Source organism: Tursiops truncatus, chromosome 5, assembly GCF_011762595.2.
Source record: "Tursiops truncatus isolate mTurTru1 chromosome 5, mTurTru1.mat.Y, whole genome shotgun sequence".
Taxonomy (NCBI): domain Eukaryota; kingdom Metazoa; phylum Chordata; class Mammalia; order Artiodactyla; family Delphinidae; genus Tursiops; species Tursiops truncatus.
This window is the reverse complement of record NC_047038.1, coordinates 95,872,723-96,016,901: the sequence shown is the minus strand read 5'-3', so window position 1 is coordinate 96,016,901 and position 144,179 is coordinate 95,872,723. Positions and strand designations below refer to the sequence as shown.

Sequence of the window (144,179 nt, the reverse complement as noted above, 5' to 3'; positions counted from 1 at the left end):
CAGACAGAAAATTAATAAGGAAACACAAGCTTTAAATGACACAATAAACCAGATAGATTTAATTGATATTTATAGGACATTCCATCCGAAAACAGTGGATTACACTTTCTTCTCAAGTGCACATGGAACATTCTCCAGGATAGATCACATCTTGGGTCACAAATCAAACCTTGGTAAACTTAAGAAAATTCAAATCATATCAAGCATCTTTTTCACTTGCAATGCTCTGAGATCAGAAATAAATTACAGGGAAAAACACGTAAAAAACACAAACACATGGAGGCTAAACAATATGTTTTAAATAACCAAGAGATCACTGGAGAAGTCAAAGAGGAAATCAAAACATACCTAGAGACAGATGACAATGAAAACACAATGATCCAAAACCTATGGGATGCAGCAAAAGCAGTTCTAAGAGGGAAGCTTATAGCAATACAAGCCTACCTCAAGAAAAAAGAAAAGTCTCAAATAAACAATCTAACCTTACACCTAAAGGAACTAGAGAAAGAAGAACAAATAAAACCCAAAGTTAGTAGAAGGAAATAAATCATAAATATCAGAGCAGAAATAAATGAAATAGAAACAAGGAAAATAATAGCAAAGCTCAATAAAACTAAAAGCTGGCTCTTTGAGAAGCTAAACAAAATTGATAGACCATTAGCCAGACTCATCAAGAAAAAGAGGGAGAGGCCTCAAATCAATAAAATTAGAAATGAAAAAGGAGAAATTACAACAGACACTGCAGAAATACAAAGCATCCTAAGAGACTACTACGAGCAACTCAATATCAATAAAATGGACAACCTGGAAGAAATGGACAAATTCTTAGAAAGGTATAAGCTTCCAAGACTGAACAAGGAAGAGATAGAAAATATGAACAGACAAATCACAAGGAATGAAATTGAAACTGTGATTAAAAATCTTCCAACAAACGAAAGTCCTGGACCAGATGGCTTCACAGGTGAATTCTATCATTTAGAGAAGAGTTAACACCCATCCTTCTCAAACTCTTCTGAAAAATTGTAGAGGAAGGAACACTCCCAAACTCATTCTATGAAGCCACCATCACCCTGATACCAAAACCAGAAAAAGATACTACAAAAAAAGAAAATTACTGACCAATATCACTGATGAATATAGACTCAAAAATCCTCAACAAAATACTAGCAAACAGAATCCAACAGCACATTAAAAGGATCATACACCATGATCAAGTGGGATTTATCTGAGGGATGCAAGGATACTTCAATATATGCAAATCAATCAATGTGATAACACCATATTGACAAACTGAAAAATAAAAACCATATGATCATCTCAATAGATGCAGAAAAAGCTTTTGACAAAGTTCAAAACCCATTTATGATAAAAACTCTCCAGAAAGTGGGCACAGAGGGAACCTACCTCAGCATAATAAAGGCCATATATGACAAACCCACAGCAAACATCATTCTCAGTGGTGAAAAACTGAAAACCTTTCCTCTAAGATCAGAAACAGGACAAGGATGTCCACTCTCGCCACTCTTATTCAACATAGTTTTGGAAGTCCTAGCCATGGCAATCAGAGAAGAAAAAGAAATAAAAGGAATATAAATTGGAAAAGATGAAGTAAAACTGCCCCTGTTTGCAGATGACATGATGCTATACATAGAGAATCCTAAAGATGCCACCAGAAAACTACTAGAGCTAATCAATGAATTTGGTAAAGTTGCAGGATACAAAATTAATGCATAGAAATCTCTTGCATTCCTATACGCTAACAATGAAAGATCAGAAAGAGAAATTAAGGAAACAATTCCATTCACCATTGCAACAAAAAGTATAAAAGACCTAGGAGTAAACCTACCTAAGGAGGTAAAAGACCTGTACTCAGAAAACTATAAGACACTGACGAAAGAAATCAAAGATGACACAAACAGATGGAGAGAAATACCATGTTCTTGGATTGGAAGAATCAATATTGTGAAAATGACAATACTACCCAAAGCAATGTACAGGTTCAATGCAATCCCTGTCAAATTATCAACGGCATTTTTACAGAACTAGAACAAAAAATCTTAAAATTTGTTTGGAGACACAAAAGACCCCGAATAGCTAAAGCAAACTTGAGAGAAAAAAATGGAGCTGGAGGAATCAGACTCCCTGACCTAAGACTATACTACAAAGCTACAGTAATCAAGACAATGCGGTACTGGCACAAAAACAGAAATATAGGTCGATGGGACAGGATAGAAAGCCCAGAGGTAAACCCATGTACCTATGGTCAACTAATCTATGACAAAGGAAGCAAGGATATACAATGGAGAAAAGACAGTCTCTTCAGTAAGTGGTGCTGAGAAAACTGGACAGCTACATGTAAAAGGATGAAATTAGAACACTCCCTAAACACCATACACAAAAATAAATTCAAAATGGATTACAGACCTAAATGTAAGACTGGACACTATAAAACTCTTAGAGGAAAGCGTAGGAAGAACACTCTTTGACATAAATCACAGCAAGATCTTTTTTGACCCACCTCGTAGGGTAATGGAAATAAAAACAAAAATAAACAAATGGGACCTAAGGAAACTTAAAAGCTTTTGCACAGCAAAGGAAACTATAAACAAGATGAAAAGACAACCCTCAGAATGGGAGAACACATTTGCAAACAAATTAACAGACAAATGATTAATCTCCAAAATATATAAACAGCACATGCAGCTCAATATTATAAAAACAAACAACCCAATCAAAAAATGGGCAGAAGACCTAAATAGACATTTCTCCAAAGAAGACATACAGATGGCCAAGAGGCACATGAAAAGCTGCTCAACATCACTAATTATTAGAGAAATGTAAATGAAAACTACAACGAAGTATCACCTCACACTGATTAGAATGGGCAGCATCAGAAAATCTACAAACAACAAATGCTGGAGAGGGTGTGGAGAAGAGGGAACCCTCTTGCATTGTTGGTGGGAATGTAAATTGATACAGCCACTATGGAGACCAGTATGGAGGTTCCTTAAAAAACTAAAAATAGAACTACCGTATGACCCAGCAATCCCACTACTGGGCCTATACCCAGAGAAAATCATAATTCAAAAAGACACATGCACCGTGCCCCCCGCCAATGTTCATTGCAGCACTATTTACAATAGCCAGGTCATGGAAGCAACCTAAATGCCCATAGACAGATGAATGGATAAAGATGTGGTACATATATACAACAGAATACTACTCAGCCATAAAAATGAATGAAACTGGGTCATTTGTAGAGAAGTGGATGGACCTAGAGACTGTTATACAGAGTGAAGTAAGTCAGACAGAGAAAAACAAATATCGTATATTAATGCATATATGTGGAATCTAGAAAAATGGTACAGATGAATTGGTTTTCAAGGCAGAACTAGAGACAGAGATGCAGAGAACAAACGTATGGACACCAAGGGGGGAAGTGGGAGGGGGGGTTGGGATAAAAAAAAAAACTTGTTACTTAATATGGTAATAAAGTGTTTTTATGTGGGAAAAACAAAAAAACTGAAACTCTGTACCAATCAAACAGCAATTCCCCATCACCCCCTGCCCCTACTCTTGGCAATCATCATTCTTTCTCTTTCTATAAAATTGACTACGTACTCTCGTTATCTCATGTAAGTAGAATCACACAGTATTTGTCTTTTTGTGACTGGCTTATTTCACTTAGATAATGTCCCCATGGTTCATCCATATTGCAGCATGTGACAGAATTTCCTTCCTTTTTAAGGCTAGATAATATTCCATTGTATGAATAAGGTGAGTAATATTCCATTGTATGTATATATCGCATTTTGTTTATCCAATTATCTGTCAGTAGATATTTGGTTTGCTCCCATATTCCAGTTATTATGAATCATACTGCTGTGCTCATTAATCATGGAATTTTTACAACTAGCTCTTTTAGAATATAGCCTTAGCTTGGTACCAGTCATCATCTTCTTCAACATCATTTAAAAAATATATATTAATAATCATAATGGGAAACTAAAAGCATGCCAAGATACTTAAAGCTATCAGAAGCATTGTTCTGGAGGCCAGATTCCTTATTCAGGTATTTCCTTTCTTATGTTCTATTTCCAAGGCCCTACATTCATAGTGATTACAAATTCAAAAGGCTACTTTTTAAGATATTTAATATCTTACTCTGTTTTTAGGTTACCGTTTTTAAAGAAATAATTCAATTATATTCCGTATACTGAGTTTCAAAGCAGAGAACACTAGTCTAACACATTAGCATGATTCTCAAAAAATAAACATTGAAATAAAAATTGATTATGGGTAGCATTTTATCTTACCAGAATATTCACTTAATCAGAACATAATAAGTATGTCAATGCTTACTGACTATACTGCAACCATAAAGAATTGTGCTTCAAAGGATGTGAACCCTTGTTTTAATCAAATGTTGAAAGACTAAAAATGGCATTTGTGTGTGGTTAATTTGGGGTAGTATGTCCTCAGCCACATGCAAGAACAGCATTTCAAATAGGTCGTTTCAGGACTGAACTTAACCCCAATACATGAGGCAAATCTTTTTAGAAGGATGAAGAATTCCTCAGCCAATTCAGCCAAGTTTCACCAACCGTAATTTTTACTGTTATGAATGCCTTCTCTCAGGATTTTTGTTCCTTTTTTTGGAATCTGTTAAATTGCATGGTGAGGTCTTTTTTGCACCACACACTCACTTGTGGTCCCAAGCCAACTAAAGACCTTGTAGCACATCTGTGTAGCTGATAAACAAGCTCACAGAACAGTCACAGGGAACAACAGAAAGCCCTGATTTTCTAAGTGACAGTGTTCTCTTCAGTGTGGGAGAAGGAATGTGTGATATTGAATGAAATAGCAAATAACCAGGCATTTAAATGCATCACTTGGGCCAAAAAAAATTTAGTCAATCCGTTAGTTTCATTAACCAAAATTGAATCACAGTACAGCTTGATTCACAATCTTATTTCTTTAGTCCTTTTTGGCTTGTCAAGGTGTCGATATTTATATTCGACTTGTAACACCCCCGTTATTTTTTCTCCATCAAGGAGAAAGTGGTTATTGTAATATCCTGATCTTCTACCTCTCTGTTTAAACTTCTCAGTGTGAAAATCAGCAGGGCTGGCTTCCTGGATAAAAAAGACTTGGTTTTATATTTTCTACATCTCAGCACTCTTTAAAAAGAAGCATGACAGATACAAGGGACCAAAATTCAAAAATCAGAGCCTGCTGGCAAAGCTTGTGATCATGTCCAGCTAGAGTCCATGGTTTCCTACTAAACCTGTCCTTGAGTGGGTAATATCTGTTCTCTTTCATTCCAGTTCCTTCCCAAGGGATATAATTTTGTCACATGGGCGCTGTCGACCAAACCAGCCTGAACAGACGGTGAGTTGTATGACTGTGTACATGGGCAAGGGCCTCGGGAGGAATTTGAGGCTGTGGTACACAGTCACCCCAAATGGGGAGGGATTTCCTGGAAACTGAACTTTAGCCGAAACCCAGGAGTTTAAAAAAGGTAAGAAAGTAAATGTCAGCTTATACCACTGGAATAAGTTATTGACAGTGGATTATGGGGAAAAAATCATAGTAATTATCTACACATCCCTATCAACTATGTCTTTTTTGTAATTTAATAATACTTCTACTGGGTTTTAAAATGGTTTCTCAATGTTCATATTTGTGTGTGTATGAAAACAGAATATATTTTAAAAAATAAGTGAAAACATAAAATATAAAAAGTTTGATTGTCTGTCCAGTTTATTTTCCTGCCTACCTTTTCTAGGTTCACAAATTTCAATGGGAACTCTGTAAACTAATTTGTCACATGATTCTTACTGACTTGAGAACTGCAAAGGAAAGATATTTGCAAAAGATGAAGCATATCATTGTGTTTCTTTCTCCTTTTCTCTACTCTGAAATGATCTAATTGCTTTTAGGAAAGACTTTCTTTCTTTGTTTCACTTTGGCCAATGTAACATGTATGGTGGAGACATGTATAACTCCTGGTCTACATATTCTTAAAAATTTTTTCCTGAGAACATTCAGAAGAAAGTAGAGAAACATGAAAAACTGCCATTAGACGCCTTTACTCAGAAGATCTGGGTTCAAGTTCCAGCTCAATTACTTAGCAACTTTGTGATCCTGAGTCTACATTCTAAGAATAATGATACCTGTCTCACAAAGTGATTTTCTGGATTAAATGAGATGATGGATGTAAAGCACTGAGTAAGCTGAAACACACCACACGAATTTAAGACATTATCATTATAAGGTTTAGGTAGGTAAGTTCAAAAGACACCAAGCAAAGAAATTCATATTCTGGCCTTGAGAGCACTGAACTGATATGATATTATATGATATATATATATATAATACACACACACACACACACGAATAATTCCTTGAGAGCCTCTAGATACTGTTCAAAACATGATTTTATTAATCTCCTCTATAATCCCCTGAGGTACTATTCTCCCATTTTACAGACATGGAAAAATGCTTAGCTGGGATACCCTGGTTGTATTTCTAATAGGTGGTAGAATCAGGATTCAACCACTGGTCTTGATGGCCTGCTGTCTAGGCCTCTCTACCAGCTACTTATGATACAGATTGTGTTCCCAAGAACTCTGTGAACTATTTTAAGAACTCCAGAAACCATCTAATGATACTACCATAGGTCCTTATGGCTCATGTTCGTAACAGATAGATGTTCACAGGATTTTTGAGATTCAGAGCAGAAGATAATGAGGCAGCATGCTTCAAGTACTTACTGTAAGCCAGACACAGCTCTAAATAATGTTTATGTATTGCTCATTTAATCCTTTTAACCCAACAACGTAAGCTGTTCTTTAAGGCCATCCCCATTTTACAAAGGAGGAAACGGCAACAAACAGAGGCTAAGTAACTTGCCCAGAGCTGCACAGCTGGTGAGAGGAAGAAGAGGTCCTTGAACGTGCAGTCTGGCTCCAGAGGCCCGAGTTCTTAACCACTACACTGTGCCTCTGATGGTCTGTGGAAGTAAAAGCATGGACATAGAGTACTTGATTCACATTACTTGATCCGAAGCAATATAACTTCAATTTTGTTGTCATTCTTTTCAGTCATCATTTACTCTGCAGAAAACATATACATTCAGGGTCTCCATGTTCAATCATGAGATGCTATCTTACACAACATACTTATCATTTTCCTAAGTTCTAGCATACATGGAAAATAAATCATGTATGAAATATGATCAAAATAAATCAATCCTATCTCCTTGCTTTTTCTTTTTTGCTTCTGCTTCTCAGGAATCCAGACAAGTACAGCAGAATAAGCATGGCCTTTGGAAGGGGGTTACAGTCCTGGCTTCAGCATATCAGCATACTAGCCAGGGTGCACTGTGACCTTAGGCAGGTAGCTTAACATCTCTAGTCTTAGAGATCTCAAGTCTTAGTTTTCTCATTTATAAAATAGAGATGTAAAATTTACTTAAAGGTTTATTATGAGGAATACAGAGATCATTTTGCAACGTGTCATTTTACCTAGGGTAAATGCGTAATAAATATTGATTCCTTCCACTTTTGCTTCTTTTGGTATGCATTACAGTTATCTAAGCATTTTTACCTTCTATTTTCTTAAAAAAAAACCCAGGGCTTCCCTGGTGGCGCAGTGATTGAGAGTCCGCCTGCCGATGCAGGGGACACAGGTTCGTACCCCGGTCCAGGAAGATCCCACATGCCGCGGAGTGGCTGGCCCGTGAGCCATGGCTGCTGAGCCTGCGCGTCCAGAGCCTGTGCTCCGCAACAGGAGAGGCCACAGTAGTGAGAGGTCCGCGTACCGCAAAAAGAAACAAACCAAAGCCCACCAATTTATCTGAATTTCTGAGGATATCTGATGCCTAAAAAGGTTTCCTAGCCATTTTCAAATATTTAGTGATCTTCGTGTATCTAGCGATACAGGCAGTCCCAGGTGGTATCTGATGCGCCAAAGGGTGACCCCAGGACAAAACCTGCCTTAAGATTATTCTGACCCTCACAATGACTGATTAGTTTAGCTGACATGAGTTACATTTATCATTAAAACTATCAGAATCATTTATTTCAAATGGTAAATCAGGGGAAGGTAAAGGTACAGTTCTGGCTGCTGTTACCGGACACACATTTTATTTGTTTGTCTGTTTTTAGACGAACTGATATTCCTGGACAGAGAAACATTCTTTCCAGATCTCTGGAGAATTTGTTGAGTGGGAAAGAAGTATTTTCTGAACAGGGGAAGCTGCTGGAAGTCTTGAAGAGGGGGATTCCAATGGCGATTTTTGCAAGAACACAGACACCAATGTCACTTCAACTTAGATAGTTCTGGAGAAAAAAATTGTCTAATATGGTCTGGCACATAGACTTTCTGCTCAGGAAGGATGACACCAAGAAATGCTTCCTTGTTGATTCTGGCAAAATCAAGGAAATTAGATGAGAAAGAGACCCTTGAAGGAGCTAGAGCATTTCCAGAGTAAGGAAGAAAGCAAAGCAAAATTGGAGAACTCTCATGTCCTCCAATATGCAAAGATAAAAAGAAAATTTAAAAAAGAAAAAAGATGGTAGAGAGGTTATTACACTACCAGAGATGAAAGACAGAAAGAGGGCCCCAGCCAAAGAAATGATGATTATATGCCAAACCAACATTGTCCAGCTACAGACTATTAAAATGAAAGGTCAAAGCACAAAAGAATTTCTGGGCAGCCTAATGTTGATGGTAAGGCTCTTATCTGGTATAGTCAATTGGCAAGCGTAGATGAAATTATCCAGGATTTACTCTATGTCCATAAGCCAGATAAATGCTGTATATTAACAAACTGAATTAGAGCCAGGTAGAAAGTAGCAGACTTCCTGGAACATAGGAAAGGGCAGATACCCAGTTAAAGCCAATGCATAAAGGAAAGCAGTGTAACCCTCAAGGAATGGCAAAACCTAGCCATGTCCCCAGATAGCCACAAGGGGAAAATGTTGACGCTTTGAAGCTGAACAGTAACTAGCCCTCAATAGAGCGAGAAACTGTGGTGGTGGGAACATAGTGGTACTTTTGAGAGTAGGAGTGTCTATGATTTTTGTTCAAGAATCCTAAAGAAACTAAACTTTTACAAAAGTATTTTCAAAATAAAAATTAACTTGCATATAACATTGACTTAGGTTTAAACTGCATTTTAGAGCATGAGTAATGTTCCTTCAACAGCAAAAACATCTCAATTCTCAGCATTTTCCACATAGAGTAGTTGCTAAATTCTTCATGAAGTTGGACAATAACATGTGCAATAGGCATGGAAGGGTTTTTGAGTGAGATTAATCCAGTTAAAATTAGAATCACAAATTATCAGTTTCCCAGCATGAGAATAGAAAAGCTTCGTAACCAAGTAAAACTTTTAGAACATTTTTTGGTCACATTTTTAGCTGTGCTTAAATATGTAGGAAATATTAAAAGAGGAAAATATGGAACTCTAAGTAAAGGTGAATAAACTAGAAAAACTTCCTGCTAGGTGAAGAAACTGCCCTTCAAAGCAACAGTTGGTTGGGAGATTCATACGAGCTCTGAGATCTTGCCTGAAACATTAGGATACCCTGTGTAATACTAAGTCAAATTTGATGACCAAACACATTTAACACTGTCTGTCAAAAAGTAGAATTGTTCATTTTAATATTTACTCAGTTGGGGAAACATTTCTTACATGCATGAAATTTAACTTCTCAAGACTAAGTTTGGTGAAAATATTGGTATTTAGAGATGAACATTACACATAAAAATAAAAAAACATGCTTTCTATCTATGTGAGGGTATTATGAGGTGTGATGATTTGATTTTTTTAGAAAATAGGCCTTGTTAAACTTGGTTAAGAACATACCTTGAAGAACATACTTTTGGCAGAGATATCGATAGGAAAGTACTAAATCTGAGTTTGAAGTGATCACTGCTGTTGGAGCTCACAAAGGATAACCTGAAAGAAAAAATTAACTAGTTGTGGTAAATTACAACTAGCTCATCCTTGGAGTACTAGAGGGATTAAGTATGTTTTCAGTGAATGTTTATCACGGTAAGTTTTCCATGTAACCAGCACAGCTGTTGTAACTCACTTAGCGATAGCTGGAAAGTCGACTGCCAAAGACTGAATGTTTGTTTTCCCTCCAAATCCACATGTTGAAACCTAATCCCCAAGTGATGGTATCAGGAGGAGGGACCTTTGGAAGGTGATTAGGTCAGAGAGTGGAGCTCTCAGGAATAGGATTACTTCTCTTATAAAAGAGACCCTAGAGAGCTCCCTCATCCTTTTCCATGTGAAGACACAGGGAGAAGATGGCCATCTTATGAACCAGGAAGACAGCTCTTGTCAGACACCAAACCTGCCAGTGCCTTGATCTTGGACTTCCTAGCCTCCAGAAATATGAGAAATAAATGTTTGTTGTTTACGCCACCCATCTTTTGTTATAGCAGCTCAAACAGACTGCTATAGTCTACAGTCTTAAAACCAAGTAGTAAATGCACTGAAATTCAATTAAATATGGCTGTGTCAGTTAACCTGTGCTGGGTAACAAACTACTCTAAGATTTAGTAACTTAAAATAACAGCTATTTATTTGGCTCTCTATTTTGTATGTTAGCCGTTTGGGCTAGGCTGAGATGGGCAGTTCTCCTTGCTTTACCAATCTTGGCTAGTGTTACAAGCTGAATTGCATGATTCCCCCCATGTGGCCACTCAAATGCATATTTGCATATGACTGGTGTCCTTGTAAGAAGAGAAAATTTGGACAGGGATGCATACAGAGGGAAGATGATGTGAAGATACAGGGAGAACACTATGTCAACATGAAGACAGCTGTCTACAAGCCAGGGGGAGAGGCCTGGGACAGATTCTTCCCTCAGAGCCCTCGAAAGGAACCAACGCTGCTAACTTTGACCTCAGACCTTTAGCCTCCAGGACTTTGAGAAAATAAATTTCTGTTGTTTAAGCTACCCAGTCTGTGGTACTTTGCATTAAAAAAAAAAAATTGAAGCAGAGTTGATGTACAATATTATGGTAGTGATTTGACACTTAAATACATTACAAAGTGATCACCATGATAAGTCAGGTCTAATCCCATACAGAGTTATTACAATATTATTGACTATTTTCCTTTTGCTGCATATTATATCCCCATGATTCATTTATTTTATAAATGGGAATTTGTACCTCTCAATCCCCTTCACCTATTTTTACCTAACCCCCCTACCTCTGTCCCCTCTGGCAACTACTAATTTGTTCTCTGCATCTATGAATCTGTTTCTGTTTTGTTTGTTTCATTTTTTTAGATTCCACATATAAGTGAAATTACACAGTATTTGTGTTTCTCTGTCTGACTTACTTAACATAAACCCTCCAGGTCCATTTCTGTTGTTGCAAATGGCAAGATTTCATTCTTTCTTTATGGCTGAGTTATATTCCAGTGTGTGTGTGTGTGTGTGTGTGTGTGTGTGTGTGTGTGTGTGTACAAGCCTTAGCAGACTAATACAGCTGGGCTTTCTCATGCCTCTGCAGGCAGCTGGTGGACTGGCCAGGCCAGCTGATTATGATGGCTTCCGCTGAGGTGTCTGAAAGAACTGGGGTCTCTCTCACTGTGTTCTCACCCTCCAGCAGGCTAGCCAAGTTTGTTCACATGGCATTTGCAAGTTTCTCAGAGAGTAAGAATGAAGCTATAAGGTCTTTTGAAATGGACACTTAGAACTGGCACACTATCACTCTTGCCGTATTCTATTGAGCAAAATAAGTTCCAGGGCCAGCACAGATTCAACAGTTAGGAAATGGACTCCACTGCTTGGTGGAAGGAGGTACAGGGTCTCGTGGTCATTTTTGTCATTTACCACAGTAGCCATTTGACATTATGGCACAAAAGCTTTCCCACAGATCAGAAGTGTAGGCCAACATTATGCTCTAATATCAATTCTGGAAACCTCTTGAACAGAACTTTCCATCAAGATTATATTGAGGCCAATATCCAAAAAATAAGGACTAGGTTGTTAAACATCATAGATGTTTTTAAGTACATTCTATCCCCATAAACCAAGTTCGTTTCAAGTAGATGCTAACATACAAGACTGGATCCTTGATTTAAAAAAAAAAAAGAAAATTAATTCTCTATCCAACAGGCTGGTTATTAGATCTTAATTTTTATAGATAGAATTAAGCAATTAAAGGGATTATAGGAAGTCATTACCTGCTGAAACCTGCCTTTCCCCAGTTTAGGATTTTGAAAGCAGAGTTCATCTGCTTTGTTTTATAACTCAGTGGCCTATCTGGACTCTTTAGTATTACCTTTTTAAGTGTCTTCCATTGATTGATAATTATTTAATGCGTTTACTTACGAAATAAATAACGGCAAGGGCCTTATTACTTACAAGGTCCCAGTAACACATCAGTGAACAAAGTAGACTTGATCTTTGCTCTTGTAGAACTTTAGTAAAGTAGAAGAAGACATTAAGTCAATAAAAGAACACATACAAACATAATTAAAATTGTAAAATTTTATATAAATATACATAAAGTGTGTAATAAAGGATTACTCATTCAATAAATATGTATTGAGTGGCTTATTATGAGCCAGTTAATGTGCTAGACAACGGAAATACCAATGTGAATGAGTCAGAGACACCTCTTTTTTTTAATGGAGCTCACTTTCAGCCCCAAAGACCAATAAGTTAATTAATTACAAATAAACAAAGACGTAACAATAACTTGTGATAAACGTTACGGGAAAACAAACGAACAAAGAAAGGGACAAAAGTGAGACCATCTTTAGAGGCTGTGAGCTGATAAGATTTCCATAGAGAAGGTGATATTTCAGCTGAGATCTGAAGATGAAAGAAGTTGTCATTTTAGGAAGAGGTAGAAAATTTCCAGTCAGAGGAAACAGGAAGTGCAAAGTCTTGAGGGTGAATGATCACGACCGGATGGAGAAGAAACCTTAATGGAAATCCAGTGACCAGAGCTGTCGGGGGCTGGGGGTGGGTGGGTGGCAGGAGCCAGATCACAGGGCTTTCGTGGGACAGCGAGAGAAGTGGGGATTTTATTCTAATGAAGTGGGAAGCCCCTGAAGGATTTTAAGCAGAGAGTGATCTGACCTATTCTAATAGTCTGCTGCTGTGTGGAGAATGGATTGAAAGGATTAGAAGTAAGAGTAGTGAGACCAGTGACGCAGCTGCTACAGTAGTCTAGGTCAAGGATGATGGCAGCCCAGACCGAGGCCACGGAAGGGAGGAATAGAGGAGCAAGTGGCATTTTAACGGGAATGAGGTAGAGCAGGAGGGTCAAGAAGGCTTCCCTAAGTAAGGTTAATGGAAGGTGAGACCCACGGCTGGAAGGTAAGGAGACGCCTTCATTCACACAGTGAAAACAGGATTAAATTAAGATCTAAAGAAGACTTAAATTCTGAAAAGACTATTGTTTTCCTCTTCCCCAAGACACATGTAATAGCGATGTAATTCAAAAGTGAAACAGGACTAAACCACAAAATAGGTGGAAGCAAGTTCCACCAGATTCACAGTTTTTCCACCACGACTAGGTTAGTGTTTTCACTTTTGAAATTTTGAATATTGAATAATTTCAAGATAGTTTTGCTGATCTAGACCTGCTGAGCCTTTTTGTTTTTTGTTTAATCCCTATCCCACCCCTCCAGGTGGTCACAAAGCACCGAGCTGATCTCCCTGTGCTACGTGGCTGCTTCCCACTAGCTATCGATTTGGTAGTGTATATACGTTTGGTAGTGTATATATGTCCATGCCACTCTCTCACTTTGTCACAGCTTACCCTTCCCCCTCCCTGTGTCCTCAAGTCCATTCTCTAGTAGGTCTGCGTCTTTATTCCGTCCTGCCCCTAGGTTCTTCAGGAGCTTTTTTTTTTTTTTTTTTGGTTCCATATATATGTGTTAGCGTATGGTATTAGCATGTTTTGAAGGTATAGGTCGCTTTGTAGAGAGACTTTTGTTATGTTTAATAAATCTGGTTAGAAGGCGAGAAAAAGAACAAAGAAGGCTATTAGAGAGCAAGAGAGGAGCAGGGAAGTTCTGACTGGACCTGACTGCACTGACTCCAGGGAGAAATGGGTGTGGCTAGATTACAGGTGCTGACTGCAGTGGCGGAAAAGTTTTCTGTCCGTCAAAAGTCAGGTCAGATGATTCCGGAGGCCAGTTCTGATCAGAAAATGAATACCTTAGCTACTCTACTATTTTTTAAAATGCACTTATTTGTATACCATTTCTCTATTTTTTTTTTTTTTTTTTTTTTTTTGGTTACGCGGACCTCTCACTGTTGTGGCCTCTCCCGTTGCAGGGCACAGGCTCCGGACGCGCATGCCCAGCGGCCATGGCTCACTGGCCCAGCCGCTCCGCGGCATGTGGGATCTTCCCGGACCGGAGCACGAACCCGCGTCCCCTGCTTCGGCAGGCGGACTCTCAACCACTGCGCCACCAGGGAAGCCCCATTTCTCCATTTTGAGTGGAGCAAAGCAGAGTTGAGAGTTACTTTAGTTGGTGTGAATAAAATGTCAGAGGCAATGTATTGGTCTAGTGACTTCTTCAAAAGAATTGAAAAATGTCATCATTTTTATATTTGGAAATTCACTCTCATTTTGTTCTGTTTTGATCTATATGGTTTGCCTTAAAGATAATACTGTAGCTATCCTGGTCTGTATGTCTTGCAGTGGCTTTTAACCAAACCCATTAAAATTCTGACCTGTAATAATTCACTTTTGACTGTGCCAACTTATTTTTTTTTTCTACATTTTTATTTTTCTTGACTCTCCTATTAGGCGATAAGCTCCTTTTCAATGTTTGAATTATCCAATTCTTTGGTCCACAGGTTTCAGAAACTTGAAGTGAGGAACCCATTCATCTTTGTATCTTGAGCAGAAAGACAGTGCATGAAACAAAACAGATGCCCAGTCTGCTTGTGGAATGGAATCTGGACAGCCCTGCCCTCAGGGAGATTGTGGGTGACCTGCGGAGTCAGCTGCATCAAAAATGACACAGTGCTGTTGTAAGTGGAACAGGGGAAGCATGTCATGATACAGAAGTAGAAGAGGGAAAGAGAGTGAGATGAGTTATGCATGAAAGTGTCAGGGAGAGCATGAAAGGGGAGGGGATTCTAGGGGAGCAGCGGGGGAAGGACACCCAGGTGGACGAAACACCATGCAAAGCAGAAGCAAGAAATATTCAGAGATTATAAAGTTCCACAATTCTTAAATGGGCTAAAATGTGCGGAAGGTAACACATATAGAAGGAGACAAAGTCTAGAGATAAGCAGGAGTAAAAACATCCAAGGCTTTGTAGGTCATGTTATGGAGTTGGGACCTTGTTTGGCAGGCTGTGAGGCAGGGGGCAGGGAAATGTCTTAGTGTGGATAAGCTGAGTCTCAGTAATATGAGATTGCTACGTCTCACAGCAATAGGATCAGACTTGCATTCTGCAAAGAGCACTCCGGCTGTGTCATTGGAGTGAGTTCAAGTGTACCGGGGGATTGACTTGGTAAGGTGCTGTGACAATGATGCAGATGGGAGTGAACTAGAACCTTCAGTAAAGCAGACTCCATGCAAATGAAGAGGCCAGGTCAATTCAAGAGATGTATAAGATGATGCAAGACTTGATGACTAGATATGAGGATCTGGGGAGAGGGAGGTAACAGATTCATGGCTTAAGAGACAGGTAAATGACGGTGCTACCTACCAAGGTAGGGAATACAGGACTGTTTGTGGGGGAATGGGGCAAGTTGATAGTAAAGAGGACAAATCAATCTTTTGGGTCATTTTGAGTGTGGGTAACTGCAGACCTTTAGAGTAGAGGACACTGCACCTCAGTGTCCTTGCATAACTGCCCAGGCAAAGGCAGTTTTTCACAAATATTTTTAATAACATTCATGCCTTTGTTATCCCTGTATAGCACCCTCTATATTTCATTGTTATGCACTTCACTTTTTAGAAAATCTGCATTTTCTCCTGTGCTTTCCATCCCCATTAATGGTGACATATTCTCCCCACTTAGCCAAGCTCATCACCTCAGAGTCGATCTCAATTCTTCTGTCTTTCTTACTAGTCACATCCAACATGTCACTCAGAATGTTCCTAATCACTCCCCTCCTCTCCTTTTTCTGGTCACTGTTTGGTCCAGCATACCTGTCCACTGCCATATACACCTATATCCCCAGCCCTCCCCAGTCAGTTTCTTTCTCCAGACTCTTGCAGTGATTTTCTAATTCCTATTTCTGCCTCTAAGATTTGCCCTGGAAAATTACTCATTACACACTATTGCCAGAGCAACCTTTCTGTAACCAAGTCTACTCATATCACTTTGTTACTTAGAAACATCAATGGCTCCTCAATCCCTAAATGGTTATGTACAAATACCTTGTTATCTCATAATTGGCCCAAACTTATTTTCTAGACATAGCAAATTATTCCTCACTTCACAAATGATACCTAAATTGACTTTAAACATTGTGAGTCAAAGGCACTCTGATATATTAGTTTTATGACTCTGTATTATTTCAGGTAGGTGTTGGACAGGTGAAAGAGGGACTCTGTCTCACTCCACCACTGACACAGACACACACACACACACGTGCGTGCACACACACACACTGTTAGATTCAGTTCCAAAATTAATTCACCAAGGATACTGTTATGGGTTGAATTATATTACACTGAAAATGGATGTTTGAAATCCTAATCCCTGGTACCTAGGAATGTGACCCTATGTGGAAACTGGTCTTTGCAGATGGGATCAAGTTAAGATGAGGCCATTAGGGTGGGCTCTAATCCAATATAACCGATGTCCTTATGAAAAGGGGAAATTTGGACAACAGTCGCAAAGGGAGAGTGCTACATGATGATGGAGGTCCTGTAGCTACAAGACGAGGAATGCCAAGGATTGATGACCACCAAAGAGGCAAAGAAGAATTCTCCCCTTCCAGTTTCAGAGCGAGCATGGGACTGACAACATCTTGGTGTTAGACTTCTAGTCTCCAAAACTGTGGGACGATATATTTCTGTTGTTTGTGGGACCTGGTTTGTGGTAGTTTTTGAAGGCAGCCCTGGGGAGCTAATACAGATTCGAGATTTCACAGGATGCAGAGTGGCCACAAAGCCTGGCTTCTCTCAGCCTCTAGCATTTCTGGTGGGCACAGCTGCTCTGGCGGCACTGTCCCTGCATGGCAGAGGTGCCTTGGATCTGGAAAAAGTGCCACCACTGCACTTTTATGTGTAAACTTACAGCACCATCCCTGAAGAATTTACAAACTCTGGCCTTCTGTTCAAGAGAATGTTTACAAACGTGGCGTTCTACTCGTTCTTGATCCAGATTCAACGTTGACAAAGCCACAACTTCATCCAAGGGGAGAAACGACAGTGAGTGTCAGGAATCTCTTAATCATATCTTTGTCTCTAGCTCCCTGGAAAGCCCATTTCCATGCAGACTCACTTTTTGATAAAAACTGTAAAATGTTACCTAGGCTTATACTCAGAAAGCTACTCCTATTTGTCTTTTTTCAGCATTGTGATTTACTTTATCAAAGGCTTTTATATCTTATTTTTCTTTGTAGGTGGTGTAGGGAGTGATTTTTGAGCAAAATTAATGAAATCCTGACCTTACCTCAATAAGGACCTTGTGGCATTTTACTTGACCAACTTTATCAATTTTGTTCTATTTCATTCGTTTCCAGGATACGCTATGCTTTTTTTTTACATCTCCTGGCTTTTGCATGTGTCATTTTCCTCACCTAGAACATATGCCTGATTCATTTCCAACTAAAGAACGCCATCACTTCGCTAATTATGATAATCAACACTGTCCTGGGTACGACACAGATATGATCCCATTCGTATTCACAACCCTGTGATTTAGACTGAGAGAGGTTAGAGTGATAAGGAGGTGGCACTGGAACCTGTCTCTTTCAGATCACAGAATCAATGTTCCTGTTTCTTAACCTCTTGCCAAGCCAGAAATCTTCCTTAACGTTCCTAGCCAAATATTCACTTTCTCCTCCAAGTTCCTGGAGAGTTTTGTACTTACTTTTATTGTGATAAGTCACAATAATTTATATTTTAATTACTTATTTGGGTTTGTAGCCCCAGTTGGTTGAATTCCGCAAGACAAGAAATGGCTTTTTGCCCACCTGCTTTAATCATGGCTCATAACAGATGCCCTCCAAATATTTGCTGAATGGATTAGAGCACGCTGAATAAATGCACGCATGGATTATAAGGCCACAGCATCTTCTATTTGACTGTGAACTTCTAGAAGACAGAGACCTTGCCTTTGTAAATTTTGAATCCCCAAAGTTGAATAAAAGTCTGTTGGCAGAATGAATGATTTAGTCAATGAATGATTTGGCTGAATGAATGATTATAGGTGACTAAAAGCCCAGCATGTGGCAGTTTTCCCTCTGTGCTTTATAAGATTTAGGAGCAGGACTTCCCTGGTGTGCAGTGGTTAAGAATCCGCCTGTCCATTCAGGGGACACAGGTTCAAGCCCTGGTCCAGGAAGATCCCACATGCCGCGGAGCAACTAAGCCCCTGTGCCACAACTACTGAGCCTGCGTTCTAGAGCCTGCGAGCACAACTACTGAGCCCGTGTGCCATAACTACTGAAGCCCGCATGCCTAGAAGCCCGTGCTCCACAACAAGAGAAGCCACCACAACCAAGAGTAGCCCTTGCTTGCCACAACTAGAGAAAGCCCACGCACAGCAATGAAGACCCAAAACAGCCAAAAATAAATAAATAAATAAAAATTAAAGATTTAGGAGCAAGTGATATAAGGTCATACAGAAAGGCAAAAATTTGTCTAATCTCTGTTAATCTCAGATTGAATGCAGCTTATCCAGCTTCATGATGGGGACTATAATCTGATTTTAAGATCAAGAAAATGAAAGTGCTAAAAATGAGGAAGGGGCTTCCCTGGTGGCACAGTGGTTGAGAATCTGCCTGCCAATGCAGGGGACGCGGGTTCGAGCCCTGGTCTGGGAAGATCCCACGTGCCACGGAGCAGCTGGGCCCGTGAGCCACAACTACTGAGCCTGTGCGTCTGGAGCTTGTGCTCCACAACAAGAGAGGCCGCTACAGTGAGAGGTCCACGCACCGCGATGAAGAGTGGCCCCCGCTCGCCGCAGCTAGAGAAAGCCCTCGCACAGAAACGAAGACCCAACACAGCCAAAAATAAATAAATAATTTAAACTGACATGTCATTTTAAAAAAATAAAATAAAATAAAAATGAGGAACAGTTTCATTATTTCATTCATTTATTCATTCATTCACTTACTCACTTACACTTGGGAATTGAAAAAGCACCCGAGAGCTGAGTAATTCACATCCTTCTTTTTTTTTTTTTTGTCCAATTGTTGGAAGCCTGAGCTTGGGAAGCCAATTGGGCTGAATCCCAAAGACAGCCACTGTGGTAAGATGCCTTTGGGACCATCCATGACATATAAAGGAGTATGGGGCTTATAAATTAGAACAGTGGTTCTCAAGGTGTGGCCTGGCAACCCATGGGAGTCCCCAGGAGCTTTTCAGGGAGTTACAGATCAGAATCATTAGGATAATACTGAGCTCTTATCTGCCTTTTTAATTCTCATTCAGTGGACTTTCCCAGGCACTACATGATATGTGGCATAACACCAGACTGAATGTAGAGGTCAGTATGCAAATCTAGCTATCTTCTATTAAGTCAAACATTAAAAAGATTTGCAAAACCATAAGACAATGCTTCTCTTCACTATGTTTTGGAAACAGTTATTTCTCATAAAATGATGTCATTTATGTTAATATTTAATGATGTATACCAGTTATTTTAAGATAAATACTTACAAACATTTTCTCAGTTTTACTTTTGAACATGATGAATGTTGATAGATGTAACCCACATAAACAAAAGTATGTTGGGGCCCTTTAAGACTGTAAAACTCATCTGAGACCAAAAATGTGAGAACCACTGACTTAGACAAACACGGACTCATAAGAAGTTTCAGACCCACTGCCCTCTCAGGAAGCATTGCCTAGAGTGTGCTTCCTTCTAGCTGGTGTGTAGGTGGGGTGTGAAGGCAGAAGGCGAATCATTTACAAGGATCTGGACACCCGCCCCCTTCACAACTTCATTCCTCTGAACCTACTCTCTCCACAAGGGCCATGTTATTTCTGCTTCATCAGGGATCTGCAACTGGAACCAGATATTTACTCTCTGGTCTGAGGCCAAACTCTGACGTCCATTCTCCCTACTGCAAGTCCCTCAAAGCCATCTTCTTCCAGCACCAGGGAGCCTCAACTCCTACAGAAAATCTGTTCAAGGGCGAGTCATTACAATCAGCTCCTGGAGAGTGGGCTGATTATGTGCTTTCTGAAATGTTCTCTCAATAAAGGAGCCATTCAGTGATGGGGGAAAATAAAATAACTCTTAATCACAGTTGCAGAATTTCTAATAAAAATCTATAATTAAAAAAGAAATTGATCCTCAAGCATTTTTACTTTTATTAAATTGCCAGAAAACAGAGTCGTGTTCACCTCTGGTCTTACAGGAAGGAGCCTAGCAACATGTATACATCCACTCAAGAAATAATGATGGACCACCCATTCTGTGTTAGGGATACTGGGAATGTTTGCAAATACCTGGCTGAGAAGATACTGTGTATCCTATGGCCAGCCCCTGATAAATAGTTACGGAACCTCGGCCTTTATAAAATGAAATAGAGATCAGAACAAACGTAGGAACCTGTTTTAAATGGACCACACCGACAATTAAATTGGTGGTTTACTCCCAGTTCGGGTCTCCAAAGGGAAACTGGACATGTAAATTGCCAAGTCGGTAACAAAGAATAGCATGGTCAGAGAAAAGGAGAGGGTCACGTAGCTTAGGTTAATCTGTGGTGATCCCGATTGGCCAGATCATGAAATAAACAGTAAGAGCTGACAGTATGCTAAGACAGAAGACTACGTAGTCTTGTTTTACCGGCTTCTTCATGCAACATGCCGGCTTGATACAGGCCTGGAGATGATTTATTATTTGCTTTCCTTGAGCAGATGATTCTGCCTGGCATTATGGCATCCAATAAGCTCACTTAGCGGCACACTGTTTACACACACTGAGCAAAATTTGAAAAACAACTTGACCCTCTGAAGTACTGAAACTAAACAGGGATCTCAGTTACCCTTCTTTCAGGGAAGTGTTATTGCTGGCTGATTAAATGAAACCTTCTGTGTCTGGAGGACTTTCTGAGAGGAAGCAGCAGTTACAGACAGTCTGGGTCTGGGAAATAGGACAACTTTATATCTCCACTGAGGTCCTAACGGCTTTAGTTCCTCTTGAATGGTTACATGGAAAGATAAATATAGTTCAAGCCAGGTTTTTGCTGTTTAAATGACAGGGTGAGCAAATAATAGCCCATATCCACATGGCACAATACTCTAAAAGAGCCAAATGAAAAACAATAACACTCAAGTTGTCTTTATCTATCTTTCATTACTTTGGAAGTTGTCACTATGTCTAATACAATTAACGTATTATATCTTTTTTTTTTTTGCGGTATGCGGGCCTCTCACTGTTGTGGCCTCTCCCGTTGCAGAGCACAGGCTCCAGATGTGCAGGCTCAGCGGCCATGGCTCACGGGGCCAGCCGCTCCGCGGCATGTGGGATCTTCCCGGACCGGGGCACGAACCCGTGTCTCCTGCACCAGCAGGCAGACTCTCAACCACTGCGCCACCATAAAAGCCCCAATTAATGTATTAATAACAACGACATAAACAACAAATGGAACAAACCAATAACAAAACTCAGCTACTATTAAGAAACAGTTTATGATATCCCAGTGTAACTGAAAGTGCAGTCTGGCTGCTTGTTACTCAAAAGCCAATAGAGAGGCAAGGTTGGTGGAAAGGAAAGTTTGCTTTATTTTGGATGCTGGCAGCCAGGGAGAGGGGAGGGTGGACGCCTGTCCAAAGGCCGACTCCCCACTTCCTACAACCAGTGGGCAAGAGCTTTTATAGACGGAGGGAGGGGGCTACATGCAGAAACAGTACAGTTGGCTCTGACAGTCATCTTGAAATTGGTCACTGGTGGTCTGACCAGCATCATCTTGATTGCTTCAGGTATGGTTAATCTTCAGGTCGGTTTGTTTCCATTTCTTTGAGGCCAGTTCTCGGAATTGTAGCAGCTTATGTCATGGCTACAGCCTGCTCATGTAGTTAACTTCTTCCACCTGGTGCGGGCTTCAGTATCTTTAAGACAGCTCACAGGACATGGCTCAGAATATTACCTGTATCCCTTAAGGAGGAACTAAAGGTCCTTGACTATGTTTAATGACTAAACTACTTTTATTTGGTCTCTTTTGAGTGTTTTCCTTTGTTTCTCTACTTTTTCACTTCTCTGATTAAACTTATTCTTTGGCTAAAGTTTTTCCACAGACAAAAGGCAGGCTGAGGACATGGGGTGCATAGACCACAGGGTCCTGCTCCATTTCACTAGGTATTACTAGGTAGGCATGGGTGTTCTTTTAAAATTTATAGCTAGGGCTGCCATTTATAGAGCTGTTGCTATTTCCATTTGTTGGGCATTTGGCAACTGAATGTCAAAACAGCCAACACACCTCTAGTTACTGTACCCAAGGTTGTCCTGTGAGATGGAATTATTTCCCAGCATTCCAGAACAATGTTGCCTTCTGGCTGGAAGTTATACTTGAGTGGGGATTTAACGTCCTTCTTTTATTAATGGACTTCTACTGAATGAGTACCTCGAAGAAGAACTCATCTGGGCTGCATAGGAGTTTACAGTTTAATCCTAAAACAGGTACACAAACATAGGATTATAAAACTGTTTGATAAAAGCTGTGACACAGGCAAAGCCTCAGTCAGATCCTAGCATTAGGGAAACAGGCTTAGGGGCAGGCCCAGGGCTGTGTGAATGTCCAGAGCACAAGCACACACAAAGGTAAGTGTATTTGCTTCTGCTATCTCTCCCCTCACATTCAGCTCCAATACTGCATACAGGAAAGCGTTGTGGTCTCTCAGCTTCTAATCCTTAAAATCACCTTCTTCTTCCGCAAAAATTTTCCATCAGGTTACAAGCATGTCCCAGCCCTTGAACCTCCAAACCAGTTGAGACGCTATGGAGCTCTTAGCATTACTGGAGTGGCCAGCAGAAGGAGGCAAGGCTGCCCTCGGGGGTCTTTCCACTCTAAGTGTGATTCGCGGACCAGCAGCAGCGGTGTCACCTGGGAGCTTATGAAAAATGCAATGCAGCATCTCAGCCTCCTCCCAGACCTACCGAGTCAGAACCTGCATTTGAACAAGCTCCTCGGGTGATCAGATGCACTGGTCTAGGGCTGCCTAGGAGGCCAGTGTATTCCTTCGATATGGACACCTCCCAAGGCAAGCTACATAATTCAGCCTGACGTGCTGGAAAGCCACATTAAAGATTTGAGACTTTATAGTAAGCGCAGTGGGAAGGCCTTGGAGGTAGAAATGTTTGGGGATTTTTATAGGCCCTATGCACTCTGACTTTTGGAGGCTCTACTTCCACAGCATATTAAGCAAATATATTGGCATCACGAAAATGCAGACATATTTAAAAAAAAAATTAATAATTTTTAAAGTTGTGTTTTTATATGGCTAAATTATTCCTTTTGTTTTCTGCTTTAAAATTGATAATATATATGCATATACATACAAATATACACATATATTCACACGTACACTTGAATTGCTAGTTTGCATAATGTCATCCTTTGTAGATATTTAACTCAACACTTTGTATTTTTCTCTTTTGTAGCACAGGGGGCAATGATTTTTTTCCAGGTCCCATATAATTCCACAGGTCCACAGGTCCTTGCTAACATATGGCTCTAAGCACTGTGGCTATATGCCTATTAGATTAATTAATGGGCTTTGAGCAGAGAAGTGGCAAAGTCTGCTTTATGGTCTAAAAAGATCACTGACAACAGAGAGGCTAGCCCTAGGGCTAGGGCTTGGTGTGGGAACAAGAGTGGCCGCTGAGAAATGACGAGATGACTCTCTCGGCAGCTCAAGCAAGAGAAGATGTTGATGGTGGTGACAGAGGGAATCTCCTGAATATTAGAGAGAGGCGTGTGGCAGAATTTTCAGGACCTTGGGACACATTTCTTATGGGGAGTGAGGGAAAGCAGGAGACAGGGATGACTCCCTAAATTCCAAACTAAGAAATCTAACTGGAAAACAGCTTATTCGTATAAGAGACACTGAAGGAGTCATTAGTTCTCTGGAACAAGTTGTTCCTTTACTTTTGGACATGTTGATATCGAGTGACTTGTATCTTGGTCCCTGAGGGGAAATATCACAAAGGTAGCTGAACAATCTGCTCTGGATCACGGAAGAGAAGTGCCACGTGGCAATGGAGATTCAGGAGTCACCAGCACGCAAATAGGGATGGAAACGAGGGGTTCTCTATGCTTCTCCGTCTTTACTGAGGAACTTAAAGGGGGCGCTACTTCTAAGAGGTCGGTCACTGACAAAGAGGAAAGACAACCTTGCTTAGGGGAGCAAGGACTTTCAACATTTACGGTTAGAGACAGAGTCATTGGCAAGGGAGACTGGGAAGGCTAGTCTACTGTTGTGAAGAAGGAAAGAAACTTGGGAGAATACGTGGTCACTGAGGTCACTCCTGTGAGAAGTACCTGCATTCAGTGCTGCTGAGATGTCAACTAAGATACACGTATTTCTAAGGAAACTAGAAATTGGTGACCTCTGGGAAAGTATCTTCGGTAGGGTGGTGGGAAGCCAGATTACTGAGTGCAGTAGGCAAAAGGACAGCTCCCTCAAAGTACATGCCCTAATCTCTAGAACCTGTGAAGATATTACACTTGCAAAAAAGGACGCTGCAGATGTGATTAAGGTAGGGATCTTGAGATGATGAGATTATCCTGGATTATCTGGGTGGGCCGAATGTAATGACAAGGGTCCTTATAAGTGAAAGAGGGAGCCAGGAAGGTCAGAGTCAGAGAGAGCTTTGAAGATGCTAAGATGCCGGCCTTGAAGATGGAGGGGACCACGAGCCAAGGAACATAAACTTCCAGAAGCCACAAGAGGCCACAGGCAACAGATTATCTTCCACGGCCTCCAGAAGGAACACGGCCCTGACGACACCTTGATTTTAGCCCAGTGAGACCCATTTCAGAGTTCTGACCTCAAGAACTGTAAGGAAATAAGTGTGTGTTGTTGCTTGGTTTAAGCCACTAACTTTGTGGTAATTTGTTACAGCAGCATTAAGAAACTGATACACTGAAGGTCAAAGGAAAAACAGAGGAAATGAAGACAGTGAGTGTGGGAAGCTTGAGGAGGAGCTGTGTAAGATATAACAGAAGGAGCCTTTGCTTAAGGTGGGAGAAACTTATAAGCCATAAGCTGAGAGAGACATAAATTCCTAATGTATATAAATTAGCATATATATATATATATATATATATATATATATATATATATACACTAATGGAAAGATATCAGTAAGAACAGGAAGATGAAAGATTCAGAAGTAGAATTACGAGGTTGAGGAACAAAGAGGGGCAGGGAGGGATAAAGAGCACAGGTGGGAGCACAGACGGGATGAAGGACACATCATCCTAAGAGGAAGTGAGGGAGGAAAGGACACATCCTGGTGCAGATGGGTTTCTAGATCTGATGTGGGAATACTGAGGTAGTGCCTTACTAATGAATTATACTTATTCTCTCCGTGCCTCAGTTTCCTTATTTCAAATAATAATAATAAGTAATAATGATAATAATAGTATCTCATAGGGTCTTCATGAGGATTAACTGCCTTAGCACATGTCAAGTGCAGTGCTCATATGCATTGTATGGGTTCCACACCTGTTAGTTATTATTATTATATTCGTTTTTCTAGGGCTGATGTAACAAAGCACCACAAACCGGGTAGCTTAACAACCACCCGGGAGCTTTACTGTCTCCCAGTTCTGGAGGCTGGAAATTTGAAACTAAGGTGTTGGCAGGGTTCGTTCCTCCTGAGGACTGTGAGGGAAGGGTCTGTTCCAGGCTTCTGTCTTTGGTTTGTAGATGGCCATCTCCCTGGGTCACTTTACATCATCTTCCCTGTATGTGTGTCTGTCTCTGTGTCCAAATTTCCCCTTTTTATAAAGACATCAGTCGTATTACATTAGGGCAACACTGTAGACCTCATATTAATTAACCACATCTACAATGACCCTATTTCCAAATAAGGTCATGTTCTGAGGTACTGGGAGTTAGGACTTCAACATATGAATTTGGAGCTGGGGTGCGGGGCGCACGATTCATTTCATGACAATTATTATTACTCTTTTCTCTGCAAAGAGTCAGTGAGGCTACCCGCCATGAGTAAGAGTGGTGAGAAGAAGGTTTAAAGAAAGAGGAAAAAGTTGGCCATTTTTATTATAATAGAGAGAAAGAGCTGACCAAGTAAATTTAGCAGGATTGCTAGGGAGTCTTTAGCAACCAGAAGTGGTTGGTATCAAGAATTTACAGTGGCCAAAAACCCTAACTTTTTATTAGTGCCTCCAGGGCCCTGTGCAGTCTGACTCCAAGCTTTGCCCCACTGACTTATCCTGCATCACACTCCTCCAAGCTCACATGTTCCAGCCACCATGGCCTTCTTCCTGCTCCTGCACCTCACCAAGCTCCTTGTGGCCTCCTGGCCTTTGCTCTTCCCTCTGCCCTGCATGCACTTCCCCTGGAGCATCCTATGGTAGGTTTTATCTCATCACTTAGGCTTCACTCAAATGCTCCCTCTTCAGGGAGGTCTCCTCTGACCACCTCTTGGAAGTCGTCTTCCAAATCCAACCTATGTTCTGTTTTATGGTCTTTATAACACTTGTCAATATTGGAAAATATGTCTCTTAATTCTTTTTTTCTATTCTATCTCTCCTTCTCCAGAGTTTTTTTCTTTTTGCCTTATTCTTTCCTTTGTTGAAATATTCTACTCCCATTCCCCTTCTCCCACAGAGGCAAACGTTCCAAAGTGCTAATTTTATATCTTTTTATTTGTATGTGTTTTTGCAAATTATTTTGTGCATATTTTTGATCTATGCAAAGAGTATCGTGTTATATATATACATATCTCAATTTCTTTCATTTTTCTATTAGATACTATATATTTAAGGTATATCATTTTTCCTTGTGAATATCAAATCTGTTGTTCTAAGTACTGTATAATATTCTACGGCATATCTCCATGAACAATTTACATATCCATTCTCTTGGAGATGGATACCTAAGTACCACAATAACACAAAAGAAGCTTCAATAAACGTCCTTGTACGTGTCCCCATAGGGACCTGTGTGAGAATTTTTCTGGGCTATATAGTATACTCAGAAGCAGAATTGCAAGTGAGCTGTACTTAATCTTAATTTGAGCAAAGACAGCTCTCCAGAATGGCTTGACCAGTCTAATATACTACCATTGACCCAGAACTTCAGTTCCATGAGAACAGGGCTTATATTTACCTTGTTCCACTAGCACTCACTGTCCAAGTATAAGAAAAAGAAGATTAAAAAAGAAAAGAAAAAGAAAAAGAAGGTGAGAAGTGGGATTCCTCCAGGATGGGGGCTTCATCTGGCTGTTGCAGAATACATCGTTGGGGAGAAATACCAAGAGTGTGAAATAATGGACTGCACACTAAACTGAGTAAGAAGCAGCGTAAAGACAAGGAGGAAGAAAACAGAGGGTCAAAGAACTAGAGGTCACTTTAAGGTCAAACACACATGAAGAGAAAATAACTGAGCAAATAAGCTTGAAGGATGGAAAGTTGTGGTTACAGAGTATAAGGGCTTATCTTAGCCTGGGTTCTCTAGGAAACAGAGCCTGAGGCAAAGCTCACATGCTAATTCTTAATGGGGGGGTGTTATCCTAAGGAAACAGGAGTGAGGGAGAAAGAGAAAATGATGGAGAGGAGAGAAAGCAGATTCAAGGTGATGCATTACCAATCTGTCACAGCTTCTCTAGAAAATAAAGCTGGTTGCTGAGTCATGCCTGATTAGCCAGAAGTACAGAACCATTGCATCTCTGAACAGCTCCTGGATGGGCAGGAAGGGTGAGCAATTACCTGCTGGCTTCTTCCTTGCTGTTGTCTCTCAATGGTCAGAGTCAGCTCCACAGCACATTAATTCCACTATATCTCTAGGGTGAGTTTTGGGCCCCTCCAGGCAGCAGCTAGGGAAGCCAGAACTTCTGTGGGTCCAGCCAGGTCAGACCTGGGAGCTGGAACCACTGAGGCTCCCTCTCCGGTGGGTGTTATGGAGGCCATGCTGGTCTGGTCCTGACTCCAGAGGAGGCTGAGGTCGGTGACAGGATTCACCGGGGCTTTACAACCACGGGAAAGGCATGAGCCCCTGCTGAGACCACTGTGTCTAAAAAGAAAAGCAAAGGGCTAAAGCCTTGGGGGCAGGCAGGGCCAAGATGTTCTGGGGTGCACAAGCCTCCATGATTTTAGAGAAGATTCCAGGTCTAACTGTGGCAGTGAATGCCTGAAGCTGAGTGGACACGAAGATTATTGGATACGAGGTCTAAGGAGTTGAGAGGCCAAAGTGCTGGATGGATGGTCCACATGGATTTTGAAATAGTACAGGATGTGGGATGCCAAACACTGTGAGCCTAGTGCATAGTTAGTGCACATTGGCTATACCCATAACTAGGAAAAAAAAATCACTATTTAGGAACGTCAGTGCACTAGGGACTAAAACTCAGTATGTGCAGGTAGAAACAGAACATAAAATGTATTTGTATATTGGTCTTTTGTAGTAAAATTTACTACTACCTGCTTGCTAATTGGGCAGACTATTAATTTCTAAATTGTGTCATTATTCCAAACAATTGTCTTTATTCCAGAAGGAAAATCAAGAACACATTTCAAATTCTTTCTACAGAATTTCAGAAACTTAAATACAATTCTTCTAGATAGTAAGTCATAACTCTCTCTATCCCTAAGATTTGGACCTTCAGTGGGTGCTGTGAGAGACACAGGGGAGATGAATCAGATGTGAACCATGCCCTCCAGGTATTTACAGTCAAGTAGAGGAGATAAGCAATGTAAATAGATAACAATAATACAAAGTAGAATGTGATAAATACCACCAGAAGGGCTGAGATAAAGTGCAGCTCTGAAAAAAGGAAGTACACTGAGAAGTGATAATTGAAGCTATGAGGAGAGGGGGGTGGTGGGTGGGGGGAGAGAGAGAGAGAGAGAGGGAGGAAAGGAAGGGAGGGAGGAAAGGAGGAAGGAAGGGGCTAAGGACAGAATCCTGGGAAAATTTAGAACGAGTAGGAGTGGGGTAGAGGAGGAAGGTCTTTCAAGGAGAACGTGGGCAAGAGACTGGTCAATTTAAAATGGGAGGCACTTGTAGGCTCCGGCTGCTGCCTGGAAGGGCCAGGAGACTACCCTAATGCGCTGTGAGTTAATGCGCACAGGGCTCACCCTTCTCCCCACCAGGGATCAGCAGGGAGGGATTTGGCAAATGAGAAGCCATTGTCCCCTTGGAGACACAAAAGTGGGATGGAGAACTCAGCACTAGGCCCAGAAGATTGTGTGCTGTGTGTAATGGGCTCCCATAGGTTTCTTTCTCAAGTCTCTAGTATGCTGGCAAATAGTTTTTGTGCTTTTTGTTTGTTTTTTAAGAAAACAGAGACAGTAGATTAAAGAGTGGAATTGGGGGGATTGTTTTTCGCATTATGAAAAGACTTCAGCTATGTATGTTCTGAAGATATAAGAGTTAAAACAACAATGTCCCTGCTCTGATGTCCAGTAAAGGATGGAGACAAGCTGACGAGCCTTTGAGACTTGGGGCAGCACGCTCCTGTCGGGTCACAGAACCACCACTCGGCAGAATCAGGGAGACTTCATGGAAGGAATAAATGGCTTTGAAGTGAAGAAAGGGATGGTGGGCTGCAGGGAGGTTAGACAGCAGGAACACGGTGGTGGAATCAATTGGTCCTGTTTCATAAGCATATTGAGGATGCCGGCCCCTGGACAGCAGGAATGCCAACAGCAAATGGTAGTATTTCTCCTGGGTTAAGGTTTGGCAAAGCTGAAGTGAAAGAAGGGCACAGTGACCTAAGCTTTTGGCTTTAGAAATTGAAATGGCTTCTCACGAGGTCAGTCTGGTGAGATAAATAAGCATGCAGACAAATGAAAGAAGACAAGAGAGAAGGGAGCAGAACCAGAGAGACAGGGAGAAAAAACTGGGAACCAGGATGGTGGATGTGCCCCTCTCGTGCCCTCAGAAGAGCTTCTTCTGGTGACACAACGGAGAGAGCTCAGCTTGCACCCCGGGGTGCTCTGAGCTGGGCTCAAACTTTGTGAGCACAAAGGCTGATCTAATGGGGCAGCCAAGTGCAAGGGCAACTACAGAGTCTCCTGTGAGGGCATTTATCCCCAAAGAATAGTATTTCATCTAGATGAACGTGAACCAGACCTCAGTTAGGCAGGGCCTTGGGAGTCTGAGCTCAGGGGAAGCAGTCTGTTCCCAGCTTAGTCCCTTAGATGCATGTCCATGTGAGAAAGAAAGTACGAGAAACAGATTTTCCTAAAACACCAAGGCTGCTTAAGGGCTTCTTAACACAAAGATGGGCATTTTACTCTCCACATCTCCACAAGCCATCTCTGAGCTTTGACACCATGAGAGCGCTAGCGCTCTGGTGACAGTGCTTGGTGGGGACCATGATACCCAGTGGAGCAGAGGTACACCCAGTACTAGAGGATTTATTCATGAACATGGGTCCTGCACTACCAGTGGGCCCAGAGAAACCTTGCAGAGGGGGCCTGGAGGTTGCGCTCTGTTCCTCAGTCAGTGGCCGGGAAAGGCCAGTGAATTCTGGCTTCTCACCATCTCCGTAGAGGCAGAAGCCAAGATTTTAGGCTCTGGAATTAGATTGATTGGCTCTGTGACTTATAAGCTCTGTAAACTGGATCATGTTATTTAACCCTTTGAGCTTGCTTCCTCAGGTACACTTACCTTTATGGGTCGACATAGTAAATGAGGAATTTCATGTACACCTTTAACAGGTGGCGCGGTCAGACCACACATGCGACTCCCTCTGCCTGAAGATGCGTCCTCCTTACTTCTTGCTGTTACTCATCTTAAGTTTAAATGTCATTTATTTCAGAGGCGTCATCCCTGAGCTCCTGTAGCAGACTCTGGATTGGCTACCCAGCATCCACTGCCACCTTCTCCTTTTTTGTTTAAGTATCGACTCCTCAAAGAATGCATTCCTGAAAAATTCAAGGGCAAATCCTGAAGAGCCTTGACCAATTACGGTAATCCTCAACTCCCCGCCTCCGCGGCCCTCCTTCCCAGCATTTAGACATGCGTGGGTATATGACTTAGTTTGGACTGATGACGGGTGAGAAGTCTGCTAGAAGCTTCTGAGAAAGATTTCCCCACTCTGGAAAAAGGACATACTCTGCTACCATGGGGCACTGTCAGGATTGTCTGTCCTATAGGGAGCTGCTCTGGACCGTGGGTGGGGCAGACCCAGTACCATGCTGGCATGCTGGAGATGGCAGGGGGAATAACGGAACCGGCCCTGGGCCTTCCCTGACAGCACTGAGCTGCTGAATTCACTAGATAGAGCCTCTTGACCTTGGGACTTCTTGCCATATGAAACAATAAATTTCCTTATCATTGAAGACATTTTAAATTGGGTTACTTATTAATTGTAGCCTCCCTCATCTAAATTATGACACCATCATTTTTGCTCTCATATCATATTTTCCTTCATAGCATTTATCACATATATAGTTACTTTTGTGTTTAGTTGATTGATGTCTGTTTCCCCCAACGGATTCTAAAGTGCCGAGATCACATGTTGACTTTGCTCACCATTAAATTCCCAGATTTTAGCACCGGGCCTAAGGCATAGAAGCTGCTCAGGCACATTTGTGGGAAGAATGAATAAAGAGCTCAAACACGGTCCCTTTTCTTCTCCTCTTTCTCACCCTCCTCCTTGTTCTCTATAACTCTGCCCTGTTGCCAGAGCACAGGATCCCTAGGAAGGAACCTAAGTTCTCCCTCAAACTCTGACTCTGGGCAGCAGCCTGCACTACATCAGCGCCTTTCGAGTTTTACCTCAAGGAACAGTAAGAAAATACATATTACACGGTTGACCCAGTACACACACATTTACCTATTTAACCGAAGAGAAAGGTTTATAGAGCATATTTACTTGTACTATGTGTAAATGTCTCTGACATTTTTATCCTATTCTATTTCATTAGAAAAATGCAAGTTCTGGCCCAATACATCAATTTTTGGACCCATTAATTAGTTACCCACAGCACCACCCCCATGTACTAAATTAAATGTAAGGACTTTGAAAATCTCTGATTTTCTCTTTTTTTTGTTGCTTAACTGTCCATAAGGCCATTGACTTAAATGTCCATTATTACAGTGACTTAACAATGACTTAATTATTTTCCCTTTTCCTGTGGAATTCTTCTCCATCCCCATCTCCTCTAGTTGGGCTATTTCGAAGGCCTGCGTAAAATGGAAAGACTCTCTCATGTGTTCATGAAAAAGTACTTTGTACTTTTGCCGATTTTTTTCCAGTTAGCACACACACACAAAAACCAGGACTACATTTTCCCTTCTTTGAAATTTAATGGCCCTATTCAACATATTTTACGTGGGCCTAACTTCTATGTAAGTTTATATATGTACTAGTGCAGACCGGCATTACATGAGTCCCACTGCCACCCTGTGGTTTAAAACCCAAGGGAGCTGGGTTCTAACATTCTCTAGAGGCACAGTGAATAGACCCTCACTGTAGTTCCCATTCCTCCGCACAGAAACTGCCCTTGTCTTCCGAGGATTTACCAGTGAAATTCCTCTGGAGGCAGGAGAAAAGGGGACAAGCCACACGGAGATCTCACAACTCCAGGGCACAGCAAATAATGCGGTGGGGTATATATATATTTAGAAAACCATAATGCGAGCCTCAGGAAAAAACATGTAATCAAAAGGCGACGGGGAGAGGATTACCAACTTGGGTGATCAAGAAAGCTCCCTGCCAGAGGACCTAGAGATTCCGAAGGTCCCTTGAAACTCGGTTCAAACCACTGCCCCCAGCATCATGTGAACTGGCAAACTCGATGCAAGTTATGGCTCCAGAGTCCGGGAAGAGCGCGTCGCCAAGCTGCTCCAGGGTCACATGTCTTCTAGAAGGGGACAGGTGTGACAGAGGAGAGCACGTCCGGGGTACGTGCGCCTGTTTGCGCTCTGGGAGTGAAGGCGAGGCGGGAGAGAGCCTGCAGTGAAAACGGACCTGGGGGCGGGGGCGGGGGGAGAGAAGGAGGGGAAGGAAAAGACGAACACCTCCCTGAACTTTCCTCTAGCCTCGTCCCACACACTTGAAATAGAAACAATAACATGAAAAAAAAATGCTTACAACCACGACGCTATCTCCCTACTTAAGTTCTCTCACTCTGGGCGATGCTGTTGCCGCTACCGTGTCTCGGGAGTAAAGGCTGGGGCCGGTGTGGGTGCGCGGGCGGGTGACCCCACCTTTAGGGAAGCCGGCTCCCTGTTCTTCCACGCCATCGCCCCGACTGACCCCCGCCCCCTCCCTTTCGTCCTCGCCTCTCCTCCCTCCTTCCCCCCTCCCTCCCTGCCTCTCTCCCTCTCTCCCAGCGCGTCTCCTCTGCACCGGCCCCCGCGGAGAAGCCAGGCGGCAGCACGGGAGTCGCCGCAGCCTCTGCGCGCAACGCCCTCGCCCGTGCCCCCCGGTCTCACGTAGCCCGAGCGGCGGCGCCGGCAGCCCCGGGCCCGCGCTACGCGCCCCGCGCCCGGCCTGGCTAAACTGACCTGCGCCCGGCTGGGGCGCCGTGGGAGGCTGGGGAGGGAGGGAGGCGAGAAAGCGGACACGGAGACGCAGGGGCGGCGGTGCCGAGGGGACGAGCTGCGCACCTGGAAAGTTACCGGCTGTCTGGTGAGGCTCGCGGGCTGGGGGCTCGGGCACCGAGGGGCGCCGGGGGGCCGCGGCCGGGGTCCGCGCGGGTGTCGGCTGGGCATGCAGTGCGTGCGGTGCGCCTCCGTTCCACACCCAGCCGCTCTCGTGCCTGTGTTGCTGGCGTGTGGACGTGTGCACGCTGTGCGTTCGCTCGGGGTGGCAGCCAGCAGGGAGCTCCGGGAGGCAGGGGGAGGCTACTGGATTTCCAGAAGCTCGGCTCCGGGCGGGAGGGGCGAGCTCAGCCCGGGTGGGGAGACGTCAGGTTCTCATTCCTTTAGCCCCGGCGGCCGGGGAGACTGCTGCTCCGGGTTAGGGGCTTGGCAGTGCTCTCAGGGCGTGCGCTCCCGGCTTCGCTTCGCCGAGCTACGGGGAGCTGCTAGGAGACGAGGACTTGGGCGAGGACTTGTAAACTTGTGTGGGTGTCCTGTGTCACTCTCGGCACCGTGCGGCGCTTTCACATTTCTCGCTCTGTTTTTCCTGGTGAAGAAGCAAGAGTAAACAAACAAACAAAAACCAATCCGTCACTTTGGGGATGAGAGAAAAAGCAAGGGGTTCAAGTTTGAGAAGAACTAGGGTACGGATGCATAGCAGTTGAGACCCTGCAAAGGCACAACGCAGGCAGAATGAACAGGTAGAAAGGATGAAGCTCTGGTCTTCATCTCGTCGCTGCAGTTCCCAGGGGCTTCTCTATAAAGGAAGAGAGCAACAGACACCTGCCTGCGCTCCCCACCCCGAACAGTGCCTTAGAAATTGTTGTCTCTTTTCTTCGCAAGTTTCCATTTAACTCTTGGAGAAGACGATTACCTGCATAACACACAGTAGGTGTTGCCAGTACTACTGTTCAGTTTTACGCAGGAGGATAGGCGCTAATATGGTGGAGAATTATCTTTGGAGAATTAGAGGCCATCGTCTCCATTGGAACATTGTGTAACTAAGAATAAACGACATAAAAAGATGGTACACAGAGATCTTTCTCTTTTACCTGAAATGCTCCATTTCAGTCCTCTGAAATCCTTACAAGTGAGGGCTAATTCACCTCACAGTGAAGGCGTATGTTGCCTGGATGCTGCCCAAGTCTTTTGAGCCCGTATTGTCTTGCTTCCTCTAGGCTGTTTTCCTATCAATTATCCCCTCTTCTCCTATGTTTTCATTTTCTCTATATTCACTGATTCATTATTTGGGGCTTACAAATACTCTCAAGTTTTCACTATTCTAAAAATCCACTGCATGAACCATGGTACCATGTTGAAGTCTCTGCTCTCAGTGTCAGCTCTTCTCACCGTCCTTTGTAATCCGGTTTCTATCCCAACTCTTCTGTGAAAGGCCAAATTCAGTATATTTCCCTCATGTGCTTTAATATGTCTCTGGGATGTGAACTGCAGCTTGCTCACCTCTTGAAAATCTTATCTTTATGGTTTCCAATGTACTTCTAGATCTCTTATTGTACAACTGTTCCTTCACTGCTTTTATTTGCATCTCCTCCCCCTCTTCTCCTATAAATAATATCCACAGGTACCATCTAAATGTACATACGTAACCATAGAGGCATTCCTTTCTTTTTTTCCCTCAGTGATCTCATCTACTAGTGGGACTTCAGTTCTTACCTATGAAGTGTTCACTTGCCTTGACCTTTCTTCTTTGCTGCCATGTGTTAGACATTTCCACCTTGATGACTCATAGGCACCTCAAAGTCAACAAATATAAATCCAGATTCATCACTTTTTCCATAAAGCTTGTTTATTCTCTTGACTGTGGTCAGTGTCACAGTGCCTAACCCAACGATGGTGCTCTATTCATTTTTAATGAATGAATGAGTTCATAGTACTGCCTTCCTTCCTCCCCGCCTGCCAAGATCAAAACATTAGAATCTTTTTTGACTCCCCTTTTGTGTGCACCCACTTAATTACCACATTTAGAGATTCTGCCTCTGCAGTATTACTCCCACCATCTTGTCTTATACAGTTAATCCCTCCACATCCTTTCTCTAACACGATAGCTTCTTCTTAGCATCTCTAGTTTTTCTCTCAAACTTCATATAGACCTAAACACTTTTCTTCTCTTCATTGCCAATCTAATGGGCACTTTTATCTACTTCTTCAGCTTCAGCCTTTACTTATGATTGCTAGGTATTTTCAGCTCCCCCTTTTTGATTTTCTAGTCCCTTGTTTCTTACTGCCTACTGAACTTCTTGACCTTAAACTTTCCACAGTTTCCTCAAACTGTCCAAAATTAAACTCAATGTCATATCCCTCAAATCTGCTCCTCAGTTTGGTTAATGACATCTTCTCTTACCCAGTTGCCACAGTGGAAACTTCCCGATCTTTGTCTTTCTTCTTAACATCACTCAAATTCCATCAGCTACCATCTCTGGACCTACACCTATATAATTACATTTTTGTGTGTTTGCCTCCTTATCTGCTACTATGGCACCCCAAAATAGCTGAATGGAATACCACTACATTTGGCAGTGAACATATGGGATATGTGGCATTTATAAGACTCACTGTAAACATTCTGCGGGGTGTGTTTTAGGGCGCCATTACAAGGAGATAGCCTCAGGAGTAGCTGAAACTTTGGTACAATAAAAGCTCATATGACTGCCTGACAAGAGAGAATTACTCCACAAATTAAAATTCCATAGACAGAGAAAACAAGCAGTAGATTCAAAACCGAGCCCAAGGTCAACAGTCACAAGGTCAGATGGACAGACGCTTTTAATTGTAGAATCAATATGAAATTGAGCTGTTTCTCACAAGGACAACTCTTTGTGGTTGCTTCAGGGAGGAGCAGCAGGGGTTTATATACTCAATGATAGTTAATTATTTTCTAAAAGACATTTGGTGAGACAAAGTTAAGAGTAACACCAGATGCATCGGTTTCATATGTACTTAGAAAACTATCTCGAGAAGGCTGTGTCATTCATTTGACTTCAAGCTAACCTGCCCATATCATGAAAAAGAATCTATTCTACTTTTCATGATTTATTGAAGGGAAGGAAATTGCAGAGTTGCCTATAGCCATAGCTTTTGCCAGATGCCCTATGATATTGTTTTTCTCTTTTGGAAATGGCTACCATGGAAATGGTTCATTTTTTCTTGAGTTCAAGATATTAGAATAGGGTTGGGACGCTTTCTGATGTTAACCCTGTTCTCATCCTCTCTTACTTGGATTGGTGCAGTAGCCTCTTATTTTGTCTTTCTTCCTCTAAGCTCTTTTCACTCCATTCCATATTTATTGCCAAAAAAAGTTGTTTATTTTTCTAAAGGACAGATCTGACCATATAACTTGAAAACAACTTGACCTACACTAAAATCCAGATACCGTAAATGGCAAATGAAATTTTTCAGTATCTCATTCTATTATCTTACTTTTTTAGCTTCACTTCTCATCACTCTCCTTCACCCATCATACATTTCAGCCTGTTCCTTAAATATGCCATCAGCTTTCTTGTGTTCACTCCTAGTACATGTTTTGTTTTGTTTTGTTTTTAATTAATAGAATTTCTTTTTTCAAGCAGTTTTAGGTTTACAGAAAACTAAGGTGAAAACTATGGAGAGGTTCCATAGTCTCCCCTTCCCTTTCCTATTCTTAACATCTTGCATCAATGTGATACATTGATGGGCCAATATGGAAAAATTATTAACTGAAGTCCATAGCTTACATTAGAGATCATTTTTTTTTGTTGTTCAGTTCTATGGGCTTGGACAAATATATAATGACATGTATCCACCATAACAGTATCATACAACATAGCTTCACTGCCCCCAAATTCCCCTGTACTCCACCTATTCATTCCTTTCTCCCTCTCCCCAATCTCCTGGAAACCACTAAACTTTTTACTGTCTCCAAGTTTTGTCTTTTCCAGAATGCCATATAGTTGGAATCACAAAGGATGTAGGTTTCACAGATTGGCTTCTTTCACTTTGCAATATACATTTAAAGTTCTTCCATGTCTTTTCAGGGCTTGATAGTTATTGCTTCTCATCACCAAATAATATTCCATTGTCTGGATGTGTCACAGTTTGTTTATCCAGCCGTCCACTGGAGGATGTCTTAGTTGCTTCCAAGTTTTGGCAATTATGAGTAAAACTGCTGTAAACCTCTGTGTGGGCCTGTGTTTTCATATCAGTTGGATAAATACCAAGGAGCATGGTATCTCATTGTTTTAATTTGAGATTCTCTAATGACATAGGATATTAAGCATCATTTCATATCCTTGTATGTCATGTGTGTATCTTTTCGGTGAGGTGGTTGTTTAGATCTTTTGCCCATTTTGCAGCTGGATTGTTCTTTTTCTTGTTGTTGAATATTAAAGAGTTCCTTGTATATTTTGGATAGTTCCTTTATTAGATATGTGTTTTGCAAATTCTTTCTTCCAGTCTGTGTCTTGTTGTTTCATTTGCTTAACAGTGCCTTTTACAGAGCAGAAGTTTTTAGTTTTATTGAAGTCCGACTTATCGATTTTTCCCTTCATGGATTGTGCTTTCAGTGTTTTATCTCAAAAGTCATCACCAAACTCAAGATCACTTCCATTTTTTCCTGTATTGTCTACTAGCAGTTTTATAGTTTGTGTTTTACATTTAGGACCTTGATTCATTTTGAACTAATTTTTGTGAAAGATGTAAAGTCTGTTTCCAGATTCTTTTTTTTGCATATGGATTCCCAGTTGTTCCAGTACAATTTGTTCAAAAGGCTATCTTTTCCCCATTGAATTGTATTTGCTCCTTGGTAAAAGAACAGTTGACTAAATTTTTGTGGGTCTGTTTTTGGTCTCTCTATTCTGTACCATTGATCTATTTGTCTATTCTTTCACCAGTACCACGTTTTCTTGATTGTTGAAGCTTTATGGTAAGTCTTGAAGTCTGGTAGTATCAGCACTCTAACTTTGTTCTCCTATAATGTCCTGTTACTTTAGTACATATTTTTTGATCAATAAGTTTTTCCACTAAAATGAGTTGTTTTATTGGCTAAATAATGTTAACAGTAATAACAATAATATTTAATGCACATTGAACGCATACTATACGTCAAGCCCTGTGCTAAATGCTTATCATGGTTTATCTCATTTAACCCTCTAACAATTCTAAATGATATGCAACATTATTTTATCTATCTGTCAATCTATCTATGTGTCTATCCACCTCTTCTATTATTCACATTCATGCCCAATGTCAAGGCCTAGGGCTTATAAATACTAAGTGAAAGTGCTTGGATTGGGACTCTGGCTCTATAACATTAGCCAGCACTATACCATCTCCTGTATGTATAGATATATATATGTCAGAATCCAGACGGGTAGAGAGAAAAATAGATACTATCTAGATCAGAGCCAAGATTTTGGTTTCAAACTACTTTAGAGCTGGAGGAAAAACAGACAACAAAGGCTAATTCCTCCCACATTGGCTGTCAGGCGTTAGTCTGCCTGCAAGAGCGTCCACAGTCAGTTTTGCTTTTCCTGTGTCTTTTCTAGTTACCTCTTGTATATGACATTTCCTAAATCATGATTAAATTAATGTAATAATAATTTATAACTTTATACAATTTTCCTCTCTTTTGCTAGATGCCACTGCTCATTGTATTCCTCGCTCCTGTCCCTGGCTGCAGAAGAATATCCCCTTCAAAGTGAACCATGTTTTTTGTTGCCTTTGAAGATTATTAGGTGGGCCCTTTTGGTTTAAGGATTTCAGGGTAATATGTGTAAATAGATAGAGGCTACATAAGGGAATGACAAAGGAGGAGTCCTTGCAGTCCTGGAACCTGGGCTGCGTTGCTTATGAAACTTTCTGATCGTCATCTATTGGTGGGGCTTTGCTTAACTGGGAGGGTTTCCCAGGTTGTTAGTCCCAGAATGACTTTTTGTCTTAATGAAGACAGAGTAAGGATACCCCTCTCCGCTGCCCCCAATAATTTTCATCTTTAAAGACCTCTTGTCCGGAAGACATCCAGTCTACTAGACTTCTTCCCCACACAGTAATGATGCCCTCTGGGCATTTCCTCATACCAAGTCACTTAGTGCCTTGCTAGTCACACACTATAAATGCTACTTGGTGTGTACTACATGCCTGACAATGCACAGGATACCTTACAAACATAATCTTCATAATAAATCTATGAGATGGGCATAATTATATCCACTTTCTAGATTAGAAAACCGAGGATTCTAAGTAATTTGTAGAAGGTAACACAGCTGGGAAAAGGCAGATTGTTTTTCTACCCTGGCTGGCTTGACTCCATTGCTTATGTCAAATCCTGATCTTCGTCTCCATGCTCATTTCTTATTACTTCACTATACATTGAAAACAAACAAACAAACTCATAGAAAAAGAGGTCAGATTTGTGGTTACCAGAGGTGGTGGTGGTAGGGGGGATTGGATACAGGCAGCCAAAAGGTACAGATGTCCAGTTATAAGATAAATATTAGGGATGTCAAGTACAGTATGATACATATAATTAACACTGCTGTGTGTTATATATGAAAGCTGTTAAGAGAGTAAATCCTGAGCTCTCATCACAAGGAACAATTTTTTTTCTATTTCTTAAATTTTGTATCTATATGAGATGATGAACGTTCACTAAACTTATGGTAATCGTTTCATGATGTGTATACATCAAATTATTTTGCTGTACACCTTAAACTTATACAGTGCTATATGTCAATTATATTTCAATAAAACTGGAAGGAAAAATATCCTGATCTTTATCTCCAAGCTCATTTCTTATTACTTTGCATGCTGTTCTTTGATTACAAGAATGATTCTAAGAACCTATAGTTGCTAGATTGATGGAACAAAATCCTGTGGTTCAGTTGTGACTGGCAATACATATTTGAGAAATAGCTTGTCTCTCTTAGTGACTGATGCAGACAGGAAACAGAGGGAGTCTAATTAGGTTTTATGAAGCCAGACACTCGAAGCCTTGGCTTGAGGGACACCAGAATTGAAAGGGGTGAACTAAGTAAGAAATCAGACTTAGTACTGAGTCATTCAGTAGTCCTTACATATCTTAAATTAGCGACTTGAAAGATGGGTTAGTTAGTCTCATTTCATCCCTCTTTAGAATTCTAAATAGCTTGAAAGATTTATTCAGCTTCCAAACTGACTTCATTAAAGCCAGAGAATAGCTGGTGTTTTGGGAGAATTTAACCACCTCTGCCTAATTGTGTTTCAGGTTTGTAAAATTATTGGATTGGTACAGAATGTTTTGACTACCATACATAGAGCAAAAATGATTCTAAGCCTTTTCATATTTAGAATGCTAGAAGTCTTCTCTGTGTCGAATTTGACTGCAAATTCATGGAGCTATGCCCCTGGTATAGTACATGACACTTAGTTTGGTCTTAGTAAACAATTGTTCTATGAATAAAGAATGAGTTGTTAGATTTTAAAATGTTTGTGCTTACTTTTGTTCTTTATAAGGCAATTTCTTTTCTTCCACCCATTCCCCTCCCTCTATCCTGCCTTGGATTAGGAATGCTTGCCCATGAACCAAAAAAGCACATCTAGGAGATGTCTCATTGCTGCATGTTAAAACTTGTGCGCACATGAATTTAAGATCCCTTTGGGGGTACCCTTCTCATGCCTGTCATTCAGAATCTCATTCAAGTTTATTCTCAGGTCCCAATCTAATATCTTCTGAATTGCTTATTCAGGCTACCACAGTGTCCTGGGCCACTTCTTTGAATTCTAGTCTCCTTAACCTTTTTATATATTCCTAATATATAGGAATAGTAAATGCTGCCGAGTCAACAGAAACTTAAATGTTAAACCTGCCACATCTCTGCAACATATTACGGCAGTTCCCTGGAGGCTAATGTTTATTAACGACTACTTTGAACCTGAATTCTATGAAGAATGTCTGGGTATTGCAAGATTACTTTTATAAGTGCATTTATTTTCTGTTTCTACCATCCATCTTAGGTGACCTGCATTGACTATTTGGTTGCATCAGTTTGAAACTTAGAGGCTGTTTATGTCTCTGTATTGGTTGTAAAGGTTCATGATGATTCCGGTAGAGCTAGTGAAATCAGTCTAAGCTTTTATTTCTCTCAGAGTTTGAAATTTGGGGAGAGAGAGGGCCAAGAATGTGTGAGATTTATAACTTCAAACTTCCATCTATCTCGTATTAGATAATAAGCGGTCATTCAAACTTAGTTTACAAGTTTCTTGGGTTATGGCTGTCAAAAATTACACGTGCAAAGGTATGAAATTTAAGTAGCTAGCTTAAAAAGACTTAAACCTTATGATAATTAATCAAAGCAGTATTTTCCAAACTTCAGCCTTTCAAGTTCTTTTTGATTTTGCTCGTATGTGCTTATTAACTGCAGATGATTTCTTTTCTATTTTCATTGAATTGACTCAGTAAATCTAACTATCTTACTGAACCTCAAACTTTTGTGGTGCCAATTATTTATATTTCTAATGAATGTTAAAATAAATACATAGCTATTGAACTAAAAAACGTTTTTAAAAAAATAAATTTTATTTATTTATTTATTTATTTTTTGGCTGCGTTGGGTCTTTGTTGCTGTGTGCGGGCTTTGTCTAGTTGCAGCGAGCAGGGGCCACTCTTCATTGCGGTGCGCGGGTTTCTCATTGCGGCGGCTTCTCTTGTTGCAGAGCACGGGCTCTAGGCGCGTGGGCTTCAGTAGTTGTGGCTCACGGGCTCTAGAGCACAGGCTCAGTAACTGTGGCGCATGGGCTTAGTTGCTCTGCAGCATGTGGGATCTTCCCGGACCAGGGCTCGAACCCGTGTCCCCTGCATTGGCAGGCAGATTCTTTTTTTTTTCTTGCGGTATGCGGGCCTCTCACTGTTGTGGCCTCTCTCATTGCAGAGCACAGGCTCCGGACGCCCAGGCTCAGCGGCCATGGCTCACGGGCCCAGCCGCTCCGCGGCACGTGGGATCCTCCTGGACCTGGGCATGAACCCGTGTCCCCTGCATCGTCAGGCGGACTCTCAACCACTGCGCCACCAGGGAAGCCCTGGCAGGCAGATTCTTAACCACTGCACCAGGGAAATCCCTAAAAAACATTTTTGAATCAACTAAAATCATGCCTCATAATCCCCAGTCTGCCTGTTACATCCTGAGACTCACTGGATTAGTAACTACTTTGGGGCCTACACTGAGGATATTCTTTACAGGAAAATAATACAGTATCGTACCATAGGTTGTCATTTTTTGGACAATCTTGGCTTTAGGATATAAAGTAAAGGATGTAGAAGAACCCCCATGCCTCTGTTTTACCTTCTGGTAACTGCCATCCAGAAGTTTGCAACAGCGAGCGTTGTCAGAAAAGCCAAACGTAATAGGCACACACGGCTGGAGAAAAGTGCTAATACAGCAACACCAACTGTGCCTCCTCTGCCCGAAGTGCAGATGTGTTATTTTCTAAACTAGGGGGAGGTTTCTTAGTGTAGCCACTCAGGGTGCTGTGAGAGTTGTGACATTAACAAGCCTCTGCTGCGGTAGCTGCAGCTGCTCGTTGGTGTTTTATCTTTGCCATGCTGACATCCGAATCGCAGTTGTGTTGTGATGCTTTTGACAGCTGTCCGGAGAGAACGACCAAAGAGAAGAGCAGGTAACGCAGGCCGTTTGTGCAAAATGCTTATTAGGTGGGATGCTTGGGCCAGCAAAGGGATGGGGAAGAACGAAACCAAGTGCCAGCTCCTCCTCATTGAGGGACAAAGGGAATCAATCCGTTGCTTTTCTTCTGGAAGCGTGGGGGAATTTATTGCTTACCCAACAGCGATGAGCGCTGTGTTTCTCTTTATGAAACAGAGCGGATTGAGAGGGGTGGCGGTGGCGGTTGGGAAGTGAAACTCCACTAGGGAATCCCCAATTCTCTGCCCTCTTTCAGGTCCTTGAGCAAAATGGGAAATGGTTCCGTGAAACCCAAACATTCCAAGAATCCAGATGGCCACTCCGGGAACCTCACTACCAGTGCCCTCCGGAGCAAGGTGACAGAGCTGGAGAGAGAGCTGAGGAGGAAGGATGCCGAGATCCAGGAGCGGGAGTACCATTTGAAGGAGCTACGGGAGCAGCTGTCCAAGCAGACTGTGGCCATTGCAGAGCTCACGGAGGAGCTCCAGAACAAGTGCATCCAGCTGAACAAGCTTCAGGATGTGGTACACATGCAGGGAGGAAGCCCGCGTCAGGCGTCTCCGGATAAAGTGCCTCTTGAGGTCCACCGCAAGACCTCGGGATTGGTCTCCCTCCATAGCAGGAGGGGAGCGAAGGCTGGTGTGTCTGCTGAGCCCACCACCCGAACCTATGACCTCAACAAACCCCCTGAATTTTCCTTTGAGAAAGCGAGAGTCAGAAAGGACTCCAGGTAAGTTCCCACCCGCTTTTGGACTCAGGTGGCCTTAAATATTATGAAACATTAGAACGCTATTTATTGAGTCTCCTCAATGGAGAAGCGCATATTAACCCTTTCAGATTTTGGGATAGAGGGGCTTCTGAAAGGGTTTTGTTTTGCAACAGCGTCTCCCTTTAAGTAGAACTTCTCTTTAAAGCAGGACCCCTGCTTTACCTGGACTTTGATTTGTGATTTGCATAACTGAGGAACCGAGTTTACAAAAGTCATTTCTGTTATCTTGAAAACCCTAGGGGAGTGCAGAGGTGGTTCTAGGGAGTCTGCCCATCTCTCTTCCAAAGAAGTAGACTTAACGGGTGTACACAAATCACACTGAATTATGAATATGTATAGCAAAAGCCACTTCTTAGCACTTAGTTTGCAAGTGTCATGAAAAAGGGATAAGCTGATGCCTCTGAGGGGGGTGCATTCATTCATTCATCCCACAGTTTTAGTTAAGCACTGCCTTCTCCCAGCCACTGTGTTAGATGCTAAGTATATATCAGTGAATAAATAGACACAGAGCATTTCCTGTGGGAAGATAGTATACCCAGAAACAAGTAAACATTGTGTAATTATTAATTAAGATGAATGATATGATGAAACTGACAGTAGAGTGGGTGGTGTCTGGGATTAAGAGGGAGAGAAGGTCAAGGAGGGGACAGAATTGGGATTGTCATGGAGACCTGGTTGAGGAGGTGACCTTTAACTGAGACCCAAAGGAGAAAAAGGAGAATAGACCAGGTAGAAAGGGCACTTACTTCAGGCAGAGGGAACAATTAAAAGCTAGAATTAATTTTAAAAATAAGGATTTTTAAAAGAACATGTAAATATTTCCCACAGTATTCTTGTGTGTGTGTGTGTGTGTGTGTGTGTGTGTGTATGGGTACGTTTCTTTTCTGGCTCAAGTTTGAATTTCCTAACCAGGAAAGATTGATTAGAGACATTATGGTTAGGGTCTCCTTTCTGCACTATTTTTAAATGAGTAAATATTTATCAGTTGAAATTAGATCTTTTGCCTTGATAATGTCTTGGCTGAGCCTGGGTCCTTCTTGCAAAATCCAAGATTTGTGAAATTAAAACAACTTTAATTTATTCACACACATGAATAATATAAATCAAGATAAAACATTTGACTTAAACAAATAAATGATTAATTTTGATAACAGGATTATAAAGGGAAGTTTAATTCATCAATTTGTTGACAGTGCTTGGCACATAGTGAATGAGCAATAAATGTTTGTTAAGGAAACAAGTCATGCCGGATTATAAACGTATAATACTCTGTGGTTGAAAGAATCTGATTGACGTTAGAGTTCAGAAGACTTTTTTTAAGCCAAGAGTTTATTTATTAGTTGGCTTAGAAAGGTCTTCTGTATTCCCATTGCAAAAATAATAATTATTTATTTTTAATGGTGTGAATTCAGAAATTATAAATGTTGCTTACGAACTTACGCTTGTTTTTCAAAAATTGAACATCATAGTGTTCTCTTTTGATGTATAAGAGATATATGCACATATAATAATTGTATTATGCATTCTCTCTATATACGTACTATACACATACATATGTTATACATACTATATGTGTATACATAAGACAATATATTGTTTACCCACAAAAATTCTTTCAATAACAATGTGCTTATATATCTAGGAGAAGTGCGAGAGAATTTAATAGTAATTCATCTTCTTTGACCCTCTTCCTACATATTCCACCAGATTTCTCCTCTTGAATGAAGATTATTTTCAATTATTTTTTCCAAAGACTTATGCCCGTCTTGAGGCAAAACACTATTCTCCTGGTGTTAGGTAACAGAACAATCCAAGATAAGTACATTCTACTGTATTTTTTATTAGCTCTATTATAACGAGGTAGAGGAAATCAATAGCTAAGCACAGTTAGTTTTTGGGCCAAACCATCTGTCTGTAGTGAGTGGGACACAGGAGAGGAAAGACATTACAGCCCTTAGAAGGATGGATGAATAAGGATGAGCAATGATTCCCCTCATCCATCATAAAGGCAGGCCCAGTGGGTACAAGTTTGTGTTGGGGATACGATGAAGAAATGGGATAACTGATTCCTTAATGATTAAATCCTGAAGAGACCAAATTAGATTATTTATGCCTTCATAATCCCTTTATACTTTCATAGAGCCTTTTAGTTCTAAATTGAAAGTTAATTAGAATATGGGAACCACTCTTTTGTCATTGACTGGTTTATGTCTTATTTCCCCTTGCAGACATTTGTACCTGAATTTTCCCTGCAATTTCCCTTACAAAATGTCTTTCCCCTTAAGTCTGGAATAAGTGGCTAAACGCAGATAACATCAATTCAGAGATTTAAAAATGTCCAATTCTTTGAAAGTGCTCAATATTACAATTCATTTTCCATTTTCAAATAGTTCCAGTTTTAGAGAAAGTCTGTAAGTAAAGTTTGGATAATTTATCCAAATATAAATTTTATACAGTCTTTATATACAGTCTTTATACAGTCTATCAAAAATTTTGGAAGAAAAAACTTTCTGGAAGTTAGAACATTAGAAAAGATGAGAGCACCATTCATTGATAAAAGGATAATGCAGTGTCCATTGGTTTGGCTACTTTTCCAAGCAGTTCCTGTTAGATAGATATTAGAGAATTTAAGGTAACAGTCAAAATGGAGCCTTCATTTAGTTTTAGGTTCTCATGATTTATTTGTTGAACTTTATAAAGTTTCCTGGCTGACTTTATGAATAAATTTGTTTTTACTAATACGTGTCAACTACATTTTGGATCAGGTTCTCCCTCCACACTGGATCAGAAAGTCATTGAATGGTGTTTTAGTCTTTTTGTCAAACAGTATGTCTCTGATGAGTACTTACCAATGAGAAAGAAAGTGGGGGGAGATTCCAGCCCTCCTGCAATCAACAGCGTTGGGGAGATATGAAGTACTGAGAGAAACCAGAGAATAACATTTGGGGGGATGATAGATTTCGAATTTGAGGATTCAGATTCGGTAATTCATGAGAGACTCTCAAGCCCATGCCACCGCAGTCTGCGAGTTTGCTGAGGCCCCTGTGCTCAAATGTATTGTAAATGACAAGTGAACCTCAGCAACTGCCAGGAAGCCCACTCATGCCATCTTTGTTGTCTTGTACCCAGCAAGTGTACTTGTAAGGTAGGAAGGGGGAGCTTAAATAGTATAGTTGCACCTCCCTGCTTTATTTGGAGGAACTTATATGCTCTAATGGCATTGGAGAACTCTTTTAATTTGTCTCTTGCAAAATTCAAGGGGCTACTTTTTAAGATCAGGTTCTAGAATAACTCAGTGCTGTTCAAGAGAATTTTCTGCAATGATGGAAATGTTCTAGAATCTGTGTTGTCTGATATGGTAGCCAACAGCAGAATGTAGCTGTTGAGCACTGGAAGTGTGACTAGTGCCCCTGAGGAATTGAATTTTTAATTTCAAGTTATTTTAAAATTAAATAGCCACATGTGTCTAATGGCCACTGTATTGGATACTACAGTTCTAGATTATGTGGTTTTGACTGTAACCGCTATCTTTTGAGGTGGGAATTGTGACCGTAGTGAAGTTTGAGAGAACTTACAGACAAAATAAGACCTGTGTTCGGTATTAGGACAATGTCACAGAAAATGAAAATGAGCCTGTCAGATTGAGGTGGGCACAATGTGGAATCCCTCTTCAGCTGAATGGAACCTGCAGTCTATCATAGCCTTTTGTAGGGACTTGGCTTTGTGCCCACTGACCATTTTAGATCTTCAGAAGCATACAACCATGTGGGCATGTAGCCCGTTTTATTATAGGTACTCAGCCTTTCTGAAGTATCATAAATCATGATGAGTCAGAGCATTCCAGTATATCAAATACTCTGATCCCTGATTTAATCTATTATAGTAACTATCAGAAGACTTTAGGGCTGGAAGAATCTTAGAGATTGTTTCACGCTTCTCCCCTATTGCAGAAGTGAGGAAACAGGTGCAGGGGAGTGGCAGAATAGGCCATGGTAAGTGGCAGAGCTAAGATTAGAACCCAAGATTGACTTTGAAACCAGTTCTTTCCCTCTACAATCCCAAAAACAGTTGCGCAAAGACTGGATTTGCCTCTGGGTAGGTGTCAAGCCAAAAGACACTACCAAACCAAAGAGCAGGAGAAGGAAGGATTTATTACCTGCAGCAAGTAAAGAGAACACTGAAGATATTTCCCAAAGTAGTATGTCCCTGAACAGCAAAATTGGGAAAGTTTTAAGCTAAGGGTACATGCATATTTATGAAGGGGCTTGGGCATTGTATGCATATTCATGGAGGAGAATTCAGTGTAGAAGTGGGGCAAAGACTGACAGAGTCCTGGCTCTAGTTGACTGAAATCAATAAAGGTCAGCATGATCATTCCTTAGGTTCCAGTTAGTCGGGTGGTTGAGTGCTTGAGGGAGTTTTGGATCCTGCAGAATAGCTCAAGAATATGCTTCAGACTGATCTTTATCTTTGAAATAGAACTGGGAGTCTTTACAACTGACTTATTGTCTCCAATATGGTTATTTTCTGGCCTGATCAAGAGCAAGCATTGTGGCCAGACTTAGATCACAAAATGGCTTAGGCCTAAAATGACTTCTCTTATGTCAAGAAAGATATGTCTGGTTCTCTTCCTCTGGGGGTCCCCCACCCTACCTACCTATACCAGTGTTCTTAACCCACAAAGATCAAAGGGCTCAAGTCAGGTTAGTTTGGGCACCAGTCTGCTTTATTTTGATACACTGTATTGGTTGGTAGGAAGAACAATGCTGCTTCCCAACTTCTTCCAAGCAGAGTTGAGCAGAGCTTACCCATTTCATTAATATTCACCAAGTGCTACATCCTGAGAGCTCAGACCTGTGTGAAAAGGACACAGAGAATGGATTTGATCCATCTGATGGTACAGACTGATATATATGGAGGGGCACGAATGGGTTCTGAAACAAGTACAGAGCTTCTCAGGGCTGAGAACTGAATATCAGTGGCAAAGGTGGGTGAGAAAGAGCTCAGATCGCATTTCTGTCCATGTCTGACCTGCCTTGAGCACCAAGACAACCATGCCTGCAGAGGTCAGACCTTTTACTGAAATTAAATTTTCTGTTGATGTAGACATTGCTTAACAAACTTCAGCACCAGCAGAACAAAATTATGAGCTCGTGCAGAATGTCTGGTGGAACACAGGCAAATTAATCAGAGACATCTGGCAAGTCGCTGGTATGACTTCCTTTCACTGAGAACGCTTTAACTATCATCTGAAACTATTGTTCTTCTTTGAAAAGGAGAGGTAAAACAAAGACTTGCCATCAGACTTCAGATGTTGACTCTAGTTTTAGGAAGGACAATGAGTCTCATTTGTTACTCCCACCCAGAATAGGAGCAGAATAGGTAAAAGTGGAAAATGCTAGTGAGTAACGCATTTAAACAAGATGTGGAAAAACAGCCAGGAAGAAAGAGTATTTTTGTTATTATTTGTTCTTCCTTTCAAAAGCAGTGCCGAGCATTTGAATGTGCGTTACAGAAATACAACTCTTTTACTGAGCAGAAGTGTTTTCATGGAATGATAACGATAATAGTAATAACAACATTTATACATCGCTAATGATGTGCCAGGCACCACTCTGAGTGCTTCACAAATATTGGATTATTTAATCCTCACAACAAACGCATGAAATAGATATTATTATCACCATCATAATAGATGTGATTATGTATCATTTTATATATGAAGAAACTGAGGCTTACAGAATTAAATAACTTGCCTAAGGTTACACAGCTTTTAGTATTGGAACCGGGATTCAAAACCAAGAAATCTGCTATCTAAAGTCTGTTCTAAATAAGGACTGACTGTCTAGCACAGGGAACTGTATTCATTATCTTGTAATAACCTGTAATGGAAAATAATCTGAAAAAGAATACATATATATAACTGAATCACTTTGCTGTATACCTGAAACTAACACAATGTTTAAACCAAGTATACGTCAATAAAAAGTCTGCTGTAACAACTGCAATATCCCACTATATCAAAATGAAAATTAGAGGAGGATTCTTCATATTTTAGTTGGGAAGCCTCGTAAAAAATTAAATAAATAATTAGAAATAGATACGTTTCTAATTTTTTTTCCATATGGTTACAAACAGCTCCCTGCTATTGTTGTTAGGATGTTTGAAATCAGAATGTTTTATAGCAATAACGTGCATTTAGACATCCAGATCAGAGCTGGCTACTCAGGGATGGGGTGAGAAAACCAAGCGTTTGGGCAACTGCTAGACGTCTGTTGTTTTCTGTGTATTATCTCATGGAGACTTGCCTGGTGAGGTAGGTGTTACTTTAACCTTGGACCAAAGGGGAAACGGAAGCTCAGAGGCGTTCAACAGCTTGCTCAAGGTCCTCTGCTGAACCAGGTTTCCAGTGTGAGTCTGCCTGATGTGAGAAGTGTGTTCTCTACCGTTGTGTGCACGACTCTTAGAGCCAGAGCAGCCTGCAAAGTGAATGACTCCCCCTTGGGGTTGGTGAGGGGTGTAGAGGGGATAGGCAGTGCTGTTAAACTTCAGAAAAAGGAGAGGTTAGGAGCACGGAGGAATTGAAGAACCTGCCTAGAATTGGCAGCTGCCTTGACACCTCAGAGAAGTGAGATAGATTTTGGCAGATTTTCCAGAGTCTTGGCACCCAGCGCCCGGGACTTCCTGCCCCTGCCTTTTCTTCTTTCTCTCTAGAAGCCAAAAGGCCTGGGCTCTCCTCACTCTGCACCCCACCTAAGCCCTCTCTCAACCTCTCAAATTACCCTCTGCTTGGTTTATAGCCACCCTCTGTTCCTTCTCACTTTATCCTCACATCTTCCAGTCTGTCAGTTGCTAGGTGTTAGGAAAAATGTGTAATTAAGCCTCAGGAAACACTCAGGACTCAAGGACTAATCGTTGTGAAAATCAAAAATCGAAGTGCTGACTCGGAACCACCTTTCCCTTGCCTGGTGGTCGGCGTTCCTGAGTTACAGCATGTTCTGTGATGTGTTTATACTACTGCACAATAACCACAGCCATTTTTGACCCCATAGGCTTGGCTAGAAACATTCCCTTTATGCCTTCAGATGAACACATTCAGTTCAACAAATGTTTATCGAATATTGAATTCTTTAGTTTTGTTTTCTTTCCTTTCTTTTCTGTAGTTCTTTCTGTCTCCTCTCCCCCATTTCTTTCACTTATATGTTTATTTTGTTTGCTCCTAATTTTCCTCCTCTCTCAATTTCCTTTGAATCGTTCCAGGAGTGGTTGTTTGTCATGACAAATTAATTTGAATTAGTAAATTCCAAGCATCAACTTTCGTAGTCTTTTTGGGGTTTACAAATCAAGCTCTGAGAAATATGAAGGAAAGAAAGATCTGTAGCTTCCAGTCTCTTCTCTCCAGATGAGGTGAGAAAAAGGGAGGTAAAAAGGGATAGCCCTTGGAACCAGAAACTCAGGGAAACCCAGGTGTGTTTGTTTTCTATTGTTGGATAACAAGTTACCACAAACTTAGCAGCTTGAAACAATGCATATTTGTTATCTCGGCATTTCTGTGGGTCACGAGTGTGGGTGAGGCTATTTAGGTCATCTGCTCAGGGTTTCAGCAGGCTGCAGTCAAGGTGTCAACCGGCTGTGTTCCTTTCTAGAGCTTTCTAGTGGAAGAGGTCCTCCTGTAAGCTCAAGTGATTGTTGGCAGAATTCAGTTCCTTGTGGTGGTAGGACTGAGGGCCCCATTTTCTTGCTGGCTGTCAGCCAGGGGCTGCTCTCAGCTCCTAAAGGTCTGCCCAGAGTTCCCTGTCATATGTCCCCCTCATATGACAGGGGCCCTCTCACAACATGGCTGCTTTCTCCTTCAGGGCCAGCTGGAGAATCTCTTTAGTGTTGACTAAGATGAAGTCTTATATAACATACGCTGGGTGACCCTCCCATCACAGTTGCTATATTGTGTTGTCAAGGAGCAAGTCCCAGGTTCCATCTCCACTCAGGGAGAGGGGATTATATAAGAGCTTGACACCAGATGGGTAGAGACAGTGGGGCCATCTTAGACTTCTGCACACCATACCGGCCCCTTTGCATCTCTGGTATGAGATTCTCTGACTAAGTATCTGGCCATGCTAGATATGTAAAGCCATATATAAAAAGCCCAGAGTCTTGTACATGCATATTCATAGGAGGGAAAGCCCTTCCTTTTTCATGCTACAATATGAATGAATCTTGATGACTTTATGCTAAGTGAAATAAGTCAGACTGAAATTATTCCACTTTATATTAGGTACCTAGAGCAATCAAATTTCTAGACACATCAAGTAGAATGGAAGTTTCCAGGGGCTGGGAGGAGCAGGGAATGGGGAGTTATTGTTTAATGGGTACAGAGTTTTAGTTTGGAAAGATTAGAAAAGTTCTGGAGATGGGTAGTGGCGATAGGTGCAAAATAATGGGAATATACTTAATGCCACTGAGCTGTGCACTTAACAGTAGTTAAGATGATACAGTTTGTGTTGTGCATTTTACCACAATTGAAAAAAAAAAGTCCTGGGGCTGATTTGACAGCATACCTCTAAGTGCCAGGCTGTTTCAAGTTCCATATAGGATGCTGGAAGGAGGTAGAGTGATGATTTTCTCTTTTCTTATTTTTTTTTCTCTTATTGGTTATCTTGTAAAGGAGAATAAGATACAGCAAAGTCTTGTGACAAACGAACATCAATTGATTATTGTTAATTAATCAGCCATTAATTACTTAATAGTAATTAATTGATTGCTTGTTGAGCCTTCAATGGAGGCTTGTTCCCAGTGCTGTGGGAAAATAGAGGGAATGAACAACTTCAAACTCCCTTGTGTTTTCTTGTTTACAGCTGTAATTCTTAAGCTTAAGTGCACATTGTAATCACCAGGGAAGTATTAAAAAATATTGATGTCCTGGTACGACCCCGAGGGAGTCTGATTAAATTGGTTTGAGGTAAAGGCCCTGGGTATCAGGATTTACAGAAGGTCCCTGGATGATTCTAATGTGCAGTGACAATTGAGAACCATTTTTTTTATAGGAACAGGCTTCCCTGCAGCTGACTCTAGAAATATTCAGTTTGACACTCTAAGAGCAATGCTCATTACAGGCATCTAGAGAACTATTTACCATTTCTACCTAATTACCATGCAGCGCAATGATGATTATGCATATCACTGAGTGTGTCAGACTAACTTCCTTATATGTTTTGGTTTTCAACATTTCATTATTAAGCTCTGTTCTTTGATGCTCCCGGAAATTGAATCATCTGCACACATTTGAGAAAGGGAGAGAGAAATGTTTGCTGTAAGCATGAAGTAACAGTAAACATGATTCAATTACAACTGTACTTAATTATGTGGGCAATAGGGTAAGAGAGTTGACAGGACAAAGTCATGCTCATTTTCTGATTATTCATGGAATGACCTCATCTTTTCATCCTGGTTTCTCAAATTATAAACGTGTGCATTTATTAGCTATTTTTTTCTTGCTCAAAAAATTTTGGGGAAAAGTAAATAGATGTTTATCTTGCTTATTTTCTGTGCCTGTTTAGTGGATGATGGACATTTCCCACCTCCACTCTTGTCTCTGTACCCAGGATTTTTAAACTAGGAGAAAGAACTTGAATGTCCTTTAGTATTAATTTTGTTGAGTCCCTATTTTGTGCCAGGTGCAATTCTGATTTTAGGTAAGAGGATGAAGAAAGTGTTGTCACCCTTGAAGATCTCGGTCTCTTTGGGGAAATTAAAATGTATTGCAGTCTTGTGTGATTGATATTCTAAGAGATGGGTGTACAAAGGACGGAGGGAGCATCCTGTGCTTGGTGGGATCAGGGACACCTCCATAGATGAGCCGACATTGAGCTGGGTTTTGAGGAGATATGGATGGCTGGGAGACCAAGCGGCCTGACACATTTGGGGACCTGCAAGCAGTGCAGTGGGCCTGGGGTACCCCGAGCACAGGGAGGCTGGCCAGGCGGGGGACCTGGATTGTCAGGAGTTTTACTCACATTGTGAAGGAGTCTCCCTTAATAAATAGTGGCGGTTCGCAAGTATAGAGTTTTTAGAGCTATTTTAACTCGAAGATTTTAAAGTTGCTGGTAATTTGCTGACATATAATAGTACAGCTATTCCTTCTGTAATATATTTTATGTGCCAGGCCATGTTCTTAGTGCTCAGTATTGTTAACTAACTTAATTCTCATAGAAATCCTATGACCTGTGGACTGTGTTTATTGTCATTTTATAGCTGAGAAAACTTGAGATTAAGTGACTTGCCCAGAGTTCCACCGTTCGTAAGTGGCAGAATTAGGAATCAGACCCTGGCATTCCAGCTTTAGATCTTGGGCCCTCGACAAATATGCCTTCTAATATACTTCCTATTTGTATATATAATTAAGTTATGATATGCCACACAAGTAAAGTTGCCTCGGCCTTTGTGCTCACAAGAAATTCTTGACAGATAAGAAAGTAGGTGGAGGCCCCTGGTCCCTGCTTGGCACTGAACCTTGTGCAAAGAAGTTTGCAAGACACATGCTTTGTCTGACCTGACAAAAACAAACAGTGAGAACACAGGCTTCTAGTAAACAGTTCCAGAGAAGGAAGATTGAGGGCCCAGCTTAACAAGAACTGTCAGTGGACTTTGACAAATTAAACTTCCTGAAGCAATTTAGAGGACAGGAATTTATTGCTTCAAAGAATATTGATTATGTAAGTAGGGGGTGTAAAAGGATTATGGCACACTGCCACTGATGTGCATACATTCGAGATCCAACCCTATTGGAGGAACTTTGAACTAAGCAGAGAATCTTGGCAGTGCCTCTTTCTTTCTTCGTGGTTTCTAGAACTTTTCATACCCTTCCCCACAAAAAGCATACCATAACCACTACTATTGCCAACTACTACTATCACTGCCATTTATTAGGCATATATTAGTACCTTATCTGAGTTAATGTGCACAGTATCCTTATGATGCAGGTATGATTACTCAGCTCTATTCACAAAGAAGAAATCTGAGGTTCAGAAAGGTTAAGATCACACAGCTAGGAAGTGGCAGAGCTGGGATTTGAACCTAGGATCTTCTGCCTCCAAAGCTATGTACACATTTTATTTATTAAATGAATTTTTTATTGACGTGAACAAATCATAAAGTGAACACGCCCATGTAACCACCAAACAGATCAGGAAATCAGAAGCCCCTTCTGCTCCCTTCCAATCCCTATCCATTATCTACTTCTAAGGTAGCCACTATCTGCACTAGTATTATCATAGATTACTATGCCTATTTTTGAACTTTATGTTAGTGGAATTATAGAGTATGGACTCTACAGACTCTGGCTCCTTTAGTTTATATAGTGAGAGTCATTTATGATATTGTGTGTAGTGATGGTTCATTCATTATCGTTGCTCTATAGTGTTTGTTGTGACTATGCTACAACTTCTCAGTTCTACTGTTGATGGACATTTGGTTGATTCTGGTGTTTAGCAATTTTGAATAATGCTGCCATGAATATTTTTGCACTTTTGATTTATATATGATTTATGATAGGTATATAACTAGGAATGGAATTGCTGGGTGGTACATTTTATCTAAGTTCACATTTTTGTTTTATAAATTTATTTGTTTTTTACTTATTTATTTTTGGGTGCATGGGGTCTTCGTTGCTGCGCATGGGCTTTCTCTAGTTGAGGCGAGTGGGGGCTACTCTTTGTTGCAGTGAGCGGGCTTCTCATTGCGGTGGCTTCTCTTGTTGTGGAGCACGGCCTCTATGCACGTGGGCCTCAGTAGTTGCGGCACGTGACCTCAGTAGTTGTGGCTCGTGGGCTCTAGAGCACAGGCTCAATAGTTGGGGCACATGGGCTTAGTTGCTCCACGGCATGTGGGATCTTCCCAGACCAGGGATTGAACCCATGTCCCCTGCATTGGCAGGCGGATTCCCAACCACTGTGCCACCAGGGAAGTCCCTAAGTTCACATTTAATATAGATTGCCAAATAGTTTTCCAAAATGGCTGGACAAATATATACCCCCCACCAACAGTGTATGAGTATTTCTACTCTCCATCCTCACCAGCATTTAGCACTGTCAGTCTTTTTCATTTTAGCCATTCTGGTGGGTATGTTTATGTTGTGGTATCTCATTGTGGTTTTGACTTTCTTTTCCTTGATAATTAACAGGGTGAACACTTTTTAATTTATGTGTTTTCCATTGATGTCTGCTTTCCCTCTGTATCTCTGTAGTACAACCGTTGTCATAAATCAAGTATCTATATATGTTTAAGTGGGTTTTAGTTCTTTCTATTCAGGTCCAAAGGTCTTTTTTGTGCCTCCTTGTGCCAAGAGTATAGTCTCTCAATTATTTTGATTATTAATAATTTTTTTTTTTGGCCACGCCTTGCAGCTTGTGGGATCTTAGTTCCCCAACCAGGGATTGAAGCCAGGCTCTCGGCAGTGAAAGCGCAGAGTCCTAACCACTGGACCGCCGGGGAATTCCCAATAATAATTCTTGATATCCATTACCTTAAGTCTTCTAGTTTTGTTATTGTTCTTCAATGTTGTGATGGCTATTCTTGGGCCTTCTTATGATTGTAAGAATTTTAGAATTAGCTTGTCAATTTTCATAAAAAATTTTCTAGAATGTCGATTGAGATTTCATTGAACCTGATCAATTTGAATAGAATTGACATCATTAAAAAATTGTCTTCTCATTCATGACTCTGCTATATGCCTCCATTTATTTAGCTATTCTTTCATTTCTTTTAATATTTTGTAATATTGTTTGTAGAGGTTTTACACATTTTTGTTATATATAATCTTATATAGTTGATCTTTTTAAAATGATGTCATTTAAAAATTAGCATTTTCACTTTGATACTGAGATATAGAAATACGATTGAGTTTGTTTACTGACCTTGAATCCAGTGAGATTATTGAAATCACCTATTAATTTTGATGGTTTTACCCTGTCCATTCTTTTGAGTTTTCAATTTACATAACCATGTCTTTTGGAAAGAATGACAATTTTATTTCTTCTTTTACTGTGTTTGTATCTTTGATATATTTTTTCCCTTTTGTTTCTTTTTTTCTCAATTTATTAAGTTTGCTCAGACTTTTTATTCAGGGTGGAATTGAAGTGTCCCATTTCTGATATCTGGAGGAAAGCTTTCAATATTTCACATGTGATATGATACTTTCTGTTTTTGTTTTGTTTTATAGATTTTTTATCAGATTAAGGAAATTCCCTTCTATTTCTAATTTACTAAGTGTTTTTTTTTAAAATTTAAAACTCATATACAGGTGTTTAATTTTATCAAATACTTTTTCCTCATACAATAAGATTTTGCTATGTATTTTTCTCCCTTATTCTTTTCATGTGGTTAATTACATTAATTTTCAATCTGGTCTAGACTTGTTTGTTTTTGACTTTTGTACCTATCTTCATTAGGAATATTAACCTTTAATTTGTCTTTGTTGTAATATGGGTTTTTGTTATTAGGCTATTCTGACACTCTAAAATAAGTTGGGAAAAATTTCTTTTTTCTATTTTCTGGAAAAGATTATGTAAGATTAATAATTTTTATCCTTGGGCTTCCCTGGTGGTGCAGTGGTTGAGAGTCCGCCTGCCGATGCAGGGGACACGGGTTCATGCCCCCGTCCGGGAGGATCCCACATGCCGCAGAGCGGCTGGGCCCGTGAGCCATGGCCGCAGAGCCTGCGCGTCCGGAGCCTGTGCTCTGCAACGGGAGAGGCCACAGCAGTGAGAGGCCCACGTACCTCAAGGAGAAAAGAAAAAATAATAATAATAATAATTTTTATCCTTAAGTATCTGGAAAACTTAATGGTAATGTCACCTGGGTCTAGAATTTTCTTTGTGGGATAGTTTTTATTTCTTTATTGCTAATCCAATTTTCTGTTTTTTTCTTATATAAGATTTGATATGCATATTTTTCTAGGAAATTTTCATTTAATCTAAATTTTTAAAATAGTTATTCATACTGTCCACTCATTTTTCCTATCTGTAATATCTATAGTGATGTCCCTTTTCTCATTTCCAACACTGTTAATTATCCTTTCTCCCCAACCCCCCATTTGCCATGAATTTTTCGGTTCTATTTGACTCTTCAAATAACCTATTTAGGGCTCTCTTGATCTTCTTCATTGCACTTTTTTCTTTCTGTGTTATCTGTTTCTATTTTGTTATTTCCTTTTCCCTTTTTTGAGCTCAATTGCTTTTCTTTTTCTAGCTCTTTGAGATAGAAACTTAGTCATTCATTTTTAATCTGTTTTCTTTTGTGATGTATCTATTTAATACTGTAAGTTTTCCTCTTAGTATTGATTTAACTGCATCCCACAAGTTTTGATAATCACATTTTTATCATTTATTTCAAAATATTATCTGACTTCCCTATGATTTAATCTTCCTTTGATCAATGAGCTGTTCAGAAATATATTACTCAGTTCTCAAACATTTGAGGATTTTCTGATTATTTTTGTTACTGATTTTGTTATTGATTTCTAGCTTAAATTTTTAGCTTCTATTGTTTGCAAAGAATATACTCTGTATTATGCAATCCTGTGAAATTTGTTAGGTTTGATTTACAGTCCCCATAAGGTCAGTTTTCGTGAAGGTTCCACGTGTACTTGAAAAGAATGTGTATTCCGAATTGGTTGAATACAACCTTTAAAATAGCTATTAGGTCAAGAGATTAAGTAAAGTTTGATAATCAAGAGTTTAGATCTTCTATCTTCTAACTAATTTTTGTCTGCTTATTCTATTATTTCTTAGAGAGATATTTTAAATCTCTCAAAGTGATTGTGGATTTGTCTATTTCTTCTTTTAATTTTGTCAGTTGTTTTTTTGTCAAGTTGATGGTATCTAACTAGATGGATACACATTTAGAATATATGTATTTTCCTGAACATATCAATATAAAATATTCCTCTTCATTTCTAGAAATAATGTCTTTCTTTAAAGCCTACTTTCCTGTATCAAGGAAAATTTTCTTTATACAGGCATACCTTGTTTTGTTGTGCTTCACTTTACTGCACTTTTTTTTTTTTTTTTTTGTGGTACGCGGGCCTCTCACTGTTGTGGCCTCTCCCCTTGCGGAGCACAGGCTCTGGACGCGTAGGCTCAGCGGCCATGGCTCACGGGCCCAGCTGCTCCGCGGCATGTGGAATCTTCCCGGACTGGGGCACGAACCCGTGTCCCCTGCATTGGCAGGCAGACTCTCAACCGCTGCGCCACCAGGGAAGCCCTACTGCACTTTAAGATATTGCATTTTTTACAAATTGAAGGTTTGTGTCAACCCTATGTCCAGCAGATCTATAGGCACCCCATTTTTCTGACAGCATTTGCTCACTTCATGTCTTTGTGTCATGTTTTTGTAATTCTCACAATATTTTAAACATTTTCCATTTTTACTGTATTTGTTATGGTGATCTGTGATCAGTGATCTTTGATGTTACTACTATGATTTGCTGAAGGCTCAGATGATGGTTAGCATTTTTTAGCAAAAAAGTATTTTTTAATTAAGGAGTGTACATTGCTTTTTAGACATAATGCTATTTCACACTTAATAGTCTACAGTATAGTGTAAACATAACTTTTATATGCATCTGAGAAACCAAAAAATTTGTGTGACTCACTTTATTATAATATTTGCTGTATTGTTGGGATCTGGAACTGAACCCAAAATATCTCTGAGGTATGCCTGTAATTGGTGTTTACATAGTATATCTTTTTCTGCCTTTTTACTTTGAACTTTTCTATATCATTATCTTTAAGGCATACCTCTTATAAGCAACATATACTTGGTATTTTCTTTTTTATTTATTTATTTTATCAGTCTGACAATCTGGTCTTTTAATTGGGGTATTTATTACATTTATATTTAATGTAAATACAAAATATTTGGGTTTAACATTAACATCTTACTATTTGTTTCTTATTTGTTTCATTTCTTTGGTTTCTTTTTCTCTATTTTCTTTCCATTTTCTTGAATTAATTAAATACATACTATTATTCCATTTTCTCTTCTAGTTAAACATTCTATGTCTAATCTTGTAGGGGTTACCCTAAATTGTAACATGCATCCTTAACTTGTTCAATTTCCAATATAGATTAGTGCTTTTAAATTATGTTAACTAACTCCATTTACTGACCATGCAGTTTTGGCTGATTGTTTTCATACATTTTGTTTATCACATATTTCAAACTGTACAAGGTATTATTATTACTCTTTTATAAAGATGAGCTTCCTTTAGTCACCCAGGTATTTACTTTTCCCATTCGTTCTTTCTTCTAACATCTACTAGTTTCCATCCAGGATCATTTTCCTTCTCTGTTAAGTCTGTTGCCAACGGAATAACATTTTGAAAATATATTCATTTTGCTCTCATTTTTGAAGGCTGTTTTCACTGGGTAAAGATATTGGAATAGGCACTCTGAAGCACTTTGAAGATATTCCACTGTCTTCTGGTTTCCATTATTTCTGTTGAAGAGTAAGTCCGTCCTGTTGTTGGTTGTTTGAGGTAATATGTCTGTTTTCTCCAGCTGCTTCATAGATTTTTCTTTTTGTATTTCAATAATTTGACTATGATGGGACTAAATAATTTTTAATGTATATATTTTGTTTGGAGTTTATTGTCTATGGCTTGATACATTTTCATCGATTTAAGAAAATTCTTGAATATGTTACCTTCATGTATTGTTTCAGGCCAATTATTTCCCTTTCTTTGGTGGTCCAGATTACATATATGCTCAACTTCTCTATCATGCCATATGTGTCTCCTGTGTTTTGATTTGTTTTTGTTTTTATTGTTCTATTTTCTGTCCTAGATCTTCTCCAGTCTTCCATCTGGATATATTCTACCTGCCCATATTCAGTTTGTAATCATTTTCAGCTGTGTCTTATCAGATTTTAAACCCATCTATTGAGGTCCAAGCTTCAGATATTGTATGTTTCAATTCTAGAATATCTACTTGATTTTTAAAAAGGTTCATGTTCTCTGTTGACATTTTCTATTTTATCCTTGGTTTTCTTAAACCTATTATAGTTGTACTAAAGTTTGTGCTTGATACATACAATTTTTTTAATCTACTGTGGGTCTGTTTCTATTGTTTTTTTTCCTCTTGGTCTTCAGTCATTTGATCTTTTCTCCTGGTATGCCTGTTAGTTTTTGATATCATGCCAGATACTCCTTATGGAAAAATTATAGAGAAAATTTGAGTCCTAGATTTTGTGAACATCCTACAGAAAATATTCACCTTTGCTTCTCACAGGCAGTTAAGCAGGGGCAAATAATTTTAGCCAAAATAGGAATAGTTTCAAAGTTGGTTTGGGACTCTTTTTGCCTGTTTTTTGTTAGTCTTTACTTCTAGTTTACAGCCCTTTAGATGTCCCATCTGAAATTCTGAGTGTTTACCAGGATCCTCTTTCATGGTGTGTCTTGAACACTGACCTGTGTCTTCCCAATCCTTTGAGACTGCCAAAACTCTGCTTCATGCTGCCTACAAATCAATAAATGCCTTGAAGGAAAAAGCAGAGGTGAATGTCAAATTCATGTTCTCTTGTTGATCATCATTCATCAAGCTGTTGCTAAGTTGATAGTTCTCCAATGCCGTCAAACAGATTTGTAAATATATATTTTAATCAACTTTTATACTTGTTTTGTGTGAGCAGGGAGAGTTGTGCTTATAATAGCTGGTCTATATCATAGTTATAGGAGAAGTTGCAAACTTCATACTCTTAATCACTGCTGTATGCGGCTTTGTAAACAGAAAATTCCAGACAAGACCCACTCCTCTAAGTATTTATGATTTAGTTTGGAGAAAACCTCATAGAGAGAACTCTTTTCTTTCTTTTTTTTTTTAATATATTTATTTATTTATTTATTTGGCTGAGTTGGGTCTTCATTGCTGCACATGGGCTTTTCTCTAGTTGTGGCGAGTGTTGTTGTGGTATGCGGGCTTCTCATTGTGGTGGCTTCTCTTGTTGCAGAGAGACTCTAGGCATGCGGGCTTCAGTAGTTGTGGCACGTGGGCTCAGTAGTTGTGGCTCATGGCCTCAGTAGTTGTGGCTCACGGGCTCTAGAGTGCAGGCTCAGTAGTTGTGGTGCATGGGCTTAGTTGTTCCACGGCATGTGGGATCTTCCCAGACCAGGGCTCGAACCCATGTCTCCTGCACTGGCAGGTGGATTCTTAACTACCATGCCACCAGGGAAGTACTAAGCACTCTTTTCTAATAGAATATTACAATGTGTTTATGGACTAAACTAAATTAAGAGGATCTGGGAACTCTTTGAGGCTATGGGCCATGCTTTACTAATTTTTATGTCTTAAGTATTTGCTTGATAAATTTGATGAGTTGGATGGACATGAAAACGAGTACTCTAGGAGTTTAGGGTAGAACAGAAGGATTGTGTGAGCTACAGTATCCAGGTAGAGTTGAGTAGGTCATAAGGGGTTTCTTGGTAGATGTCTAATGTTTGGGTAGGTTGAGGGGAAAGGAAGCTAAATTCAAGGAGAAAACATGTGCCAAGCCTGAAGGTAAAGCTGGCAAGCATAGGAGACAATGAGGAGACCAGTCTATCTGTAACAAAGGATTTGTGTTAGGGAGTAAGTGCTAGATGGATAGAGTGAAGGTATATGGTGGGAAATGGGGAATCCAGATTGTGGGAAGTTGATTGTCTTCCATGGCAAAAGGATTTTCATAATACTTCCATGGAATGTTAATAGAAGTTAAGCCAAAAAAAAGAAATAAATAAAGAAGACACTGAGGTTTGGGAAACATTGGTTTAAACAGATTTGTTTACTGCAAGATTTCTTTGAACCTTTAAACTGTGCATGCTGAATTTCCAAAATTGTTTAAACTCAGCAAACTTTTGATTATAAAAGAACAGTGATTCTTGGAACATATTTTGGGAAATTGGGATATGTGGGCATTGAGGAAACTCTTGCTGGAATGTTACACTGGCATGAAAGACTCATGAAATCTGGAACTTTTATGATATTGTTTACAGTTCTACCCTTGAGAAGAATATCTTGCAAAAGTATTTTCTCGGTATATCTTAATTGAATGAATTGTTGGTTTTAGTGGATGAAGGAAGAATGAGATCAGGGTGAAGTCAAGATGAATTTACCAATGTGAATCTGATAGTGTGGTATAGGATGGACTGCAGGGGGAAGAGGCTAGAAGCTGAAAAACCAAAAAGGAAGCTGTTAAAATTATCCAGACCTAAGATTTTTTCTTGGACTTGGTGACCCTTGAAAATGGAAACTAAAATGGATAACAGTGATATTTTGCAAAGAGAATTGACAAGACATAGTGATAGATTAGATGAAGGAGGAAGGAAGTTCTCAAGGAACCCAGAGAGTTCAGATGGCTCTGAGGTTGATGGAGTAGGGAAGAAGGAATTTCTGTACAAGACTTTGTTCTGTTTCCTTCATGAAGCCTAATGATTTGATAGATAGGATCATAAATTATCTAATTCCATGAAATTTTACCTTGTGTTTGAGAACTTTCTTTTTTTTTTTTTAATTTAGCCGCACCACCTGGCTTGTGGGATCTTAGTTCCCCAACCAGAGGTCGAACCCAGACCCCAACAGTGAAAGCGCTGAGTCCTGAGTCCTAACCACTGGACCACCAGGGAATTCCCTTCAACACTTTCTGTGTAGAAAAGATCACAAGTTTTTAAACAGCAAAGCTATGTATGGGAGAGAGTTTGAATGAAAAATACAGGAAAATACCCATATTTTAAAAGAATCACACTGAATTTGAGTGAAAGCAAATATATTGTGCAAAGATTCTGACTTAGGCAACTTTTCTTCCAGCTCGTAATTCTATGATATCTACATATAAATTATGCTAATTAGAACATTAGAAATTTAAGGTGATGCAGATTAGGCAATTATTTTGAGCTACTTCTTTTCCAAAAGAAACTGGAGTGTTCTAGGATTACCAACAAGTGGGCTTCTGATTTGGGGAGTGAATAGGCTGGGAGGTTGGAAATGTAAGTGCTGTCTAGTCTAGACGTACTAAGAGTCAAAACATAGGCAAACCTGAACTATCACCATCACCCGCTATGTCTGATCAAACCTTATGAGTCCCAAGGGAGCTGACTTCTCCACCTCGGAAGGAGCAACAGATGGAATGGAAGCAGCACAGACTTCAGACTCAGACTTAGATTTAAATCCTAGGGGAGGATAAGTTGCTTCTTAGCTTTTAGTCTACTTATCTATAAAGTCGGAATAGTCATCTCACAGGATAGTAGTGAGGATTAAATAAGATATAAAAGGACTAGCACTGTAGGAATTAGGCACGCGTGTATACATCAGTGAATGAATACTGTGTTATAGTCCCTTAGGTACACCTTCTACCTACCAACCAGACCTGCTTCCCATCTAAAAATCATATGTCCATTAGTATTGCATCTAGGGACCTTGAAGGTTGCTACCTTTGTGATGATGACAATTAGGAGTGATGATAAAATTGATTTAATAATGATTTTACCAGAAAAAAATATTCAAAACTGTGTTCAAAGGATTTCCAAGTAAAGTATGGTAGTTCTAAGGGTCAGGTGTTGGTGGGGCTAGAAAAAAATTTTTTCCTTGCTGGGAAAGTTGTAAATACATAGGTAGTAATATCAAGAATAAAAATGAAGTGACTCTAAACAGCAAATCACGGTTTTCACTAATTGTAACCAACATCTTCTTTCCATTATACCAGTGAGAAGAAGCTCATTACAGATGCCCTTAATAAAAATCAATTTCTGAAGAGACTGGATCCTCAGCAGATCAAAGACATGGTGGAATGCATGTATGGGAGAAACTACCAGCAAGGGAGTTACATTATTAAGCAAGGAGAACCAGGAAACCATATCTTTGTACTGGCAGGTGGGCTTCACAGATTTTTCCAGTCAACATATAATAAATATTTGCCTATAGTTTAATGATTTTTTGCAAACATTTATAAAAATGCAAAATTGGTTGCTCTATTTGTAGAAAACATAACAGATTGAGCTCATGGAATAGTAACCTTGTTGATCATGTTGCTAATACTTAATATTTACAGAATGCTTTCTCTATGTCCAGCATCCTACTGAGAACTTAATAGAAAGATCTCATTTCAACTCACCGACTCTGTTAGGCAAGTGCTACTATCTTCATGTTACTATGTGGACTGTGTCACAGAGAGGTTAAGTAACTTACCCAAGGCCACACAGCTCATTAGTGGTGGAGGTAGAATGCAAATTTAAACAATCTAATTAGAGAGTCCATACTTTTAATCACAGTGCCACTCACTCAACATATACAAGAAGGCGTTTCAGAGTATTCAAAACACTGCTGCTTGTGTTGACCTTTTTCCATTGTTGTACCATGGAAAAGAAAACAATTATTTTTGTGACTTTGTAAAATATTTTCGTTATATACCAATGATTTCAAAAGACAATTTAGGTACATTTAACCAACAGATAAGTCAAATGGAATGCCTTAAGGTTAAAGCTGGTGTTTTTAGAACCATTTAAATGGCTTCCTCCATACATGATCCCTTGAACGTGCTTCCATGCTGGGTAGATTATAATGGTTAGATAGGAAAAGGATTTATTTCTCAAATGCTTATCAAACACATAAATCTTATACTGGAATTCAACAACTTTTTTTTAGATATAGAAGCAAGAAATCATCTGAACAAGGCTTACAGTTATTGAATGCCCTGTCAAATTCTGAATTGACCCCAATTTTTGAGTTTTAGGGAAAAAAGTTAACTGGCTTGTTCAGAGGTAGTGGTAACCTGGGATGTGCTGTGGCATTTTATTTTGCACTGTAGGTCCTGATGATCTAAGCAATGCTTCATAAACTTTATAATTTTTTTTTTTTTTTTTTTTTGCGGTACACGGGCCTCTCACTGTTGTGGCCTCTCCTGTTGCGGAGCACAGGCTCTGGACGCATAGGCTCAGCGGCCATGGCTCACGGGCCTAGCCGCTCCGCGGCATGTGGGATCCTCCCAGACCAGGGCACGCACCCGCGTCCCCTACATCAGCAGGCGCACTCTCAACCACTGTGCCACCAGGGAAGCCCATAAACTTTATAATTTTTTATTGATGGCCAACTATGGTCAAAGCCCAGTGCTGAGTTCTGAGAGAGACACAGGTGAATAAGACATGATTCCCATGGGAGGTTACATTCTGGTGAGTGACCTGCAACTTTAGACAAATCCTTGTATAGCAAGGAGGGGTAAAAAGAATCACAGAAACTAAGAAACAAAGTTAAGCAATGCTTAACTTTGTTTCCTTGAGGCCTTAGGTGTGGAGCAGAAGTTGCCTATCCAAACAAATTAATACACATCTATTGACAGCGTATAAAAGATTGTTTTCTCTATTTTGATTCTTTAAACATGCCAGTTGCATAATTATTAGTGTATTATTTGCCACATACGTCTTTGTAGACGTCCTTAAAACTATAGTCATCCTCAAGTAATTATTCTCCCCAAGAAGTGAATTACAGTCTTAATTTAGCCAGCCTTCAAGTTTTAGGGACAGGTGACCCAGAGCAATTTCCCCCTCTTTCAACTTTTCTCTTGGCTCTTTCACTTCTACTTTAGCAACACTAGAACATTCTGGCAAGAGAAGATAGGGCATTAAGTCAACCAATATTTAGGAAACCTGCAAGGAAAGATGAGAAACTCATGTCAGCTCATCTTGTTCTTTGCCAGCAACTCTGATGAAAGGCTTGGGGAGAGAAGGGTTTGAACAGAAGTCAGTATCAATATAGTTATGGAAGTCAGGGCTATAGCACACATGGAAATGAAAATTGGATGCTTTCTTATTTGAATTAATTATGATGTTATCTAAGAATTGAATTGTGTGATTTAATTGATTGAGCAAATTAGTTTGTTAATTCAAAATCTCCCCTTTATAAAATAGAGCAAGAATAGCAAATAGTAAAAGCATATTTAGCTTAAAGTTTTGGTATTCCATATAATTGTTCAGTGTTGCTCAAGTCCCATGTGCCATAACGAATTAGAAAAAAACTTGAAATGCATAAAGTTCCATGATACTAACTCAACAGTGAAGCTAAGTAGTTTTGATGGAATAGAATTTAGTTATAATGAGAAATTATTAAATTGCATAACTAATATATAAGATTCGGAGCCAAAACAGAATTTATTTCTTACTAGAATATAAGTTCTAACAGGATAAATATTTTTTCTGTTTTGTCTACCCTGTCTTTCTTTCACCTGGGCTAGTTCCTGGCACAGCATAGGTATTCATATCAGATGCACTGAATGAGTGGTTGGACGGAGATGACCCAGAGCCACTTAGTGGTGAATTAGGAGAAGGAAAGACCAGTTCTTCAAGGGAAAGAGAAATAACCCCACCATTTTCTTCCTCTAAAAATATAGGTCTTTTTTTGCAAAGCTTTTGATTAGCTAAGGTTTTATTTGCATTTGTTTGAAGGGAAAAGAGAAGAGAATTGCCAGGGCAGAAGCATGGTGAGGAAGTTGCCTCTCCCTTCCCCCAAACTCTGCTTAGCCAAAGATTGGTGTCAAGCACTCTTCTTTTTCTTTTTTATGAATTTAATTTTTAGAGCAGTTTTAGGTTTACAGCAAAATCGATAGGGTGGAACAGAGATTTCCCAGATACCCCTGCCTCCCCACATCCACAGCCTCTCCTGTTATCAGCATCACTCACCAGCAAGCTACAGTTTTTTTGTTTTTGTTTTTGTTTTTTGCGGTACGTGGGCCTCTCACTGTTGTGGCCTCTCCCATTGCGGAGCACAGGCTCCGGATGCGCAGGCTCAGCGGGCATGGCTCACGGGCACAGCCGCTCCGCGGCATGTGGGATCTTCCCATACCGGGGCACGAACCCGTGTCGCCTGCATCGGCAGGCGGACTCTCAACCACTGCGCCACCAGGGAAGCCCTGTGGCTCGTCTTTTAATTCTCTTCTTAGTGACTTCATTTATTAATGCATTTCAATGAATGAGGGGTTAGGCAACAAGCAAGGCACGGTGAAGTAACGTACCCAAGGTCACATGGCCAAAGACTAGTCAGAGCCAGGCGGCCTGACTCCAGGGCCAGCATACTTCTCAGTTATGACAAGTTAGTCCTTCCGCCAGTGTGAACACCTGTGCTGTGTTTTCAAGACGTACAGTGATTGTTGTGTTCCTTGTGCAAGAGAAGTAGTTTCATGTGCTACATTTTTCATGGGGTAGAATGAATTTTAAATGAACCACTTGCCATCCACTGCTTCAGGAAAGAGCTTTGTAACAATCACAATAATAATAATATGGGATTTCGTTTGTTTGTTTTTGTTTTTGTGGGTTTTTTTTGGCTGCACTGCACAGCATGCGGGATGTTAGTTCCCCGACCAGGGATAGAACCTGTGCCCGCCTGCAGTGGAAGCGCAGAATCTTAATCACTGGACTGCTAGGGAATTCCCAATAGCTAACACTTACATGGCATCTACTATGTGCTAGCCATGGATCTGTGATCTTACCTGTAGTAACTTATTTACTTCTCACAACTGTATGAAGTAAATATTGTTAATATTATCCCCATTATTGATGAGGAACCCAGGCAGAGTGGGTAACTCTTCAGGCTAATCAGCTAATAGAGAGTGGGCTTCAGTCTGCATTCTTAACCACTTTATTATAATGAGAATCATAATATATCTTACCTGTATGCTTTGTATACCTTCTGATTGTTTTTTTTTAACTTGTGGAATCCAGGTGGATTTTGATTACTTGTGTTTTCTTACATTCTACTTGATAGAGGGTCAACTAGAGGTGTTCCAAGGGGAGAAATGGCTATCATGCATTCCTATATGGACAACGTTTGGGGAACTAGCCATTTTATACAACTGTACAAGAACTGCCTCTGTGAAAGGTAACAGGAGATGAAATGCTGTATTTTTTAAATTGTTACACAACGTTAAAGATAACCTAAGACACTGTTGCATCCTGAGTCTTTTTGTCTCCCGTTGTGCCCCATATGCTCTTATTAATAGAAAGGCTATGCTTATAAAAGGATTTATATTGAAGCCCTTGTCTAAATGATTCAAGCTTAAAAAGATCTTTCCGTCAGATACCTGTATATAAAATATGAGTATGGATTTAAACAGAATTGATTCCAGTATTTGCTGTCGTTGCCACTTCAATTTTGTATTATGTAGACATTTGCCTTTGGCTCATCCAGCATGTTTGCTTTCTATTCTCCATAAGGTTCTGACCATATTACAAACCAGAAAATTTAATTAAACCAATAAATGTGTATAAATGTCAAAAAGGATATGAATTAATTAATGAGAGTTTTCATGAGTGACTTTTGGGATTAGTTCAGTTGCTTCTCCTTAGGGTTCTTGTTTTTATCGACTTTATTCATGGTAATATCAGGTTTTCTTCTGAATTACTTAGATGTGGTGTTTCTCAGAGTTTGGGACGAGGTTATGTGTGTCAGCATTGTTGCAGTATTTGATAAAAATGCAGATTCTGAGGCTCCACTCCAAATAATCTCTGACAGTGGGGCCCAGGGATCTCTATTTTTAACAAGAATGTCAAAATAATTCTAATTCACTCTAAAGTTTAGTAAACCAGAGATTTTGATTTTGATCTCTTCTGTAGGCTCTCATCACTCCTTTAAAAAATATCTTACTACCATAATTTCATACAGATTTTTTAGAGCTGCTACTTCTGTTCTTCTTCCTTTTTAGGTTTTATTCTTGATTTTAATGTCTTTCCTATGAAAACGTTGTCCCAAAAACTGTCTTGCATAATTTCTTTGAAAATGATTTTATATATTTTATGTAAAAGTAACCATAGAGATTCTTAAAATATATTGGCTCCCGTTAGCAACAGTGTCTAAACAACATAAAAAGACATAAAAACAGACTCACACGCAGAGATCTTTAACTCTCAGTTCTCTGCTTGTGAATTCTTCACTCTCTGGATTAGCTACAGGCTGGCTGGCTTTCTTTTGTATCACAGCACAAATCTAAAATACCTCCTGATGATGTAGTGTGTAATTAGGGATTGCAAACTAATTTTAATATCATCCTAAGCAAAACATAATTAGAATGGAAATCTTTTGCTGCTCACTTTCAAATCATCATTTATTTCAAAGCCAAAAATGATTTTATAAAATTACCTACTCTTTACATCACTACTTCCTTCCATTTGCATGCTTAAATAATGCATTGTCCAAGAAATATCATTTTATGAGAGTACATGAAAAATTTATTGATTAACATGTTGGAATGTTTTCTTAATCTAAGAGCTAAACAATATTTTATTATTTTCTTGATTTTTCTAAAGCTATTACCAATGTTAAAACATGGGCACTAGATCGAGAGGTATTCCAGAATATAATGAGAAGGACAGCTCAAGCCAGAGATGAAGAGTACAGAAACTTCCTCAGAAGGTAAGAATAACACGTTGGTGGCAGAAAGAGCAGAAGGTGGTATAGCCATATTGTGGATATGTTGGTTTTATCAGAGTAATTATTTTACTACAATCTTTCTTATTTAAACATTTTCCATATGATTAAGCCAAAGGAACAAAAGAATTCTCTGGCAGTAAATGACACTATATATATGAAGAATTATGTTTCATTCCCATTAGCCTTGTTCACTGATTTATTTCTCTTGCTAATTTTGCCCTTGTGTTGATGGAGTCATTGCACATAGTATAGAATAATGTGCATAAAATCCTAAAATATTCACTTGGGTTGCTCAGTTGACTTTGAAAGATGTCCTATAATTTGGAAGTAGATAACAAAAAATAATGCTTTGCTTAGAATAATATTAAAATAAATGATTTTACTATCCTTACTTGCTTTACCTGAGACGTTTTTTCTCATTGGCATAGCCACGCCATCTTCCAAATTACTATTATTTGCAGCAAATTAACTTGCCAAAAATGTTATTATGCTTGCTATCACGACATGGATCCTTGGAACATACACATTTTGTCAACTGTTCTGAACCCCCAACAACTTGGACGCATCAAATTACAGAGAAACAAGTACCTATGTAACTAAAAAGGTCAGCTACACATTAAAAACATTTTTTTTTTGGAAAGTATAAGTTCCTTATTTAAACTATTTCTGTGTCTTTTGTGGGAGATTTGACAGTCTCTGAAACTGCAATACATACTGTAATGAAATGTAACCTTTGATAAGTGGTAATAACAATAAAATATCCTGTGGTTTCCAAAAATAAATTCCAAGTTCTTTTTAAGTATAGTGACTTTATCTTGCATAACTAGCCTGCAAAGTCAATGATTTTAGGGTTGTGCTGTGCCTATCATGTAGTGAGGACTCAGTGAATATTGAATGAAGGCATTGTTAATCAGTAGAACATTGCAGACATTGAGGTTTTTCATATGGACTCTTGCTGATTTACTTTCCCGGAAACAATAATGACTCCTGGAAGAGAGCTGCAGTAATGACAAGAAGGTGCCTTACCTATACGATAATCAGTGCCTTAGCCATCATGTTGTGGGGTCTACCTGAGTATAGGTAATCTCAAAATCCAGCAACTGAGCAATGCAGGTCAGTATTTAAAGCTAATAAACTGCACTTATGCAAGGGCCAAAAAAGGATACATAAATAAACCGGTGCCCATGGATTGCATCATGTCTGAGATAAAACCTGAGCCACTAGGTTTTCCCTTGGAGTCTAGTGCGTTCTGCCTTAGTGGAGGGAGCTCAGAGAATTTACTAGTACAGGTTCCTTCCCTCCTTTTCTTCTTTTTGGTATCTCATTCATGCATTCATTCATGCATTATTGCCAGGGGTAAACATTGTGGATTCAGTGGTGAACAAGATAAACCTGATCTCTGCCTTCATAGAGGGGAGACAGACAAAAGATTTTTTCTCATATCAATTTCCTCACCAATCCCCAAAGGTGATAGGCTTACAGGAGAGAATTTTCACTAACGCTACAGCGCCCAGTTTGGACCCGAAGTAGAACTTTCATGACAGGCATGTGTTAGTCAATTAAACCAAAGGAACAAAAAGTATTCCCTTTTCTTCTATATGCCACTATATAGAAAGAAGTTCTGGTTAACCCTTTTACCTTTTCATCCATAAGGAGACACATTAGAGAAATACATTTCTCTTCGTTTCATAATATACAGTAAGCTCTTTTCCATTTACATCTTTTTATTATGAAGTATCTGACATGTATCAAAGGATACATAGTACATATGTAAGTTTTAATGACATAATAGTAAAGTGAGCCCCATCAAGCTACGGGCCCAGCCTAAGTAGAAAGTTAGCAATGTTGTTGGCATTCTCATTTGTTCCCCTATGTCATTTTCTAGCCTTCCTCGGGGTACCTCCTCTCCTTGGAGTAGTCTGTATTCTGAAGTTTGGTAATCGTAACCTTCCTATTCTTTATTATTCTGCCTGTAGCTTGGTTTAACCTTTTTTTTTTTGCGGTACGCGGGCCTCTCACTGCCCTGGCCTCTCCCGTTGCAGAGCACAGGCTCCGAACGCGCAGGCTCAGCTGCCATGGCTCACGGGCCCAGCCGCTCCGCGGCACATGGGATCTTCCCGGACCGGGGCACGAACCCGTGTCCCCTGCATCGGCAGGCGGACTCTCAACCACTGCGCCACCAGGGAAGCCCCAGTTTAGCCTATTTTTGAACTTTACAAAATTGGTGTTATTTTGCAAGTCAGTTTTTTCACTCAATACATTTTTTAAGGTTCATCTACTTGGTTAGTGCAGTCATTTCTCCTGTTGTAGAGTTCTGTTATCTGACTCGACCACAGTTCATATATCTGCTCTCCCATTGGGCATGTTCCAGTGTTTTGCAATTACAAGTGATTCAGATGCAGACAGTCTTAGACCCAGCTCCTGGCTACATGCCTCCTGGTCCTTGTGTTCAAGAATGAGTCTAGAGCTCTCTTTTCAAAACTCAGATCCAATCATGTATTTATGGAGGTGCATCATTTTTTCCTTAGGAGTGTCAAATTTTAGATGGTAAGAAAGAAGTATCTATCTTATAGAAATTATATCAACAGTCCTGAGTGAAAATGGGTAAAGTAGAAATTTCTCTCAAAGAACAATTTAATCATACTGATGGGTTAATCATACTGAGTGGAATTTTTTTTTTGCTGTACGCGGGCCTCTCACTGCTGTGGCCTCTCCCGTTGCGGAGCACAGGCTCTGGACGCGCAGGCTCAGCGGCCATGGCCACGGGCCCAGCCGCTCCACGGCATGTGGGATCCTCCAGAACCGGGGCATGAACCCGTGTCCCCTGCATCGGCAGGCGGACTCTCAACCACTGTGCCATCAGGGAAGCCCCTGAGTGGAATTTTTTATATTTTTTTCAAACAATTTCAGTATTCTGTCATTCTCTGTATATTATTATTATCTGTAAAAATGTTCCTATTACATGCCTCTGGCTACCATTAATTTTAAAAGACAGTACAATATGACTAATAATCAAGATCATTTCCATGCTAATTCCTACATTCCCTCCTGGATTCAGTCTTTACTTAATTACAAGGATTTACATGAAAACCTGATTCTCCTCTGGAAGCAGAGGTCCTCATCCATGCTAATAAAAGAGATATTGAGATGTGGAACACATTTCTGGATGTGATTCACTTCGTAAGCCAACAACAAATGTAATTTTTTTTTCTACAAAGAAACAAAATTTGATTTTTTTCCTTTCATGGGATCTTACCATTTTTATTTATTTACCTGTGATAAATGTCTGCTGTTATATGTAATTATATACTTTCAATGTATCTGAAATTCAGTTATTTATGTGTGATATATTTGGAGGTTTACTTTGGAAAAATTAAAGCGCATTATATTTTTTAAATGCATGCATGAATCTATGTAGAGGTGTATATTTATAGTTTAATTCATGATGATAATTAAATAAAGGTTTCTTTTTAATTTTGCAGTGTATCCTTGCTGAAGAATTTACCTGAAGATAAATTAACCAAGATCATTGACTGCTTGGAAGTGGTAAGAAATTTTAAAGTAAAAACTATATTTCATTAAAAGATTATATGATCTAGTCATTATTAGCACTATAAATGATTAAAAAGGAAAAGATGGTGATCACCAGTCCACAGAGACCAGGAGCCTTTTTCTATTGTGAAAACTCACACTGAATTAAGGGGCTGGGGTGGGGTTCAGGGACTCTTCTGAAATATATAAAAGAAAATTGGATTTGCATGTGTAAAGTGACATTTGATTTACATATTTTAATCTTTTTAGTATATTTTATAAAACTAATCTGCCTCACTCAAGAGGCATTTGATTTTCTGCAATTAACATCACAATCCCTTACAGAGTTTTCGTAGTATGAAGGAGTCAGTGATGCATAATTAGGTAATGGAGTAGAGAAAGGGTATATTGGGACTTTTGTGAACAGACTTCTGAATCAAGCTATGAAACATTCCATACTTGAAAACTCTAGGCTATGAAGACTTTAAAGAAAAAAAAAAAAAAACAAAAAAAAAAAACCCTGTACTTAAGAAGCACTTTACCTATTTTAACATCTAGGGAAAAATGGCGTATTGGAACATGTTCAAAAATTCATATTAGGCATCACGCCGATGGTTGGTTCTTGTCCAAGACTAGTCAAGTCTTTTTGTGAATAATGCTTTTATGATATGTACCTTGGATTCTAATAATTTTCATTATATGAAAACCTCTTCAGAGATTAATATTCAAAGTAAATAACCTCTGTCTAACTTTTTTTTGGTGTGTGTCGGTCAATTTCATTGAAACCAAATTGCTTTTCGGGAATTTAAAGGAGGTAAGGAATAGTAAAGGAGTCAGATGTAGACTTTAAGATTTTATAAAGCTATTCTCAGTCGCAGACAAAAAATACCCTGCAAGACTGATTGTTGACAGATTCATGCCTCTGTCAGTCTCAATATACAATGTAAACTAATACCTGTTGAGAAGGGAGCACCAACCATTTTATCCTTAAGTGTAAGTGACACCAGTAATGTTTCCATTTACAATTCATGGAACCCATCCAGCAGTTTATCAAGGACAGGCCATGATGACACAGTGCCTGACCTTGTGTCCCCAGAGCGTTCAGATATGAAGTCATTTTCAAGAGGACTGCTTGCCCTGCATCTCTTGGGATTTTCTCAGTGTAACATAACCCAATCACAGATGTTACAAATTAATAATTCATCCTAATTTCTGAGTGTTTTTTTTTAAAGCTGGAGAGGCCCTATATTTTTTTGTTAACCGAGGAAATCTGTTTTTAATATAACACTAATAGAGTAGATTCACCAGAGGGGAATTCCATGCTGACAGAAAATATTAAAATTTAGTATCATTAAAAATAAATGGTAAATTAGACATATTTATAGTAGCCACAGGCAATAGCTACAGAATATATAGATGGGGGCTCCAACCTAGTATTAATTAACACACAATTCGAATTTGAAAGTCTCATCTTTTAAAACACCCTAGAAGGCTTTATTATATATTAGCATTTGCAAACAGCAGCGTGGTTTATAAAGGGCTCTTTATTCATACCTGGCAAACAAATGTGTCTCTGTAATGTGTGAAAATTCACAAATTCGAAAGTGATTAACAAGGGAGTAATGGGATCTATTTAGCGCTAAGAAAAGCACATAATTTACCAGCATAGCTTGGACTAATGACCCATCAACTGGGTCCTGACCACAGCCAATCACTAATGCATTGGAGTTATGACAGAGCACCTGCTGAGTTCCAGGGCCAGCTGTCCCACAAACTGGCTCCATAATCTTTGAGAAAAACAGGCTGAATCTGGCATGCTATTTAGGAGTTGATTTTGGGTGGTTTTAAGTTTTTGTGCAGGGGGTGGGGAGGGAGTATTAGAATTTCCCGTCACCAAGCAGTTGTTCTGATGTGTTTGTTAAGACTTTGGTTTGTTGAAGTCCTAGACCACATGGCCTGAATGTGCAGTGTTCCAACAGCATTTCTTGCTTTAGCATAAATCACCCAAAGTATTCAGTTCTGGAGGCAGACATTGCCTTTAAACCTCTTCTCGTGGTCTAATGGGAAAAGGAGGGTGGGAAAAGTAGCAACACATTCACTGGTGTGCTTTAAGAGTTAACTAATGAACACCCTAAAGCACGACACAGATTCCAAATGCAGTGTGACTATTAATGATAATGAAAATGACAATGTGACTTCTGTACCTGGCAGTTGGGTAGTATGGAAGACAAGAGTGGAAAGAGTTTTTGTTCCCACTCTTGGTGAGAGATCCGGGAGGCCCGGGATTTGACTGTGTGGTGGATCGAAACGTTACGGAACTCTTTGTTACAGAGATTTAGTGTTTGACCCAGTGACCCTCTGCACTGCCACTCTGATATGGCATCTTTCGTGAAACTGGAGCTCTAGTGGGAGTGGGACTGGGGTAGGGAATGTGAAATGTCCTTGTCCTTAATCAGATCACCAGTGATGCTGATTAAAAGGCAGATTCCCAGGTACTACCTCACACTTACTGAATCAGGAACTCTGGGGTAGGGACCCAGAAATCCACATTTTAACAACACGATTCCTTTTTTTTTTTTTAATTTGTGGTACGTGGGCCTCTCACTGCTGTGGCCTCTCCCATTGCGGAGCACAGGCACCGGACGCGCAGGCCCAGCAGCCATGGCTCACGGACCCAGCCGCTATGCGGCATGTGGGATCTTCCCGGACCGGGGCACAAACCCGTGTCCCCTGCATCGGCAGGCGGACTCTCAACCACTGCGCCACCAGGGAAGCCCAACAACACGATTCTTAAAGTTTAAAGTTATGAATTGAATACATATATTTAGGGTTTGCCATAGTCTGCCTCATTAGTCACAAGTTTTCCATTTTTCATCGTTTTTTGAAAGTCTAGTCTTCCTTTCTTATAGTTCCTGCTAACACTTGCATAAGCCAGAGAGTTTTTCCCATTTTAATGGTTACATCTAGAACCATAAGAAAGTTGAGATAATTGTGGATTTTGCCAGTTTAGGGACCTGTTAATTAAAGGGGGGGTGCAGCTAGGTGTCCTAGAAAGTTAGCTAGTCCAAAGTCTGGAGATTAAGGTTTATGGTCAAGCCTCTGTCCCTCGCAGCTGTCAGTTAATTGGGGTGGGCATCAGGGTCACCTCATCTATAAAATAAGGGGGTGCTGGGTCACATCTGTATGGGCTGTCTCAGTGTTTCAGTTACAAAATTCTATACAGTTGGCTCACCCAAATGGAGGAATTTCTGTTGATTTTCATTTTGCCGGCTCCAGTTCCTTGGAAATAAGCAATCAGATGCTAAAATTATGCTGGAATGGTTGATAGGGTCCACCTAATCCAGGTGTGTTTGCTTTAAAATTTCTAAGGTGTTTTAACTACTGTACTTGGACAAACAAAAATAGCTGGTAGCAAACCCCAATAAATGTATACAGTTTTTTAAACAATCGACTTAGGGACATGGTCACATGATGCAGGGTTTGTGTGTGTGTGTGTGTGTGTGTGTGTGTGTGTGTGTGTGTGTGTGATCATACATCTGACTGTGTATCATCAATTCTTCTTTGTGATGAAGATTTCTAGTCGCACACTAAGGAAACTAAGGAAGTCATAGTCTTGCTTCGTCTTTGTCCTCCATCACCTTAGATTTTAATTCTGGTTGCATATATTCTATTTACAGGCACTCAGGCTCTATCTATCATTTTGCTAGCTATCACAGAATGAGCATTTTCTTTACATGAAAAACTCTTTCCATCTTTAGCAGTTTCTGATGTATGGTTTTCTTCTTCTTTTTTTTCCAGTGTATGGTTTACTTTTAACCTCTATCTCTCAGTCTGCCCTGGAATTGATTTCCTAAGTTTCCTTTTGGCCATATACTAAGTACCTACTCTCAGTGTTTCTAGATATCTTCTTTTAAATCATCTTTTTCAGACTGTGGGACACAACTCATTAGTAGGTCATAAAATCAATTTAGAGGAACACTTTAAAAAAATATCAGGGTAGTAAGCACAAGTATTGTTCAGATATGTTTCAGATTTATACAAATGTGTGTGTGCATGCTCACATGTGTGTATGTGAGTGTATATATAAAATATGTTTCTTACTGTAGGTCAGGGTAAAAACTGCTTGAAAACCATCGCTTTACAGGGTAGGGTCTATGGCTTCTTGGTCCTCTAAGGGACCCCTTTGCAATGTAACCACAGGACAATAAACCACACTGTTTGAAGTTCTCTTTTTGGTGTTGGTGACCACCCTGGCTAGACTGGCTGCACTCCCCAGTTGACAAACACTGGCTAGTGTGGCATCGTAGCCAGTACTTACCACTATATATTTATGGTCTGATCTACATCCACAGCCTTTCCTGATCTATGAAGTTACTGTCAACACACTGCGAGGTATTATTTATCTTCCTCCCATGGTTTTGGGTGACAAAGACTCATCCCTGGGAAAAATACCACCAGGAAGCTTGCCCCTTAAGAAACAACAAAGCGCTTTCTCAGTGTTCCATTTCCAGCTTCTGCCTTTTGGCTTATCCGACTGACAGAAATGAAAGCTGCACATCTGCACAGACCAGAGGCTGTGTAATAACTGAAGAACAGCCTATAAGCAGTTCAGAAATTCTCCAGATTCCTTCTGCTCTGTCTGGGTAATGGGGACTGAGATTGAGATAGGAACAGGAGAGCCTGAGACCGCCTGAAACAGGAACGCCCACCGTGACACTAGCAGTTCTAGTAAAGAGAATTGAGCATTAACTATATCATGAAGACCCCTGCACTGCAGTGTCATGGTCACTTACTTAACCTTTGCGGGTCACAGTCATCTGAATGGTAAAATCACACTTGAATCGAGTGAAGGTTTGTGATAGAGCTATAATGAGAAAAAATAGAGAGTTGGAGTAAGCAGCTTTTGATGTAAAAACTCAAAATATTATTTCCCGGGTAGAACAGAAGCATGTTTCTTGCTCACATAACAGTCCAGGGAGAATGGTCCTAGGTGGCTATGCAGAATCCTTCAGGAACCCAAGCTGATGGCTACTCTGCCATCTTCCACATGGTCCCTCTCCCAGGATTTCTCTGGGACATGCCGTTACAAATGGGGCACAAGTATGAAGGCATGTGTCTGGAATGGTTCATGGGCCTGGCATGGAAGTGGCATACGTTGCTTCTACTCAGACCCTTTTAGCTGGAAGTTAACCACATGGCCACAGCTAACAGCAGGGAGGCTGGGGAATGCAGTTTACCTGTGGAAGACATTGATGACCAGCTCACAGACTCTTTCGCAAGAATTAACAGTCACCAGGTGACTATCTCACTTAATCCTCACACATCCTTAGGTGTGGTAGGTCATACCATCTTAATTTTACAGAATAGGAAACTGAGGTCCAGAAGATTTAAGTAACATCTAAGCAAACCGTTCTCAGCCTCTCCCTTAACATGGCAATCATTAATTGAGTATTTACTACATTTCAGGTGCTTTTAATGCATCAAAAATTAATTGTCTTTAATTGACTTATGGTGGTAGGCAAAAATGGACCCCCTCCAAAGTATCCACATCCTAAACCCTGGAATGCATAAACGCGTTATGTTACATGGCAAAAGGAACTTTGCAGATGTAATTAAGGTTTGGGACCTTAAAATAAGAGAGATTATCTTGGACTATCTAAGTGGGTCAAGTATTATTACACGGGCCCTTAAAAGCAGAGAATTTTCTCTGGCTGGAATCAGAGAGATGCAGCAGAAGTGGAAGTCAGAGAGATTCCAAGTGTATGAAGAATTTCATGTGCCCTTACTGGTTCTGAAATATCAGGGGCTCTGTGCAAGGACAGGAGAGAAGTCTCTGGGAGCTAAGGGGGCAGCCCCCAGCTCACAGCCATCAGGGAAATGGGACCTTATCCTACAACCGCAAGGAACTGAATTCTGCCAACAACCTGATTACACTTGAAAGCAATTTTTTCCCCGGAGCCTCCAGAAAGGAACACAGCCCTACTGACACCTTGACTTCAGCCTCGAGAGACCCTGAACAGAGAAATTCAGGTGAACCACACTGTGCCTGGACTCTCTGTCCCACAGAAACTCAGATAATAAATGGGGGTAGTTTCAAGCCACTAAGTGTGTGTGGTTATTTGTTACAGCAGCAATAGAAAACTAATGTGCTTACCTTCTCTCAATCTTTGAGTATAAATATTCTTATTTGAATTTTCTGGATTGATGAAAGTGAAATTCAAAGCAGAACTGAGATTTGAATCTAGATTTCTGTGGCTTCAAAGTGCCTTTTCCCCTGAGATATTCTGCTTCCTTCCATGAGATGTTGAATGCCTTGTAAAATGTACATAGTGCTATGTAAATAAAAGGTAAGTTTATTAGTATTAGGAGTAATGTTTATTCCATAAATGTAAATATGTTTTAAGAGTAAATGACCAAAAAAGATACTGAACTATAGCAGACACAAAACTAGTTTGTTTGGATTTTATTTTCAAGTCTAAAATAAAAATAAGAGAGAGCTATTGTGTTGTTCTTTTTGCCTTTTATGAAAATTAAACAAGCCCATTTTTGTTTGTATAAATAATTAAGAGATCCATTTTAGTTCTATGACTTTGTGCCAATATCAAATTAAAGCAAAGTAGGGATGGAAAGTTTAATCCATCTTTTATTTTCTAAGACACTGAATTACTTTTTTGGTCTGGCAGGTGGAAGAATTACTTTTCCCTGACAAGAATTCTCTGATTACACTCACCTATATGAGGGAAACAAAGAAATAAGTGACAGTTTAGGATTTCATGAGGTTAAACTTTGTTGAAAAACAGAATTTACATGTAAAAATTCTAATGTCAACCTTTCATGATGATAAATCTTTGGAAAGAATCCATATGAAAGAGCTCCTTACTGTGTATGTAGAATTTTCCCAACCTTTGCTCTGAAAGAAATTAGGAATTGAGGCTGATATTCCTCATATCCATTGAGGATAATATTTTCAATTTATTAGATAATATTTGTCCTCTTTCTAAACTCTAGCGCCAGTTTCAGACTGTTGCAGATCACTGAACCGTTTGTATTTAGATTATTTGGGTGAAGCCCACCTGCGGATCGGTGATAATTGCCTTGCTCTCGTTTCTTTGTGTCTTCAGTGTCCATGCTTGAAATTCAGTATTCCAGGTGAATTTTTTTTTCCATGAAAGATAAACATAAATGCAGATAAACAAGCAAAAGTCTCTTTACTTTTTTATGGATTAAGACTACAATATTTAAGAAGATTACAATTACAATAAGCAAAAAAATAACAGAAACAGGTGTGGAATGCTCATTTATAAGACACCAGGAGTTCTATTTCATTTGTGTCATCTGAACGTCTCTGCTGCATCTAACTTTTTCTTTTTCTCTTGTCCCCATAGGAATACTATGACAAAGGAGATTACATTATTAGAGAGGGAGAGGAAGGAAGTACCTTTTTCATTTTAGCAAAAGGAAAGGTAACTATTAGTTAAAGCTTACTTAAAGTAAATCAAAGAATCGTATCAAATCTGTTGGCCATAAACACAGCAGTGTTCTGCATTGCAGCCTAAGTCCTCTGTCTGCAGTGAGCAGTTAAAGGACCTTCTGCTCAGAAGAGTCCTGGGGAAGCGGCGGGGGGCAGTCTGAGCACTGGCTTTGGGCCCACAGGAGACTTGTCTTGGGTTCCAGCTGATTTAGTAATTTCTTAGTGACCTTAGTCAGGTCACTTGGCTTTCTATGGATGTCGTTTCATTGTGTATAAAATGACTGGATTATTTCTAATAATCCAATGAGTGTGTGATTCTCAGCCCAGGGGTCTAAGATCAAGGGCTGGAACATTTCCCCAACCCACTGATAAGACAAACAACAGGTGGAAGAGAATGAACTGGACAATTGAGGACAGAATGATCAGGCATCAAGCTGTAGAACAATATGGCTCAGAACTTCAATTCGTACACAGTTGCTCAAGTTGATTTAGATGCTGATGAAAATTTTACGCTAATATAGACAACAAATCTTTTTTTTAACTAGATGTTGAGTGGATAACATGTTGCCGGTTATTCCCAGCTTGACTCTTTACAATGTTCCTCAGAGACAAAAAGCATTTGTGGAATATTGATGGAAAGGATAAAATCTTGAGCACCTGTGTCTATAAACTGTCAGATTTTCACATATGCTCTTTCTTCCATGGAAGAGTTTATCATCAGAGAATCAGACACTGCCCTTTGTAAACTGGTTTTGTGGTTGAACTGGACCCCCAGTGACGGAAAAAAATGTTTTAACATAATAGTTTCAGAAACTCTTCAACACTCAGAACCACTTTTTATCATTTCTCCTCAACCTGGACCTCATACTTTGAAAGAATCCTGGTTAATAAACAAATTGCATTTATCATTTAAAAATTTTTAAATTTATTGTGATTTCCATAAGTGCTAACCAGAATTTCTAATCAGAATGATGCAGTCCTTCTTACCATGTTGAACTGGAATAATTCTAGCCACAAAAGGGAATATTGAAGTTTTTGTTTGGCTCTGCTACGGGGGTTCTTGAACCTTCCTGGGCTGTGGATCGCACTGGGACTGTCATGAAAGTTGTGGACCCTCCTCTATATCCACATTTTGCATTCAGTTTTAGAGGGTACACAGGAATCAACAAGTCAGTCATGGACATGAGATTTAGAACTCTTGATACTCAGTCTTATTCGTGATTGATTTGTCAACTCCGTTTGGCTTTTTGAAAAAATAAAGTTCCCACAGGACCATTATTATTTGCTTTGAGCATCCTTAGGAAGGAATAACTGGATTCATGTAAAAAATTATAACTTTGAGTCGTGAGGTTTGGATGGAGAAGCTTCCTCTTATAAAAGGTGGATTGTGTTCAATCACAGGATTTTCTAGTCCATCCAAATGAGGTGACTATAGTTAGATTGTCATAACTACTGCAAAATTAAAGCAAAGCCTTTGATTTTTCCTTATTGGGTCAAGTTTATACAGAACAGGAGGGTCTGGTTGAATGGATATGTGTTCAGATTTTCCTTATTTTCTTCTCTCTCTCTCTCTTCTTAAATTATTTGACATCATTTAGGTAAAAGTCACCCAGAGTACCGAGGGCCATGATCAACCACAACTGATAAAAACTCTGCAGAAAGGAGAATATTTTGGAGAAAAAGCTCTTATCAGGTGAATCTATGAATTTATATTCCATACTTAAATAATTCTTTGGTTGTTTTGCATGTGCACCTACCCACTGAGAGTTGTCAAACTGAGCTACCAAATTAATGGCAGCCATTATCCAGGAAATAAACAAATTTTTAAACTGAATTCTAAAATATTCATTGTTAAGCAGGAAATAAGTATATTAATTCTGCACGGGAAATAATTTAGAAAGTCTTAAGTCTACTAGTGAAAATAAAATTGGTCTTCTCTTAGAATTTTTAGTTTAAAAGAGAAAGAAATTAAAGGCATGAAATTTTAAATTTTCCCATAAGAATGAGTTTTTATATTTTCAAGGTTTGAAATATTGTCCTGTTTTACCCTTTAAGAAATGATCAAATAATGACTTTACGTATTTTTTGTGTTTTTAACTCATTATGTCAAAGGTAATATTTTCTTAAGAATTTTTATTGGCTCATTTTGCAAGCTTTAGAAACAACTCAAAATAGTGTATTTGACATTTCTACCTGAACCTTAGGCCTTTTGAGATATGAGTTTATTTACTGTTGATCTAAGTTATGGAAGAAACATTTGTAAAGCTTAATCAAATTGCTCAGGAGACACTATGTGCTTCCTGGAACTCAGAAAACAACTTCAAGTCTAAAAAAAATTTTCTTAAATATAAATAACTTTATAAAAATTCAAGTTAGAATTTTGAGCAACACACTCTTTTTTGGAGTTACATATGTTTTTAAATGAATACTTGAAATTAATTAAGAAAGAATTTAAAATTTATGTTATTACTAAATGCTTTTTATTTCATATTTATGCTTATAAAAATGAGTAGTGTGTCTGCTCATTTTTCTTCCTTTTTAATTTTTGTCTGTGAAGCCCTAGTTCTGCATGTCAGGATTACATTTAGTACAGAGCAAAGAAAAAGTGTTCATATATTACCTGAAGACAAATTTGATTCTTTAAAAATCATAAAGCTCTTATTTTTTAAAGAAAATTAAACTACTTAATCCTAGTAAGTTATGGCTATTTTGTAAACAATTTAAAGACAAGTTGAATTTTTATTTCCCATTTTCTAGCTGGTAATGAACTTGTTTCAATAACAGGGAAATCGTCCTCTTTTGTTTGCTTATTTGTGACAATATGAATTTGTTCATGTAATGCAATCATGTAATACCATTATTCAAGACTTCAATGTATTTGTTCTTAACATTAACACATTATTTTTCTCATACCTTCAAGCAAAACTATTAAAGTTTGAAAGTGCAGAGAAATTATTTATAAATGCACTATAGACTCAAGATAGCTCTGGAAAGGAAATATGCTGTCTGGTTATGCTGGATCTGAAATAATTTGTGCTCTATGTTGCAACCAGCCAATTACAGTGTTTTCCCATGAGAAACATGGGGATTTATATTTAATAAAGACACAACTCCCCAAAGCATTTAAAATGTAAAGCTAAAATCAATGAGGAGGAGAGTTGGATACAAATATTTTTACATTTTTGTGCATTTTTATGCTATCACTTTTTAGGGCCACTGACTGTGGCTCAATGTTCTTATATTCTGTGTATTTTCCATGTATTTCCATTAAATAGTCCCAGGAGTTCTTTCAGCATTTTATGTGCAAAAATAAATCCGTGGCACTTACACAGTTATTATGAAAGAAACAGATGTGTATTTGTAAACATCTAATACTTGTGCACTGTTTGCAGAGAATATTCCTAGTCAAAATCATGACACTGTCAAGTGAAAGGATACCATACCTCTTTTTTTTTTGAACTAACAAAGCAAATAGTTTACCCATATCCAAGATCATATCATATAGATATCTACATACATGCAATTTGAGTGTAAACTACCCAGCTCCCAACTCAAAAGCATATCAAGCTGAAAGGTTTCACCAGTGTCTTCTAGCAAGGATCCTGTAAACTTGGGAGGGACTGTGGGTTATGTCAGAAGGTTTCTGGATGCCAGCTATGTGGATGGGGGACCTCTCTGGAATGAGAGATGGGCTGCCAGCGTTTTCTCTGTCCCATCGCTAAAGGAAGATGAAAGAAGTATACTTTTTGTGATGCTGTTTTTGATGAAGTTGCTTAGAGCAGTCTTAGTATGATTGCTGCTCCAAGTTACCTTAAATAAATCTCAGAGCACTGAGTACTATATGGATGTACCTTCTTTTCAGGGTCTTTAGTTTGTAACTAATAGAGGGAGACAACTAACATAAACAAAGGTCTCTAAAGAAATACTTTACCTGGTGCTTGACCCATTGGTATTCATTAGGTAATTAAATTTACCATCATTAGATCATATGCTATAATTCATTGTATCTAAGGGGATTATTGTGAGATGCACTATTATATTATGTACCCCTGAGAAAGAAAGACAGTGCTATTAATTACACTATGACTCATCGTCGATTGTAAGGCATGCTCTGATTTCAGAGATTTTAATGGAAAATGTACATCTTAGACTATGAAATGAAAGATTTTAGTATTTCTTTAATTCACTGGGTGATATGACACTAAAAACACTTTCTTCAGGTTTTACTCCTGACTGGTTTGTTAGAGTTAATTACTTCAATGTTTTTCTTATAAATTTCTTTGATCGGTTCATTTCAATTTTGGCTGCTTATTAATTAGCAATTCCTGTTTGATCAGAGTAGGGCTATCTTATTTGGGCTGACACAGAGCGCAGAATGAAATTCCACGCACAGTTGCACTCACTGATTCCTTTACATTCTTAGTGCATTTAGCTTCTTCTCCTCTGTATTCCTTGTGTGCATGCCCTTTATTAGGACACATTTCAAATCCTTTTTTTGGGAAGGGGTAGAGTATAAATTATGATTTTTTAAAAAAAGCATGATCTTTGGAAGGTTTAAGTGACGGTGTTTCATACCAGTAGCAGATTTCCCTAATAAAAATGGATGTTTAATTTCTCACTAGAAAATTGACTTTCCTGTTTTTATCTGCAGTGAAGATGTCAGATCAGCTAACATTATTGCTGAAGAAAATGATGTTGCATGCCTGGTTATAGATCGTGAGTGAGTATACCGATGTTGTCGGAGAATGCAGGCTACTGCCACCTTTGAAGACTTGGCCTTCTGTTACTACAAGGGCCCATCTGTCTTCCCTTTCATCAGCACTTGGAAACGCTGGCCAATCCTCAGCTGCGAGTACATTCGATTAAAATTCATGGGAAGGAACTGGGCCTTCTGATCTGAATCTGTCTGCGGCAGTGGCAGATGCTGGCAGGCTAAATATTTTGTGTGCAGAGTTTGTACATAAATATCAGCAATAGACTGGTTTAAATTCTGCATCTTACAGAGAAATAAGCTTATTAGTACTCTCATGGATTTTTCCCCATACAATGTAGTGAACAATTTCATAATTTATTGCTAAAATGCTCTAAGCCGTCAGAAACCTCTCTCTCTCAAAATATAAAATGTTCATTAGCTAGATGTATTCCCAGAGAAGTTTTAGTTTAATGCTTGTAGTGATTTGCAGAAGATGTATGTCAATATTAATCTCTAAATGTCTGAGGTTATTTCTCAGAATATTTCATCTTGTGTCCTTAACTCACTTCAAATCAAATTTGAATCTGACCCCTTGGATCTCTCATTAATCAGTTGAATATTTATTGACTATCTAGATATAAAAAAGGAAATTCAAATATACCAAAACTAGGCCATTGTCTGACAAAAGCCATGTATAGTCAAAAGAAATAGGGTATACTCATATGAAATATTAACAAAAAATAGTAAAATGACAATAGGTATCACAAGAGTATGTAGATGATTGCTAATTGAATACAACATTTATTGAACATAGAATCATAGAGATTTAGAGCTGTAAAGAACTTTGGAATATTTTACAAAATCTTTTTATTATGGAAAATTTCAAACATATTAAAAAATAGGATGATATTATGGACCCCATCATGCAAGCTCAAGAATTATCAATTAAAGCCTTTTCTATACCACTTTGCCATCCTCTCCCTGCCTTCTACACACTATTTTCAAGCAAATTCCAAACATAAAATTATTTCATCTATGAATTTTACTAGCATCTCTAAAAGCTAAGTATTATTTATAATACATGACCACAATAACATAACATGCCTAACAAGTTACCAATTCTTTCTTTCTTTATTATTTTTTAATTGAGGTATAATTGACACATAACATTATATTAGTGTCAGGTGTACAACATAATGATCCAATATACGGATACATTGCAAAATGGTCACTACAATAAGTCTAGTTAGCATCCATCACCACACATAGGACAATAATTCTTAGTATCACTTTGAGTTACTTTAATCTTTCCCTTACAGATAAAAAAAAGTAAGTCCAGGTCAGTTAAAGAATTGCCCCCGGGCTTCCCTGGTGGTGCAGTGGTTGAGAGTCCGCCTGCCGATGCAGGGGACACGGGTTCGTGCCCCGGTCCAGGAAGATCCCACATGCCGCGGAGCGGCTGGGCCCGTGAGCCATGGCTGCTGAGCCTGTGCGTCCGGAGCCGAGAGGCCATGACAGTGAGAGGCCCGCGTACCGCAAAAAAAAAAAAAAAAAAAAAAGAATTGCCCCAACAGTGTCATCTGTGATGGAACAGGGGCTTCTGCCCAGGTCTTCCAGTGCCTTTCAGCAGTCTTTCCACCATGCCATTTGGCTCCCATAGCATGTGTTCAGAAGGGAAGCAATCACAATACTGTGAAGTGGGAAAAGTTTTACTTTATTTTTTAAGTGTGGAAATGGGGCTTAAAATTCACAGGAGTTTTCTAGGCAAAGAGGAAATGTGGAAATCTCTCCAGGTGAAGTAAACCTTAAAAACAAAGGCATAGGGCTAGGAAGTGCAAATCATGTTCAGATGAAGGTAATCTTTGGTGGCAGCTCTCAAATGGAAAATATATTGATATGGTATTGCCCTGACAATGCACTGTTTTGTATATGAGTTCCTTAAAAATATATGCATGCACTAAATAGCATTAGCGGTGTGGTAAAATCTTACAAATTGCTCCAAAATGCAAGGACTAAAAACAGGATAGAAAGGAAGAACTCCTCCCCCTTTTCTTTATTATAATCACATAACCAAATATTTATACAATATCTCATGGATTCATAATCCATGTAAAGGATGCAATGGTTTTTATAGAGTTTATAAATTATTTGGAAGTTTATAATTTTAAAACGCTTAATTTACATGTGCATAGTTGAGATTCTTATAACATAGAGAGTACTGTCCTGTTAGACACAATGAGACATTAAAAGTTACATGAATTTATTCTGTGCATAAGAGAAACTGAATATCAGGTATGACTGGGTTGACCTACATCCTGGATTTCCTGGGACAGTTCTGGTTATTCCAACATGTTTATGATTGGCACTCCCCTTCACTCTGGAAAACATTCAGTTTGAATGATAAATTATATGATCATTGTAGCTATCACTTATAAAGCTAGATTAAGATCCCGTAATAATTCTCCCATAGTACCCTTACATCATTGTTCACACTTTATTTGATTGCTTTATTTAACATCTGTCTTCCCACTCTTCTGTTTCTTCATGAGGACAGAAACATTTACTTTGTTCGCTGCTGTTGCTGTGCCAGCATTTGACATAGTCCTTGGCATAACAGGAAGCGATCCAGATGCTGGCTTAATAAAGGACACCATCCTTGCAATGAAATATAGTGACTGAAAGCCTATGGCTCTTTATTTCTTCTTTCCTAATTCATCATTTTAAAAATGCATACTTGAATGTTACAGCTAGAATGTTGTAGCCGTTTAAACTTTAGTTTGTGGAGAATTTCTATAGACCTGTGACACCAGTGTCACATTTAAAAAATCAAATTTCTTTACAACAATACTTCAATTAGTTTCATAGCAAGCAAGATAATGGTGACATGTAGAATAAATAAAATCAGTGGGATAGGGAGGGTAGGAGGGAGACGCAAGAGGGAGGGGATATGGGGATATATGTATATCTATAGCTGATTCACTTTGTTATACAACAGAAACTAACACAACATTGTAAAGCAATTATACTCCAATAAAGATGTTAAAAAATAAAAACAAAAAAATAGAAGAGACCAAAAAAAAAAAAAAAAGCGAAGTACAAGAAGTATTTCCTTTCACTTGAAAATTGCAACCATTGGGAATTTGAAATTGCATGGCAATATTCTTTTGTTTCTCACTACTGTACAGTCAGCAAAGGACGGTCCACAGAGCAGGGCAGAAAAGAGTGCCTAGTAGATCTGAAGGGGGAAATGGAAAATACCCAGCACAGTGCATAAGGTATACTTAATAATGTAAGTGTAAGTTGGTGGTCAGTTAAATGTGGGTAGAGGTCTTCAGGGCTAGGCAGGTAGTAAGTGGCAACAGTACACTAATGAGGGGAATTCTGGCTTATTGGTTTCAGTTTTAGGTGTTTTGAGGTAAATTTTCATTCCTTTCATTTCTTTATGTCCAGGAGCTTAAGATTTACTGAGGTGATTAAAGCATGGTTTCTAGAAGGATACTGTTTTGTAGTAGGGAAGAGAACTACCCTGAAAATCACGAATCCAGGTAGATTGTCAAGTGTGGGGTGCGGGAAGCATTGGAAGGATAATCCAGAAAATAGGTTTGTTTGGTGAGGAAGGGGATTCTTTTTTTCTCATGGGCAGTGCCCTATGTAAGAATTCCAAGAGATAAGGGACCAGGGACAGGCAGATTAGATGGGACACGTAACCTGTGATCCGTGAGGGTGAGGGAGGTAACGGGAAGATGCTGGCTCAGCCTCAGACAGGGAACTACTAAGTTAAGGTAAACGATTTGGATTCAATTATGAAGGAATGTGAAATGAGTAGTATTATCTACGGACAAAGAAGAGATAAATTGTATCCTTGACTTTAAAAATAAATAGCTTAATTAATTTGGTTAAGCAAAGTTAGAAAAATCTGGAACCCATGTAACCTGTTGATTCAGTAAACAGATCATGTAGCCTATTTCCTTTTCACTGTCTTCTTAAAAAAAAAAAAAAAAAGAACAATATTGGTAAACCTGAACCACAAGGGGGAAGATTACAGAAATGGTGTCTCTTCTCATTGATAGCCTCTTTGCCTTCAGAAACTCAAAGGATCAATTATATAGCTTCCAATAACTATTCTACATGTGACAGCAATTTTAATGTAACATAAATTATTGAAAAACAGTTTGCAAAGCTGTGAATAACCATACAAATAGTCTTTTATGAGCTTAAGAAGAATGGCAAGTTGCAATGGTAACTCTCAGCGCTGAGCTTTTTATTTTATCTTATTTTATTCATTTAGAACATTCAACCAAACAGTCGGGACTTTTGAAGAACTCCAAAAATACCTTGAAGGGTATGTGGCAAACCTGAATCGTGATGATGAAAAAAGACATGCGAAGTAAGTGGAGGAATATTTTCCTAAGCCGGATGTGGCAGTTGATAAAGAAGGGGACTGAAGGGTGTGGTTTGCTGTGGCGTAACTTTTAGTGTGTTGCCATTAGAAAATTTGGGGGAGTTCTTTTAAATTGTTCTTCCACAAAGAGGATACCATTTGCCTGGTATCCTCTACCAGGATAATAATAGTATGGCTATTAGTTTAGTCAATAAATAGTTTCTTATTTTCAGTGATGGGTAGTAATGTTAGGAAGAAATTTCCTGATAGAAAACCTTGGGAAAGGGATTCTTTACATTGACTGGTGACTTAGTTCAAAAGGACATTAATTCAGAAAGGAAGGCTCTCTTGCCCATGGAAATCAAACAGGAATACCAAGGCATAGCGTAGCCCATTCATTCTGATTCCAGGTAAAGAGCTAGGGCTAGAGTCTGGGTTATTTCAAAATATAAGGGAGCTGTTGCCCATGGCGTTGTGTGTTGGGTTCTAAATGTAGTAATACTGATGAAAATGGTTTTTTGTTTAATAGACACAATACTTTGTAAAATTAAAATTATTTGAAAATCCTTTGCTAAAACATTTTGTAGAATGAATACTTAAGCATATATTCACCAGATAGTACCATTACAATTGAAGAGTCAAGAGTTCTAGAAGACTGACCTTTGAGTTAAATTAGAGCATTCAGTCAGGACTGCATAAGTTTGTTTTTGTTTTTTTTTTCTTGCAGGGAGCATACTTGCAGTTTTTATGCCAAAGGCCTTTTGTAGTGAGAACAATTTATAAATACGTAACCCAGAACAGTAAACTCTAATTAAAAGAGAATTGAGTATTTCCAAGTAACAATACTTAGACATAAAATATGAACTGTATTTTTCATGTTTCACAAAGCAGTTATTCTGGTTTAGCCAGAGAAATCTTCAAGATCTGACAAAAATAGCAAAATATGGCAAAGATTCTCAGTGTGGAATCCTCCTGTATGTGCAACGAAGGAAGTGGCTCTCTTTTCTGCTTTTATTTCCTCTCATTGATTCTTTGTTTTTTAAACAGCTTTATTGAGATGTATTTCAAATACCACACAATTCACCTGTTTTTACCTCTCATTGATTCAGTTTGACTTTTGTCTGTTTTTTATTGTGTGTGAGTATATCTGTTTTTTATTTGTATAGTCTATTGTTTTTCTCCCCAGATGTAACTGAATCTGACCCTATAAGAGTTGAGATAAGCTCTATGGTAACTATGGGCAGTAATTACTGGCAGAAATAAGACTGTTGTAAGGGTGGAATTTATGTGTGCCGTGACCCCTGCTTGCCAAAGGGAGCGTATGTAAAGTTTCTCTTATCTCCTACAGGAGATCCATGTCTAGCTGGAAGCTGTCCAAAGCACTCTCTTTGGAGATGATTCAGCTGAAGGAGAAAGTGGCCAGATTTTCCTCATCATCCCCATTCCAGAACCTTGAGATTATCGCAACACTGGGCGTTGGTGGGTTCGGAAGAGTTGAGCTTGTAAGGGGTTTACGTTTCAAGCATCTGAGAGAAGCCTTTTGACTATTTTTTGTTTTGTATTCCAGTGTATGTCAGAGGAATATATGCATTGTTATTGCTATCTAAACATTGCTTTGAACAGAAATTGAGAAAGTACACTTTTCACTCTTTATGTTGTGTAATAGCAGGTCTGTGCTAGTAACTTATAATAATATAGCTGCAATTTCAAGCCTCTTACATCACATCCTTTTGTGATTTTTTTTTCTTGAGGGCAGTTAGTTATTGGAGAATGTACCAGTAACCATACCCAAAGGCTACAAAACATAAAATGTGTTTCCTAACAGCAAAATGTTAACTGTATGCTAAAGCAAAGAAGAATGTGTCCAGTGAAAGTGTCATAGAAATGAAATCTTTAATATCATAGCTCCATTTCTTAAACAACTCCCCTGCCATGTCTGTATTTGGCTTTCATTATTCTATTTTTGGGTTGCCAAATTTTCTATCAAAAAAAAAAAAGCTGAATGCAAGGAGATGTTTGAAGAGCAGCCTTCTGTAGTGCTGGTCAGGACAGCTGGGAACTTATGGCCTGATTTCGGCTGCATCTTCCATATCACCACCTCTCTGAGCTTTATAATCAGCTTCCAAAGAGTAGCAGAGCGGTGCTGTCAGATCAAGTGCTCTGAGGAAATGGTAGAATGGAGATCTGTGACCTTACTGGGTAGAGATGGCTCTGACCCCTTGGCAATTACCAAGCCCTTCTTTGCCCAGCAGATTTGTAACAATTCACTGTACATTAACCTTGGGAACTATGCTGACACTTCCATCTGATGGGTGGCCTGGGTGTGAGCAGATCTGAAATGCTGCCAGGAGACTCTGGGTAGTAAACTTTACACCCAGTCAATTCTTGGGTAAGGGGGGAAGAAACGATTTCTTAATAGGCCAAAGAGTATTTGTAGTGTTTCTTCTGCCATATGGAGAGATAAGGGAGAGATCCATCTGCTGTATTTTTCATCAAGATCTTGGCAAAAGGATTGAATTAACAATGCTGAGGTTTCCTTTTTATATAGTTAGATAATAATAATTGAAACAATAATTCCACCATTGATTTAAAAGTCATAGGCAGCACTAATGGCAACTGTGAGCAAAATGTGGGGTGCAACCATTTCTGCACAGTTTCATTACTTGTCAAATATAGTCTGCTAATGGAGTTTTAAAAGTCTATCTGAATGCTTATTAAATTTTAAAAATTTCCTTTTAAGGGAAAGTCCTGTTTGTCCATCTAGAGCATGGTCTCCAACAGAGCTTTCTGCACTGATGGAAATGTTCAGTATCTGTGTGTCCAGTAGGGTAGCCACTGGCTATATGTGGCTGGAGAGCTTTTGGATCACACAACTGAGGAACTGAATTTTTAATTTTAATCAATTTAAAATTAACTTTATGCGACTAGTGGCTATTATATTGGATCGTGCAGATATGAATCTTGATTTAATATGTCTTGTTTTGAAACTCAAAGAAGTGACTATTAAGAAAAAACAGTTTTTGGCAATTCTGGCCAAAGTTTTTCATGTCACATACTCAAAACTGAAGAGATTTCTAAACATTCAATCTTCTAACTAGAGTATTTTTCTTGTTTCAATACAAGCATTCTAGAGCCATGTTCCAGATATGTGAACTCTTTTGGAAATTACAGTGAAAAGGAAGTGTGTACACCTGGATAAAATTCAGTTCCCGGAGGGATAAGTGGTTAAAAGCTTACATGCTATTTAAATGTGAAAGAATTCGAACTCTCATTAGTTAACATGTTTTACGTAGATATTGCAAATCTTTCCTAGTAAGTTCATTTTGAGGGCTTGTTCTCTTCTTCCCTAGGTTAAGGTAAAAAATGAGAATGTTGCTTTTGCAATGAAGTGTATAAGGAAAAAGCACATAGTTGACACGAAACAGCAGGAGCATGTCTACGCAGAAAAGAGGATCCTGGAAGAGCTGTGCTCCCCCTTCATCGTGAAGTAAGCGAGCATCTCGCTCCCAGAACTTAGCATCTTAGGCTCTCCTTTTGAGTGTTTCCATGCAAGAGGACAGAGGAGGAAGAGAAGGCCTCGCTCTGAATTCTCCAGCCCAGTCACAGCGATGATACATAAAATGTTAGAAGTTTGAGATCTGAAGTCAAGAGTCCAGATTTTTTTATTCTTGGATAAATCTCAGGAAAGCGTGTGGGGTATATGTGTGTGTTTGTATGTGTGTGTGTGAATATAAAATTATTGTGGCAATAATTTGAACTGCTTATTTAACTCAGACCCAATGCAGAATTTGGGAAGCAAGAATTCATTCAGAACCCTTCAGGGGACGTGCTGCTGTTGAATTTCGACAAGAAGTGGCATCTGGACGTATTTAGGTTGTTGAGGAGCTGGTCCTAACAGTGCCTAGGTGCCAGAAGATCCACCGCCTTTACAGTTACTGCTTTCTTTAGCTATCGCCAGAGTTTGCAAGAGAAATGTATTATTCTAGGCCATGGCTCTCTTGTGAATTCATGGGTTAGTGGTGTAGGCCAGTTAAGGCATATTTTTTCCTACCTGTCTTAATGCTCCTGGAGTGTAGCTTTAGAGATTTCTGGGTGATGTAAAGTGCCTCTATAATGAGTAGCATCTATGCTTTTTTTTTTTTTTTTTTTTTTTTGGTACACGGGCCTCTCACTGTTGTGGCCTCTGCCGTTGCGGAGCAGAGGCTCCGGACGCGCAGGCTCAGCGGCCATGGCTGACGGGCCCAGCCGCTCCGCGGCGTGTGGGATCTTCCCGGACCGGGGCACGAACCCGTGTCCCCTGCATCGGCAGGCGGACTCTCAACCACTGCGCCACCAGGGAAGCCCCCAAAGTATTATTGATGATGCTCTTAAGCAACTTGGAAGACGTTTTAAAACTGGGTTTCTAATAATAACTGTGCTTTTCTTTATCTTCACAGATTATATCGCACTTTCAAGGATAATAAGTATGTATACATGCTTCTGGAGGCCTGCTTAGGTGGGGAGCTATGGAGTATATTAAGAGACAGGTAATGAAAAAGAATAATAAACAATAACTTTTGTCTCCTCCTGTGTCATCTAAAAAATGCTATGTTCATGATCATTTAAAGAGGCATGAAGAAAGTTATTAAGAAATGAGTCTAAGAACGTATTATCACTTGATAAAAAAGTAGTAATAGTGATATTTTCTTAGCTAACATTATAATCATGTAATAGGCACCCTGTAAAGCAGTTATTGTCATTCTCATATTAGGGATTAAAGAAGCCCAGGCTTAGAGTGTGAACCATCCATGTCACATGGTTAGTATGAGGCAGAGTAAGTATAAACCCAGATGTTACTGATTCCGAATCTTGAGAAGAGAGATGATGAAAGGGGTGGAGAGTGGGGAAGCCCGGACTGAAAGGCAGAGTGAAATGTCTGCAAAGATTCAGTTTTACAAAAGGGGTGATTTCCAGACAATCAAAACCACAGGTATTTACTAAGCTCCACCTATGTATAAGGCTCCTTAGGAGACAGTGTGGGAGTTTTCTAAACAAAGTAAACTGTTCTAACCCCTCAAAGTATAACGTTTTCCTCCAATGAGTTTAGATTTTGTTTTGGGAGATAATGTAATGTGCAATTCTAAAACATTTCATTATTTAACGTGAAAACTAAATATGACAAAGAAGTTGGCAGTTTGTAACGAAATGTCCAATGAGTGTTGTGGATAGTGAGCTTGGAGAAGAGGAAAGATAGAAAAATGTGATGGTCAAGGAAGGACTCGAGCTAAACTCTAAAGACAAAATTTGGAAAGTCAGAGAGGAAGGTAAACCGCAGGAACATTAGGATAGGATTAAGTGTCTTAACTTGCTGAGTAAGAGCAGAATTTGAATAGAGGACAAGGGCAGCAGAAAAGGAGGTGGGAAGGTGGCTTTGCATTAGGCTGTGGAGGTTAATGCCAGGCCAAACATTTAGACAGCATTCCCTGGCTTAGTGATTCTCAGCCCTGGCTTCACGTCACAGTCTCATGGGTAGCTTTAACAAAGTAAAAATGCTGGGCCCTAATGCCAAAGGCTTTGATTTGGTTCAGTTGCAAAGGGTCCAGAAAATGACTTTTAACTGCCTTTCAGGCAATTCTAATGTTCATTCATGGTCAAGAATCACCGACCTAGGTAATAAGAGACTTTTGAGCATCTGAGTAGAGATTCATGTGTTGTACTGGGAACATATTGTTGGATGGATCTGAATGCGGGAAACCTGGAAGGGTTGAGGAAACTTGCATGATACCTGCAGAAGCATTTGCGTCTTCCATCTTTGCTTCCATAGGCAAATCGTTTTAGAAAATATAAATCTATTTAGAGGTGGGAGTTCCTACTCTAGTGTTAGGCACTTTACCTGATCCATAAAACAGCCTTGTTAAGTCAGTAGTAAACCCATTTTACAGATACGGATCTGAGGCTCAGAACAGCAGAACAACTTGCCTAAGGATGCAGTTAGTGGAAGAAGAAGGAGTCAAAACCAGTTTCTCTTGTTCCAAAGCCACAGCCTTCTATTATACCATGCAGCAAATCACCACCACATTTCAATAATTCAATATGTAAACCTACACACAGTGCTGACACAGGGCAACTCTAATATCATCAAGGTGCACTAAATAGGAAAGAGTTATGACCCCGTTTCTACATAGGTTATTGTTACAAGCTATACAAACAGGAAATGAAAATGGTCACTTGAGTCGTTTTTAGTCAAGCAATCAAATGGAGAAGTCTGGTTCAAGCACTCCATTGAAATAGTTGCATTTTCCCCAGAGTTTGCCAGAGATGTCTTTGAAAAGTTTTAGTTTCTTGTCTTTCCATTTTATATGTTCATATATGATTGCCAGAAACAATTGTTTGGATGTAGACACTTTAATTTTAGTGAAGTGGTTCTTGTTTGCATCAAGTATCCCCCTAAATTTCTTTATAATCAGTGGTCTAATTCATTGGCAGCATGAAGTATTTTTTAGTGCTAATGCCATACAAAACGTTTATATTGCATAAATTTACTGTATAATAATTGACACCTAGAATCTAGAACAAGGATGTGTGTCTAGAGTATTAAGAGGGAAAATGATTTCATTGCAGAGGCAGCTTTGATGAACCCACTTCCAAGTTCTGCGTTGCTTGTGTGACAGAAGCATTTGATTACCTGCATCGACTAGGTATTATCTACAGAGACCTGAAACCAGAAAACTTAATTCTAGATGCTGAGGGCTATCTTAAATTGGTAAGACAAATTCTGCAACTTACAGTATCGTATGAGATATTTCTAAACACAAAGCTGTGTTACAGTTGCAATTCTCTTTTAATTTTGGTACATTTGTTATTGTCATTCTGGGGGATATGGCCTTTGAAATCAGCACACTTAACACAGGGAGCTGTGCTACAAGTACATTCTTTTTGGCCTAGGCATTGAAGGTTTCACCCATATTTGTGACTCCTACTAAGGATTCAAATAATAGAAAGCCTTTAAAATTGGATTTTGTTAGCATTTTTATATAATTTCAGGTAGGTTTTAATAAATTCCTGCTACATATAGGGATTAGCTATGAGGAATAAGGAAAGAAGATAGTATAGTTTCTGTCCCAAGTCAGCCACTGTCTGTAGAGGGGGAAAAGATACACATATGAATGTTGGTAGTTTAAAAAAATATTTGTGAGTGATTCTAAGGTACAACCAGGGTTGAGAATCAGAACACAAGACTGTAGTTTCCTTGAGGACAGAGACTTTCCTTGCCATGCATCTTTGTAATGGATAGCATGCCTAAGATGAATCCCCTTGCATGTCGCACAACAGAAAAAAATACTACCAGTCATGTAAACTGCTTCTGGTGCAAAACTGTAAGAGAAATGGGCAGTCATAATAGTAGAAAGCAGGCATTTTGGATCTCAGGAGGGAACGTCATCAGGATGAATTTTCCCTGAGTCCCTTTTGTCAGGAGCTCAAGGACATTAAACCATCTCTGAACTTAACATTTACAAAGGTATTAGAAGTTTCTAATAACAGAACTTTTTTATATGGAAATAATAATAGCTACCATTTAAAGTGTAAAGCTGTGCTAAATAAACATTTTGCAGTTAATATATTTAACAATTGATGAGATGTGTTTTATCATCCACATGTTATAGTGTTCAATTTAACCTTAGGAATTAAATTCATGATGTGTAATTGCTAGATGATTTCTCTCCATAGTGAAGGAATAAAGTAAGTCCTTTCATGTGAAATCTGGCTGACTTCCAAGAAACATTTTGATGCATTCAAGCTTTATTTTATCCATGAAAGACAGCTTTGGGAACTGGTGAGGTACTAACACAAGGCCTTAATCCCTTGTCTCCTTCACAATTCCTTCATTGGGTATGCCTCTTACAGCTCTTTAGAAAAACCTTTTGGAATATTCTAGAAGTAAAGCCATCATGAAGGATGTAGATTATCCATTAAATTCATTCTTTTTTTTCTATTCAATTATTTTTTTTTATTGGAGTATAGTTACTTTACAATGGTGTGTTAGTTTCTGCTGTACAATGAAGTGAATCAGCTATATGTATACATATATCCCCTCCCTCTTGGACCTCCCTCCCACCCCACACCCATCCCACCCATCTAGGTCATCACAGAGCACTGAGCTGAGCTCCCTGTGCTATACAGCAGGTTCCCACTAGCTATCTGTTTTACATATGGTAGTATATACGTGTCAATGCTGATCTCCCAATTCGTCCCACCCTCCCCTTCCCCACTGTGTCCACATGTCTGTTCTCTACTTCTGCATCTCTGTTCCTGCCCTGCAAATAAGTTCATCTGTACCATTTGTCTAGATTCCACATATATGCATTAAAGTATGATATTTGTTTTCTTCTTTTCATACCTATTTTTAAGAAATCAGGTAGTATATTCAGTATTTATAGGCATAGACGTCCATAACCATCTCTTTTGTTAGCCATTGTTATCCATCAGCTAACTCATTTGACAACCAGCTAAATGAAGAGTAATAACTAAAGCCTTTAGAAATTAAAAAGTAAATGTTGAGTATTTCCATTTCTACCTATATTTCAAACCAGATATATTGAAATTCTCTTATACAAAATGTCTCAAGTACTGGAGGAAACATGAAAAGCAGTATTATATGCCTGGCTGACTTTATAAGACAGCACTGGGAGTCCCCTGAGGCCAAGAACCAAACTTGGGCAATAGTGAAGGGTGGAACTCAAACATTGAAGCTGCTGTCTTGTGGGCACCCAGCAATCCTAGGTGGCCTAGAGGTTTTATTTTAATTGCTGTACCTTCTGGGAACAGGAGACCAAGTTTTGGACCTGGGCAGTGTGGAAAGTTGAATCAGAGAACATTGTCAAGAGCCAGGAATCATACAGATTATACTTTCAGAGAAAAAGAAAACAGGGGAAAAATCTAATGTCTAAAGGCAGAGTACATGCAAGAAAACATGCTTTTCTCATTATTGGGCTCTTGGTAGAGGAACAAAAGAGTCTAAGAATACTTGGCCACAGGCTGGTCTTCATGGGGTTTTGGATGCCCAGTCTTCAAGGATGGAGAACCCCAAGAAAAAATTTAAATGAAAATGGATCCATGTTGGTAGTATGCCCAAGTTTCCACGAATCAATGTATATTCTCTCTGGAAGAATGTTCTCTCAACTTAGGATACAGAGAACTCCCAGAGATAAACTTCCAGGGAATATAAGCTCACATTAAAAAATAATGTTATATGCATGAGGAAAAAAGGTGCCAGGAACATTATTTGGCAGGCACATAAAAGTCTCACATATTGCAGTAATCAGATACAAAATATAAAATAAATACATCTAAGTTTTTTAAAAGTAAGAGAGGGACTAACAAATGAGTAAGGAACAGAGAATCTCAAAAAGGATCTAACATGTTTAGAAAAAAAATAACAAATAAAACTTCTATTAAGAAATTAAGAATATAATAATTGAAATTAAATATTCAATGGAAGTTTTCATTAATGGTGGAGTAGCTTGCATTGGACTAATCTCCTTGCTCAGGTTAATTATAATATATGTATAAAAATGTGTGAAAGCATTGGAGAGCAACAAGAAATAGACATTCAAACCTTGAAAATAGGGAACCACACTGGGTGAAATCCATATTAATACAGCTGTTCATTTCAAAGCACTCTTTATTGTATAAGGTATGAAGAATAAACTTTAGTTAACATCATACCTGACAGTGAAATATTGACTATTTTCCATTTAGATTATGAACAAGATTATTTTCTTTCACTATGTTTTTTCAAAATCGTAACAGAGGTCTTAGCAAAAGAAATAGAACACAAAAAAGCAATGAAAGGCCAAAGATTAGAAAGGAAGAAGTTACCTGTCTTTATCTGCAGACAACATGATTGTTTATGTAGAAAAGAATGAAGAATCTACCAACAAGTTCTGGACAGAATAAGTAAATTAAGCACAATTACAGGTACAAAGTCAATATACAAATAAAAATTTAATTTTTATATACTAGCAGTAAATATTTATAAATGAAATTAAAATGCCATTTGTAATATCAAAACGTAAAATAAATGTGTAAAAATGTGTAAGACCTCTACATTGAAAACTACAAAGTTTTATTGACAGAAAAATGACTAAATGGTAAAATACACTATGTTCATAAATCATATAACTCAGTATTTCATAAGATGTTCAGTCTTGTCCAGTTGATCTACAGATTTAAGGCCAATGCAATAAAAATTGGAGCAGCCATTTTTAGAAACTGAGATGTTTATTCTAAAATTTACACAGAAATGCAGTTTAGAAGAGTCAATAACCACTTTGAAAAAAGAAGAACAAAATTGAGGAATTTATAATATGTGATGTCAGACTCACTATAAAGCTATAGTAATCAAGGCAGTGTGATAATGGTGTAAGGACAAATTACTTAATCTAACAGAATAAAGTCCAGAAATAGACATACACAGTCAACTGATTTTTTAGAAAAAATGGAAGGGCTAGTCTTCTCAACAGATATTGCTGAAACAATTGGATATATATGGTCAAAAAAAGGAACATGACTCCCACCACACACCATATAAAAAAATTAATTCAAGATGGATCATGGACCTATAAAGCACCCAGAAGTAAGCATAGAGTAATATCTTCACAACATGGGCTAGGCAGAGATTTCTTAGAACACTAGTAGTAAGCTTGAAAAGTTCAGGCTACTATAACAAAAATACTATAGACTAGGTGGCTTAAACAACAATTTATTTAGTTCTAGAAGCTGGAAAGTTCAAGGTCAAGGTGCTGGCTGATCTGGTGTCTGGTCAGGGCCAACTTCCTGGCTTATAGAGAGCTGTCTCCTCTTTTCTTCACATGGGAGAGAGACACAGAGAGAGACACACAGAGAGAGGGCTCTCTACTATCTCTTCTTATAAGGGTACTAATTCCATCATGGGGGTTTCACCCTCATGACCTAATTATCTCCCAAAGGCTTTACCTCCAAATTCCATCACACTGGGGATTAGGGTTTCAACATATAAATTTGGGGAGGGGAGATACAAACATGCAGTCCACAATAATTGGACTTCATCAAAATTAAAACATTCTCATTATCAGAATATACTGTTAAGAAAATGAATAGCCATGCCATAAACTAGTAGAAAATATTTGCAATATATCATTACATGACAAAGGACTTGTGTCCAGAAATATATAAAGAACTCAGTAAGAAAAGACAAACAACCCAGTTTTTAAAAATGATCAAAGATCTTGAAAAATCACTTTACAAGAGAAGACATAGGCATGATCAATAGACAATATCAATAGTCATTAGGAAACACAAATAAAAACCACAAAGATGTGACATTTCACATCCACTAGAGTGGCTATAATTTAAAAGATTGACAATACCAAGTGTAGATGAGGAAACTTGCCTAAATTTCAAGTGGGAAAGCAAAATTATAAACTGTTTGAAGAATAATTTGTCAGTTTCTCATAGAGTCAAACATACCCCTATTCTACAACAAGAAATTCCACTCCTTAGTAGAAATTCCACTCCTTGTTATTTATCCAGGAAAATTGAAATCGTGTTTTCAAAATTCTTGGACAAGAATCTTCATAACAACTTTTTCCTGAAAGCCCCCATATCAGAAGGAGCCCAAATACCCATCATCAATTCAATGTATAAACATATAGTAGTATATTCATCAATGGAACTCTCCTTAACAGTATAAAGCAATGAATTACTACAGGCAACAACATGAATGAAGTTTAAAAATTGTGGAGCAAAAGGAAGGCAGACACAGAAGACTATCCCTCTTTATGATTACATCTGTTGTAGAATAGATGGTAGAAATTAATGCAACGGTTGCCTCTGGGAGGAGCATTTAACTGGAAAGGGGCATGAGGGAACTTTCTGAGATAATGCAAGTGTCTGTCTCTTGACTATATATGGTGGTTGTGGTTACATGAGTATAATCTGCATCAAAATTCAATGAACTGTACACCAAAAATCTGTGCATTGTATTGCTTATAAATTATACATCAATTTGAAAAATGTAATGGAAAGGTTAAATAATGGATGATTCACAAGTGAACAGAAAAATCAGTGAATTGAAAGATAAACTAATTTACACAGAATGAAGCATAGAGACACAAAAAGACGGAAAATAAAAGAAATTAGGAAACTTGGGGAATAGAGTGAGAAGTTCTTAAAATGTTCAATTGGAGTCCAAGATAAAAATATAGAGAATGAGAGAAAAGTATTTAAAGAAATAATGGCTGAGAATTTTCCAGAAGTTATAGAAAATACCAATCATCAGGTAAAGGAACCCCAACAAATCCCAACTGAGACAAATTGTATTTATTGTAGCTTCTGTCTTTGTGTAACAAATCACTCCAAAATTTAATGGCTTAAAATAACAAGGATCGTGGACGATCTCTCACAGTTTCTGTGGGTCAGAGGTTTGGGAGTAGTTCGATTGGTTGGTTCTGACTCAGGGTCTCTCAGGAAGTTCTGTCAAGTGTTGGCTAGGGCTGCAGATCCACATTCAAGGTGACTCACCCCTCTGGCTGGCAAACTGATGCTGGCTGTTAGTTGGTGGTCTTAATGCTTTTCCATATGAGTCTCTTTCCGGGTTGAACGTCCTCATGGCGTGGCGGCTTGGCTTCCCTCAGAATGAGTCATTCAAGAGACCGAGGAATATCTACACTGCCTTCTAAGACTTACTCTCAGTCCCACACTGGTGCTTCCACTGTGCTCTGTCGGCCACACGGGGCCAGCCCTGATTTGAGAGAGGACACCTCTGAATACCAGGACAAGGGGATCATTTAGGCTCTCTTGCATGTTGGCTATTGTAGTGGTAAAAGTGCAGAACAAAAGCAAAGTCTTAAAAGCTACCAAAGAGAAAGGACAGTTTACATATAAAGGAGTAAAAATTAGGCTTTCAGTTGACATCTCAACGGCAACCATAGAAACAAGAATGCAGTGGAATGATAGCTTTAAAATTCCAAGAGAAAACAAATTTGAATTATAAATTCAGAGAAATTATCTTTCAAGAAGGGTGAAATAAAGACATTTTTAAACAAAGATAAAGAGTGTTAACCACCTACAAAAGGATGTGCTTAAGGGAGATGAAAAATCCCTGATGAAGGGTTTAAGATGCAACAGGGAGTGGTGACTATAGAAAAATGGTAAACATGTGGTTAAATCTTTCAAAATTATGGTATAAAGTAATAATTCTCACTCTACTGTGTAGTATTAAAAGTGAGAAAATGCTAAATAACTGAACAACAGCAGCAGGTAAACTGAGAGTAGGTGTAATTGGAATAAAAGTGGGAGAAGATGTCAATCATTTTAAAAGAAGGAAGCAAAGGAGAACAGGAAACCTAGAAAAAAAATCAAAGAGAAAACACAAATTGAAAGTAGAAAGAAATTTAACATATGTAAACAGACTTAACTCTTCAGATAAAAGCCAAACACTGTCAAATAGATTTCAAAAATAAAAATGATGTTTACAAGAGACAGACCTAAAACATGAGGATGCAGAAAGGTTGAAATTAAAAGGATAGAAAAGAATGTGTCTGGGAAATATTCAGCAAATTGAAATGCAGGTTTCATTATGTTGGTATCAGGGAAGAAGTATTACTAAAGATAGAGAGTGTTACCATATGACGATGGAAGGTTCATTTTACCAAGATAATGTAACAATCCTGATCTTTTATTTACCTACCAAAATGCTTCAAAAATAAGAAGCAGAATTTGACAGACTAGTAAGGAGAAATGGACAACTGTTGGAAATTTTAATACTCCTCTTGCAGAAATTGATAGAACATTCTGACCAAAGTTCACTAAAACTTTAGAAGATGTGTACAACACAATTTATAAACTTGATATAATTGGCATGTAGGATATTCCCAATGTTTAGAGAATGCACATGAACAAAATTTGATCATATACTAGGTCATTAAGCAAGTTTCAGCAAATATAAAAAAAATAGGAATTGGGCTGGCAGCTGGCAGCCTAACAGTGCTGCTGCCTTTGAAGGTTCCTGAGGGGGTCCCAGTAGAAGTGAGGGCAGTGAGGATGCCTGGTCCAGCACATCAGGAATGCACGTCTGGGTGACGGACACTGGGCAGTCCAGACTAGGACATGAATGTCCTTGAGGATGAAAGACTCCTTGAAAGGATGACCTTGGTCTCATTCTTCAAATTTTCATAAGTGGTGTTTTCATCTTCCTTTATCATTTCTTGGCAATATCAGTGAGAGATCAGATATCTAAAGACAACCATAAGGAAAGGCTTTTTTCCCCTCAGCAAAGAATAACCAGCAAAAGCCTGGAAAAAAGACTTAAGTAGGAGAAAGGTCTGCGTTTTGAAAGTGTCTCTCTAGAGGCTATAGAGGTTTGCTCTTTAGTGATCATTACAGAAGATGTGTTTGTAGTGAGGGATGACGACTTGATTCTACTCTTCTTCCCCAATTTATGATCGAGAGTGCAGACTGGTTCAGTCCCACATGGAGCCCACCTGGTCTAAGCCGTCTCCATCAGGAAACATATTAGGTGGAGACGAAGCATTAGCAGATACTACTAAAGGACAATGGATATTCTCACATTACCATCTCTCTTCTGCCCATCCAATAATTTCCTAATTTTTTCTTCACTTTCAAGGCCAGGGGGAGCTGATGAAGGCAGTCATGGTTATGAGTCCTCCTTCTGGTTATAATGAATGAATCTGGGGTGATATTAAGATGTAGGACAGTACTTAAAGAGTTAAAAACTGACCTTGTTCTCAACCCAAGCAGAATTTATATAGTAGCTAGCCTTCTTGGGGTTGCACAGGAGAAAACTTGGTTGTAATCCAGTAAATCTCAGCTGTCACTCATCAATAAATGTTCTATATGACTGTGCTATTAATTCATGTGAGCAATACACCTCATGTGATAACAGAACACCTCAATCTTACATGGAGTATTGTTTAAGAAAATACATTAAATGTTGATATTATTGCCTGCTTCTTTATGATCTCTGTGCCCGTCTGTGCTGATAGCCCCATAATGGCAGCAACTGTGCTATGGTATTTACTGCTGGACGTTAACACACTGCTTAGCACAGAAGAATGAATGAAAGGTCAATGAGGGGACTTTCCTGGTGGTCCAGTGGATAAAACTTTGTGCCCCCAATGCAGGGGGTACGGGTTCAATCCTTGGTCGGGGAACTAAGATCCCATATGCTGCACAGCACAGCCAAAAAAATAAATAAATAAAAAAAATAAAATGACTGAGTAAACAATTTGTTAAAAAAGGAAAAAGTCATTGAGGTCACTTCCTCTTCACTCCCAAAATATTTAGGAACATAAAGGTTTTGTTCAGTGACATCAAAGTATGTAAGGTAGAAATGAATAACAAAATTTAGAAAACAGGACTCCAATAAAGATGTTAAAAAAAAAAAGAACTGTACAGCTGACTTAAAAATTGCTTCAAAATTGAAAAGTTAAGTGTTAAGTGTTAAGTGTTCTTACCATAATAAAAATTTAAAGTAAAAAAATAAATAAATAAAAATAAATAAAAAACAAAGAAATCACTAAAAATGTTTGAATTCATCTCATTGGAATTTAAAGGATATTTCAAAACAACTCAAAGGATCAATGAAGAAGAAATTTTAATGAATATTATAAAACAGAATTTCATAGTAGAAAACACTACATATCAACACATGTGGGTTGCAACTAAAATGACAGGGAGAATAATGTTTATAGCTTTTAATGTTTCAACTAGGAAATAAAGAAGGCTAAAAATTATAAGTATTCAACTTAAGAATATGGAAAAGGGGGAAAAAACAAAGAAAAGAGAAGGAAAAAACAAAGTTAAGAACATGAATTTATAAAATATAAAAGGATATGAAGTCAGGATGTTTTGAAAAACTAATGAAACTAACAAACTGTGAAAATACTGATCAAAAGAAAAAGAGAAGCGGTACAGATAAATGCTATAGTGAGTGAACACAACTACAGTTATAGTAGAGAGTTACATGATTAGAAAGTATTTGGGTAACTCTACTACTACATATAATATAGTATATAGTATATTATATATATAAATGGTTGGGCTTGGGTGAGAGCTCTCTTCCTGGTTTGCAGGAGGTTCAGTATTTTATAGGAGGCTCTACCCAATGCAGAAAGATACAGGTAAAATTAAAAGAAAGATTGGAACATAAACAACAAAACCTATTTTCCCATGTGATACAATTAACTCTATAGAAATCCAGAATGTAACAGCAAATTATTAGAATTTACTAGAGAGTTCAGTATGGTTGCTGGATGATAAGGTTAAATACCAGAAACATAATTGATAAATAGGAATACAACTGCCATTTACAAAAAGCATAAATATATAATCTATATATTTATATAATACAAATATAATCTATCTAGGAATAAATCTGACAAAAATATGTGAAAGCTTTACTGAGAAACATACAAATTTATAGAAAGATATTAGAAAGACCTAAATTAGTAGGTTTATTCTCATTTCTTTTGAGCACAGAGCCAGAAAACTTACCCCAGCCTTCTTTGTGGCTAGTTGTGACCATGTGACACAGTTCTAGCTCGTGAAATGTGAGGTGACACGCTTTGCACCGCTGTCAGACCTGGTCTGATGGTGATCTGTGCAGCTAATTTCTATGCCGTCTTTCTGGCTTGTGGCCGATGAACACAGCCGATTTGAAGTTGGCAGAACCCTAAGATGGAAGGATCCCGCGTCCCTGAACCACTACTTGGAGGAGATTTCCCTGCTGCTCAGGAAAACCCATTATGTAAGGAAGAAGTAAATTAATGGAGAGTGTAAGCTTCTGTACTTTCTTGGATATCTTTGTTGCAGTAGCTAGCATTACTCTAATTAACTCAGAAAAATGTATTAGGTTTAAAAATAGAAAGACTCAACATCCTAAAGGTATCGATACTTTGCAAAATGATCTGCAGATTTGATCCATTTCCAGTGGAATTCCAGCAGAGCTTTCCATGAAGCTTGGCAAGCTGATTCTAAAGTTTATACAGACTGATCAAAGGCCAAGAATAGCCAAGACATTTCTGAGGGCAAACAAGAACATGGGAGGGAACTCTCTCAGATATCAGAACTAATTATAATGCTGTAGCTCAAAATAATTGCTAATGGGAGGTTGCAAGTTAAAACCACAGTGATTTTATACTTACAGATGGCAAAAAATAAAAGTTGATGTCACTAAAGGATGGTGAGGATGTAGAACAGTAGGAACTCTTTACCACTGCTGTTGGTAAAGGGGTAGGTAATATAGGACCTAAGGAAAATAATTTGACAATAAGCAGTGAGGTTGAACATACCATGTCTTTGACCCAGAAATTCTACCTTCTTACACATGTCCAGTAGGCAAGATGGGAAATGATGTTAATAGAAGCTTTTTGTGTGATAACACGCTATTGGATATAAGACAAATTTCCATCAACGGCGTAAAGGACAAAAACTTCACACCATTTACAGCATGTTCTTTCAGTGGTGTATGATACAGCAATGTAAGTGTACTGCAAAATGGATTAAATTCAAAAATATGATTTTAAGTGAAAAAAGGCAGTTTGCCCAAGAATAGATAAGATTTATCTAAAAATTTTAAAAATGAGAACTATATATCATGTAAGGATATTAGATATGCGGGAAAATTAGAAATGAAGGCAAGCAAATGATAAACACAAAAAGTCAGGGTAATGGTGACCTCTTGGCAAGGGGTAGAAGGACAGTGTGGAAGGAGCACAGAGGGCTTCTGCATTGGTTCTGTTCTAATTATTAAACTGGTGGTGGATACTGGGGTGTTTTTATTCTCATACTTTATAACTTGAATGTATGTCACATTATTTTACATGTGTCAAGTATTTCTTAACTTGAAAAATAAAAGTAATCATTGACTCTAACTATATTCTTTTTGACAGACCGTTATTAGCTGTACTTATTAAGTGACAATTAAACTTTTCCCACTAACATGCTTTTTATGTTGCCTTTTCCCTTAAAAATCTACTTACTAATGAATTTACCTGTAATGTGAAGGTTCCTTTGGAACCTGGTTTCAGTCTCATCTTAAGTCTCCATGACCTTGCTAGGCTTTAATTTTGTCATCTTCAACATTGAGATATAGTCCCTAACTCATGAAGTTGTTGTGAAGATTATACATGTACATCTTATTGAAACGGATGTTAACAGTTATGTCTTCATTCAGATTCTTTCATCAAACACATGTTGACCATCTGCTGTGCTACAGATGCTGTAGGGGGTACAAAATGAATAGGATGTAATACCTCTCCTCCAGGAGCTAGATTTATTCACACACAACTAGACAGTGCTACCGTAGGGGAGGTCATTGTGGAATAGAAACTGTTAAAGAAGCTCAAAGAGAAAGGAATTGGTTCTGTAAATTCAAGGGAGGCTTCAAGGAGGCGGCGGCCTGTGAGTTGAGCCCCCAGTGATCTGATTTTTTTTGTTTGCTCTCGTGTATGCAAAGCTCCCCATCATCGTTCCCACTTTCCACTAAACACTCTAAGTATTTCAGGTGAGTCACCACAGTCACCTAAAGAATGGTGTGTGGCTGTGAAGGCCTCGTCTGTACCATACCTTTGCCTGTCTCACTTGCTCTTGCCTCCAGTGGAAGCCATCCACAGTTGTCCGTTTTAGTAGATGGACCTTAGTATCACAGGGACATGAAATCCTCCTTAGTTGTTGGTGGATAGGATAAATAGATTCCACTTTACCTTTGTCTAGACTCGGGCAAAGTAAGGGCCCTAAAAATGCCACATAAATATTTTTTTGGGGAATGTTATGTCTCCATGAATCATCTGGCTTAATTAGACTGGTCCTTTTGTATCCTTTTTTATGTGACCAAGAGAACCAGTAGCTGACAAATTTACTGACCCAGAGAGAAACTTCTGGGAAAAAGCTAATACTTACCGGATACCAGCTCCAGCAAGCCACAGCGCTAATTTTTCTTTCTGAATGAACCAATCATTGCTTCAGATATAGAAGCATCTTACAACCTTCTGGTGTGTTAAAATCTTTGGAGACAATGTTTTTAAGCTTTCAGCATAATGTAAGCTGTCTTTCATAATGGGAATTTAATAGAGACAAGGGAAAACCTGTGTTCAGCTTCTCCAGAGATTCTTCTTGAAAGCTCAGTCCTTCTAGGAAAAAAATTTTTTAAAGGGAAGGTGTCTATTTTCTTATCTTCTAGAATGAGCCCTTTGAAACATTAGCCAAGCCATGCATACCCCTTCTCTACCGCTGGAGGCTACCCCTCCAATGGCCTCCTAGAAAACAAATCTGAAACTCTTTCTATGGTTTACTAGACCACTCCACAATCTGCCCTCACTTCCTGCCACTTCCCGTCATACACTAGGGCCCAGACGCAGTGGCCTTCTTGCCAATCCTTGATCTTCACCTCGCACGTTCCCAAAGGTTAGGGCCTTTGTGCTAGCTCTTTATCTGTCAGAATCATCCTTGCTCAGATTTTTACAGAGCTCTCATTCTTATTTCATGCAGATTTCTGCTCCAATCTGCTCAAATGCTACCTCCTCAGAAAGACTTTTCTGATCACCCCATTTAAAGTATAATTCCTGTTGATCTCAGTACCTAACTGCTGTATGTTTCTCCATTGCATATATCACTATTTGGCAATATTACATATGCTATGATATATTTTTTTACTTTTTTATTGAAGTATAGTTGATTTACGATGTGTTACTTTCAGGTGTACAACAAAGTCATTCAGTTATATATATACATAGGTATACATGTATATATACACACACACACACACACATATATATATATATATATACATTCTTTTTCAGATTCTTTTCCCCATGGGTTATTACATAATATCGAGTATAGTTCCCTGTGCTACACAGTAGGTCCTTGTTGGTTATATGATATTATATTTTTTATGCATGTTCTCCTCTTTCTCTTAAATGTAAGCTCTAAGAAGACTGGGGACTTTGTCTGTACCCTGGTGATTGTTACATAATGGTTTTCAATAAATATTCATTGAATGAACAAAGGAAAGAACTTACATTTCTATTGACTAGAAGATAAAGGGTTAAAGAAAAGATTGAGGCTTCGTGGTGGTATCCATGCTGGTACAAGACAGAGGTAGTGTGAATTTTTATAGAAAATACACAGAACTTCACATTAGAAGATCTGGGACCTTCTATATTTGGCACATGACTTTGAATAGGTCTGAGCATCAATTTCCTCCAACCAAATGGATTAGACTAAAGTTGATAAGATCAAAGGAGATAAAGGAAGTGGTAAGTTTTCATAAATCTTAAAATCTTAATATAATTATTGCCATCTCTTTGGGTCAATATGTAAATACAAAAGCAAAATCAGGTACTCAAATTAAAATTTCTTACTTTCAGAACTAGAAAAGCTCTCCTAAACATCTAATGAACTTCCAGTCATCCTTACATGGGAAACTTAAGTGCAGTTTAAAAAATGAGTTGAAGGGCTGTTACAGAACTACAAAATATAATATTTCCATACATGCATGGATGCAAATGAAATTATAAGCATTGCTTTCTTGTTTCTTAAATTTCAGTCTTTATAAAATTAGCTAAGATTTTCATATTGGTTCTTTACCTGAGGAATAAGTAGATATGCTAATTTCAGCTAGTTACAAATTTTAATTTCATAATATTCCCAGCCATCTCTTAGGTACAATCTTTGCGAGTCATTCTGTGTAGATAAAAGAAAAGAACAAAAGCCCACTTCAAATTAGGTTGTTTAAATTCCCTTTTTTCTAATAAGGATATCCTTGCTGTTATGTGATAAATACCAAAAAGGCTTAGTAAAAAGGTAAATTTCTAAGAGATTTTTAAACATATGACAAATGTTTTAAATATTAATATTTGAATAAATAAATGAGGGCTAGATTTTATAGTTCACTGATTCATAATTTTTTAAGTGAGGGTCTATTTTGATGTGTTAACCTGATTTATTTAATTTTTTTAGCCATGATTATTGCCATATTATTGAGATAGTCCATGTATAATGAATCTATTAAAATGTGCATGTTGAAGCCCAGCTATAATTTATGTTTCTGTTTACTTGGAGGTGGAGGGTGGTTTTACTAAAATAATATCTTTATGTATTGGAGATGAAAAGTACATGCTAAATCGCCCCTGTGGAAGGAAACCAACTTTGTTTTGCAGGGCAGGACTTCAGTCATATACACTGCCTCGATTTAATGAGCGGGTCTTCTGTTGCTCCAGCTTTCTTTCCTGTCTTTATTCAGTTCACGGAGTTCATTGAATAGAGTCTCAGAGAAGTGGAAGAGCCTATCCTGAAAAGACAGAAGAGGGTAGCACCCATTCATCACGCTGGGAGAGCTCCTAATCCTCAGTCAGTGCTGAGCTCAGATGTCACTTCTTTTTTTTTTTTTTTTTGCGGTACGCGGGCCTCTCACCGCTGTGGCCTCTCCCGTTGCGGAGCACAGGCTCCGGACGCGCAGGCTCAGCGGGCCCAGCCGCTCCGCAGCATGTGGGATCTTCCCGGACCGGGGCACGAACCCGTGTCCCCTGCATCGGCAGGAGGACTCTCAACCACTGCGCCACCAGGGAAGCCCCAGATGTCACTTCTTAATGACGTCTTTCCCCACCATCTTCTCCCTAATGTTCCAGAATTCTATGTCTTTTGGCTCTTTGAGTTTATACTTAGCATAATCTTCTACTATATCCTGTCTCACATGGCAGTTTTTTAATCACATCTGTTTAAGTATTCCCAGTACTCTGAGCTTCTCCTAGTCAACACTGTATCTGTAGCACAGAGCCTGGCCTATTGTGAGTGCTGACAGTATTTTTGCAGAATAAATAAGTTAACGCAAGTGCTGCCACCCTGAGAGAGACTGAGGGTGTACAGAGTTCAGCCAAAGTTGAGATGGGATGATCCTTGCTTTTACTTTGGACTGCCAACATTTAGAGGGTGCAGACATTGTACATAAAGGTTTTTAAAGACTGTCCAGAATTTTAAGCCCCTCTTCTTCTCAACGACGGTCCCTTTCCCAAACTCTCAATTCTGCTATCATTCTTCCTTTTATGATGAAGCTCAAAGGGTGCAAGTGTCTATCACTTCCCCCTTCTCTCTTCTTGCCAATGAATACCACTATTGATTTGCAAGTTACTTGTCTGCTTGCCCTGAACTTCACCTTGGTTATAAGGGTCTCTCCTTGCTAAAACATCCCTCTCATCCTCGTGGGCGTAGAGGTGTGTGCATGGAATTTTCTCCAATGTAACGAGATTTACACCTGGCCCTGCAAAAGAATAAATGAGAGGGTCAGTGGAGAGTGTGTGTGTGTGTGTGTGTGTGTGTGTGTGTGTGTGTGTGTGTGTGGTGTGAAGGGCAGGGTGGAGGTGTTGAAAGAAGATTGAAGAAGTTAGAGGAAGACAAAGAAGAATGTGAGTTTTACGGTCTCTGAAAATTTCTTTGATCTTCTTTTCCAGGTTGACTTTGGATTTGCTAAGAAAATAGGATCTGGACAGAAAACATGGACATTCTGTGGAACTCCCGAGTACGTAGCTCCTGAAGTCATTCTCAACAAAGGACATGACTTCAGTGTGGATTTTTGGTCCCTGGGAATTCTAGTATATGAGCTCCTCACGGGCAAGTAAGTACCTTGTGTTTTGTCTCTTCTTTAGAGAAGTGCAAAAATAACTTACTAATGATAAAAAATATATAATTTAAGAATTTAACATTTTGGAAGTGTTTTTGATTAAGCATGATGCCTTTTCCTCCTCACATTATGTCATATATAACATGCTTTCTAGCTTGTAACATGGTGAAAAGATTCAGGAAGGTGCAGGAAAGGAGTACAAAATTGCTATGGTTTACCTAGAGTGGCAAGGCCTGTTATTATAGTTAATATATCAAGTGTGTGAAGGTTTGGGGAATCCATCATAAAAATAAGAAAGGAAATTGAAGTTGTGGGCTGTTATTATTTCCTTGTATTTTTTTTTTGTAGTTGAGAAAATAGCAATCATAATTCCATTAAATCCATTGATCAATTAAATTTAGCCGTGTTCTTCCATTTTCCCAATAAATCATTAACCAGAAATGCTGAAAGAAGGCAACATTGCTGGATTTAAATTTTAATCCCCTTGTCAACTGCTTTCTAGAGGTGCTAATGAACAGAGACAAGACACAGCAGGAGTTTTACAAGTTAAAATTGGATTGCCATTCCTGAAGCGATTAAAGGGCTGTATTAATGAATCCAGGATCCCAAATATTCAACCTGCCTGCACACACATACACACTTATACACACACACGTACACACACATATTACCTCACATCTGTAAAGCCCTTGACAGCTTACAAAGCACTTACATGTGTATTATCTAATTTTGTTTTCACAAGCTTGTATGGAAGTTAAAGCAGGAATTGTTTATTATCTTATGATTTAAATTTGTATTATGATTATTTTATGATTTAAATCTTATAGATTAGAAAACGGGGTCAGAGAGCTACTTGCCTAAGATCAAGGATTTAATCTCAGGTCTTCTGACTCTAAATATGACACACTTTTCATTAAACACGTGTGCCTTATACATAAGAGTTTTTTAATATAATGCATGGCTGTATAGACAGGATTCAGATCAGGTAGTTTTCTTTCTGGTTTTCTACCTCCATTTCTCATTAACTGATTTGGTCATTCTTTTAAGCCTTTACAACCAAATATTCTCAGTCTTGATGTCAGGGAGGATTTGCATTTGAAATGGCATAAGAAATGCTGGAATGAGCCCAGTGACGGGGATTCCAGTCTCAACACCTGCGTTACAAAAGGAGAGTTTTGTAGAATCTTCTTGAACTTTTTACACTGCAGATTTCAATGTTGGGTTACCCATGGCTCCATTCTTTTTCCTTGTCCACATGAAAGATTATTTGAGGACTTCCCTGGTGGCGCAGTGGTTGAGAGTCCACCTGCCGATGCAGGGGACATGGGTTCGTGCCCTGGTCCGGGAAGATCCCACATGCCGCGGAGCCGGGAAGATCCCACATGCCGCGGAGCGGCTGGGCCCATGAGCCACGGCCGCTGAGCCTGCGCATCCGGAGCCTGTGCTCCGCAACGGGAGAGGCCACAACAGTGAGAGGCCTGTGTACCAAAAAAAAAAAAAAAAAAAAAAAAAAGATTATTTGATATCTGTAATCATTTTCAAATATTCATTGCTTAAGATTTTGAAGTAAAAAAGAGAAAAATTTCCAGGTAGTCATTCAGAGATAAAGTTGATTAAGGTCTCAGGACACAAGGATTTCTATTTCAAGAGTTTGTTTCCTCATCCCTGGAAAATTTGTCAGCTGCATTTCTAAGACATTCATGATGGCTCTTGTAGGTAACTGGAGAATATGCATTTCAGTCTTCATCAGCTGGAATAAATTGTCACAAGAAGTAGGGAAATAAAGTGAGAGAATAAGGAAGGGAAAAAAATCCTCAATAACTTGGAGTTGCTGAAGTGACCTTGAGCTGTCATTGAAGAAGGTGCAAAATTGCTGTTATAAAGGCTTTCGGGGTAGAGCGTGAGAAAAGTTCATTTTAAATGCCCTAAAGTCAGGAGGTAAAACAAAAGAACTAAAAAACCAAAACAAAACAAAACACAACCTACTTGTAAATATATAAATAAGTTGAAGGAATTGTAGCAATGGTTTTTGTTTTCTACCTCATTTTCTTTTCAAGTGAAACATAGATTATTGAAAAGTTGGTGCAACGGACTTGTTTCAGGTTCATTACCAAGAGTGGGAACTCTCGGTATCCAAAGGTCTCAAGCGTGACCAAGGTACAACAGAGTCATTCATGAAAATCATCTTTAATTTTCAAAAATTAAATGATACAATAGAATAGGTATGAAAGTGTTTTTAAAAGCAGAGTCCATGCATGAACGTGTTATCCAAACCCAGTGGTTAATTTCCAGTGCTTTCTTACTCGTCTTAGCAACAGTTGCCTTGAAATTCTCTCTTCGTGGTTTCTAGGACCTCCCTTTCTCTCATTTCTCTTCCCATGCTAGAGGCTCCAGCTCAGTGTCTGTTGCTGGATTCTTCTTGTCATCCTGACCTTCTTCAGTGGTCATCGGGCCACTTCAGTCCTTGACCTCTTTCCTACCCACTCACTCCTTGGGTGATAACATCAAGCCCTATGCCCTGTAGATACTGTCTGATGACTCCCCGGAATCATACCTCCAGCCCTAACCTCTTCCCTGAATGTCAGACTCATAAATGTAACTGTCTGCTTAGCATCTCTATTTGGATGTTCAAGATGCAACTCGATTCTCTTCCTCAGAACCTGCTCTGAAACTGCGCACCCCCAGCCTAACCTCCACACCAGTCTTAGTAAACAGTATCTCCGTTCCATAGGTCAAAACACTTCAGTATCCTTCTTGAATCCTTTCTTTCTCCTGCATACCACATTCACCCCAGTAGCAAATCCTGTTGACTTTATGCCATCGAAATAATCCAGAATCCCACCATTTCTCACCACCTTCACCACTACCGTTCGAGTCCAGGCTACCAGGCCTGCCTTCCCCCACCGCTAGTACCATCACAGTTTATTTTCAACACATTTTTAAAAAGCTTACTCTGACTTCTGTAAATTAGATCACCTGACCTGAGAGTATTCCCAGGTCCTTCCCGTAGCCCGCTAGATCGAGATGACCATGCTGCCCTCACCTCTTACACTCTCTCCTGCTTCCTCACTCCACCAGCAACACTGCCCTCCTTTCTGTTCCAAGAACGACCCATGTCCACTCCTGACTCCTGGCCTTTGTACTTGCTGTCTTGGAATCCCTTGCCTGTTTGGCTCATTCACTCCCACCTCTGCTCAACTGCCAACATATGAGAGATGCTTTTCCTATCCACTGTGTCTAAATAAAACCACACCTCCTCTCTCTCACTCTCTGCCCTCCCCTTTATTTTTCTTTTTAGTGATTATCACCACTTGACAGATTACCTCTGTGTGTATGTGTGTGCGCGTGTGTGTGTGTACTTTGTTAAGTGATATGAAATTATTTTCTAGCATATATCCAGATTTGCTATAAAACAACTCATGAGAGGGAGGGAGGGAGGGAAAAAAAGAAAAGAAATTTAGTTGTAAATGTGTCTCAGATGCTGGTCCTAGTGTCCTATTTTGGCTTTTCTCTAGCCCGCCCTTTTCTGGGGTTGACCAAATGATGACCTACAATTTGATTCTCAAAGGAATTGAAAAAATGGATTTTCCCAGAAAGATAACCAGACGACCTGAGGATTTGATTCGGAGGCTTTGCAGGTGAGAATGACTATTAAAAACCCCTTGTTCTTGGGGGAAGGTGTGAAGGCTTCTTATTTCTGCTGCCACACATTTTAAAGTTAGGTGTATATTTACTTTTTGTACTTTTCTATGTAGTTAAATTATATTTAATGAAAATCATTTTCTATTTTGCCGTCTGTGCTAGAAGTTTGAGTTTCCTTCATGTAATACACAGTACCTACTCATAGTTTAAAAGAGATGCAGATTGTTCAGATTATCTTTGAGAATCATCTTTGTTAGAGGAAAATAGAACCACAAAACTTAGCTTAATAAAAGAGTAGTTTACAGCATTGTTATTTTGAGAGAAAATTAGTGGCGATGATAAAGTGTTACTGTATGTCCTCTTTCAATCTTCATTAAAAAAAAAAGTACTCCTATTTTAAATTACTCCAATTTTCTACTTACCACTAAAAATAATTTATTGGAGAACAGAAGACTTCTAGAATTTTGTTTAAGCTTCATTTTGTTGCAGTTTTCTTGCACACTTGAACTTTTTTAAAAGCTTTGAAATTTAGTAAATTTAGAACATGAAACCTAGCTGTGAGTTGCCCACAGAAATTTCTGCATGCTTCTAAAATTTCAGCTCTGTTGTAAATGGTTCTCTGAAGCTTTCCATGGTTCCCTTAGCAGACTTGGTAAGGTGGCATTGTCCTGTTCTTTTAAGCATTTATTCATAGCTCATTTAAAGCACTGGGAGATACCTATATCTATATATCCGTATGTATATACCTATATCTATATATTGGGATATATAGATATTGAATACATATATTCATATTCCTGACTGTAATTTGACTGTGGCTCCCCCAGAGGGGGCATGTGTTTTCCATCTCCTTTATTCTCAGATGTGCCTGGTCTATGAATATTGTTGACAAAATGAATGAATGAATAAAGAAAAATTGTTAAATTTTAATGTAAAATTCACTCAAACATAATTATTATAAATTGACTTAAAATTTTTATTTTAGGCAAAATCCAACAGAAAGACTAGGAAATCTGAAGAATGGAATCAATGACATTAAGAAACACAGGTACATAGTTACTTCTTTGCCCAGAAAAATCTAGAAATTTATTTTTAAAGTGTGGTAATCTTGAAGCTTCTCTCAGTCTGTAAAGATCCCTACACAGATGATCAAGTTTTCCTTTTTGGTGCTTTATTTTTAATTTGTGTTTTACTAGCTGCGATGAAGTTATAAAACAAATTACAAAATCACATATTCAAGTTATAGCAACTTGGCTTTTTATCTGCTGTAATCTCCATTATTTTTTAATATTAACTTGGATTCTATAAAGGAATCAAGTTCTAATTTTGACGTTTCATTTACAGTTAAAGTAGGGTAGTTATTGTTCTCAATATTCTAGAGAATGGGTCAGCTAAACCAACTGTTAAATAGTATTCTACTTCAGTTTTAACTAATATTATATATTTATTTAAAATATAATTTTCCTTTGACCAGCTCTCCACATTTTGAAGCTTCCTATCGTATTTTACTTTTGGGGTAAAGTACATTGATTTCCACAAAACCTCAAACAGTGTTTTATCCTTATGTAATAGTCTAAAAAGCACCTTTTTCAGGTCTGTGAATTTCTAAAGCTGGTCTTTAAAACCATCAATAACTTCCATAATATAAACTCTCTGATTTCGTTCCATATGTGGAAGTTCAGGCCTTGGAGTTTTTTTGTTTTTTTTTTTTAAATCTATGCCTAGCTAAATCCTGCAATCCTTGAGATGTTTTGATTTTGCTTATGATTTACAGAAGTGAAACATCACCTATTGATAGTACAAAAAATAAATTTGAGAATTTCATTACTGAAAACCTTTGAGCACACTACTGTGTTCACTTTCAGAAAGAAAAACACCTCTCAACATTTTATTCTTCTCTGGATATTTTTACTGAAGAATTAGGGGCACATCAACACAGTGTGAAAATAAAGGGAGAGATGCTGCTGAATAGAAACACTATCCGTTTTTCTGAACAGTAGTGGTGCAGCTCAAAAAAAAAAAAAAAAAAATCCCCAAGCTGCCAACCCTGCTCTATCTATTCATGAACTTTCTTGAAATAAAGCCATGTATTCAACATTGTAAATTCATATCGGGCTCTGCCATAAGGATATATCAGGACGGGGATGGGGAAGCAGGGAGGGAGGAAGAGATGGAGACAGACACATCTGTGGATTTTATAGACATCAAAATACGTATTTTATTGTTCTTTGTCATCTTTTGGATTGTCTTTCGTGTAAAGCTTATTATTTGTCTTAGACTCCAATTTATCTCTCTTCCTATGTGCTGTTATCACAGTTTCTTTTCTCATGATAAAATGACACATAAACACACCATTCATATTGAACAAACAAGTGTCCAGTCAGTAAAAGTCCCCCCTTCCAATGTATTTCCTCTTTTATCTCATTAAAGAAGCATCTTCATGTTTGCTCTGGGGTAGGTGGGAAATAGAAGTGATATAATTGTTAACAGGTTCCCGTTTTATCTCTTACTGCTTATTTACCTGAGGCTCATTTAAATATAGCTGTCAAGTTGTGATTAGATGTACATGCAGATTCATGCTGAAGGATTTTCTCACTTCAGCATGGTAATGAAGAATTTTGAATTTCCTTCCCCATAGGGATTAATTTGCCCACTCTTCTTAACAGGGTGTTCTTTGCCAAGTAGCTGAAGCATACAGCTGAAGCTGCTGTGTGTAGGGCAGAGTTCACTAATAAGATGTACCAAATTTACACAGTGCCTTCCGGTGAGCTCAGGGAGATCAAAAACATTATTTCATCTGATTTTCATAGTGCTTCTTAGCATACAAAGATGGGGCACGGGGGTCTGAAAAATAGAACTCTCTTTGCTTTCAAATAGGAGTGTTCTATAGCCTTGCGTAAGTCTCCAAGGCACATATAGCTTCACTACCCAGTATATTCTTGTAATGTTTTTTTAAAAAAGCATTCTTTCTAAAATTTGCCATCAGATTTTCCCACTCCTCTCTAAAGTAAAACATCTTTTTTCCTTGGAGAGCCATTTACTTCAATTTTGTATTTAACAACAATACACTTAAACGTGGCATATTGTTATATGTTTGTTCAGTCTGTGTTAAATCATCTTTCTTAAAAATAGAGTTCCTCCCTCTCCTATTTATAAGTTAACTTATAAACCAGGTACCAATCATGTCTCCCAACACCTCTCTGAAAAGAGGGATAATATAGTTGTAGGGTACAATTAAATCTTTCCTGCTAGGTAGAGGAGTAATTTGTTTCAGGTCTCTTAATGTTACCTTTAATATTTCCAGTCTCTAGAATTTTACTCTCAAGAATAGCTACTACTCTTTTAAAAATGAAGAAGCAATTTATGTACAGTTGCTGCTAATATTTCTTTAGTGAATATTTTTCACACACGACTGCATGCTGGCACTTGGATTACTTAAAATGTGGTTAGTGTCAAAAAGGCCAGGTGTTAAGTGAATAACCACTCATGTTAAGTAAATATTGCCATAAGTCAAATTGTAGCAAGTACTCAGCAAGAAATGCATAGGCTCTTTGATTCAGTAGAGTAACAGTAATGATTTTTATTAATATTTATGGAGTAGCATCTGGGTAGAGAGCATTGTAAAATATGTGAAAAGGAATTGTGTCAGTCATCGGTGGCAAAAGAAAAGAATCCACAGAACTGTGTGCCTAGAAATCCCTAAAAATGGAGCCTCGGTCTGTGCAAAGAAGGTGATGGGTGGATCATGGAGAGGACTTCTGTGGTTTTGCAGCAAGGACAATGGAAGTCATACATCTAGGATTGCTGTCTGACTCACACTCTTTGCTTAGAGACTCAACAGTGTAGACCAAAATGTCACTTTGGGTTAAGAATGGCATCTGAAATGGAATGTACTAAGAGCCCGCCCTCTCTGTTTTTAGTACTTTTTCTCTTGCTAAGCTTAGACTTGGAATGAGAAATCCAGTCAAGGAGTGACCCAAAACCAACTCCACGAGAGGGAGGAGATTGAAAAAGGTAGAAAAGGGTAACTTCGGATACAGTTGACAGACCGATGAATACGAGGGCCTCCTAAAATCTCCCAGCCTTCATTCTGATACCTCCCACCACCACCCTGACCTATCACGCCCCCCACTGCGATCATTCTTCACATAGCAGCCAGAATCGTCTTCTGAAAACATATTTAGATTGTATCACTTCCTTATAACTTTCTACTGGCTTCCCGATAAGCATAAAATCTTGATTCCTTGTTGTGTTCTACAAGACCCTATAAGATCTGGCCTCTGGCTGGTTCTCAGACATCATATTTTTCTCTCGTTTCCCCTCCACTCACCACACTTCAGCTCATTCCTATCACTTTCTTCCATTCAGAAGGTCATTGCCACAAATCTTCCCATGGCTTCTCCCTTCTCTTCATTCTGGCCTCAATTCAAATATCACTTCTTCAGATAGCACCCTAGCTAAAAGCAGCACCTCCCAAGCCATCCATATCCCAGTCATCATCCACCATTTTATTCTCTTTTATCTTCCTAGTACGTATTAGTATATGAAATTAATGTAAATGTTCGTATTGTTTACTTTTTTGTTTGATTACTTGTCACCTCCTGCCAAAATAAAAATATCTTGAAAGCAGGGTCTTTGTTGTTTTTGATGCCTGGGACCAAGTTGACTTTCCATAAATTTTTGTTGGCTGGCAGACCTGACCTCAGTGTCCCAATAGAAAAGATCAGTGGATTTAAACAGTATTATTCCAGGTTCTTTATAAGATTCTGAGAGACACAGTACATTGTTTCTGTCTGAGAGGAGCAAGTCCTCCTCATTTCTGGTGTTGCATTTCCAGCTCACCAAGCCTGATACGTATCCTAAAGACCAGATCAGTCCTTCCTTTTAGATTAATAGTTTGGAAGCAATAAATGAAAGAACTTCATCTGGCCATCAGCCTTCTCTCATTACAGATAACTGTAAAATACTTTTTATCTTGGAGCCTCTTATATACATTTCACCAATAGCATCACCACCATGGCAGTGTGTTACTGTAAGACATGATAGTTAGAGGTCCTATGTAAGGGTGTTCTCTTGTAGAGTCATTCAGTTATTCAACAGACATTTATTGGAGCCCCTGTTTTGTGTCAAGTACTGTTGCAAGTGTTAGGGACACAGAAGGAAAGGAAACAGACAAAAACCCCTACTCTCATGGAGCTTGCATTCTAGTTGGAGAGAAAGAAAATAAAGAAAATAATTAAGTGTATAGTAGGTATATTAGAAGGCAGTAACTTATAAGGAGAGAAAATAAAGTATGGAAGGAGGATGGGAAGTACATGGGGGTGGGGTTGGGGAGGGGTTGCCATGTTAGACTGGATGGCCAATGAAGGCCTCTCTAAGAAGATGACCTTCGAGAAAATACCTGATGGTGTTGAGGAGACAGACCATGTGGAAATCTGGGGAAAGGACAATTCAGCTACAGGGGCTCAAGTGCAAAGGTCTTGAAGTGGGAACATCCCATGCTTGTTGGAAGAATGTTGAGGAGACAAAGGAGCAAAGAGAGAGAGAAAGAGAAAGGTAGGGCAGTGGCAGGGTGGGGGAAGGGTGGTGGTGGAAAGGGTGATAAGGCCTCTGGGTTTTAATAAAGACATGGTAATGACTTTGCCTTTTACACTGAGTGAAATTGGAAGCATTGGACAGTTTTGAACAAAGGCATGATGTGAACAAAGGCTGCAATGGCTGATGGCTTCAGGCAGGCAACATTTAGTGTTTACTGGAATGACAGGCAACAGTTTTTTTTGTCTGCAGTTGATACAGTGATTAGATTACTCTTTCAAGTTTTCCTCCAAACTTAAAATGTTGGAGGAAACATTTCCTCCAAATGACTTTCATTTTAAATGATCACCCTTGCTGGGCTGTTTCCCATGGACAAAAGCAGGAGGACCCGTTAGGATGTTATTATACTAATACAGGCAAGAAATAACTGTGGCTTGGCCCATGCTGGTAGAGTAGAGGTGTTGAGTATTGGCCAGGTTCTGAATACCAACGTATTTTGAACGTAACAGACTAGATTTACATATGGAGTGAGATAGGATGTGAGAGAAAGGATAACTCCAAAGTCTTTGGTTTGAGCAACTGGAAGAGTTGAGGGAAGTTCGTTGCGGAAAATTTGGAGCTTCAGTGTGGACCTGATACAGCTAGATGCCCGTTAGACATCCAGTGGGGAGATGGTGAATAGCACTTGTAGCTAGCAGCCTGTTAAGCAGTGTGTGTGTGTGTGTGTGTGTGTGTGTGTGGAGGGGGGCAGGGTGGTGGTGGAAATAGCAGTTTGGGAGTAATCAGTTTATACATGCTATTTAAAGCCACAAGACTGAATGAGATTTCCTAGAAAGTGGGAGTAGTTGGAAGAAGAGGTCCAAGGACTGAGCCCCAGAGCATGCCAACTTCCTATGGAAATAGCAACGGAAAATGAGAGAAAGCACCCAAGATGGTAAGAAGAAAGCCAGGACAAGGGCATGTCTCTGGCGCCAAGTGAAGAAAGTGTTTTGGGAAGTGTGAGTGATGAGCTGTGCTAAGAGTAAGATGAAAACTGAGAATTAAGGGAATTCGCTGGAGTGGAGAGGGTGAAGCCTGATTGCGGTGTGCCTAGGAGAAAATGGGTAGTGTCGACTGAAGAAAAACACAACAACCTAAAAGTTGCAAGTTATGTTTTATTTGGAGACCTTACTGAGGACTATAGCCCAGGAGACAACCTCTCAGCTCTGAGGAACTGCTGCAAAGAGGTAAAGGAGGAATCAGGATATATAAGAGTTTTTGCTTTAAAAACAAAAACATGTAGTACAACATTGGAAGATTACTGCTGAAGTGGGGAAGGGCCATATAGGGGTTGGGGAGTAAGAGGTACAAACTATTAGGTATAGAATGAGCTACGAGGATATATTGTACAACACAGGAAATATAGCCAATATTTTGTAATAACTATAAATGGAGTATAAGTTTTAAAAATTGTGCATCACTATATTGTACACCTGTAACTTACATACTGCTGTACAGCAACTATACTTCAATTTTAAAAAGAAAAAGAAAAAAATTTACCACTAATCACAAATAGAAGACATCTCAAGTCAACGATTTTACTGCTTTTCTATATATGGGAAGATGTAAGAGTTTGGGCTCCTTGAAATTACCCCTTAGATATGCATCTTAACTATCTAGGACCAGTATTCAGTTTTTCTCCATCCTGAATCCCCCATCAGGTGGCTGCAATGGCTGAGGGCTTCAGGGCAGGCAACACTTAGTGTTTACTGGAGTGGCAGGCAACAGTTTTTTTTGTCCGCAGTTGATACAGTGATTAGTTTACTCTTTCAAGTTTTCCTCCAATGGGAAGAGAGAAATGGAATGAGAGTTGGAGGGGAGTTCGGGTCAAGGGAGATTGCTTTGTGGTTGGAAGAATTTAAATGTTTCCATACTGATTCGAATGCCCCAGGAGAGACGATGTTAAAGATTCAGGAGAGAGGAGAATTTAAGGAGCATGTCTGAATAGAGAATGTCTACAAGATCAAATACACAGCAGAGGAGCTGACCTTAGAGAGGAGCAAGGGCAGTTCATTCATGGTGCAGTAGAGAAAGGGAACACACAGATGTGCCTACACAGGCAGGTTTGCTGGTGGAAAATTGTAGAAGTTCTCTTTTCTGCTCCTGTTTCTTAGTGAAATAGGAAGTCAGGCCATCATTTGGGAGGGAAGATGGATAGGAGGTCTGAAAGTCTGAGGAGAGAGGACGAAGAATGGATTATGAGTCTAAGGGAGTGTGACGAGGGGAACAACAGGGAAACCTAGACTGACTGCTGGGCAGCATTAAAGGCCCCCCTGAGGGTAGTGGGCATGGATTTAATGTGAGAGACACACATGTGTGTGGGCATGGTTGGTATTTTCCTCTGATCACTTGCAGCTATACTGTTGCAGGCAGGGAGCAGGCAACAAAATGGGTAGACAGATGACTTGACATGCTAATAGTTTATCAGATAAGTAATATTTCTCTGTACTTTTCTGATTTCTCAGGTGGTTAAATGGTTTTAATTGGGAAGGACTGAAAGCACGGAACCTTCCATCACCTTTACAAAGAGAGGTATGGTATCTACTATATTACTCTCTTGATTTTTTTCCAAGTATTTGTTTTTGTAAACAGGTTTTAGGGGTGTGTGTGTGTGTGTGTGTATGTGTGTGTAGAATAGATTAAAACATTTTTTAACAGTTTTTAAATTTAAGTGAAAATGTCTTTGCAATTGTGACTATATGGTCTAAATAGTATTACGTATTCAATGGACCTTAGCTCAGCTCTTAAGAATGGATTACATGTAAATCTAAATCCCAAGGTAGCCAGTGTTGGTCAGGCTGACAGATGGTTCTAAAAATATAATATGAACCTATATGTAATTTAAAATTTTCTAGTAGCCGTATTAAAAAAGGTAAAAAGAAATGGGTGAAATTAATTTTAATTATCATAATACATTAAAATATTATTTCAACATGTAACAAACACAGAATATTAATATATTAATAAAGATGTTACATTTATTTTTTTCATACTGAATTTTCAAAAATCCCAAGTGGTTTTTCCACTTTCAGCCATCTCAGTTCCGACTAGCTATATTTCCAGTGCTCAGTCCCCATTGCTGGTTGGACAGCACAGCTCCAGAGAAAGCAGAACATCTGCTAAGTTGGGGAGGGAGGGGGATGACTCAGGAATAATCTAGTCAACATCCTACAAATGTTATGTTGTGTTCTCTGTAAAGGAATTTTGAGGATCTTTGTCTTTCTTTGTACCTTTTTAGATTGACATCTGAATTTTTTCATTACTCGTCTAAGTCATTGTGGAAAATGTAATTTCGAGTATGTTGTAAATATTGACATTTTATAGTAAAACACTACTCTCACTTTGCCCCTTTAAATATATCCAGTGTAATCTAAATGCCATTGAGATATGAAACCCATCAGCCATTTAAAAAATAGACAGAAATATTACATGACTACTTTTTCTCTCTAAACTCCTATTTTCATGTTTCCATTAGATCTTCTCTATAAAATTTCATCCTAATGTAAAAGATTTTTATACTGGATGGTCTTCTATTAATCATTCTTTAAGTGCCTTTCAATTTTAGTTTTTATAAAATTAAAAATTTTTGTGAGGATAAAAATTTCGCTGGCAATACAAATATTTCTTCTGGATTCAGTTATAATTACATTTTTGTAGCATGCAGTATCAAACAACATACATATATTATAAATTTTTAAATAATTATTAAACAAAAATGTTTTGAAAAGAAATTATTAATGTACTTGTGGTTGAATATTATTTACTAAAAAATGGGATCAGATTCCACATCAATTCTATTTCTTTTTAAAATTATTTTTCTGTAGATGAAAGTGCTAAGAGTTGTGTTCACATAAATAAGTAAATGAGAGTGGAGGATTTTATAATAGCAATGTCACTTTGAGCACCTTCTGAGTAGTCTCCTTATGCCCCCAAAAAACTCATTATGATGGATCATAAATAGTATTTTTAGCTGATAATTCAATTAGGTACTAATGAAGATTGTTTGAAAGCAAAGAATTGAAAACCACTTGATTTGCAAAGTAATTTAATACCAGAGTCATTTCACTCTTTCAACAAGGTCACTAGTATTTTGAATTGTCCCTTTGTTTGACATTCTGGAGAATTTATATGGGTCAATTAACCCTATAAAAATTCAAGATCAGTGAGAAACTTTATTATAAAGTGGAAGAAGGATTCTGGCAAATTTTGATATTTTTAATATTTCCTTTTAAAATATTTTCCAATTTGAAAAAAAAAAAAGAGACATCATTTCTGTCACCTTTTCTTTCAGAAATAACTCCTTAAGCCAGGTAGCTCCTACTGCATGTAATTCTGGGACCCGATCCATTTGTTCTAACGGGGAGATCTCATGAGGCTGAGAGTGTGACTCAAAAATCATAACTGGTTCTATTTTCCTTATATGTACATTACAAGTGGTTGCAGTAGAAAATCAGTGTTCAGATACAGAAAGCATTCCCCATATGTTCTAGCATGCTTCGTCAACGTTATCCTCACCTTTGGTTTCATCCTTTTTCTACTAGCTAAGTGGACCCACAGATCACAGCTACTTTGACAAGTATCCTCCCGAGAAGGGGGTGCCTCCTGATGAGCTGTCAGGCTGGGATAAAGACTTCTGACAGAAGAAAAGATGATTACTGCCCTACATACACAAAAGGACTATAAGGACCAACAATCCAACACTGATTATTTCTCTTCAGAGTATTATACTATCTTTTAGAAGACCATTAGAGAAAAGAAATCCCTGCCCATGAGCTGGGGGTGGGAAATAGTAGGTGCGGAGGTGGTTCTGAATGATAATGTCTCATTTAGATGCTGTGAATTATTCGTGTGTTCTGTTCTTTGCTTTTCTCAAATGTTGAAGGCTATCCTATTCCCCTCTTCAAAGTCAGAACCATTTTTGTCAAAGGGACATCATTTTCTCTGCAGTCTGTTGCTCCGTCCCAATCATATTTGTCTCCTTTGAGTCCTAGTAAGGTTTAAAAAGTGTCTTGCCCTTGAGCAACTAAGTCATTCAAATAGAAGAAAGAACAAGGGTGAATTTTGGAAGATTTCCCCCATTCTCAACAATCCCACGTAAGCATTATGGCATCTTGAAGTCATGGCTTGCCGTAAACTTGGTAGTCAGCAGAAGTTCTTGATTTTCACCTGTGTTCAACCTAGAAATATATTGATAGGCTTCTGAACCTAGTCTGGGGAAAGGCAAATTTGAGTATTAGTCATTGGTACCACTTTCTAACACAGATGAGTTAATGAATCTAGCCAGGTAATTATATTCTATTGGGGAACTTAGAAACAATAAACAAAGCAAAAAATATTTTTATTCTCCTGTGACCAGCTGTGATACCTCAGAGACTTTTCAAAAGTCTTGTTAAAGATGGTTATAATGTGTGGTTAATTGATGGGCCTTTGGAAAGGTTTTATCTTATATATTAAATATTTTCACAATCAAATTAGAAAACACGCAGGAACTACATTGTGAAGGCTTTTCCTTCCCATTACATATGGAGGAGAAAAAATTCTAAAAGGTATAAATGCTGACTCTTTGAAACTCTGAGATATTTTGGCCAGTTCTGTGATTGTTGCTATTAATAAACCAAGAGTATAGAAATAACCACAGTTAATTTTTAATGGAAATCCCATTGGCAAATATTGATGCACGCCTAATCACTGCTGCATTAATTACTTTAAGGAGACATTTGAGTCATGGGAGTGTTTATAATTTTAGATTGTTAAGGCAGGCAAGCCACTAGAGAAGGGATGGGACGGTAAAAGGGACATCCAGCATCTGTCCCCCTCCTGGCTCCTCCCTGCAGTCTTCCAAATAACAAATAGATTTGTTTCAATAGCATTGGACACCAGTAACCAAGAACTTCACTAGTAGAATGTTTTATGTACCGATCATGATCATTCTCCCACCCTCCTTCCCAAATGGATGGGAAACAGATTTTCTTTTTATCTTTTTGATCTGGCAGAGTAAAAATAACATCAAAGTTCCTGCATTATTCAAGCTTCTGGTTATACTTTCACATGCTAATGTTCTATAGGAAAAGCATCGCTATCCACATCCACCCATATTTTCAGCATTCAGAGAGTCATCTATCTGCTTCTGAAGTGTTAAACCAGATAAGTGAGGCCCAACCCAGGAAGGTGCATCCTTAACAAATTAAATTTCCACATTTAGAATCCTTTTGCTGAACCAAAGAATTTTTGTTTCCTGTAGTAGTATTTTTAAAGTTTATGTATTGTACATAGAAGAACCATTTTTAATAGGATCAACATAACCTGCTTAATGAATTTCTAAGATTTTTTAAAGATTTTTATTTGAATTTGGTTTGTAAGCACTGTATGTTTTTCCATGTATATATTTTTAAATTACCCACCTATAAATGTAGGGAATTTATGTATTGGGTGGATATTAGAACTGTACAGTTATACTAGCAATGATATTCTCAAAGGTGATCAATAGTTGTAATTCAAAAAAGACTTACATATATACAAATAAAAACCAACTTAGGGTACTACAAGTTTATTTTGGCTATGACTGGCCATGTCAATATATAATCTCCACATGTGATTTTATTGTGTTTACTTTGGAGTACTTTATAAAGATGGAGAAATGAGAGACTGAACCATTAATACAATCCCATTTCTATTTTGTATCTGGGTGACTTTGGAAAAATGACTTCACTTTTTTTGAGTACTAGCTTTCTCACCTGTAGAAAAAGCACAGTAAAACAATACCTACTTTAGGCACCTGTTTTGGGGAGTAAATTGATACCTAGACAGTCCTTTGCCAATTTCAATGAAATAATCAATGCTGCATAGATGGGAGCTACTGTTACTATCTCTATTAGAATTAAAGGGGCCTTAATAACCGTTTAGTCCTGGACCTTATGTATCATTGGTATCTGTATGCACAATTGTACCAATTAAATCCAGTATCAATCTTTTCTTTTTCTTTTAAATCATGAAGTAAAGATGGTTAATCAAATTTTAATGCATGTGATGAAGAATTAACCCTCACCAAAATGAAGTGCTTTATTAAGAGTTCACTGCTCGGGCTTCCCTGGTGGCGCAGTGGTTGAGAGTCCGCCTGCCGATGCAGGGGACGCAGGTTCGTGCCCCGGTCCGGGAAGATCCCACATGCCGCTGAGCGGCTGGGCTCGTGAGCCATGGCCGCTGAGCCTGCACATCCGGAGCCTGTGCTCTGCAATGGGAGAGGCCACAACTGTGAGAGGCCTGTGTACCGCAAAAAAAAAAAAAAAAAAAAAAAAAGAGTTCACTGCTCACCTAAGCTTCTAAGTTTTAACTTTTTATAAATTAAGGATATATATGTATATGTACATATATATATTCTTAGAAAATACAGAAAATTATCCCCCTATATACAGACCCATCATATTCCTAATCATTAAGTCATTCCTAATCTGTCTTTTCTGGGTGCAAAGTTAATTTTTCATTCTTGAGCCTCTTCTCTGCAGGGCCAACTTTTCATGATGGTAGTTTCCTAATATGTTCTCTATTAAAATGTCTGGAGGGAGGAGCATGTAGTGGTGAAAAGTAAGACTTGGAGTCAAAAATTATGAGTTTGAATTCTTGCTCTGTCCAGGTTTGTGTGACATTGAATAACAAACCACATCTTTATTCACCTATAACTTAGAGATGGTACAGATAAAGCTTTGGAACACTGGGCCAGAATATTATTACTTGTAGGTCATTGATAATAATCATTTGGAAATACATCTGTTTCTTTTTGGTATAATAATAAATCCTTGTTTTTTTTATTACCAGGTATTGTACTAGGAGCATTTGCATCCATTATCTCATACACACAAGATTCTAAAATAATTATAAACACACTGACTATTGACTGCCTTCAAAGCTAAATATTGGCCTCAAATATGCCTTTCATTCTCAATTTAGCTGTGCTGGTTTTACATAGCTTAGATCCAGTTGCTATAACAATATAACAAATTAACCCACAACTTAGTTGCTTGGAACACCACTTTATTCTTCAGGATTCTGTGGGTCAGGAATTCAGACAGCACATGGCAAAGATGGCTTGTCTCTGCACCACAGAATCTGGGGCATCAGGTGGAAAGATTCAAAGACTGGGGTGACTCAACGGCTGGGAGCTAGAATCACCTGAAGCCTTGTTCACTCATGTATCTGGAGCCTGGGCTGGGACAACTCAAGGACTAGGACTGCTGTTCAGTGTGCCCACACGTGTTCTCAACATGGTTTGAATTCCTCACATTATGGCATCGTTAAAGTAGTCAGACTCCTTTCATGGTGGCTTGGGACTTCAAGAGCAAGTATTTCAGCCAACAGGGAGAAGCTGCACTAAACTTTATGAACCAGCCTTGGAATCACATCACTTCGCTTCTGCCATACTCTGTGGGTAGAAGCACAAGCCCACCCAGATTTGTGGGGAGGGAACATAGGCTCCATTTCTCAATGAAGAGAGTTTCAAAGAATTTGCAAGCAAGTTTTAAAACTGCCACAACCCACTTTCTGTCCACAGACTACTTACATTATTGCCATATGCAAAATAAATTCATTCCCTCTCAAGAGTCTCCCTAAAAATATCATCTCATTACATCAGACTCAGGGTCAAGGTCCGGGATCTTGTCATCTAAGTTCAATTCAGGTATGGATAAAGACTCCTCGGGTGTAATTCCTTGGATACATTCTTTTAGGTCAGAAAGCCTGTAAACTTAGTTAACAAGTCATCTGTCACCACACTCACAACACTGAATGGTGAGATGACCAGTGGATAACCACAACAGATTCTTGCATTCTGAGAGGGAGAAGATGAGAGGCACAAAGCAGCACTGGTCCATAGAATTCTGAAATTTGGTGTGACTCGTGTTACCATTTCACTGCTCACGGCTCAGTCCTACTCCCTGTGAGCTGTTCTCTGCAGCTCTTGGCCCCACCATGTAGAATCTGGGTTCTGCCTCTGAGTTAGCCTTTTTGTTTGTTTGTTTTTTCTATAAGATATGGCTGGTATTTGCAACTGAGTAGCCTTCTTAGCCTGTTTCCTGCCTGTAAATGTTTGGTGGTAGAGATGCCTTTTTAAAATTTGTCTCTCCCTCCATTGCAAGCTGATACATTTCTTTTAAAAACTTTGTGAATTTCCAATGTATAAATTCATGATCCACTCCATTAGGCAAAAGCTACACTCACAAATCTTTTCTGTGAAGATGCTGTGGAAATAATGATTCTTAGAAGTTCTATTTTCTTAAAAGTGAGGGTGTGTACAGCACATGCTTAAGATGCTTGGAAGGTCTTTTGCCTTTTGAAAGGCTCTGGTAGTCAGTTTCAAAGATGCCTTCCAGTGATCCTTGCTTATGGTGTCCATGCCCTTTTATAATCCTCTCCTCTTGAGTGTTGACTGAATCTAGTGACTTCCTTCTAGCAAATAGAATATAATAAAAGTGATGGGAAGTCACTTCTGAGATTATGTTACAAAGTGAATCTGCTTCTGTCCTGTTCACCTTCTCTTGCTCTCTCATTTGCTTGCTCTGATAGAAGCCAGCTGCCATGATGTGAACTTCTCTATGGAGAGGCTCATGTGGCAAATAACTAAAGGAACCTCTAGCCAACAGCCAATGAGGAAATGAGGCCCCCAGTCCCACAACCTGTGATGAACTGAATCCTGCCAACAACCGCAGGAGTGAGCTTGGAAGTAGATCCTCCTTCACTTGAGCCTCCAGATGAGACTGTAACCTTAGCCAATACTTGGTCAAAGCCCAGTGAGAATCCATGAGCCAAAGGAGCCAGATAAACAACTCCCAGATTCCTGACCTGCAGAGACTGTAAGATAAGAAATGCGTGTTGAATTAAAGTACTAGGTTGGGAAGGAAAGACGGACATGAAGTAAGGGAAACAAGAACAAAATGGACACAAGAGAACAAACTGGCAAGCCAGGACCCAAGAAGACAAACTTTTGAATCTGTGTCTTTCATGGTTGCCAACCTTGGCCATATGGGTGGCTTGCAGGATAAGCTGACACCTTTTACGTGTACCTGGCTCGGGATGTGCAGATGCCAAAGGAGCAATCCGGCTGGAGCTAAAGGAACCACAAGCCTGAATGCTGCCCTTCACCACCAAGGTGAGGCAGCAAATCAACAAAAATGTGCATGAGCTCCAACTGTGCTTGGTCTTGTGCCGACGTCTGGAGTATAAATATGGCTGCTATTCACTTTGGCATTTCAGGTCTTATGCAGATTTCTCTTGTGGCAAGGCCAAACTCAGAACCACACAGAGAAGGAAAATCTGGGAACATATTTCTGGCTTAGCTGAATTGACACAGTACCAAGTCACTCAATTTCAAACCTATATATGTCATTATTTTTATGTAGTTTACTTAGAAATTTTAACTAATGAGATTTGCTTCCTGTCTTTCTACCCACTTTCACTTATCAAAGTGCACCTAGAGCACAGGCCACATTACTCAACTGAAACCAGCAGTATCAATTTATCTCAGGTGATTTACAGGCAAGCTCTAAATTGAGTTAGAGCTCGAGCATGTTCAGTTTTGGAAAGTACAAAACCAAGATATTTTTGTTTATTTAATTGTTTGTTATAAATTTAAAATGGTGTAATAAAAAGTAACATGAAATTTGTTTTGACAAATACAAACTTCCTCAGTGAGGAAAAACCAAGTGGGCATGCATTGGGAAAATAAAAAGCAGAAGAAAATATGATGAGATCAAGGAAGAATACCAGCAATGCATCAATCCTTGAAACCAAGTAGAGCAAATGGGGCAAGGAGAGTTAAAATATTAAGGTATGCCTAGAAATACTTAAAAATTCGAACCATGAGTCAAGGCCAAAAAAAGAAAAGAAAGGCTAGTAAAAATATTAATATATATATATATTTTTTTTCTTTATCAAAGGGAGTAAGTGGAATCATTCTAAGGAATAGTGAATGTGAAGAAAAATATTTAATGCATGTCTTAGTAGGTTCATTCAACAATTATTAATTGAACACTGTTCCAGGCACTCTTCTAAGTGCTGAGGATACAGCAGGAGGACAAAAATCACAGTCCTAATATATATTCATACTTATTGGATGACTAGGTGATGACCTCCAGGTGGTGTGATCATGGATATTTTCTTCTATCTCTAAGTTTTATACATTGAACTTATATCTTATAATAAAGAACATTCACTTTAAAACATATACTTGCATCAGAGAGATAGGATAGATACCAGAAAAATTATTGGGAAAAAAAGAGGGACTGGGGAACATCAAGTACAGATTTCACTGTATCAAATCACTTTAAAGGCAGGTGACAGATATACCCTCTCAGGCCTCTCCAGCATTAAGCTCTTATTTACATAAATCTTTGCATCAAACTTTTACAGACTCTTTGTTCCTTACCTCTAAATTCTGACCTATTTCTACAGATCCAAATTAAGGCTTTCACTTGTTAGCAATAGGTGATTTACTTCACTGGGTGTTTTTAGCTGTTTTTGAAAAATATCTAGTTCTGCTTCTGCCAGATCTCCTATGCCTTGTTCCCCCATCTTCTCTATCATCCCCAGGCAGAGCGTCTTCTGACACCAAATTCTCTCCACTACATGCATATGCATAAATTCATTAACTAGCTAATTAACCAACTGATTGATTGATTCCCTCCACAAATATTTGTGTGACTACTCTGTACCAGACCTGGCGTTTAGCAGTGAACAACATAAAGACCCCTTCCATCGTGAAACATATGTTCTAATTGCAAGAGGATGACAGGAAATTGTTAAACAAATGGAGGTCATTAAAAAATTTAACTCAACATAAAATCTGGATGTGCATAGATAAAATATAACTTAAAAAATGATGATGTTTATCTCATCTCCTTTGGGCTTCCACCTACTGGTTAGAGGGAGAGACATGAAAAGTCTCATCCAGTTTAAAGTTAATCCAATGAAGTAATTTAAACCGTCCTTTTAAGGCAGTGGTTCTCAAGTTTTGGTGGATATCAACTTTTGATGGGAACTAATACAAGCATAAAGGCCTGGGCCTCACTCCACTTCAAGGAGCCTGGGTCACTGTGGGCTTTTTAAGCTCCCCAGGAGGTTCTGATAAACCACAGAGTTTGAGAACTATTGCTCTACAAAAGGTTCAGTCACTCTTAGACAAAATTTCTCAGATTCTCCTTTAGAGAGAATCTAATTACGTCCCTGAGCAAGATGGAGGATGAGTCAAAGCTCTAAGGCCAGATATCTACTTGGTTGCTGTGTGTTTGACTGATGTTCATGGCAGAAGTTTATGGCTGGAGAAGCTCATCACTTGTCCTCTCTGGGCTGAGACAGGGCCCAAGCCCTCCCTCGATGACTCAGCTTCCCCGTGGTTACTACTGGCACTAAAGACCTTTGGGGATTGCCTGTGGTCCCTTCCAGCTCTAGCTGAGACCTGCTCACTGCAAAGCCACCTACTCCCTACTAAGGTGATGCCCTCTGATGAGCGACCTAGCAGACCTTCAGATTATACGTCCTGTTTTTACAATGCAGAGGCCAAGGGGACTTAGGATGAAATAGCTCAGAGTCTCGTACTGCAGGCTATGCTGTGTCCCCAAAGTTACTATGCTGACGTTTATTCTAGAGCAGCCTGTCATGAGTCCCAAACATGGGAAGGAGCACCTTCCTCTCCTCCCTCTTTCCTTCCACAGTTCCCTGAGGCTAGAAAAGGGCAGGCTTCCTCCTCTTTCTCTTCTGTTGGACTTTCCTTACGTACATAAAATTCTCTGGTCTCTTCCACAAAGCCTGATCCTTTATAAGCTAAAGGACATAGAGGAATTTAGATAATCCTTTCTCAGAACCAAAGCTTGGCTTTTGAATTCCAAAAGCATAATGTCACCTAAGACTTTCTCAGTTCTACCCTACTGGAACTAATCCTAATCAGCAGGTGGATGATTCTAGAAAAGAACCAAGATGTATTCTCATGAAGCCAAAAACAAGATCACATTAATAATTCAAAAGTAGAATTATTCCCTCTTTGCAAAAATAAATTAGAAATTTTCATCACAGCAATAAACTCTATTAATACAATTAAGTAGGTTAATATGACAGAGTGAGGCTGAAGAGAGGTGAGAATGGCTTTGAATAAGTGGTAAGGAAATGCTTTCCTGAGTAAGTGACATTTGAGATGAGATTTGAATGGTACAAAGGAAACAACCTTGAGACTGTCTAGGAAAAATTGTTCCAGGCAAAGAAATTAAATGCAAAAGCTGTTGGGGGTATTAATGAATTTGGCATGTTGGAGAAACAGAAGTCTTGTAAGTTTCCAGAATAGTGACAGCTTAGAAAGGTAGGCAGGGCCAGAGTAGGAGAACCTCATGGACCACAGGCAAGTGTTTGCTTTTTATCCCAAGAGAAACGTGAAGCCTTTTTTTTTTTTCCTGTAGAGCAGGAGAATGACTTGCGCTGATCTATGTTTTCAAAAGATCACTCTGGTGACTGTGCTATCTTCATAGCACATAGCATAGATGGGGGAGTAAAGGAAGCAGGCAGATCAGTTAGCAGGCAGTTGAAGTGTTTAATTCAGAGGAAAACTAATGGGAACTGGTTCAGACTAGAACGTCAAATGGGTCACAAACAAGGAGTGATACTGAGGTTGTGTTTTGGAAAGAGGTGACAGGTGAAAGGACTGGATGCAAAGAATGAGATAATGAGAAGAAGCAACAAGAATGATTCTTGGGATTTTCAACATTCTAGGTGAGTAAATAGATGTATACCGGTATATCTATATGTGTGTATATATGTATATGTAAGTATATGTGTATATGTATATGTAATTTTTTAAAAAATATTCTTTCTTCTTCTAAGAACTGCTTGTGGTCTCAGTTATTTTTCAAGTAGTGTTGCCAGATACTGGTGATTACATTGTTCAAGTTAAAAATAAAAAAAAAGGAAAGAGATTAACATCTTAAGCACTTATGTGACAGGCAGTGTGCTAAGTCCATTACAAATTTTATCTCAGTTGAACTTTATGCCTCAACTTTATGAAGTAATAGTTTCTACTACTTAATAGACGAGGATATTTTACTCTGGAGGGAAAAGAAACTTACACACTTCAAACATGTATTCAACCAACATTTTTAAAGAAACTTCTGTGTGCATTTTATTCATAGTTGAAGCTCAGTATGGATAAATAACAGTATTCCCATTACTCTGACCATTTACTAGGGGAAAAAAAAGGTCTTAAATCCTACTCATTGTGTGGTATATTTTCTGGGTGCAAAACTAGTTAAAATGAAAGACCTTGCCTTTCATGTACTAATTTAAACCAGACATAACAGTAGTGCTCACAAATACTATCAAGCATATGCTATTCCAGGGTGTCAGTCAAAATATGTATATTATATACAAGTAATGTTGTAGTGGTTTTAGATGGCGGCGTGTTTCAGCTTTTTATCCCTCTTCATGCTAACTTCAATTTCTACTATCTTTTTAGTTTTTCTTGGAACGAAGCAGAGTTGGGCTTCCAGCTGCTCTAACAATCCTCTTCACTTCTTGGATTCATCACTTCTTTCTTTTGTAGGAGTCTACATTCCTCTCTTCTATGGAATAGATCCAATTCACAGATTCCAATGCAGCTTTCTTAGTTCTCCTTGGTTAGTTTTCTAATTTTTTTCCAACTCAAGCTCAAATCTGGTTATTCCTAGCAGGGTTGTCCCATTAAATTTATCTTCTAGCTTTCACATAAGACTTTATTATTATTATTTTTTTGCTTCTATGACTTGCATTCATGATACGCAAGTATGAAAATAAGGAACAAGATTATCTTTAGTGGGAAGAAGTATATATTCAAATGATTCTTGGCTACTCAGGGAAGTCACCTATAGAATCATGCTATGAATCAATTTATCCTTTACTCCAACTTCTCTCTAGATGGAAAAGGCAACCTAAAGATATATGGAAACACATCAGAAATCCATGCCAGCCAAGTGTAAAAATATAAACTAATAGGAATGATAAGCAATACCATTTTGGTTCAGAATAATGTGTTGCTATCAAGAGAAGAAATGTACTTTCTTGTAACCCAGGAGATTGCCAAAATTTTTGGAGTGTGTAGCCTCCCAAGGAAGTGTCTTTAGGCATGGAGTAAAGTTCTAATATGCTTGCTAAATATTAGGTCATACCACCTTATTCACACCTTCCTCTTCCACTTGCCAGGTTTTATTCATCTTTTAATTTTTCTTACTACCCCAATTAAAGCTCACTGCTACTTCTACTCTTTAGTCAGACTCTGGACATTTATTTACTGTATTAGTTTTTGTATTGGTTGCTGAACATATCTAAAACACAATTCCTCTTCTTTCATCCCCCAAATCCTGCTCTTCTTCCCACATCTCTCAAGAGAGGGTCAAAGAGCTGTCAGACGCGGCCTCCATGGCCTATACAGGCCAACTAGCCTATATAAAGATACAACTATCAATTCAACACTTTGGACTTAATCCTCTATTCAGGACTCTGGTATTCACTTTCTCTTCATTCCTCACAACTGCTCTCTATCAAATCAAATCTTCGCCACTTTTCTCAATTCCTTTGGCCCCTCACTCCGTACAAATGGCTCCACTTCCTACTTTATTTTTTACTATTATCTGTGTAACTGTAACTCCAATTTCCTACCTCTAGACCAGACCTTACAGCTGAGCTGCAGGCCAACAGGACTCTGATCATATCCCCTAAATTTTCTAGCTATCACAAACTCAGTTCAAAACATAACTCCTCATTCTACATCTCTCATCTCTGTTCAGCCTTGTTAAATCTCATCTCTTGCTGAGATTATTTGAACTCTTTAGGATTGTTCTCCTTTCTTCCACTCTACATCTGTATCAGTAACCATTTGTACTTCTGTTAGAGTATTTTTTTCCAAGGCACAAATTTAATGACAGAAAATTACTTTGTCTAAATTCATTTTTCTTAAAAACACTACATCCAAATTAAAATTGTTATATATTAAATTAACTTTGAGATAAAGGGTCTTTAGATTTATCAAAGATGTACTTATTGTGTTCAAAAGTAGATCGGGGGACTTCCCTGGTGGCACAGTGGTTGAGAGTCCGCCTGCCGATGCAGGGGACGGGGGTTCGTGCCCCGGTCTGGGAAGATCCCACATGCCACGGAGCGGCTGGGCCTGTGAGCTGTGGCCGCTGAGCCTGCGCGTCTGGAGCATGTGCTCCACAACGGGAGACGCCACAACAGTGAGAGGCCCGCGTACCGAAAAAAAAAAAAAAAAAAAAGTAGATCAGAAAAAACAACCAATCATGCAAGGCAATAAAACTAGAACCAATAATAGGATAGCTCCCACACAACTATCGAGTAGGAAATTACTTGTTTTCCAAATGACTCTATGTTTTAAAGGTGACTTTAAAATATAAAATTTCAAGGTAGAAATTAAGAAGAACATGAGCAATAAATTTCAAAAACTTGTGAGATATAGTTAAATAGTACTCAGAGGAAAATGTTTATTCTTACGTGAGCTTACTAAACCACTGTAAGAACTGAAAATAAGTAAACTCCATATTCCCCATAAGAGGGTAGAAAAATAAATAAATAAATCCAAGGAAATTAGAAGAAAATATTTTGTTGATTAAAGCACTACCTAATGAAAGGGGAAAAAAGCTGATATTTTTAAAAAGATCATTATAATAGGAAAAATATGTAAGATCAACATGGGGGAAAGAGAGAAAACATAAATAAATGATGGTAGGAATAAGAAAAGGAAAAACTACAGATGTGGATTAATTTAAATGATAAAATAAATTACAGGGCTTCCCTGGTGGCGCAGTGGTTGAGGGTCCGCCTGCCAATGCAGGGGACACCGGTTCGTGCCCCAGTCCGGGAGGATCCCACATGCCACGGAGTGGCTGGGCCCATGAGCCGTGGCCGCTGGGCCTGCGCGTCTGGAGCCTGTGCTCCGCAACGGGAGAGGCCACAACAGCGAAAGGCCCGCATACCGCAAAAAAAAAAAAAAGAAAAGAAAAAATAAATAAATTACAAATGTAGATAAAAGGATAATTTCCAAGAGCATATAAATCACTAAAAATCAACTCATGTAGAGTTATAACATCTGAATAGATCGAAATGAAATAACTCCCTACACCCACAAAGAAATCAGCCCAGATCCTTTACTAGCGTTCAGACCATTCTTTTGATACTTAAACTCTTTCTGCACAAAGAAAGAAAAGTACTTCCAAATTCATTCTCTTAGCTAGTAAAACCATGATATCCAATTCTATCAATACTATATAACAACAACAAAAAAAGTGCACCAATCCTATTTATAAAAATAGTTGCAAAGTCTTACAAACATCAGCAAATCAAATCCAAAACTATATCACAAGATTCATTCACTGTAACCAGGTAGAGTTTAACTCTTAACTATTTGGAAAAGCATTAATGGAATTTATAAGGTAAATAGATTAAGGAAAATATATTTAATCATACTGATAAATCATTTTATAAAGATAAAATTTAAGATCCAATTTGGAAAAATCTGTTTGTAAGAGAAGCTATATATATTTCTAATGAACTTGACAAAATGTTTCTGAAGTTGATCTGGAATAGTATATGAAAAAGAATAGTCAAAAACTTTAAAAACAAGAACATGATACCTATCATATATTTGTGAAGAAATTTACAACTTCCCAATCATTGTCATCTGAATTATTAAATTTGATTGATTTGAGATGCCGATAGCACAGGTACTGCTGCCCTCCCCGTTCAAGCCACCATTATCTTTTACATAGATTATTGAAATAGTCACCTTGCTGGTCTCACAGTTTCTACTTCTGCCCCCATTTTATTAATTCCCAATATGGCAGCCCAAGCGATCCAGTCAAATATAAGCCAGACAATATCACTTCTCTCTGCAAAACCCCATGATGACTTCTCATCACATTCAGGGGAAGAACCCAAATCACTCATTTCCTATAGTCTAACTCACTCCACCTCCATCTCTGCAATCTCCCTGACTTCCAGCCCCACTTCTTTCTCCCACTCACTCCACTCCAGTCACACCAGCCTTCTTGCTCTTCCTCAAACATGGCAGTTCCACTCCCACCTCGCGCTCTTTGCACTGGCTCCTCCCTCTGCTGGGAATGTCTTTCCCCCCCACATTTGCCTTCTTTGATTTTGACTCAAATCTCACCTTCCAGTGTGCTTTTTCTTGATGACCCTACTTAGCATTGCAAATGCCTTGCTATTGTTTATCCCTATTCCTCTTGGTACTTTATTCCACAGCACTTACCATTCTCTAATATAATCTATATTTAATATATTTACCTATGTATTTTGCTGATTTTCTGTTTTCCTCCAGTAGAATATAAACTTGATGAAGACAGAGTGCTCTACCTGGTGTCTAGAATAGTGCTTGGCATATGTAGGCATTTCTTGGATGAATGAATGAATGAATGAATGAATTGTGGGTGAGGTAACTGAGCCCAGAAGATTTATGTAACTTCACTGGTGTCAGTGAAACTATTAGTGCCTCAGTCTTCTGATTCCCTAATCCAATATATTTTTCCAGTATACTCTTTTACCACTATGATATTCATATATTGAATTAAATTTGAATTTGTTTGGTTGTCCGTTACCTTTAAATACTTCCCAATGAATAGGGTTTGTTTTCATTCACAAAAATCTCAGAATTTAAAGCATGGCTTGAATCTGTTGATTTCACAAATATTTTCTTTTTAGAATTTAACTGCTTTTTAAAAAAAACCAAAGCTATAACCTAACACAGATCCTAAAATGTTCAGATTAGTATGTTAAATAAAAGAGCATATTAGACAGAGTTGTACAAATATGCCAAATTCTATTTTTATGAATGCAATGAGATGTTGATACATTATCCAGAAATGCCAACATTTATAGTAAATTCAGGGGATGTCATCTTTAAATTTTTATGGACATTAAACGTTCTGACCTTCACATCAAGCTGCAAGACCTAATCCATCCTCATACATTTTTGCTTCAGAATGTTAGTGTTTGTCAGAGAACTAGGAAGAGAGAAAATAGATATTACATTACTTTTCTGCCTGAACGGTATATTGTACATTAAGAGAAAACCTACAGAGATAGGAAATAATATATATTATATATAAATATATATATATTTTTAATAATATATATATTTTAAAGTATCAAAAATATACCAGGGAGTTTTGTTTAACCTGAAATCTTCCTCTGTCTTGTAAGTCATATTTATGGTGCTCTATTACTGTCTGGTTAAAAGGTTGATTATTTTCCAAAGCCTCTTTTAAATGTCTCAATCATTCTCAAGGTAAGTAATGTGAATGTTGATGAAGGGGCGGCTCTGTCACATTTGTTACCCAGTTTGAGCTGTTTAGAGGGGAACAATATTAGACATACTAGTATAAACCTGTAAGGAGTTATTTTCTCTATTTCTAAATGAGGATTAAGTTAACTGATGGTAAGCCTCCTAGGGAAGCTGGGGCAATTCGTTTTCATACAAATGAAGTGGAATGATTTTGAATTTTAAAAAGCGCGAGTGCTCAGGGTTAGAACTGCCACTTGGGGTTTTGTTTGCCCTACTTTCAGCCACGTCTGATTTGTGTTTATATTTGATAGGTCAGGGAAATGCAGGTGGCTTTTAAAAACTCTGCAAATTTAAGCAGTATTCAAAGCTTACAAAAGGATGACAATTGCAAAATTTGCCATGTCCTCTCTGAAAACTGATCAAACAATAATGTGACAAAAGGCACTCCTAAGTATCATTTTCTGAAAAAGTTGTAATTGAACATGTGCTCAAGAGGAATTCCATTCCAGATCATGTGGCATTTAATCCTTTAGATTCAATGAGGAGGTGAAACTATTTCTTGATTTTTTTTTTTCTTGTTTCAGTGCAGCAATATTATCTCACCAGGCAAATCTAATAACTCAGAATGCTTTGGGAGCAGAAACATTTGACCGAGGACAGATATGTGCCTGAGGGATGCACAAAATACTCTTTCTCTTTAAAAACAATAAAAAAGAAAGGAGAGAGAAGGAGGAGGAGAGGGAGAGGAAGTGGGAGTCTAGGAACATTTAAATGCAAACTCGAAATTCTGCTGAAGAGCCTCACAAAAGGATAATTAATTCACAACAAAGAGAAAGACAAAACACTTTGATCTCCGGACTTATCTAGAATTGTCCCCTTCGGAAGCAAGGGCTGTCACAGAGCCTTCTGCACGGTGGCGGGTCACCTTCTGGGTGACCATGGAAGCTGGGATGCCCTTCAACATGCAGTGTTGTCTCGTTCAGACTAATAACTGGACTCCATCTAGTGGTCATAATAACAAACCGGGATCTAGCTGCTTCCAGAAAGAGACTTTACACCAAAGCAAATCAGTGCTCATCTTGAGATTTGACTTGCTGCTGTTGTCCGAGGGGGCTGTCATGACCGAATAAAACAACGTCAACACACAAAGCACACAGCCTTAGGCCTCTGTGTCAGACATTCTGCTACCCTCCTTTTGCAGGTAGGAGACCGTGTGGCTGAGGCCCTGTTGGCCATGCAGCGCTTTTCCTCCCTCTGATGGTTTGTGTGACGTATTTTATTATTATGTGAAACATGGGAGGTTGGGGGGCACAGTACTGGGTGAAGCGTCAGGAGCATCATTTCTGCTATGTGACTTCAGGCAGATCCTGGGGCTAAACCTCTGTGGGACAGATTCTGCAAGTCTAGGGTGACAGCGTGAGATGCACAGCTTTTCTCCATTCGTCTGTTTAGTACCAGCCAGATCCTCTGCTGAGTACTCTGTGGGACTCAAAAATTTTAAAGTTCAAGAAAGAAATAAGTGTTTAAAGTAAATATTGAAAATACATTCTAGAAGGTACTAAATTCCATAGCAGAAGGCCACAAGAGAGTTCCATGTAGATGTCTGAGGGTTAGATAATTACTCATAGGGGTAGGAATGAGGAGGTGCCATAGAATATTAAACTGTATCTGTGTCTGTGACTGTGCTTGGCTATATCCTTGTCCATATCTGTTCTCTGTGTGTGTATACATATGTAAATATATACACATATAAATATATACACACATACCTCACAGTCGATTTTTTTTTTTTTTTTTTTTTTGCGGTACGCGGGCTTCTCACTGTTGTGGCCTCTCCCGTTGCGGAGCACAGGCTCCGGACACGCAGGCTCAGCGGCAATGGCTCACGGGCCCAGCCGCTCCGCGGCGTGTGGGATCTTCCCATACCGGGGCACGAACCCGCGTCCCCTGCATCGGCAGGCGGACTCTCAACCGCTGCGCCGCCAGGGAAGTCCTCACAGTCGATTTTAAAAATTCACAATCAGCCAAAGACAGATGACCACTCAGGGAAAACATTTGGAACATGAACAACATAAAAATTTTATATCATTCATGTATGAAGAATTTTTACCAATGAATA

General features: G+C 38.9%; 1 protein-coding gene across 2 annotated transcripts; it reads left to right on the top strand.

Moving 5' to 3' along the window:
- The first annotated feature begins 43,860 nt into the window (after window positions 1-43,860).
- PRKG2 (protein kinase cGMP-dependent 2) lies at window positions 43,861-129,650 on the top strand. 2 transcript variants are annotated; one of them, XM_004316075.3, is made up of 18 exons: window positions 43,861-44,325; window positions 65,092-65,258; window positions 69,138-69,251; window positions 70,676-70,781; window positions 74,282-74,345; window positions 81,716-81,793; window positions 83,400-83,494; window positions 86,453-86,521; window positions 90,783-90,881; window positions 92,224-92,290; window positions 94,226-94,362; window positions 95,312-95,401; window positions 97,476-97,617; window positions 113,360-113,523; window positions 117,045-117,167; window positions 118,157-118,219; window positions 125,211-125,277; window positions 127,287-129,650. In XM_004316075.3, the coding sequence occupies exons 1-18, from the start codon at window positions 43,865-43,867 to the stop codon at window positions 127,380-127,382; spliced, it is 2,202 nt and encodes a 733-aa protein (XP_004316123.1). In that variant the 5' UTR covers window positions 43,861-43,864; the 3' UTR covers window positions 127,383-129,650. The 2 variants fall into 2 exon arrangements, with proteins under 2 accessions (XP_004316123.1, XP_004316122.1); XM_004316074.4 differs by having other exon boundaries at window positions 92,224-92,377.
- Window positions 129,651-144,179: the final 14,529 nt, after the last annotated feature.

What these genes read in the sequence shown, in the direction of transcription:
- PRKG2 (XM_004316074.4), top strand. Translation starts at nt 43,865, where the DNA reads ATGGGAAATGGTTCCGTGAAACCCAAACATTCCAAGAATCCAGATGGC. An exon ending in TCATTTTAGCAAAAGGAAAG is followed by an intron (nt 81,794 to 83,399) that starts GTAACTATTAGT and finishes GACATCATTTAG; the next exon opens with GTAAAAGTCACCCAGAGTAC. An exon ending in GGAGAAAAAGCTCTTATCAG is followed by an intron (nt 83,495 to 86,452) that starts GTGAATCTATGA and finishes TTTTATCTGCAG; the next exon opens with TGAAGATGTCAGATCAGCTA.